Source organism: Triturus cristatus, chromosome 1_2 (assembly GCF_964204655.1).
Source record: "Triturus cristatus chromosome 1_2, aTriCri1.1, whole genome shotgun sequence".
NCBI classification, from domain to species: Eukaryota; Metazoa; Chordata; class Amphibia; order Caudata; family Salamandridae; genus Triturus; species Triturus cristatus.
The window spans coordinates 737,223,710-737,367,888 of record NC_140580.1 but is presented as its reverse complement, the minus strand read 5'-3'; the positions used below and the strand labels follow the sequence as shown (position 1 = coordinate 737,367,888).

General features: G+C 47.1%; 1 protein-coding gene across 2 annotated transcripts; it reads left to right on the top strand.

Moving 5' to 3' along the window:
• Positions 1 to 28,012: 28,012 nt before the first annotated feature.
• On the top strand, positions 28,013 to 143,042 carry RCC2 (regulator of chromosome condensation 2). Of its 2 annotated transcripts, none has more exons than XM_085608651.1 (13): positions 28,013 to 28,232; positions 29,430 to 29,665; positions 55,995 to 56,088; positions 56,906 to 57,049; positions 58,917 to 59,048; positions 63,760 to 63,848; positions 72,994 to 73,108; positions 89,420 to 89,586; positions 89,841 to 90,021; positions 108,629 to 108,734; positions 129,598 to 129,670; positions 129,952 to 130,029; positions 139,687 to 143,042. In XM_085608651.1, exons 2-13 carry the CDS (start codon positions 29,435 to 29,437, stop codon positions 139,789 to 139,791), a joined length of 1,515 nt encoding a protein of 504 aa, XP_085464777.1. In that variant the 5' UTR covers positions 28,013 to 28,232; positions 29,430 to 29,434; the 3' UTR covers positions 139,792 to 143,042. The 2 variants fall into 2 exon arrangements, with proteins under 2 accessions (XP_085464777.1, XP_085464778.1); XM_085608652.1 differs by lacking the exon at positions 28,013 to 28,232 and adding an exon at positions 28,854 to 28,926.
• Positions 143,043 to 144,179: the final 1,137 nt, after the last annotated feature.

Sequence of the window (144,179 nt, the reverse complement as noted above, 5' to 3'; positions counted from 1 at the left end):
ATCTCATAAAGAGATTAGTAGAGTGTGTCTAGAAATAAATACATATATATTTGATATATATACCTGTGTGGTGTCCTTCCATTTGGTAATTCAAGAGATTATAAGGTAAAACAAGCTGCTTTACATTCCTCTGAGACTTAGCCTGAAGGCTGCTCTCCACAGCTACCACTAGGATAGCTTTCTGTAAAAGGTTGTCTTAAACCTATCTACCATAAGAGTCGAAGTGGACTGGTGCAAGGTTGCCACTATAACTAGTGACCATTATATGCCAGGACAACTTCTCACATTGGTGGGCAGCGTGTGGGATTCCAGCTTGCCATTGTTTTACCAGAAAATCTCTATTTGAATTACTAACTGAAAACCACTAAAGGTACTCAAGGTACATATAAAAGTCAAGCTTAGTATCAATAAGTTCTTTTTTTTTAAAAAAATCCTTTTTATTTATTATCAACAAGAAAAAATAATAATTACAATTACACAAAAACATTGGTACATAAGAAAAGAGAAAAAGAGAAAACAAAAAAAAAAAAAGAAGAGCATAGACCTGATAGTATTGAAAAGAGAAAGAAGAAAAAGGAGAAGTTGTAGAAAGAAAAATAGAAGAATCCAAATCTATTCAGCTAACAATATAAAAAAAAGGTTTCTATTACTATTTACATATTTTACCATAGATTGTTCAAAATAAAGGTCGCCATATCTTGTTGAATTTACATAATGCACGTACACCTCTTGTTTTAGCTAATGCTAATTCCATATTGTATGTTTCTTGAACCAGTCCCCACCATTCCAATACCGATGGGGGAGTAGATAAAATCCATGCACGAGCAACTGTCAGCCTAGCACTAACCAATAGTATCAATAAGTTCTACTGAACTTAGAGCCGTTTGTGAAGGGATAGCACACCCTTGCTACAGCATAAGCTAGGATCAGTAGGCCACAAACTAGTGTAGGTAGTACAACACTGCACAAAACTAGAATGTCCTCAAAGGGTGGAGCCAGTGGGTCCACTCAGCCTCAGTATAAGGACATGACCTTCTTTGACCTGAAGGCCATGTGTGTTGCAAGACACCTGAAGCTAGGACAGAGTCCCACCACACTAGGCCTGATAGATCTGCTAACAACAGATGATCTGAGGTTGGCTCAAGGAGCTAACAGATCTGTATCAGGGAGTGGGTCAATTACAGTGTCTGGGTCAGATGATGCAAATCATGATGACCAGGACTCTGTGATTGAAGAGCCAGATCCAGAAGGGTCAGAACAGAGGAATTCTCCCTAAGAGAACTGACAGAGTAGAAGAGAGGGCTAGGTCCCCTTCAAGGGAATCTGACCACTCATTTCACTCTGGAAGAGAATCTGTTCATCAGAGGAGCTCATACTTTAATAGAAGAGAGACCTCCACTGAGAAAATGTACAAACTGCTACAGTATGAGGAAGCAAGATTTCCTTTAAGGCCAAGCAGTTGGCATTAGATAAAGAAGCATTGGAGCTCCAGAGAGCTTCTAGGAAAGCAGGGTTAGAAACCCCTGGTGGCAGCAACAGTGTCCCTAGAATCAGAGATTATATCCCAGACCATAGGAACCTGTCCAAGGTTGTTCCTCCCTACCAGAGAGGGGATGATATTCACAAGTGGATAACTGCTATGGAGAGGGCCTGTAAAGTACAGCAGGTCCCCCAGAAACAGTGGGCAGCAATCTTGTGGCTATCCCTTTCAGATAAAGGTAGAGACAAGCTCCTCACTGTTAGAGAAGAGGATGCTGATGATTATGATGTCCTGAAAAGTCCATTAATAGATGGGTTTGGCTTAACCACTGAACAGTACAGGTTGAAGTCCAGAGACACCCGAAAAGCACAGAATCAGGACTGGACTGACTTTGTTGATTGTGCAACCAAGGCTCTGGAGGGTTGGCTGGTTGGTAGTAGAGTTACTGATTTTAAGGGATTGTGTATAATGAGAGAACAGATCCTTAATAATTGCCAAAACCAGTTGTTGCATCAGTACCTGTTGGACTCTGATCTGACCTCTCCCTAAGAATTGGGAAAGAAGGCAGACAAATGGGTCAGAACCAGGGTGAGGCAGAAAACCCAGAACCAAGGGGGTGACACTAAGAAGCAGGATCCTATTGGCTCTGAGAATGGTGGGGATAATTCAAAAGACCAGAAGTCTTCACAAGGGCCCCAAAAATCTGCATCTGGTGGGAATTCACAGTCTACAAAGGGAAAAGGCCAAAAGAAGCCCTGGTACAAATTCTGTAAACAGAAAGGGCACTGGACTTCTGATTGTACCAAGTCCAAAGACCAAACCACCACCACTCCTGCCCCTAAGGCAACTGTTCCCCCTAGTGCAGCTACTGGTGGAGGTGGTAATCAGAATAAGGGTGTAGTAGGGTTGACCCTGGGTTCTGAAGTGGACTCTGGCCTAGTCAGAGTACCCACTCAGGCATTGCTGGTTTGTGAGGGAGACATTGATATGTCCTTCCTAGTGAGCCCCAGTAATCTGGGCAAATACAAACAGCAGCCTGTAATAAATGGCAAACAGGCTTTGGCATTCAGGGACACAGGTGCTAGTGTCACCATGGTGGCAGAGGATCTGGTGGACCCTGAGCAGATCATCCTGGGTGAAATTTACCAGGTTACCAATGCAAGCAATGTCAGGACCAACCATAGTCTGGCAGTTGTGAATTTCTTCTGGGGAGGGGTAACTGGCCTCAAGAAGGTAGTAGTCAGTGCAGACCTCCCTGTCGAATGTCTATTGGGCAATGATCTAGAGACTTCAGCCTGGTCTGAAGTAGAGTGATGGAGTCAAGCTGAGATGTTGGGCATACCTGCAGAGGTATTTGCTGTGACCAGGTCACAGGCCAAAATGCATAAAGCTGAACCAGCTCTGGATCCTGAAACTATGGACCAGATGCTACCCAAGAGGAGGAGCAGTAGGGTTAAGGCAGTGCCTTCCCCTCTGTCTCAGATCTTAGATTCCCCTCCTGAGGGAGGAGAAGCAGATCCTGAAGAAGGAACTGCCCCAGAGGGACTTGAGCCTGATCAGGTTGAGCTATTGTGGGCAGGGGGACCTTCCAGGGAAGATCTAAGTAAGGAGCAACAGTGCTGCCCCTCTCTTGTACCCCTCAGACAGCAGGCTGCTGCTGAGGCTGCTGGGAGCGCTAGTGGGTCCCATAAAGTTTATTGGAATGAGGGACTCCTATATTCTGAGGCTAGAGATCCTACCCCTAGAGCCACCAGGAGGTTGGTAATACCTCAGACGTTTAGGGGGTTCCTCTTGACCCTAGCACATTATATCCCATTGGCAGGACACTTGGGCCAAAACAAGACCTGGGATAGGCTTGCTCCCCATTTTCATTGGCCACACATGCCAGAGGACACCAAGGAGTTTTGTCACTTGCCAAGCCAGTGGCAAGTCAGGTGGCACAACAAAGGCCCCCCTGATACCACTACCTGTGGGGGGGTACCATTTGAAAGGGTAGGGATTGACATTGGTGGCCCCTTGACCCTCCAACAGCATCTGGGCACAGGTTTATCCTGGTGGTAGTGGATCATGCCACCAGGTACCCAGATGCAATTCCCCTCAGGACCACCACAGCCCCTGTGGTGGCAAGAGCCCTCATTGGAGTTTTCTCCAGAGTGGGTTTCCCTAAGGAGGTTATATCTGACAGAGGTACAAACTTCATGTCAGGGTATCTAAAAGCAATGTGGAAGGAGTGTGGTGTAAACTACAAGTTCACTACTCCCTATCACCCACAATGCAATGGGTTAGTTAAAAGGTTCAACAAAACCCTTAAGGGAATGATTAAAGGCCTCCCAGAAAAGCTTAGGCGAAAATGGGACCTTTTACTTCCCTGCCTTCTGTTTGCATACAGGGAGGTTCCACAGAAGGGGGTTGGCTAAAGCCCTTTTGAACTTCTGCTTGGGCACCCTGTAAGAGGTCCATTATGTTTGGTGAAGGAGGGCTGGGAGTTACCTCTCAAACCTCCCAAACAGGATGTGATGGACTATGTACTTGGTCTCCGCTCCCGGATGGCTGAATACATGAAGAAGGCAACCAAAAACTTGGAGGCTAGCCAAGAACTACAAAAAGCTTGGCATGAACAAAAGGCTGTACTGACTGCCTATCAGCCAGGACAGAAAGTGTGGGTGTTGGAGCCTGTGGCCCCAGCAGCTCTCCAAGACAAGTGGAGTGGCCCCCATACAATTGTTGAGAAAAAGGGAGAGGTCATCTACTTGGTGAATCTTGGAACTCCCAGGAGCCCCCTTAGGGTGCTCCATGTCAACAGATTAAAGCCATATGTTGACAGGGCTGACATGGGCTTGCTCATGGCAACTGATGAGGAACAGGAGGAGGAGAGTGACCCTCTCCCTGACCTGCTCTCACAGAACCCTGATGATGGGTCAGTAGATGGTGTTGCTTTGGCAAGTAGCCTCACTGACCATCAGCAAACTGAATGCAGACAAGTTCTGCAGCAGTTCAGACATATGATTAGCCTGACCCCTAGTCAGACTTCCTGGTGCACCCATGAGGTGGATACTGGAGACAGTCTGCCTGTCAAGAGTAAATTCTACAGGCAACCTGACCATGTCAGGGACTGTATCAGGACTGAAGTCCAGAAAATGTTGGAACTAGATGTGATTGAGCCTTCAGATAGTCCTTGGGCTAGTCCAGTAGTCTTTGTGCCTAAACCTCATACCCAGGGTGGTAAGAAAGAAATGAGGTTTTGTGTTGACTACAGAGGCCTCAATGTAGTCACCAGGACTGATGCCTATCCAATTCCCAGGGCAGATGAGCTCATTGATACTTTGGCCTCAGCCAAATATCTGAGTACATTTGACCTAACAGCTGGCTACTGGCAAATCAAGTTAGCTGATGATGCCAAGGCCAAAACAGCATTTCAACCCCTGGTGGGCACTACCACTTTGTGGTGATGCCCTTTGGTTTGAAAAATGCACCTACCACTTTTCAGACTTATTGCTCAGCTTATCTAGATGATATTGCTGTCTTTAGTTCCACCTGGCAAGATCACCTGGTCCACCTCAGAAATGTTTTGGAGGCCCTGCAAAAAGCAGGCCTCACTATCAAGGCCACTAAGTGCCAGACAGGGCAGAGTCAGGTTGTGTACCTGGGCCACCTTGTAGGTGGAGGCCAGGTTCAACCATTGCAGAGCAAAATCCAAACCATAATGGAATGGGTTGCTCCAACCATCCAGACACAGGTGAGAGCCTTGTTAGGCCTGACTATAGGAGGGTTGTTAAGGGATATGGCTCTATAGTGACCCCCTTAAATGATCTTACCTCAAAGAAAATGCCAAAAGAGGTTCAGTGGACAGCTAGGTGTCAAAAGGCATTTGATGACCTAAAGCAGGCCATGTGCACTGCCCCCATCTTACAGAGTCCAGACTACACACAAAAGTTCATTGTCCAAACAGATGCTTTTGAGCTGGGTGTGGAAGCCGTACTGTCTCAACTGGATGATGAAGGTCAAAACCAGCCAGTAGCTTTTATAAGCAGAAGGCTGACCCCTAGAGAGAAACGTTGGTCAGCTATAGAGAGGGAGGCCTTTGCTGTGGTGTGGGCCCTGAAGAAGCTGAGGCCATACTTGTTCGGCACTCACTTCATAGTTCAGACTGACCACAAGCCCCTCCTATGGCTCAAACAGATGAAAGGTGAAAATCCTAAACTGCTAAGGTGGTCCATTTCCCTACAGGGGATGGACTATACAGTGGAACATAGACCTGGGACCCAACATGCCAATGCAGATGGACTCTCAAGGTATTTCCACTTAGAACACGAAGACTCAACTGGCCAAGGTTAGTTTAGTGTCCCTGCGTTTGGGGGGGGGGGGGGTTGTGTAGGAGAGTAGGATCTGCACTTTTTCCCCCCCCCCTTTTTTTTCTGATGTTAACGCTGGTTTCTGGCTATAGTCTGGCTGGGTCCCTGCTAATCAGGGCCCCAGTCTCTCTGTTCTCTCTAAACAACTTGGAGTGCATATTAGATGCACTAGTGATTGGATACTGTGGTACCTTATGAGCCCCTAGTATATGGTACCTTAGGTACCAAGGGCATAGGTACTTCACAGGCCTACCAAGGGCTGAAGCATATATTATGCCACCCCTGGGAAGCAGACGAAATCTGACACCGCAGGCCTGCTACTGCAGCCTGGGTGAGGTAGTGTTAGCACTCCTCACTAAGGTACAGGTTCCTATATCTCACCATACACACACATAAACCTACCAGTCACCCCTAAGGCAGGCCCTATCAATCCTGAGGGCAGGATGCTTGGTTTACAATGTGAGGGGGTGCCTCTGCATGAGCAGGACCCCTCTGCAGCTGGCAGAGTCTATTCTCTGTGGCTGTTTGTGGATGCGGTTAAACCATATACTCTTAAGTGCATTATAACCTCCCGGTAAATGCTAACTTTGGAATGACTGCATCAAAACATGTCGTGTTTGGTGCAAAACAACTTGGAATCATACCCCCACACCAGTAACTGGTGTGGGAGTATGATCCCACCCTTCTAGAGAGGACGACATGTACCCACTGTGGAAACACGGTAGAAATCTGAAAGAGCCCTGGCATCACAAAATGGATGCCACCAGCACAGACACTGGGCTGCCCTCCTGCTGCTGACTGAAACTCACAGTGGAGGAGGCCCAACAATAGGCATCCTGTCACAGGGAGGTGTCACCACCTTCCAGACAGGATTTAGTGTATTGGGGCTGGGTGGGTGCACTCCTAGAGTGCTTTGAAGTCCAGCACTGGGGGAGCAGTAGGCTCCCCTGTGCTTATGCCAGCTCAAACCGGTTCAGGGGCTACCTGTCCCTGCTCTGGCGCGAGACTGGACAAAGGGAAGTGGGTGTAACCACCCACTCCCCTGACCCTCCCAGAGGAGTGGTCATAGAGCTAGTCCCTCCCTTTCTTTTAGTATAAGATAGGGAACCCTTGCCATTGCAAACTAGATATCCCTGGACGATGCTTTACAAGAAGAATCCTGGTCCTTCGATGTTCCACTACCTTTGGTAGACGGAAGAATCTCCCTTGGAGTCAAGGAGTGACTCCCCTGCTTGGCAGGCACCAAAAACTTGAATCAACGGTCGCAAACTTTCCCGCTCCCGCCGGAGTCCGAAGTCCCTGCAGCCCCGGAAGTAGATTTCCTGATGTATTGATGGCCATTGTGAGTCTCCAGCAGAGCTGAGGCGAGTGGACCCCATGAGTGACGAGGAACAGCAATACCCGGGTACCATTCACTATTGTCGAGTGCAACCCCTTCACGACGTTCTACAAACTTGTGCATTGGACCACGTATGGTCCAAGCCTCCAGCAGGATTTTCCTTGAAAATCAGAGGCCTACCTTGTCCCGAGTGACCGTGGGCTCCTGTGAAGTGAATCCTCATGAGGCGTCTTCGCGATCCCTTGCCTGTTGGCTTGTGGGTCCCCTGAAGACTTACTTATCAAACCAAAGGGCTCCCCTGGTTGCTCCAGGCCTGCCCTCACTCACCCTCGCTGGGTGAGTCCCTCAAACCTTGCTGGTCTGCACCACTGACTCTATTCACTTTCCACGAGACTTGCTGTTGCCAAGGCTTGTTGGCTCCAATTTGGTTGCTGAAATCTCAGTAAGCTGCAGACGTCGTAGGACTATCCGAATCCAGCTGCTGGTCATCGTCGATGCCTCCTGGACTTCGTGGGTGAAGAGTCAAAACACCCTTGATCACCTGAAATCACCCAACTTCCGTGGACATCCATCTTCCTGGCCCCGGGTCCCTGGCAAGTGACTGTGAACACTGTCCCTTCTACTTTCAGGTCATCTTCATCTTGAATCCAGCCTTGGATTCCCCCGGACACTTCTCCAGTCTTCGCAAGCAGCAAATCTTCTTTGGCTTCCATAGAAAACAGCGACGCAACGCGACACCAAAAGACACCTATGCACCCGGCTTCCCTGGGTGAGGTAACTCGTGCACTCCGGTGCCCTAGTGTGTGTTGACCCTCAAATTACTTACCTTGTAAGTGGCTTGCTTGTAGACTTCCTCGAAGTGCCCTAAAACTTTAAAAATCCAACCGCGACTTGCTCCATTGAAATCAATAGGGAACCCGCGGCTGTGTTCTCACACTGCACGCGTCTCCCGTGGGTCTTTTATTTACCTGCCTTGGGTGGATTAGTGAAGCCCCAGCGATTCTACAGGCCCTAGGCCTTGTCCCTCTGCAAGTCGACATTCCTAAACCTCTTTTTTAGTATACGGTCTGGTATGCCCCTACGGCCCCAGCCATATTTGTGCTTAACTTATTGTGAAACGTTGATATTTGCATATGTTCCTGACTTCTAATCTCATAAAGAGATTAGTAGAGTGTGTCTAGAAATAAATACATATATATTTGATATATATACCTGTGTGGTGTCCTTTCATTTGGTAATTCAAGAGATTATAAGGTAAAACAAGCTGCTTTACATTCCTCTGAAACTTAGCCTGAAGGCTGCTCTCCACAGCTACCACTAGGATAGCTTTCTTTAAAAGGTTGTCTTAAACCTATCTCCCATAAGAGTCGAATTGGACTGGTGCAAGGTGGCCACTATAACTAGTGACCAGTATATGCCAGGCCAACTTCTCACAATGGGCCACTTGTCATTGCTGTCAATCAGCAGCAATGAAACACTGGCCCTGTCCTTCCCTCTCCATTCTGCAGAAAGACGGAAAAATAAAATGGTGATAAAATCCTTTTATTACCATTATATTTTGCCAGCTATCTCCAGCTGTGCAGGGAGGGGAGCGGTGCTCCTCTGCTACCATGGAGGAGCCGCCGCTGACATACACACTGCATGTTAATGACATATCACATGGCTCGTATTTCTATCCCACTGATGGTAAATGCTTTGAAGCTCCATTCTTAGTTAAACAACACAACAAAATACATACCTTAGAATGGAATAAACTGATCCATGTACCACAGAAATTATACATTCCTTATTTCACCCCTCACACAATAGAGAACTCCTGTGCATCCTACCCTATGACATCACCCCTAAATGAATGCATGCGCAGGAGACATGTGTGCTAACTAGGAAACACCCACCTTTTATATTTATTGCTCCCACAATAGACCTCTCAAAGTAGCGCAACGTCACACGAAAAGATAAACGTCTCTCAAAGATAGCCAAAAATCACTGATACTATTCGTATAGTTTCAAACTTTGCAATTTTTATCCTATTTAATGGCAAAGTACACGAGCTACACCTGTCAGCCGAAGACCGAGCGAAAGACGTGATTGTATTCTACCACATTACAGTGCATTTTGTTGTCTTGTAATATCGTATATGCTTTTGTTTTAAAATGTGATGTATTTTTTGTTACTATATTGCACTGGATGCTTTTATATCACAGAAGTTAGTAATGCACTTTATTCCGCTGTAGTTACTCCTATTGTATTGTACAGGGCAGTGTATTACACCAAAGGGTGTTCTATTAATGACGGGAGGGAGGGAGGGGGTGTGGGCAAAGAGGTAACAGGTGGGCAACCAAAAGAAACAATTGCAGAAGCAATGTAACGAACAGTGACGGGCGGGAGGTTGAGCCCCCTAATTATAGGCTGTGCTCTCTGCCCGCTCGCACTGCCATATTTAAACATAAAGCGCAACACCACGGTGTGCCGCACTGGAAGTGCTGTATGTTAATGTAAAACAAGCAGGAGGGAGGAGCTCTTGCAAATTTTATATATGAAACCCGTAGTGATAGCGTACTAAAATATAAAGGCATGTAACAGTAGTGCAGGAAGGACGGCAGCAATGACTGTAGGGAGGGGGTGCGAGTGAGGAGGCAACAGATGGCCAGAGATGGCCAACCAAAATAACGACTGGTGATGTCCGCTGGGAGGGAACCAAGCACAAAAAAGCGGGACAGATGGACAGTATTGCCCAACCACAGTAAAGGAATTTAGAAAGGCAGGCCAACTAACCAACCAGAAGCACTGGGTGTGTTGAATGCCCATATCCTGAATTTTAAAAAAAGGGGCGGGTGTCCTAGCCGTCACATTTAAATGCTGCGTAACCAATTTAACATGCTAAAGGCCATCAATTCAATTGATATGGGCTTGAAGCATTTATTTGCTACTTCGTTCTGTACACTTTACTCCACATTTAATCATGGGTCAGGTAAGTGCGGATACGTTTCAGTCAAGAGCAAATTATACATATTAAGGCAACAAAGACATACAGACTTTGTGATGAAGTAATGTGATGTAACAAACAATACATGATGCGTGATACATAACAACAATTATCTAAACATTATATCACCAGTCTTAGTACACAAACGGAGCAGCTATTAGGACAACCTTTAGCATCCACATTGTGTAACAAATTCAAGAAGCTGCTACCCATGGGGAAATGAGACATTAGGCCCAGTAGTGAGACAATTGAAATACCATTTCTACTGGGGGAAACCTAATTAAAAGCGAAAGTTCCCACGTTTTGTAATGCCGATACGTTTTTCGATTCCCAAGTTGGTTTGTGGGATTCTCTTCAGGGCATGGACTGGTTTATCTAAGAAACAAAATTGGCGTATGAATTATACACGAGGAGGGACTCTAAACTTCTCAATTGCTCAAGTTATGTGGTGATTTCTCAAAAGTACGTGATTGAATAGAGAAATAAATTTGCACATTGCAGGCGAGAAGAGGCAGGTTAAAATGTGGATGACACGATCTAAAATGAGAACGGATCCACCATCAGTCATGCACATGGTTTGGTAAATGTAAATATTTTGTAACTGGAGGAACAAGAAAAGGCACTTACTTGTGCCGGACGGGCAGTGCTTTTACAAAATGTATAAGAATGCTTGCTGTCGGGTAAATGAAAACCTAGTTGTACTTTGGTTTGACGACCGATAAACAAAAATGAGTGCTACATCAATAGAGTATCTATATAAATACATTGTATCTTTGTGGGCTAAAGGCAACACTTACTTTCCCCATGTCAGCAATGTTTTCTTTGATGCTTCCTTTCAGTTCTCAGTCCGTTCAATAGCTGAACATATAGCTTGAACAGAGCCGCTCCACTGCAAATTTCACAAAATGGTAAAAAGAGTTGCTTCCTTAAAAGTTCACACAGAAACAGACCGCATCACATCTCTCTGTGTAAACAGAAAAAGATGTGTCAGCGTGTGTCTTATTATATAAAAATAATTTAGCGTGCCCTTGTAGTAAAATACAGCATGTCTCGTAGAGACAGCGCAAGAGCTGCCTGGGCGATACCTAAAACGGACCTGTTTGCGCCTACTGATCACAACACTGTATGCTGCCACCACCGCGCTTGCGCTGCTTAACTCCTGGTGAAGTCGGAAGCCTTCCACCACTAGGAGTGTAGCTCTTGGGGGACACTTCCTGTCCAACAAGATCGCAATCCGTGAGAGAGGCCCAGGGTCGGACTGGGACAGAAAAAGGACCCAGACACCAAAATAAAAGTGCCCCATCCATTAGCAAATCAGATTGCTTAAAAACTGCCTCACATTTGCAATTATGGGCAGTTTTGAACTAGTAAAGACCCGCTATAGAGATGTTTTGTAAGGTATGTGGGAACAAATATATTTGTGCTCACTGTAGGCAATGTTTGTGGTACTATCAGGTACATAAACAGTCAAAACTAGCACACAAGAAAATAACGCAGGCCTACAAATAGCTAAAAAAAACGGTCAGTGCACTGACTTTTCACATCTTGCCCATCGGGCACTGCTTGATTGCCAGGGTCGGATTGGGATCACAATTTGGCCCGTTCACTGCCCAATAAAGTGGCCCACATTCACGGGGCGTGCCTTTTCATGAAACACCATTTGGTTACTCTTAGAGGTCTTATTTTTAGAGACATGTTTGGTAAATCAAGCCTTTTAAAGCTTATAGAGCCAGTAACATTAGTGAATACTTACTTGCAGTATTAACAATGTAGTTAGATACTCTTTCCCAACCAGCTATGTCCTTGACTCTTATCATCACATAAATCAGAAATCTAGTACAAAGTCAAGGGAAAAGAGTCAGACTGGAATCTCTGGGAACAGAACCTGTGATAACAAAAGTAAGAGAAAGAGCAGCTCTGAACCACTGCCTTGGAGAATAGAACCTCTAATGACAAACAGTAAAGAAATACATTTTGAATATCGATAATAAAAACATTTTGCAAAACACTCAAAATAAATAAAATCTAGCTCCCTCACAAAACTGTGTACTTTTCCCTGAATGTAAGTACCTTTTGCTCAAAGACTTGACTGTGCTAGCTCTTCTATGATCCACTTGTTTGGGTCTCTTAGAATCAAACCTGTAATAACACAGACAAAGGAAAGTCATTTATAAGTAACCCAAGCAGAATGTAAAGCTCCCCAAACTTAATTAACTCATCTAGTGCCCTCACAAGTCTGGCTTGAACCCTAATTTATGTAGATTTTGACAAAGGTATTCTCTGGAACATCTCCATAACAGATCCTGAAAATGTAATACATTTGTTTATACTTACTTGAAGACTAAACATCTTGCACAAGGTGAGAGGATTCCCATTCCCAACTAACTTTGTGCTGGACATTGATCATTAAATAAATCAAAAATCTCACACACAGTCAAGTGGGAAAGGGTTAGGTCAAGATATCTGGGAACAGAATCCACAACGGCCCAGAAAGAACATGTATTAAACTCTTGTGTGTCCTTCTCTAGCCCATTCACAATTAACAGACTTTGGGGAACAGAACCTACAACAACAAAAATAAAGAAAGTAAGTTTACTTTTTACCCATACATAAAATAGATATTACAAATTGTAAAAAAACAGATAGAATCTATCATTTTACCTGCAGCTATAGTTTGTGTCATTGCCACACCCCTCTAATTTCAGCAAATTATGCCTTCCTCCTGATTTTTTGGAAGAGAACCTGTAATAAGACCTACACCACATAAGCGTATCAAATTCACAGATATATACAATTATGCCCACTCACAGTGATTGGTCATTTACCTAAAAGTATGCAGATTTTGGCCTAACTATTTGCTGGATATTTTTCATTGGGCTAAAATAGATTTGGCATTTCTGAGCATCCTTTTCTTTCCCTGGTCAATAGAGGGGACCTTGTGGAAAACAGGACCTGCAAGGACACAAATAATAAATATTTGATTAGGGACAACAAAAATGTACTTTAAAAATCCCAAAGTAAGAAATCTAGATCTATCACAATGTGTAGTCTTCTACCTGAATGTACAAACGCTTGTCCAGGGTTTTTACTGCTGGCCTTTCTCTGTAGGGCTAGTTTGTCCTAAGACCAAGGGCTCTGGCATTCATATCAATAATGCCTTGTCCAGCTTCACCATGGAGGACTCAAGAAAACAGAATTGCTACAATATAGAAAGAACAAAAATGATATCTAAATGTCGCCTGCTTAAACTACCCTTACAAAACCTCCAAAACATAATGTAGTTCAATCACAACACCTGATTACAGGATTATCCCTGAAGGGCTAGAGGGCATTTGAATTTTCTGTGGATCTTTGTCAGCTCCTGATTCTCATGGTATAGATGAGCGGGCTAGTAAAGAAAAGAGCATGTAGAAATAAAATAACACTTGATTAGGACTTACCAAAAAATACTCCCAAAAAAACAAAAAGGTTAACTCAAGCCAGCATATTTTGCTACCACTTACCTGAATGTATATACCTGTTGCCTAAAGTCCTCACTAGGCGATCTGCTGAAAACTGGAGTGAATCTCAGTATTGTCTTCGGCATTGATGTAGATACTTCTCTTGTTCAAATGATTACTGAGGCAGTCTCGGGTGTATAGAATGCTGAAAAAAATGTCTCTGTACAATCTAGTAGTAAATGTGTCCCGCAGCCTACAGTTGATGTTCATATACAAAGAAAACACAGTTTTGTTCATATTTGTTGCTGCCTTTAAGTCTGGGCCATGGGTAGACTGAGGATTACTCAATCGAGTTCCTGCAGCAAAACTAAGTCAATAATATCATAGGTTTTCAACTGAGACAGCACATTCCATTCAACTGCATGAGCATAAAGGCTTAAAGGTTTTCCTGACCAATTTGGTTTCTTACGCGACTTTTGATGCACTTCAGTTTAGAAAAACTTCTCTCACAGGCTACTTGTGTGCAGGATAAGGTCAAGACGAACAAGTTACTTACCTTCGGTAAAGATGTATCTGTAAGAAACATTAGTTAGTTAGATTCCTCACCTTAGAATATCCCCAGGCGTCAGGCTGGATCCGGAAAGATTTTTGTAGCAATACCCCTTGCGCGTCGCTAGGTGTCGTCTGCAGCTCCGCGTCCGTCGTTGGCGTCGTGCGCCGGAATGACGTTGTCGGAGTACTTAGACGCCGCCCTCGCGCGCTGACATCAGTTCTTGTACATAACTTTCCGCGCCAGGAACACAGAGCCATGAAAGAGACCGACACTGGTGCCAAAAAGTCTAGGGCCCTGAACAGGATGACCTTAACCCTAGATGTCGGTTCGCAGAGCGGGGAGGATGGGTGGGTCGGTGAGGAATCTGACTAACTAATGTTTCTTACAGATACATCGTTACCGAAGGTAAGTAACTTGTTCATCTGAAAGAAACACGTTAGTTAGATTCCTCACCTTAGAATAGTTACCCCAGCAATACCAACCCCGGTGGAGGGTCTGCGAACCAAGATCACACCAGAAAGTCCTGGAGAACAGAACGGCCAAAGAATCCATCTCTCCGGACTTGGCTGTCCAGGCAATAGTGCTTGGCGAACGTGTGCAGTGAGGCCCACATCGCCGCCTGACAGATGTCCTGCAAGGGAACTCCCCGTCCCAGGGCAGTAGTCGCCGCCGTGGCCTGGGTGGAATGGGCTCTCAGCCCAACAGGAGGGTCCTTTTTCGCCAAGGAGTAACAAACTTTTATACACAAGACGACCCACCGTGAGATGGTCCGTTTGTGTACGGTTCTCCCTTCTTAGCACCTACGTATCCAACAAAAAGTTGGTCGTCCACCCGGAACTGTCTGGTGCGGTCCAAATAAAAGGACAGCGCACGTTTTGGGTCCAGACGGTGGAGCCTCACTTCCTCTTTCGAAGGATGCGGAGGCGGAAAGAAGGTGGGCAAAGTGACCGATTGCCCGATGTGAAAGGGGGTCACCATTTTCGGAAGAAAAGAAGGACGAGTCCGGAGGACAACCTTGTCCAGATGAACAGAAAGAAAGGGAGGCTTAGATGACAGAGCCTGGAGCTCACTCACCCGTCTAGCCGAGGTGATACCCACCAGGAAAGCAGTCTTAAGAGTCAGAAGACGAAGTGGACAATTGTGAAGGGGCTCAAATGGAGCGCACATCAGAAAGGTCAAAACAAGATTCAAATCCCACTGAGGCATTACGAAGGGGACAGAAGGAAACATGTGAGTAATGCCTTTAAGAAAGCGCGAAACAACAGGGGACTTGAAAAGAGAAGGCTGATCAGGAAGCCGTAAGAAAGCAGAGATTGCAGAAAGATAACCTTTCAAGGTGCCCAGAGCAGAGCCCAGCTGGGCCAAAGAAAGATGAAAGAGTAGAACCTCAGAAAGAGGGGCGGAAAGGGTATCCACAGCCTTTGCTGTGCACCATGCCACAAATTTGTTCCACCTGCAGGCGTATACCGATTTTGTGGAGGGACACCTGGCTGCCAGAATCACATCACAGACTTCAGGAGGCAAGTCAAATGGCATCAACTTTTGCCGCTCAATCTCCACGCATGGAGGTGGAGACTGGACAGGTTCGGGTGGAGGACCGTCCCCTACTGCTGCGACAGAAGGTCCTCCTGAAGAGGCAGTCGTATCGGAGGATCGATTGACATACTGAGTAGCTCGGGATACCAGTACCATCGTGCCCAATCCGGAGCCACTAAGATGACTTGGGCCCGGTCATGCCTGATCTTCTTCAGCACTCTGGGCAGAAGTGGTATAGGCGTAAAGGCGTACAACAGACCGCAACTCCACTCGCGACGAAAAGCGTCTCCGAGCGAGTGCCGCCTTGGAAATTCCAACACGCAGCACTGCTGACATTGCGCGTTCTCTTCGGTGGCGAATAGATCTAACCAAGGCTCTCCCCACTGCAGAAAGAGACCTTGCGCCAAGTCCGAGTTCAGACGCCATTCGTGATCCATCATGCACCGGCGGCTGAGTTCGTCTGCTCTGGCGTTCAGAGAGCCCGCCAGATGTTGAACCACAAGGATGATGCCCTGGTGTTCCAGCCATGTCCAGAGGCGCAGAGCCTCCTGACAAAGGGTTCACCTCCCCACCCCGCCCTGATTGTTGCAATACCACATGGCGGTGGTGTTGTCTGTGAACACCTGCATGACACTTCCCCGGACAGAGGGAAGGAAGGCTTTCAGTGCAAGCCGGATCGCTCTCAGCTCCAACAGGTTGATATGGAGTTGAGACTCCGCCGGAGACCAGAGGCCTCTGATCTCCGCCTCTCCGATATGGCCCCCCCATCCCAGGAGGGACGCGTCCGTCACTACTACGTGCTCCGGTTGGGGTAGTTAGAGGCATCTGTCCCTGACCCAATCGCGGTCCGTGAGCCACCACTGCAACTGTTTCACAGTGCCCTCCGAGATCAAGACATGGTCGGACAGGTTGCCTCGATGCTGGGCCCACTGAAACTTCAGGTCCCACTGCAGAGCCCGCATTCGCCACCTGGCATAATGCACCAACAGGTTGCAGGAGGCCATCAGCCCCAGAAGCCGCAGCACCAACCTGACGGAAACCCAGGATAGAGGCCGAAAGATGGGAATCAGAGCCTGAATATCCCGGACCCGCTGTTCCGGAGGATAAGCCCGGAACTGCGCCGAATCGAGAACCACTCCGATGAAGAGGAGCTTCTGGGAGGGTCTCGGGTGTGACTTCGGCACATTCATGGAGAACCCCAGCAAATGCAGGAGGTCGGCCGTAGTCTGGAGGTGGGAGACGACTTGCTGGGGCGAGCCCGCCTTCAACAGTCAGTCGTCGAGATAGGGGAAGACTGGAACCCCCGATCTGCGCAGATGAGCTGCGACCACCGCCATCACTTTCGTGAACACCCGAGGGGCACTGGTGAGGCCGAAGGGGAGCACAGTGAACTGAAAATGCTCCTGACCCACCGTAAACCGCAGGTGACGCCGGTGGGCCGGCAGGACGGGGATGTGAAAATAGGCGTCCTGCAAGTCCAACGCTACCATCCAGTCTCCAGGGTCGAGGGCAGCCAGAACCTGAGCTAAAGTTAGCATCTTGAACCGTTCCTTCCGGAGGAAGGCGTTGACGCTCCTGAGGTCCAAGATAGGGCGTAGGCCCCCTTTGCCCTTCTTGGGAACCAGAAAGTAGTGGGAATAGCAACCACGGCCTACTTCTGGACCAGGAACGCGCTCGACGGCCTCTTTGGCCAAGAGGGCCGTAACTTCCTCCTGCAGAAGATTCAAGTGATCCTCTGATATACGGTGGCACTGCGGTGGCATGGCTGGAGGGATCGTCTCAAAGGGGAGAGAGTAGCCCCTTCGGACTATTTGCAGCACCCACCTGTCTGAAGTGATGGATTGCCAGTGGAGCAGGTGATGGCGAACTCTGCCGCCCACTGGCGTGGAATGGGCCTAAAAGCTCGGACTAGGAGGGCTTTGAGGCGGATGCTGCCGGAGTGGATGTGGACTGACCGGCATGTTGTCCTCCAGTACCGCCACGGCGGAATCCACGTCCCCGACCGCGTGCAGGTTGGGTCTGCGGCCGGTGGCTAGGCGGACGTGAACAGGCGCCCCTTCCTTGGCCACGAAAGGGGCGAAAGGCGGAAGTTTGCGGCCGTGGGGACGAGAGACCCAAGGACCTGGCCGTAGCCCGGGAGTCCTTAAAACGAGCCAGCGCACTATCCGCCTTCTCACAAAAAAGGCGAGTGCCATCAAAGGGCATATCCATGAGGGAACTCTGGACATCCCCCGAAAAAGACATGGACCGCAGCCAGGCGTGGCGCCGGAGCGCCACCGTGGTGGAAATCGCCCTACCCAGCGAGTCGGTGGTGTCCACACCGTATGGCATGTCGTGCTGCATCTCGCCTGTCAGCAAGCGCCTGGGAGAGACGTGTCCGGGCCTCCTCCGGACACAGGGGCAGCATGTCCTCCACCGTATCCCACAGAGAGTGGGAGAAACGGTCCAAGAGGCAAGCGGTGTTCAAAGACCGCAGGCCCAAACTCAGGGAAGAGAACAGCTTCTTTCCGAACTGTTCTAGCCTCTTGGATTCCCGATCCGGACGAGCGGACGGGAAGGAGGATTGGGAAGTGGAGGCCTGGATAACCAGACTCTTGGGTGGGGTGTTGGGACAGGAAACTGGGGTCGCCCGGAGCAGGACGGTGGCTCCGGGCCACGTTCCGATCCACAGGAGGAACTGTGGAGGGCTTGGACCAAGTGCCCTGCAGAACATCTATGAGGGCCTCATTGAACTGCAGCAGAGGCTCAGTGGAGCTTGCTGACGGTTGAAGCACCTCTGTGAGGACGTTAGTCCTGACGGCCACAGCAGGCAGCTCGAGCCCCAGGGCTGCGGCCACCTTGCGCAGCACCACTGAAAAAGCTGCACCTTCCTCCGAGGCCACAGTCGGAGGAGAGATGAAACCAGCGTCCGGGGAAGTGTCCAGACCACTGGCATCCCCCAGTTCGTCTGCCCAGTCCTGTGAACGTTGGCCCTGTATAGCCATAGGGTCTTCAGACCACTCCCAGTCGCCCCCGTCATCCGATTCCTGATAAACAGGAGGAATGATCGGAGCCGGGCGGTAGATGAAACGGTCATCCATCGGCATCGGGTGCAGCATCAAGCAGCGCCGCACCGGCGCCGGGCCCGGACAGGGGCTAAACCAGGGAACAGCGCCATCCGGAGACGGCGCCGGGGGCGGAACCGGTGTCGGCGCCGGCGGAGGAGGCGTTGTGAGGTCGACCGGCGCCGGCAGAGATCCAGGCCTGGATCCCTCGGGGACCTGCGGCGTCGGGACCGAAGTCGTCGACGGCGCCAGGGCTGGAGCCGCCGGCATGCGAGGTCACCCAGTCGAGCCCGCGGGGCCCGAAGGTGCGCCGGCAGGCGTCGACGGCGGAGCCAGGCCCCTCATGGCCAAGAGGAAGGCACTGACCTCCGCCGAAGTCGCGTCAGTCCCAGGGACCGGCGGTTATGGGGACGGACGCGGTTCCTGCGGCTCCGATGGAGCCGCGGGGGTGGGACCACCCTGACCCTCGGCCAAGTCGCGCGACAGGTGAGGGGATCCGAAGAGCGGTGTCGCCTCTTGGACTTCTTAGATCGCTTCGACTTACCGGAAGACTTCGAGCCCGACGAGCGATGATGGTGACTGCGGCTCAGCAACCGGTCCTTGGACCTCCTCCTGGACCGGGACCTTGAGCGGCGCGGAGCCGAGTGCCGAAGCTCGAGAAGCTTACGGCGCCGCTCCCGTCTAGCCTTCGAGGTCAAGGCCTGACAATCGGGGCACGACTCCGCGTCGTGGTGGGCCCCCAGGCAGTAAAGGCACCGGCGATGGTGGTCCGTCACCGACATCAGTTGATGACAGGAGTCACAGGCTTTAAACCCGGGCATCCTACCGGCACCAGAGTCGAGTCGACAGAAGACCAAAAAGAGTCAAAAAAGTTTAGTCAAAAATTGACTAAGGGGTAAGCTCTTCCCGGATCGGCGCTGTCTGGCGTGGAAAAAAGAACTGACGTCAGCGCGCGAGGGCGGCGTCTAAGTACTCCGAGGACGTCATTCCGGCCCACGACGCCAACGACGGACGCGGAGCCGCAGACGACGCCTAGCGACGCGCAAGGGGTATTGCTACAAAAATCTTTCCGGATCCAGCCTGACGCCTGGGGATATTCTAAGGTGAGGAATCTAACTAACGTGTTTCTTTCAGATATATTTGTATGTAAAATACAAATGCTGGTAGGCACTGCTGGAAAGAAAGTATTTTTTAAAGATAGAGTAACAACAGACAGCACAGTCACTGCAAGTATTGATTGCACTTTGTTGGCCCAGCCTCAGGTTCTTGGTCAAATTCTTCTACTTGCAATGATTTGTCTTCATTAGCCTGGTCTTCTCTGCCATACTCTTCAGGTAGTGTCCTTTTTTAATTTACCCATTTAGCAACACAATCTTGAAGTTCTTCCTGCAAAGTCTGCACAGTCATGGAGCTATCTATGTTTTGCAACAAGGAGTAAAGTCTCACAAGAGCATTGCCTGGGAGATCCTGATTGACGTTTTTTTTGTCCAGGCATGCTATATCTGCTGCCAAGGTTATATGTGTCTTGAAACGAGTGGTCAGACTTCGAAACAACCATGTCCATTACTGTATTAGACACCCCAATATGAAATCGATCTTTGGCTTACGGTTATAGGCTCATTCTTTGTGCTCATCCCAGGCATCTTTTTAAATGACACTCTCCCTTCAGGAAGTGCCATTTCTACTTCTTGGTCACAGTTCCTTTCTTCTAAACCTTTGTTGGCCCACTCTGCAAATTTTGTGGCAGCAGAGTACCCAGCATCGAAATTGCAGTAATCTGTGGCAAGGAGTTGAAGATACAATTGGGCTGTTGGGACTGTTTGAAATTTGCATAGCCCCTCAGCAAATTGTTAGGCTTGGCACCGTATGTTTGGAATAAATCTAAGATTGCCAGATGAAATATTATGAAGGACTTTGACCAAATCAATAAACATAGCATTGGCAGGGTTATTGAAAGAGCCAAAAACGTACTTGAGTGCAGCATCTTTTGCCCACCACATTGTTTCTCCAATGATCTGGACTATCCAACCATCCTTTGCCAGCTCACGCGAAACATCCATCCTTATATATGTCTCCTGGAGAAAAACTGCACAAGAGTGTTGCAGTCCAAAGAGAGAGGTAGAAGCTGTAGATGCTTGGGTCACATCAATAAGTACCAGGTTTAACACATGTGCATAACACCAGACATGTATGTGACTTGGAGATTCTTTGCTTAGCCAAGAGCTGAGTCCATTGTACTGGCCTTGCATATTGGAAGCACCATCAGTTGAATTTCTAATACACTTGGCTATGTCAAGGCCATTTTGTTGAATTGCAGTTTGCACCAACTCGAACAATCTTTTTCGAGTTGACAAAGTGCATTTTCTGACAGCTATTAGGTGTTCATATACAATGTCTGTGACATATCGGATGATAACGGACCACTGGTCAGTAATACTTATATCTTGAGTTGAGTCTATCTGGATTGAGACCATTTATATCTTTAGTAATGTGTCTTTTTATCAGTTTGGAAATTGTTTCTATTACATAGCCAATAGTGGTCTTTGACATGAACATCACAGACGCACCACAGCCACCTTTCTGTTTTACTTTGGATGTGAGAGACTCAATGTGTTGTTTAATAGGTTGGTTGTATTTTGACATAAGAAGGATGAGTTCAAGAAGGTTCCCATGATCCATCTAATCGTTATACAACTCAAAAACAGACTCTGATTTCCTCCAATAGCTGAGCTCCCTTTTACCAATCACTTTAATAACTTCAAACAGAAGCTCCAATATTTTTCTCCTCTTTCTGACTTGTACTGCATGGGTTGTTGTCTGCCAATATAAGAGGAGAGTGGTTATGTCAACTCCAGAGATGGTCATCATATATGAATCAGTGCATCTTTTGTGGAATTGGTGTGCCTCATTCTCTGTAATGCGCATGTACAAGTTCCTAAAGTTTTCAGCCCTCGAATAAAAGGACCATTTCTTCACATTTGCTAAATGCTAAGCAAACTGTGCAAAAGAAAGCTTTTTGGATTTCGGAAAAACTTAACCAGTGTTGCGTACTGAATACATGAATGCCAACTGCCCATTAAACTTTTGACTTCTGGAAGGTTGGATCGGGTGATAATGAAAGAGTGCAGAAAGCTGGTGATGCCTTGGCCGTTATAAGTACAGGTCAACAATCTATGCTTGGTCCATTCCTTGTGTCTCTTTCATATCTTGGATCCCAGCTTCTGGCAAATTCAATAAGCTGGATGCAGATCTCCCTGACACAGTGGATTCTGTTGCATCATTTACTGGAGTGGCCTTTGCACTGGATTCTGTTGCTTCCTCAACATTTGTTTCAAGTGTTGCAGAAGTACTGATTTGTAAGTCCTTCTCACTAGCGACACCTTTAGTTGCATCAATAGACAGGACTCCTGCTATCTCTGACTTTATATCTGCCATTCGTTTAGAATCATGCTCTTATATCATATGCTTGCAAGTGGAGTCTTCTGTCAAAGTAATGACCAAAACATTTGCACTTGAAGATAGAGGGTCCGCTGCTGTATTACAGGCACTGTGATATAGCTTTTTGTTCTGCATTGTAAACAAGTTGAAAATGTTCTTGTTTTCTCTCACTTCTTCTTCAATCTGTCTTCTCTTCATCCCTCGTAATTTTTCAACACCTCCTTTTTTTTTTCTTCCGTTCCATTTCTTTCCCTAGACAACAAAAAACATTCTGTTGTTTGTGTCATTCATTCAGGTGTAGTGAGAACAATCAGAAAAAAAGGAAAACCACTAATGAAAACATCTTCCTGGACTTCTACTTCTGTGTGGTTATTTGCTAATCATAAGTTGTCATTTTATTTTTACAGCTTTAATTTTTTTTAAGTAAGAACACTGTGCAAAGAAAGCACTTTAGGCCAGTGATACTAAATGAACGGCCATTCTAGCCCATTGATAGTCAAAGTACGGCACAGGAGACACATGTGGCCCTCCTTACCTCATCTTGCTGACCCCTGGTCAAGAGCAGCATTGCAATCTGTTTCCTAGACTCAAGACTAACATTAAAAGATGCTAAACAAACAAGCAAACGTTTATTTAAAGGCTAATGGAAGTTAAAGAAAGGAAGTAGCTAGGGTATCCTGCACCACTCCAATTTGGATACACCTTAATTTTTTTAAGACATCTTGCAGCAAAAGATTAAAAGTATGATAATGTCTGTTCAAAAATTCAAGTAGTGTATTGCATTAACATTCAGAACTGTTTCACCTTAGTACATCAAGTTATATCAGTGCATTGAGAAGTATTTTAAATGATAGTTTTAAAACATGAATTTAGAAGCATTAATTCTTACCCCACTTTGACAACAATGCCAGAAGTGTACTAAGAGACAAATCAGTTGTTATGTGCACTCTTTGGCTGACCAGCGTGTCTATTATACATGCACAACATTATAGTTTATTTCAAACACAGGAGACGGATTTGTACAGCATTCATCCTGAAATCCTGTATTTCGAGTTCTTCATATGTAATAATGAAGAAACAGGTCAGAAAGTGAAATAAAACGATTGCCTAGGATCACACGATAGGATTAAGATTTGAAGCCGGTATTAATCCCATGTTTTTGGTTTCACATTGTGCAATTCAGACACTAGATGTATATGCCTCACTTCCCTTACACTCACCTTAACCCCAACTGCCACCCTGCTGGTATTAATGTGGTCCTTGGTCACAACACAGACCAAATGTTGTGGCTCCCGTGAAAATTTTTTGAGCACCCATGTTCAAGCCTATGTCATAACATAATGCAATCTGGAACAATGCTTCAAAAACATTCCTTGGGTGAATTGTGTACGTTAAATTACAACAACATTTTAAGTGGAATTCTGTGTGTAACCAGCCTATTTCTCACATTTTTAGTGGTAAGGTATGGGTGATTTGGTTTATGTTTAGTGAGCTATCCCATAATATCACAGTAAATCATACTGGCATCGTGTTTGCAATTGTAGCTTTAGTTATGTTTACTGATGCCATTCTTACTGCAACAATGAAAACCAATGCAATGTTCTGAGAATTTTCACCATTCCATTGGATGAATTCTAATATTTTCCTCCTTATTTCTCTTCCCCACCTTGTCCTACCTCCCCTCTTTCTCTGTGTGCACTACTCTGGTTAGACAGCGATCCCCAGTTCTGCTGAGTAGTACCAACTGAAGGGCTGGGCAAAAAGAGGAGGTTAACAGAGAGGTAAAGAGACAGTATAATGAGAGAGGTGAAGTAGAACTGGAAATAAGGTAGTGATAGGTGTGATGGGGAGAGGCATAAGGTAAAGATGGAAAGATCGGATAGCCGGAAGCATAGCTATAGAAAGAGGAAGAGGTAGATAGATGATGAATGTAAGAGATATAAGTAATAAAAACACATGCAAACCTGCAAAGCGAACCTTCTGCACTTTTCCAAAGAGAATATGTATCAAATATCACTAAGAATTCATAAGAAGCAATAAACACCCTCTGTTCTCAGAATCATGGTTCAAGTTACCTGCTGACAACTAGTGATATTGGTTTAAATATTCCATCTGTGTAACATCCCTCACAATTCTTCACATGTCCCTCCATTTGTAAGATACATGCTGTAGCACCAAATCTGAAGCACGTTTCTGGGGCCACATGCATGATAACAAAACACAACCAACCAGGGAAAGTTGCCAAATGGCCCTCCTCTCGCAGGCAGAGTAGAGCCACGTGTTTGGGCATAACAGGGCCTAAGCTCTTAAATAGATCCGAGGCAATTACGTTTCAGCAAAGCTCCCCTTTGAATGGCAATAACCATGACAATTATAGAAAATCTGCATAAAGGACATATAGTCTCAACATGCTAGAAATAGAAAAGTGAATCCTTCTGCACAGAGAAAGAAGCATCAAGTTTGCAAATTTTGCTTAGGCCTCGAGCAGGGCCTGGCTTAGAATGATGCTCAAACAGTTCTCTTTTGAGAAAGCACATTACACAAAGTCTTAGACATATCCTAGAATCAACACACACACATGTTGCCACATTCAGGCATAGAAACTAAAACAGAGTCCAGTCAAAATGACCTACAAACTACAGCCAAAAACTAACCAAAACTCACTAATTAATATTCCTGGCATATAGAGAAATATGCCCCACGTCTGCATTTTGGATGAGGCCTTTAAAATAGAGCTAAAATGTTACCTGACACACAAATGAATCAGTTAATTGTGCAAACCAATGGTTAAAAAAATATCTAAAAATGGTTCCTACCTGTTCCTTCTTACTACAGAGGAAGAGATCGGCTAGCAACACATTGCATTTCTGGGTGCTGGAAGTCTGTAAAGCTTTGGGGCAGACCTACTGCACTGAGCCTAGGGCAGGATTTTCTGGATGTGGTGGGACCACGATTGAAGAGAACTAGATGTGGCTTTGAGTACTGCTTTACTCAGCCTACTTTGGTCAGCCCTGTGGAGAGTGGGGTGCCAAGGGGATTAGATGACCCTCTTGAGATGGAGCTTTGCCTTGTGCTGCATCTGGTTAGAAGACTAACCAAACAGTAAAGGCTGGGTGAACACTCTGTAGTTCTGTATGGGAGGCTGTCTCCTTCCTAATCCTTGGAAGCTGGACTGGGTCACTGAAGGCCTAGGCATAGATTCATTCCTCCTGGGAAGGATAGGAAAAGGTTGGGACCTAAAGAGATGAAGATGTAGACTGAAGCAGCAGCCTGTTGAAGCAGGTAGTCTGTGCACCTGAGGGCTGGGACGGTCTTCACTTTGACCTCCTGCTGCAACTTCTAGATAAGATAGTGAATGTAATGAAATGTTATCTTACTGCAAGCTTAAACTCTCCAAGAATAACAAAAAGAGCATAGAAGTAGAATGGTGCACCCGACAAGATGTACGGAATTACTTAAGTGTCAGAGCGCAGCCTCCACAACATAAGAAAACCAGACAGTGAGGCACTAAGGGAAATTAAATGGAAATTTTGCATCAGAAAAACTGTGTTAAAAAATACGAACATGTTTTTATAAAGCCTCCTCTTCAATCATCATGTTCCCTTTGTAGTATAATAAAGCATGAACAAATGGTTATTTTTTATTGTTGTTTTTCCTTTTGACAGTTTTATGTAGTGTGTATTCAGCCCAAGACAAAGGCTATTTGAGCGCTATTCATGACCACCAATTACAGCACACAAGGTCAGATTTTTTATTTATGGGCCTGGGAGATGAAGTGATCTGCTCAGAATCCCAGGATATTGAGCAGACACTGGGACTCAAACCTGATTCCCCATCTCTGCAACTCTGGTTGTCAGGCCACATATGCCTATGTGCACACAAGGCATTAAAGTCGGAGGATATTGATCTCGGGAAGGACACCGGGGCCAAGGTGACAGTGGCCTACAAGCCGAGCAACTGAAAAACAGCAAGGCCCCTTCTATTACAAAATTATTATCCAGTCCTCCAGGGCAGGAGCACCCGAACAACAGCGTGGCCCCTGCTTTTATTAAATTACTCAGACCTCCCCAGCCCTCCACAGCCTCAGCGCAATGGCCTGGCAGGGGGGGGGATAAAGCACAAAACACAGCTGCTGGGCCATCCATGGGGGTGGGGGGGCTGAGATGAAGAAGGTGTGAGTTCACAACATCACCTGGCCCCCACAGCGAGACCAATTCTTCCTCGCCCACTATGCCCGGAATGAGAAGAGATATGGGTGAGGTGTCAAATGCAAACACTGTTTCTGGGCTGCGTTGAAACACCTGTCCCCCAGGGAGGGTGTTTCTGGCTTACAATCACCCACTCCCCAGCCCCCCATCAGCGTGATTGCTTTGTAGGGCAGGGGGTAAAGGAGAGACCACAGCTGATAATCACAGCACGGCCAAATCACATGGCTGCCCAGCGAGGCTGCTTTACTCTTCCTGTCCAGTGCACTTTATGGACTGGGAAAGGAAAAAGAAAAAGCCCATAGAGGGAACTGAGACACCGGCACATCGGCCAATGCCTGAGTGCCTGCAGTATAAATCCGTCTATAGCAGACATGCCAACACATCCAACACATCCGATTCATGTGGGAGACTCCCAATTTTTAAAGCCAAAAATGCCTTTATTATAGCTTTTTCCCACCTGAAATTACCCCTATTTCAATGCACGTCAGTTGAGAAAATGAATTCCCCCGATTTATTTTTTAAAACCTCCCTCTTTCTCCATTGCAAATTTAGGCATGTATGATAGGCCAGCCCGACTCTGGAGAGTCCTATGTCATGGCGCACATGCATGATCCGTGTTTGTCTTTGACAACAAAACTCAGTATTAGGGATCAGACAAACAGTACAGTTGGGCACTTCGGGCAGAGTTACATGTCTTTTACCATGCAGAGGATTTTTCTATTCCCATACCCTCTAATCTTGGGTTCCGGAGTAGCATGTGACTTGCAGCAAAGCGCTTCAACACCTCATCAAAAGTAGTGAGCGACAGGACTTTAAGTGGTATGAAAAAACTGAGGCGTTTCTTAAAGGGGCGTGGCGATGTAATTTAGGGTGTGGCTTAAAAACACATAAGCTAAAAATCTGTGTTTAGCAAAGTGTGTCGCCCCACTGGTATTTTTTTGCTTCTTTCATTGCATCCAAATATATAATACAACGTGTAACTTTACACCTACAACAAGCCAGGGCTATTGGCTTTGTCAATGGTTGTTAGTTGCATATAATAAATAAGCAACTACTATGGCTTTGTTGTATATAATATTGAAAATGCTTCAGTTCTTAAATGATGAGACTTTGAAAGAACTAAAACGAGTCTCTTTGAAGTTACATCAGTTTTTGGGCAGTGGTACGGCTGCAGAGGTAACATTTTCTTGTCCAACCTGAGGGTGAGGGCAGAATTGGAAAGCCCGATAGGAACCTGTCTTGGCACCTGCTTTTAAGAACTCCTGGGGCTCACTTAAAGCCCCTGTAGGCGCTATATAACTACCATTTACAATTACAAGCGTGACATTGATTGCAGTGGCACTCTGCTCAAAATGACCTTGAACAGGGATGTACACTAAAAGTATAATTGATTTCATACTTGTCCCTTATTTATCTCAGGCACGCTAAAAAAAATGGCCAAAAAGAGGGAGCTAAATTACATTGATTTTAGAGTCACAGTCAAAAAGATAAATATGTATTTTCAATTGCCTTTCTGAATGTTAGCCAGATAAAATCAAACCGTTTTTTTTTTTTTTTAAATCTCCAGTGCATGTTGCATGCACGGGTCATCCGCTCCTGGAGATGGTGCTGTGGGTGATGAGCAGGGCTAGCCCATGGTGTTTTTTTCTTGTTTCCTGGTTCGCGTGTCCTCTTTCCTTCCCTGCTCTTCTTACATGTGTTTGTGTTTTCCCCTGAATTGCACTTGCACAGCCGGCTCCCCTAGAAGCAGCGTCACGGATCCCACTCAGGAAGAAGAAAGCACAGCCCCCCCGAAGGAACAAGGAAGCAGAAACACTTTCCCCTTTCAGGATTTGAACTTCTTCGTCCTGCTGCAGGTATTTACTTGTATTTGAAACGCTTGATTTCAATGAATTGTTGTTCGTCGTCTGTTTCGTTAGTATAGAGAGAGAGAGAGAGAGAGAGAGAGAGAGAGAGAGGCAAGGTTCAAAAGAAAGATCTGTTTTAAAAGAACGATCATACGAAGAATCTACTTTGAGTTTCCCATTGGTAAATTGGGTTTGATAAATATAAGTTAAAGCGAGTTCCGTGTTGCTCGTTCTTGTTTTAAAAATATATATATTTCCCGAAGTATATATTATTTGACGTATGTGTGTGTTAAGCTTGCTGCCTTTCGTGTGGGGTGGCATTTTTGGTGAGGGTGAGTGGACAAGTAAAACTCTTAGAAGAAAATGAACTTTTAGATCTCTCTCTTCCCCGCCCCCCCCCCCCCCACACACACACATTTTTGTTTTTATTTTTTTTATAGTTGACTTTGTTTTGGCCGATCCTTAAAGAAGCGCTGTACGCGTAAAAGTGCTATTTTGGGAAGAATTAATGTTCGAGGTGAAAGGGTTGTGATGAATGTAGAAGAGAGGCGTCCACGTGGTTTTCTTGGGACACAGAGAGCCCATTGTTTGCGAAATGCTATTTTGTAGAAAGGATGAGGAGGAGTGCCAGGAAAACAGGGAAATGGAGTCCGGACTCAGAAGGAGGGGGATTAAAGGCGAGGGAACAAAGAAACGACCCAAGGTCCTACCTATGTTTTTCTTTTACGTGCGGAGTATTATATAAAGTATATAAATGCATGTATTAACAGACGACTAGCTCTTCAGGGAAACAGTTTTAGTTTTAAAATCTTAGAAGTCAATACGCAAAAGTAACTTATAGCTTAGTATACAGCTAGATATACATAACAACTTGTTCCCGAATATCCACTTTTTGTGGAGTAGAATGAATTAAGTAAGACACGTTTGAAAGTGTGGTGTAGTAGTTTTAATGCCGCTTGGACACTTTATGCTTCTTTTCAGAGGGGATGATATTTCAAAACTTATTGCGGCGCTTGAGGGGGAGGGGGCAAATACATTTTTGAACCTCGAAACAGAAGCTAAACCTCTCAAAAAGCACATGGCGGGGAAGTATGAGTATTGTCTTTTTTTTTTTTCTCGTATGATTCTTTTTATTTTCATTTCTCGTACGGTCGATGGTCAATTGTGTTACGTGCATGTATGTAATCAAGTTTTCCTCTTTGGCAGAAACCATGCCGAGAAAGGCAGGCGTGGGGAACGGCGGTGCCAAGACCGGAGGCCGCAAGAGATCAGGGGCCTCGGGTAGAAAGCGAGCCCGGGATACTGGCAGCAGTGACGAAGACGATCTTGACGGGAGCATGGGGATGGACGGCGGCTTCTCGGCCTATACCAACAAGAAGGGGCCGGGCAAGGCCCAAGCTTCAGTCATCGTCATCGAGCCCGAGCACAGCAAGGAGAAGATAGTAAGGACGGGGTGGGGAGGAGGGAAGGGGCGACTGGGTTTCCCGCTTTGAAACCCGGAGGTTGCACCCCTCGGAGCTCGCTGGCCGGGTGCCACGGGCAGCAACACGTGCCAGAAATACGGAACACCCCTCCTGTCAGAGTAGTGCAGACTTCAGACTGCCTGTTTTCAAAATTGATTGAAATTCCTGCCGTAAAACAATGTTGGCTTCAAAACGGAAAATGCTGATTTGCTGTTTCTCGGCAAATTGCTCATGTTAAAAAGAAATTGCTATTCCGTAAACCGCGCAGTATCGATATCTTATATTATTGATGTGCTTGCTCTTTGGGAGTGAGTGGTGCGGCCAATATGCTAACCACTTACTTTGTGTGGAAAAAGTTGCTTTATTGAAACGGGTCCACATCACAACAAAATATCCTTTTAACTGCCTTATAAAACCTCGCTATACATCTATTAAACTTACCATTTTGGCCCATCCCGCAAATTTACACATTACAGCTTATTGCATTTCAACATTATCGACTTTCTATTAACCCAACATCCTATGACTGTATGTATGAAACTGTAAATAACCAAACAACCTTGAACTACCTGCCAACCCTTTCATTGCACATGGCTCACTAGCTGTCCACTCCAACCAAACTTCTGCCAACTCCTGGCAAACTTTATATGCCCTGCTAAGCACCTTATCCAAGTGACAACTTACCAGAGGTGCAACTAGACTCAAATTTCGGAGGGGCGGGGTTATTCTTCCAACAATTGGCAGAGTGAAGATGCAGGGGCTCTAAGAAGGAGTGAAAGAACAACAAAGCCTTGTTAAAAAGTAAATGGTCTTTTAAAGACCTGTGAAGTAGTCTGGTGCGGTTGCAGTAAGACGGACGTCAGTCCATAACAGCTCAAAAACTGCGTGTGTTTGCGCGCGCCCAGGAAGCCGTCTTGGCCTGGGCTGACACACGCGGGCGGGGGGGTGGTCTGACTCCCTTTGAGCCTAATGGGCGTTGCCTGCCTGCAACTTACTCCCTTGTACCTGTTTCAACCAAATGCCCCATGAGTAGTAACACCTACAGAAAACCCTATGCCCCCCAACAATGTATATAAAGGTACGAGAGGGGGGGCTCACAAAATTGCTACCCTCTTCCTGCCACCAGGTCACAAAAAAACTAAAATGGTGGCAGGAGGCCCAAAAGCAGCCTACTAAATAGCCTTTAGGCTATATTTGGGCTGCACAGATGCAAAACTACAAAACTAAAACCTCGTTATACATCCATTAAACTTACCATTCTGTCCCCACCTAACAAATTAACAGATTACAATGTATTGCATTTCGACATTACCAACTTACCATTAACCCTACATCCTATGACTGCATGTTTTGAAACTGTAAATAACCGAACGTCTAACTAAACCTTGAAACCCCCCCACCCCTTTTTGCCACCTAACGCGTAGAGCCAACCTAGCTTCAACCTTTTTTCCCCGTTTCATGCATTTATTTGCTTTTCCTTAGGCTGCAGTCCAAATTACACATTAAAACACTGTTCTGAGACCTGGTACTCCTCTGACTGGAACTTGTATCGGACACCTGTTGCTCCTAAAGTTGGCATTTGCGTTTTAGAATCTAGCAGAAACGCACCTGACTGACTCTTAATAATTGTGTTGTAATGTAAACTTCATATGGACCTTACGGATACGTTTCAAATCGGGACCTAACCCCTACTAGACCATCCATGATAAATGTTGATATTGGTGATCCCTGACAAAAAAATGTACAGTAGCTAGAGGTACTGTATGAAGACTAAAGAATACGTTAACATCAAATTTCAGGTTAATCTTAAAATTCACAAGAATGTACTTTACCCTAAGCACCTTTTTGTTTTTGTGAGCTATGGCAAAGATACAAGACCCAGCTACAAATTATTTCAGTATCCTCATATCTAAGCTAGGATAATAGCACCTCTGATTGTGCCATTACTTATTATATCATGGTTTGGATTTTAGTAACGCCCTGATTTTGCCACCTTTCTGCAATTCTACATACTGGTGCTAGAAGTAGTGGTAGGTTTAGGATTGGAATGTCCATTGAGTCTATACACACCTACGAACTTGCATGTTTACTGTTTTCACCAATTCTTCTCTAATGTATTCCCACTGTGGGAAAGGCTGGAAATTTACTCCCAACAAAGGCAGAATTAAAACCTTTTCTAGGGGAGGGAAAAGGGGTTTTATGGGAAGTGAACTTGCAAACGTTCAGCAGATTTTTTCGAGTAAATATACGTCTGCATAGTAGGCCATGTGAAAATGCAAGTCATACATTTTGTCTAGGTTGTATGGTTATAATGCCTAATTCTGCGAATGGACCTGTAGCGGGGGTAACACTTTCGTGACTTTAAGAATTTGGCCTCTAATTTGGTCTGCAGTTGGACAAACCTAATTTCTTATAATATCTCTTACACACATATTCCATGGGAAAAAGGTTTGCTCTTTTTTTCTCTTTATCTTACACTCCCATTAACTGGGGAAAAAAAGAAGGGTTATAGGAACGTTCCAGTTTAGGTGACTGTCAATTACGTTGTTTTGAACTAAAAAAAAAAACCAACATATTCCCCAGTAATAGCAGCGCTAACTATAACTTGCGCCGTCGTCGTGCACCTCTTATGACCTCACATATTACATCACTCATGACATGTTCTGACATCATCTAAGCTTCCTTTTCCCGCATATTGCTCTATAAATTACTATGGCACTAGAGCCATGAAAATACAAAATAAATCATGATTTGTGCCATCACTGATGCAACTCCCTGTGGTGTAGAAAGCGCACATTATGTGCAACATTGCCCCTACAGCCCACATTTCAGGTTGCATAGTTGACATTGAAAATTAACTCCAGAGATATGTGAAACTCATTGAATACAGTGTTCAATCGACATACAATTGTTCACCGAAAGGCAAGTTCCTAAAAATAGCGAATGTCCGTGCCAAAACAAATGCCCTACTATGGACAGCTTTTATCTGTATCAAACCCCCGACACTCCGAACCTACATAGAAACATGAAGTTGATATCATGTTTCTATGTAGGTTCGGTGACTGAAGTTCACATCGGTAGAGAACTGGGTACTGTGAACAGTGTTTTCTCTATGGAGAGTCTACTCTATACTGCACTGTTTGCTAACAGTTCAACTCTCATGAGAAATACCAAAGAGAATAAAAAAAAAAACCTACTAGGAACAATTTACACTCAATGCAACAGTTGGCAAAACAACACTATTAGCTTAAAATAAACAATGTCGAAGGTGCTAAAGATCATACTACCTGCACCCTTCTCACTGGTAAACTTTACAGATAGCCCATCTTCTGAAGCAAAATAGCCCATCGTCTGAAGCAAAACAAGTACATTCTTCTGTTATGTAGAAATTGTCATGCAGACACAATTCTGTAGAACTCAAGGCTGATGACAAAAGTTAGTATCTACTACATAGAATCTTTCTTCTGTTGGAAATGTTTTCTGCAGATCCAAAATCATGTGTGGAACAAGAACAACACAAGTCAACTGCACACCTAGTTACTCTTGAATGCAAAGATTTTTAGCATGTTCCATTGATCTGCACACCTATGGTGTATTAGGAGCACCTGTCTTTTGTGGACCCAGGCTGTACTAAATGTGGAAGCAAAGTAATATGGTAGTTACCCACCACTATGTAAACTATAAAACAAGCTAGTAGACTCATTGGATGATGTTATCAGTAATGTCAAGGAACATGTCCTGATTGTTGGAATATGTTAGGTCATAGGCAGTGCATGGCAGGGGTGCAAGTTATAGTTGGTGCTGCTAACTATAACTGGTGATTTTCTGTTTTACTATAATCTTAATTTAACCCCCGTGGGTTTTTTTTTTTTTTTTTTTTTTTTTTAAATAACAAAGTAATATTTAATTACGATGCGTAAATCCAACCCATGGTGGTGGGTTGGCAGCATGCCCAGGCGGCCTTCTTTCATCCTCTTTTAATTTTTTTAATATATGGGGGCGCATGACTTCCTTCCCTGAATTAATCCCTGGGAACCCAATGCCCCATGACCCCTCCTTTGCAGGGGAGGGGGGGAACATGCCCCCCCTTCCCCATATCCGCCCTTGCTTCACTCTCAAGGGGAGGAAGGCACAGGACCCCTCCAGGGACCAAAATATGCTTCAAGGATCCCATCCCCTGGGGCCCCGCATCATTTATTTGGGGGAGTGGGCACACAGGCCCCCCCCCCCCCCCCCCTCCCTTCCTATGGCCGATTTCGTCCCCGTGAGCCCTATCTTCTGGGGCCCAAACCTTTTAAAGGAGGGTTCCCTGGTGCCCATCCAAGGCACCCACAATACAGTAGGAGAATTGGCATCGCTTCTGCCCCTGCCAGAAAGGGGGGAGGTTTAATTTAAAAAAGAAAAAAAGTTAACTTGCCTTCGCCGGCCCAGTTCCCCGTGCTCTCTCCTTCTCTGCTCCTCGCAGGAAGCAGGTAGCCTCCCTTCCCCTCAGCCAATAACGCTGCAATGGCAGTGTTGTGATTGGTTGGAACACTGACCACACAGGCGTCTATTGGGAGGCCATTTTTCCATGTAGGCTGAATGCAGCCTTCTTGGAGAAAAGGCAGACGGAGTATGACTGGTTTTGTCGGCCTAGGGGCCGACTAGTCCGCGCCCTCAGTGGGCAAGCCCCTCTTATCCCCTGCCCTAGAGCAGGGCCGCCTGCCCCCAACCAAACCCTTCTGCTTTCTCGGAGTGCAAGAAGCAGAAACATAAAATTGTATTTATAATGTCATTTTATGTTTATGCTTCTCGCGCTGCACAGTTAAGTGCTTTATGTAATGGGGAGAGATACAAAGTTAGTGGTGTTTGAGGGGGCAGTAAAGATTCTTCAGTGTGGTTGTCAAAGTAAGTCGGTTGTGGACTATTGTTTCAATATCGCTTAAAGAATGTGTACTAAAATAGCTGACTGTAGTAAAGATGGATAGATAATTTTTGTCTGTAAGGCACAGTCATTCTGCGCTTGCAAAAGGGACAGTTACCCCATAAACAAGACAGAAATTGTACATCATGCGTTTTGCTACCGCTTGGATTTGGGGGTTTTGATTTTCTGTGGCCTTCCAGGCCTTTTGTGTTATGAAGAGGGTGGGCCCTCTCATAGTTAGGAGCTAGTTAAGTGAAACGGACTGGGTGCCCAGGGCTCTGTACAAAATCTGTTTTCCCTTAGTTGTGTTAGTCTGCTTCTGAATCGGAGTCCGGAAATCTGCAGTTGGCAGTCATTCCATAGTGCGATCCATTCCATAGTAGATCATGTTTAGGTATTGTCCGCTTTTAATTCGCAGCTTGTCTTGGTAACTGCCCATTATATTCTCCAGCACAGTGGAATCCATGAAAAATGATTGGTAAAAGGTGTGGGACTGAACATTTGATGGTGGAAACCTCATTATGTTTGGAAAATATATTTTAGCTCCCTGGATCATTTTCTGGTTATGGGATTAAGACGGTGGTCTCCGAAAATTAAGACTTCATTGAGCAGCGGAGATGAGCACGCCACAGTTGGCCTAATATTTGGTGACGAGTTCCAATGTCTGCGGGCAATTTCTATTTGTTGAGGGTGCTGTCGTGAATGCTAAATGCTCGCTGTCCAGTTTGATCAAGATTGGATGAGAATTGGTGAGTTACTTTTCCACTGCTTGTATCTGTTTACTCAAAGCAACTGACATATGGGCTGTCTTGATACAGCCCAAAAAAGAAATGAAACGAAATGGTAACATTCATTTCTAAATGTACCCTTGACTGGTAAATCTCAATGTTGGTGTCCCAATTTCTCCAGCGTCTTTGTTTTATTTCAACCATGCTCCATTACGGCTACTGTCTTCATTGCTTCTTTTTCTGGAGTTGCCCTTCAGGGTCATACACAGTATTGTGATCAGCGAGGCCAGCAGGCCAGGTGCTTAAAACTGTCCAGAGCTATTGCTAACTGGGTATTTGCTTCAATAATAAACCGAACTTTAATGACCATACTGAAAAGGCAGCCAATACCCTGCAGTGGCAAGCAAACGCTATCCTGCGGGTTAAACATAAAACTGGATGCCGTTCCCTGCCCATCATCTTACAAGTTTATAATATTGTCAGCAGCAACATAAGCTGCTGAACTATGGGGATACGACTTAAAATTTGAAAAATTCTTGTGATCCCTTTTAAATCCGGCCCTGGAAGGCCACTAATTCCCGATTATCTGGGACTGGGTTTGGTGCTGTCTCTGATACCCTTGCCCTAGCACTGATATTCTGCTTGTTTCGTCTAAAATATAATCGTTATGGGGCATCATACCTGAGAGTGGCTATGGAAGCGCTTGCATCATGTACTCTCCAGTATAATCACTGGCTTCTATATGTTAAAAGGTGTCATAACGCGATTAATCTCTGCCATCTGTGGTCCAACCCTGCTCTGGTGGGTCACACAATGTTGGTCTTGGTAAAAGACCCTTTCAGAAAAAGGAAATTTAAGTTTTGGATTGGACAGGCCCGTTCCTCACGCCTGATGTTAATCGTGTGCAAGTAATGAATGAAATTATCTCTGATACATGCTGTGTTTTGGTTCCTCAAATTTGTCTTGGCAATCTGCTGATCACAGTGTACTCTGCTAAGTTTGCTGCTGTTTGGGACTAATTGCTGTGATTGTATTAGTTTAGAAGGCGGGGAAACGTGAATGCATTTTGTTGTTTTGCCCAAAAACTAAGCATTTCATTTAATCTTTATTTTGACATTATTTCAGCCATAAAAGATTACAAATAAAAACGGGTATTTCAACACATAGTATAAAATTGTCAATTCATATTATACAATAAAATTCCATAAAAACAAGAATAAGCAATCACCCCTGGCTACTATTCACCATTATAAAACATCTCTTGGACCACGTGGCTATCAGAAACTTTGATAGTGCAAAGACAATATGCCCTGAAGTATCGGTCTTGAGAATTCTCAAAGCAACCGAGCATTTGTCAAAGCCCAGGTTCTTGCATAAAGGTACTAACCAGAACTTCCTGGCTTTACTATAAGCAGGACAAAAAGAGTATATGGAGTTCATCCTCGTGGACGGCACCACAGCCTGGGCAAGCTTTATTCACGGAGGAGGGCCATTTACTTGTAAAGGCCCTTAGTGGTAGTGTACCATACCTCCATTGAATATAGAGCTTCCTTGCTGCTACTGGATACTTACAATTCAGGAAGTCCTCAAACACATAAGCAGTCTTATTATTTAAAAATAATTTTGTCATGATGCCAACTCGTGAATCGTGCAGCCATATGTTGCGTTTGTGAACCCTGAAAGACTTAGTAAGGGATTTACCTGAAACCTCCCTACACGCCTGTTCTGGTTCATACCACAGAGCAGGTAAACCCATTTTCTCCAGTTCCTGTTTCACAAATGCAAGCCAAGGTATATTTGCTGCTTTACTGTGGCTCAATACATCCTTCAATTCAAGCCTGTAATTTAGGAGTTCAGGAGTTATCCAAAGCCTCCGCCAGAACCTGAGAGGTTTTAGGGCTAGCTCATCCTGAATGGGACTTAATCCTAGATCTAGCCTTAGTGGTAGGAGGGGTGTGCTCTGGGGAAGCGCCAATAACTGTTGCATAAAATTATCTTACCGAGCTCAGGATAGGTGTTAGGCTGGTGGATGCCGGGGGAATTAAAGATCATAAATTTGTTTTTTTCTAAGTTGATTTCTAGACCACGGGAGCGACAAAAATCCATGAACCCGTTCAATACGCATTGTATCCCCATAGGGGACATTGGAAGGCAGGAGGGTGTCATCGACAAACATTATCGCCGGCACCCTCCTGCCTGCCAATCTGGGTGCGTCGTTATTGGGAACCGCGTCCAGGTGCGATGTTACATCGTTCATATAGAGGCAGAACAGGGTTGGTGCCAAAACACAGCCCTGTCTGACCCCCCCTGCAAACTGGAAACCTGGAGGACAACGCCCCATTTCTCCCGCATCTAATCTGTGCAAAGTTCTGTGCATGCAACCTCCTCAATAACCCCAATATTGCATGTGGGACTCCCATGTCCAAAAGCACCGCCCACAGTTTCCCCCTAGGAACCATATCGAACGCGGACCAGAGGTCCACAAACACCATGTAGAGTCTGCCACCCTCTACTGTGACCGTCCTCCAGTATAGCAGAATACAAAGGAAGATCTGGTCCTTGGTTGATGTGTTCCTCCTAAATCCGGCCTGAAATGGAGTGAGAATCTCGTGCTCGTCCATCCACTCCTGCAAACGATCTAGAATTAATCGTGAGAAGATTTTTTGGGGGGACGTCGATGAGGCTGATGGGCCTGTAGTTGGCTGGGAGCAGAGGAGAGCCCTTCTTAAAAATTGGGATAATCTCTGCTCCCAGCCAGGTACCCAGCACCTCCATGCCTCCCAAGATTGCATTGTATAGGGTACAGAGGTAAGGAGCCCATATCCTTGGCTGATCCCTAAAAAGGTCGCCGGGGAGTTTATCTAAGCCGGGAGCTTTTCCCGTAGCCAATTTCCCTATGGCGATGTAAACCTCCTCGGATGTAAATTCCAGTTCATCATTCTCAGCAACTGGCAGCGTGTATAACTGTAGCTGCTGCATATAAGGTCTTAAAATAGAGTTCCCAGACCCCTGCCTCAATATTGGGTTCAATCGCGGATCTGGGCTCACCTGACCCCGTACTGGCTATTGCCCAGAATCTACGCGCATCTTTCATGTCTAGGGAGGAGGAAAGATTAAGCCATCTTTTCAAGTCCCACTCTTTCTTAGCATGATTCATGGTTTCTTTATATAATAATCTTAAAGAGCGGATTTTTGGTGTATCTCTCCCATCTTTTACAGCCCCCATGAGCTCTGTTTTTACCTTCCTGCAAGAAACAGTATACCAGGAGGATACAGGCACCCTACTCTTCCTGCAAGGTCTGGGCGGGTTAAAAAATTCCAATAGACAGTCTACCAAATCCTGATGCACGGTCAGCATGTTTCCATGCAAATCTGGTGCCAAAGGCTGAACCATTATGTCACTGGCCTTCGTGAGGAAAGGTAAAATTGCACTATATAATTTAGGTAGTGCAACTGGAGAAGCCACCAATTTCCCCCACTTGACCCTACGTCTATTATTGGTGGCTATCAACCCTACTACCATATCTGGGGCAGCTTCATACTCATTAGCCCCTGGGCATGGGAAGTCCATCCCCAGACTCAATGCGTTATGGTCGCTCTCTGCCCTTGGTATCACCTCAAAGTCAACAACCTTCGACCATAGGCGTGTCTCCAGCATAATATAATCCAATCGTGATTCTTGATCTCTCTTATTAAAGGTGCTCTTTGAGGGGATATCGTATGGCGTCCGACCATTGCAGGCCCTAATTGAGTTGTTTAGTGTAAGGGTCGTGATCTGCATGGACAGTGGGGACCAGGACCTTACATAGGGAGACTGGCATGGCGGGATTCCCCAATATTCATCCTCCGCCCCGATAGCGCTCCCTCGTTCAGCCCTCGCAAGGGCTCAAAGTGACAGTTTAAGTCACCAGCCACCATGTAGTGTGTATCATTACTGAGGGAGTCAAGAAAAATTGACCGCTCCCCAATGGTACTAGACTCTTTGGCCACACTTGTCGGGCGGGAGTAAACGTTCACGATTGCAAATTTATAAGAGGTTGGCCATGTCAGGAGGACACACTGGATGTCAACAGAGTTTGTCGGGATAGACACACCATTATAGCCTAAATGTAGCCCAACCCAGATTGTAAGGCCCCCAGATGAACGCCCCTTCCCACCCCAGCGAGCAGCGATGTTAAAGGCCGCAAAGCCTACTCTGCATTGGTCCTCCCTAGCCCAAGTCTCCTGAAATAAGCATATATCGTTCCTATCCACAAAAGAGCCCCACTCCGGACAGGCTAATTTATTTGGGAGACCCGCCACGTTCCATGACATAATAAGCATATGCTTCATATTATCAGGATTATGACGTACCGTGACTACAGGAATGTTATCACTCCCCAAGGGGTTTACGGCACCGGTGATTTCTAGTGATAATGATGATTTCTGAACCTGTCCACCCTGTATCGAGCATATCACTACTCGTACTGCTCCCCTGTGGCATATGATAAGCTCTTAGTAATGCTAGCGCTGAGTGGCTTCCCGTTGAAACCTTAATGGCCTCAGTATTATCATCCTGGCTTAAGGTTTTACTTGAAGATTCCAGCCCGGTTGAGTCCAGTCAATCAACCTGATCCAGGCCGCTAAACCTATTATAACAAGGGATAAGGCTCTGGGCTGACAGATTGTGGCCATACCTATCCTTCCCGCCCCTACCCCCTCGCTGGTATGATACAAAAGACCAGCCATCATCCAGATTTTCTCAAGTGTTCGCTGGGGTAAAAAAACGAAAGGGGGGCGAGCTACGATTTTTGTGCCTGGGCTGGATACACTCCAGTTGCAGATGTAGTCTGCAGTCTGTGGGTCCCTGAAATTGACCAATATACAATCGGCAGTTGAATTTTTTGGGGTACGACCCACCCATCCCACCCTTCGAACCATTGATATTTCACTTGTAATGTAAGGGGAGAGTGGCCGATACATATTGAGCCAGTGGGTGGTTTTATTTTTCAAGGAACTGTAGGTCTCAACATTCGAAGCACTTATTTCAGGGACCCCAGTTAGAATAGCCAAGTATGGGCTCACCTCTGGTGGTAGATCGATTCTAGGCCAATTTCTGGGTTCCTCTATCGTGCCCCCATCCATCGGTACCCGCCCATCGTGTCTAGCCGTATCAGTATAGACCACTCCTGCACTATTGGGGACTAAATGCTGATCTGCCCTGGGTCCCACTCCCGGTTTGCTTTGCAGTAGATTTAGGGCTGCGACCCCCCCCCCCCCCCCCCCACCTCCCCCCGTGATACAACACAATTAGCATCTATTAGATAAGTCGCACGATTATCTGGTTTGTCATGCATCGCCTCCCCTTCAGTTGCACTAATTAAACCTCGATCTCCCCGATCGGGTACTTTATTAACGATACTATTCAAGATACCCAATGTACCATGCTCAAACTTGGAGAGTTGACTCTCGATGCGAGCAAGTCTCTCTTCCAGCAGACGAAGTGAAACACAGAAGTGCAGAAATTTTCAAACATAAAGAATCCTCCCCTGGTAATGATACATCCGTAGTTGCAGCCGGACCCTGCGCAATGCCTGCCCCAGGACTTTCTCGTTGTAGGGGTAAATCGGGCATGGCATATGCCCCGGATTCCTCATCATCCTTGGAGCCAGTTAACTGTGCGCTGTTACTGCAGCATTTAGATGGTTTAGGTGGTTTAGATGGTTTAGCTTTCCTGGCTCCTACAGTGGGGTGGTACTTTTTCGATATCACACCCGTGCCTTTTCCCCAGAGCTGGCGAGTATTGGGTCTCTCCGTAGTCTTGGATGGCGTAGAATCACCCAAGGTCACAGGGGGCCCCTGCTGACTCAAATGACTCCAATGACCATGAGGAGAAGACTCATCCAAATGCTGTGCTAAGGATTGGTTATACACAGACATTTCAGGGTTATCAGTGTTCAAGTCCTTAGTGGCCTTTGGTGTGCGAGCATTTGCATAATGGCCCATTGAAGACCTTTTGGCCATAGCAAGATCCTGGGAAACTCTACGCTCCATCAAAACAATGCCCTGGTCAATCACAGAGTTAGCTCTCAGTATTAAATTGTCCAGGGTGCCCGTTAGATTACCATTAGGAGCTTTGTTCCTGCACTCCTTCCCAGCCATGATTCAAAAAACAAACACACAAAAAAAAAGAATTTCTAAAAAGAGTCCTGAATCGGTAACGAGACAGTACTTCCAGGACGTTTTTGGAGAAGGATTAATTTTACCAAGATGGCGAAAGAGAGGGGGCCCGGTCCAATCTCCTCCGGGCTCAAATGGGCTACAAGAGACCCAGGCCGCACAGTGGTGGGCCTTCACAATTGGGTACGTACGAACAGAAGGCGGGAAGAGGTACACAGCTGCACAAAGTTACAGGGCAGCTGGTCCTCGCAGTCCCGTCCCAACACTCCCCCCCCCCCCCCCCCCCCCCCGTGGTACGTAGTACAAAGTTCGGAGCAACTTCAAACAGAATGAAATGAGGATTCAAAGGCAACAGAGGCCGGAAGTAGCTGCGGCAGACGTAACCGACCGCCCAAGTAGCTGTATCCGTCAGTGGCTGAGCCTCTCACCGGCTCTCCAATGTGGGGGGAAGAAAGTGAATAGCGCTCCTACGCGCGGATATGGCCAAAATAGCGGCCTAGATGGCCTCTGAAGTAGGAACCTCACGCTTAGTTTTATTTTTTACCAATTGCGACACAAAATATCCCCCAACTGCACCAGTGAGCAACTCCAAGGATATCTAATCATGCAGGGCAACACTGACCCCTCTGTAGGTCGCCAATGGCCTCTGTCTGTGGCCCAATCTCTGATGGTTGGGATATGGGGCAACAGGTACATGTTTTTCCCCTGGCTTGCGTGGGGGAGGGTGGGGAGTTTCAGAAACAAGATCAGGAGCAGGGCACACTGGGGGGGCCACAGCTGCACCCAGCGTAGTTGGGCCGCTTCCACGGTGCACCCGGGCACAACACTCTACGGCCTCTGATAGCAGAGTCCGCGCTCCAGACTTGCTCTCACCCCACCCAACTCGAACGCGACCTGCTCTCTCTTTCCTGCAAGCTGCCCAGCTCACCTTCAACTTCTCCAATGCCTCTGAAGTCCTGGGGCTCGACCGTGGTTCAGATGAGCGCTCAGTGCTCTGTGCTCTCGGAGCTCACAGGGCCCTGCACTCCGTACTCCAATCCAGACACGTTCCTCCACTGCCTTCAACCTCTGTGCCTCTGAAGACCTGGTTCGATTCAGCGCTCAATTCAGCGGCCTGTGCTCCTTAGTCCTTACTCTGCCCCCAGGCGCGTTCCTCCACTGCCGCTACGGGGCCACAGGAAACACCCCTCCCTCCGCCAAGAGCGGGATTAGTGGGAAGGCTCCGCGGCTCTGCAGCTCTGCATCACTGCACGCCGTCCGGGAAACCGAAGGGCTGGGGGGCAGCGAGGAGCAGCAGCGTCTTCCACCCCTTGCGCCTGCTCTCACTTGCCGAGAATGCATCCGCAGCTGACACGGAAAACTGGATCTGTCTAAAAAACTAAGCACTTTAGCTATAAATGGCTTGGACCACTGTTTAACCAGTTCTCAATTGTAACCTGCAGTAAAGCACTTGCACTTTTACAGGAAACAGGTGGCAGTGACGAGTTAAAGTCAGGCTGCCTGAGCAGTCACAAGAAGTCACAGGCTTGACCCGAGCCAATGTACTGCTTATGGTTTTTAAATTAAGAATATATCTAGACTGCTATTGTATCCTTTAGTGCCTTTCCACGATGGCAGATCAGTGTGAATTATTGAAATTGTTTGTTTAAAGATTGGAAGGATTGTATCTCGTTTTTAAAGATTGTATATTTATTCTTTTTATTATTGTGTAATACAATACCATTTTCTTTTTTGTGCCATGGCACATTTATGCTAATGAGTATTAACAGTATGTAAATGCTACTTTTCTAAAAGGTTAAGTAGACTGTCTGGAAAACTTTAAATAATTCCAGCTTTGGTGGACTTTGAGATAAAAAAGAAAATCTCTGGAGTCTTTTGTGCCCAAACAGGATTTGCAGAAGCTTCCGTGTAGCCAAGTTTTCGACAACACCTTTTCAAGCTTAAACAGCAGATTGGCTTCCAAATCTTAGTTTTCCGCTTTTCGTAGGTCAGGTTGGTTAGTTTGTTTCCTGTCTCCCCATTGTTCCTGTAGCTCCAGCGCTCCCATGCCATTTTATGGTGCGTGTGTGTGTGTGTGGGTTGGTTTTTTTTATTATTTCTTTCTTTATTCCATAGTTTAGGGAGTGCCTTATCAACCTGAGAAGCTATTTCTCATCAGAAGATCGTAAAGGAGTTCTCTTTACTGACTTTGTTTTTTGGTAGTTTTATTCCTGTCATAATTCAATTTGGAATGGGCTCCTAGAAAACACCTATCTTTATTTTTTCAAACCTTTTTAAGTGTTTGTCTTTTTTCTTCTCTTTTGAACAAATGTTGTGAGGGTCTATCATGTCCTGTATCATATTGGGTTGTTGTCGGCCCTTGCTACATCTGTACTAGTCGCTTTAATGGAATATTATCTGTTTGTAGTGTCGATTTATTGCATGTGTTCATGGTGAAAAAGCTTTCTCCAAAGTCGGTCTGTCTTCTTACCCTCCACTTTTTGCGGTACTTGCGTATGTTTGTGCTGCCCTCTCCCATCTGTCAGTAGATTGTGCTGTACCAAGAAATGAAAAAACTTGAGGCCTTGTCAGAATGGGGCATGGAAGTGGATTGAGATTGCTCCGTGGATAGAGCTTTTGAAATGGAGATCCCTCTGGTCAGCTGTTGCAACATAACTCAAGCATTCGAAAGAGCACTCTTCTGTTGTGTAAAGAATAGTTGCTAACCCTATGCATTTTGGCTTATGTGGCATACGTTCTGTGTTCAGGGGGCGTGTGTGTGTATATATAATACCCTTTAAGGCTTAGTGATGAATAAATTGTGCAAAAAAGAAGCTGGGAACTGGAACTCTGTCTAGTTCTAAAGTTTAGGTGGAAAGTAGCTCCTGTATAGAGCACCGGCGACACTAAATTTGCTCACCTCAAATGTCTGCTTTTCTATCCGTCTTAAAGCACAAGTCTAGCACAGTGCCTCACTCTAAGCCTGAAAGGGTATTGTTTTGACTTATTCATTTTTTTTTTTTTTTTTTTTTTTTTTTTTTTAAACCTTTATTTAGCACTGTGTACAAGACAAATACGGGCCTACAACCATCCGGCCGGCCTCGACACTTCTGATGCTTGATAGCAAAGTACACGTCCACTCGGTGGCACGGCAGCACCTAAAAGCATACGACCTATGTTGCAAAATCCACGTGCATTGAGTGGCAGGAGACAGTAAGGTTAATTTTAAAAAGTTTTAAAGTTAAGGAGATACAGAGCTAGAACGGATCAGTGCACAGAGCAGACGAACATACAATAAATGGGTAACATCCAACAGGAGAGTCAACTAACAGTGAACATATCTAAAATGGCGGCACGAAACTATAATACCAGGATATAGATACGCAGCGAAATGTGCCTCCCAGCCGCTACCCTCCTAACACCATTCCCCCCCACTGACCCTAGAAAAAGACGTAGGAAAAGGACAGAAGAAAGAAAAAGAAGGCCCATAGTAACAAAAAACGTATCGAAGAAGACCCCCCACCCTACACGCATGCCGAGGCTATGGCCTACCCCCCCCCTAGCTACGTGTCTGTCGCCCCATAGGAACCCGAAATATAGAATTAAGGAAAGAAGAAAGGGAAAAAAAAAGACCATAAAGCGGGGAGGAGCCCACCACACTGCCGAACTCCCGGACTCCCGCGCCGCTCATACATCCTGCGCCATGTACAGTACAGTATCAAAAGACCCACGTAAACCCGGTGGTCCCGATTCAATAACACCCAGCACTTCAGCACTTCACAAGTCCTCCCCCCGGCAGAAGAAGGAAACAGGAGGCGAAATCGCAGCGACATGTAACAAGAACTGGTCATTAAAGACTACTCATCCAAAATTACAAAATGTGTATCAGTCCAGGGCCCCGTATGCCGATCCAACCAAAGCGACAACCGGCATGCCATCACCCCTGTCCGGACCGGCAGATGTGATTCAGGCCCGTCCATTGCTGCGAGTCACCTTCAGCCAGGACAAAGAGACAAGATGGCCGCTCTCGAGGAAAGGGGACAATGAAGACGTATCGTACCACAGGGTCCCAAACGCAGCAGTAACATGCCACAGAGGCTCGAGCGATAGGTGCTTTCAGGGTAACATCTGGCAGGGGAAGCGAAAGGCTAGGTCTCAGCAGGTAGTTCGTAGGCAGAGTCACAACGTTCAAAGTGAAGGGTGTCCCTGCAACTGTATCCGTGTCGATGGGTTGACGCGTTACATTGTAGCCAGGAGGACTCCGCACCACCGGCCCCCCACTCTGCGACATTGTTTCACCTCCAGGAGAAAACAGGGGCGGCGGGGGATCCTCCAGCCGGGAACGTCCCGTTGCAACCAGTGCCTCATCGATTCTCCGGGTCAGCGCCCGGCAAGTACTCTGCATTGCCACTTTTAACGCCACAAGGGCGGCCAATACATCCCCACAGGTCGGGTCCCTCTGTACCAAGCATCGGTCCGCACTATTTCGCTGTTCCTCCGATGCGGCAATCGGCTCCGGGGCACATGGGCGCGCAGACACTGCGAGTCCAGGGTCAGCCAGCGTCTCAGCAAGAAGAGCAGACGCCATTGTCATCTCCACTGCGGGCAATTAGTGACGGGACAAAAATGACTATGATCCGAGGATGTAGACACCGGAAAAGCGTCGTGCTCCACTCGGGAGCTGCACCGGGCGAGAGCGCCCCACGGCCACCGCGAGAACCGGCCGTTCGCCGCAGGAAGACGCTACAAAATGGAGTCCGCTCGCTTGTCTTCAGGGTGGCGGAGGAGAGCTAGCATTAGGGGGCTCCGACGTCGTCCACACCACTGCCGGCGCTCGGGGGAGTCCGACCCGGACGTAAGGGTCTGACTCCAGTCGCACGGCCAGCATTTCCTCCCCCGCGATCACCCGCAGTATTCCAGCTCAGCACCCCGTCCACATCCCTCGGCGTCCAGCGGCAGCCATCTACGCAGGGACCCGTGGGAGCGCCGGAGGTCGTAGTAGACACCGAGTCAGCCACCAAACCCGCCGATAAAGGTGTCAGGAGAACGCCAGTCACTTCAATGCCGGTAATCCGCGGCGGCTGGGCGGCGCAGGTCAGGAGGATTAATCGGGATTAACAAAAGAAGCCGGACGGTCCACGGAGCCGGGAGCTCAGGCGTCCGACCCGTCGGCCATCTTGGCTCCTCCTGTTTTGACTTATTCTTGGTGCTCCCTTGTGTCTGGACAAAGCTATACCTCTGAAGAGCTGTAATGAGAGCCAAACATGTGTCAGGAGTTGCTTTTATTCATTTCAGGTCGGCTTGATTTGTCTTTTAGCAATTCAAAGCTGTAATACTGTGCCTGGAGTGGTAAAAAGCTTTTGTTATTTTACAGCTCTGCATGGATAGCACTGTGCTAGTCCTATGCTTAAAAACTTAGCTGTAGAAATGGCAAAAGACTTTGTCCCTTGTTATCTTGGCGTGGATGGCACTGTGCTAATCCTATGCTTAAAGACTTTGACAGAAAAGCATACATTTGAGGTGAGCAAATTTAGTGTCACTGGTTTTTAGGGTGCTCTATACAGGAGGTGCTTTTCATCCAAACTTGAGAACTACCCAGAGGGGGGGTCTGTGTGTGTGTGTGTGTGTGTGTGTGTGTGTGTGTGTGTGTGTGTGTGTGTGTGTGTGTGTATATATATATATATGTATGTATATATATATATATAAACTCACTGTGAGTTATAAAGAGTCGACCGCCAAAACACTTACCTGCAAGCCGAAATGGTGCCTGCTGGGGGTTGGAGTTCGCCAAATGGGACTACAAAGAGGTGTTCATGCCATTGGTTGACTCTGCTGGGCTCCCACCAATGGGAGCATAATGGATCGTTTGAATGCCGGCAGGTGTCAGTTTCGGGTGTTTGGCATTTGAGACTCAGTAAAGACGAAACGCGTCATGCCTGCCATGCTGCAATAAAGATGTTCTCTTTGGCTCCCCGTTGTGTCCCTCTGGTCTCTTTCTCTTCGGAGTGAGGAATCTTGTTGTGGATATATATATATATGTGTGTGTATGAAGAAAAGATTTAGCCTCGCGTAGGCAATCCAACAACGGGGATACTTCTTACATTTCGATCAAGTGGGTACTTAACCTCTCAAAAATCTTGCTGCATCAAGTAGGACGTTATTGTTCCTGTTTCAACTGTCAATGTAGTTATTTTATGATGATGTCAAGCACCAGGCATTGATTGTGCCCATGAAAATTGACTAGAGGATCAGTAAAGAACAAGAATTGGTAAAGTCAATAGATGTCGCAATTGGGACATATTGGCTCTGCCAATGGGTTTTATTGACGCTGTGCACCATGGTTTCTCACAAGCATTTTCCCATGGGCCAAAAAGTATGGTATGAAGTGCCGTCTGGTGCTGAATTGATGCCAGCAGGGCTACTCGTGTTGAGCCAAAATGCTCTCACCTATTCGTTAATGACTGCTTCTCATGGTTCAGTCGGGTGTCTCCTCCCTCTAGAAACCGTTGTATATCTGGCTTTACAGATTCTCATTTTCTTGAGCCTTTGGGAATGCTAGAGCTTGTATGTTGGACAACGTTTTTTAGGCCCTAGGGTTCGACTCCTGCGCCAGATGGTACATCCAGGCCACTTCATTGCAGAACCGCTCTGACAACTTCAAGCCTTCAGAAAAGAATGCATGCCACTTACTACTAACTTGGATCAGGATTCTCCTCCCTTCTACTTTCCTATGAAAGTCTCCGCAGCAGGGAAGTGCTGTCGCTACCAAATTGGTGTTACTTCAGCTTCTCCACGGTTAATGATACAGCCTCCACATCTATGCTTTAAGCCCGTTAGATTCAGAACTATTCACCATTCTTTCTTTCGTGATTGGGCAGGGTCTTGTAGTCAAAGTGACCACCGGGCGGCAATAACGCAGCGTGACTGACTTTGTAGAATGGTGTCTTTGACCTGTATACCCTCCCTGCTCTTTTGCAATCTTTGCCGTTTGTCTGGAGATGTTCAATATTACCTCTTATTAACCCAGATTACATCTTTCCCATCAGTCTTTCACAACCAGTTGCAAGGAGCAAGAGACCAGCTTCTTTTTTTTTTTTTTTTTTTTTTTTTTTTTTTTATTATTAAAGATTGTTAGTTCAAAAATTGGGTTTCTCAACCTATCCTAGAAAGCAGCGCTAACCCTTACACTGTGGATGCACATTTAGGAAAGCTAGAATTGATTAATTGAATTGTTGTGAGACCCAATCCGTTGTAATTTGCAGAATGAATGATGGGAACCTAGACTGTCTGTGGTGAATCCTTGAAACCAGGGATAGGTTTTGAACCCCAGTAGAAGAATATGCACCATAAATAGCATTGATGCATTTACATGGCTGTAAACTAGAATCACAAGCATCAGAACGAGTGTAACACAACTAGGCGTGTAGCTCTTCTGCTCAAATCGTCTGCACTGCCAGTTGCTTGACAGACCTAAAATTGTGTCCTTGACTTAGATGCAGTTTGAACTACTACAGACTTGAATTCAAATACACAGTATGTGGTCCAAGAGTAACATAAACCTCAGGAGTAATAGGAAAGGAAACTGGATTGTGGACTGTTGATGCATTTTGATGTAGTATTCTTTAACCCCTACCTCCCAAGTGCATCTATCGGACATTAGCCAATACTGGGGAGGTAAATAAAGGCTTCTCTGATGCAAATCCTTTATCTTTAATACTCCGTCTATATACCAAATAAAAAGCAGTCAATCGGCGCTCTGTCATTACACTAAAGTGAAGTAAAAAGGACATAGTACAACAGTATAAAAGTGACAGGGCCAACTCTGCGCTGAGTCATTGCAATGTAGTACAATCAAAACTCCAAAGTTTGCCCCAACTTCTAAAAGCGGAGATACCATGAGAAGCACTCTCCCCATTGTTTACAGGTGCTTGCGAAAATGTTTTACTACTGAGGACTGAACTTGATTATGTCTTATTATCCCTGATGAAGTCAGTGGAAATTATCCACAAGACAAAACACGCGTTGACTGCATTCTGTTCAGACTGGCTGTGATATTACCTATTTGATGAAATTCTGGCGTTTGGAATAAAACAAAGATATTTCTATAACTACGGACTGCTGGATTTACTTTGGAGTGAACATTTGCTCAGGATAAGATTTTGTTTAAAAAAGGACATAGCTCAGCAACCCTAGCACTGATTGTGATGGGAGAGGTATCGTTGGAATTGGGTGAATCCCCCTTTTGCAATGATCTCACTCCCCAGTAGACCCCTGCATGAGGATCGCCATAGGAGAGATGGGTAGGCGAAAAGCTCGTGGGGCGTTTTTCAATTTTAATTCTAGTTGGGGATTGCCATACTCTCATCCTAACGAGGTATTTTTTCTACCCTCCTTGGGGTGTGCGGGGGGATAATTATCCCTGATCTTCCTCTTATCTTCTCCTTCCTACACCTATGGGGGCAGAAAGCCCACTATACACCAGGGTCTAATTTTAAAATAAATATAGGGGTGGGGGCCCTTCAAAAACTGCATTGAGGCCCTTCTATCTGCCGCCCCCCCCCCCCCTCACGAGGGCAGATGGAGTTGATTACCCCCAGTGTGCCCCCCAGGGCTATAAACACCAGGCATTTCAAAAAGGAGCTAACACAAACCAAAGTAGTGTTGCGGTCTCCCCGGGCAACGAGCCATACCCCCTCTGCAGAAGGGGTAATGGTGTCTGTCTCCCCGCCCTGGTGGCAGGAAGGAGGCTTGTCCCAGTTGTGGCGGTTTCCCTGAATGCGCTCGGGGTGGGGGGGTAGAAATTCTTTTTCTTTAATGAAATAAATGGGTGGGTGAGGCCCATTCTAAATCCCTCGCCCCTAAAGCCTAAACAGTCTTTTCTTTCTGCTCCCCTGCAGACTTAAGAAATTCCATCCAAATGACAGACAAGAGTGCATTTATTTGTTTTGCTTAGGGTATCGTTCACTTGCTATGGTGAATAGCTGCACTTTGATTTGGATGGCTGCCACCTGGGGAAACCCTACCAAACCCAGACCGGTCGGAAAACTAGACACCCGAGGGAGTCCAGTGGTGTGCTTCGCATGAACCCTCATATTCTTACCCACAGTGCCCTGCAAACTGCCATCTTTGACTAAAAACGGGCACTTTCCTGTTAGCACACTTCTGTGAGGACACTTTCTGGAATCTGCAAAGAGCCACACGTTTTGTACCACCCAGCATTCCCCCTAGTCTTTCGATAACAATGGTACCTCACGTGTGTGGGTAGGGCAAGATACCTTGACACATATCCCTAAATTGCTATGTGGAGAGATCAGAGTTTGGGATTGTGGAGGGATTTGGGCAGTGCTCAGCTGCCACCCATGAAAACCTACATTCCCGGGGATTCGAGAGAGGTGTTCCTTGCGTGGACACCATAAACTTTTCTTTCCCACAATGCCCTGCAAACCTCAAACGTTCCCTGAAATCGCACATTTTCCTTACATTTCATTGTGGAAATGTAAGGTATTCTCAAATTCTACCACCCAGCGTTACCCCACTTGTGCCGATAAACACTGCGCCACTTGCATCTGTGTGGTTTGCATGGGTGGCACCACAGCACAGCCGCAAATAAAGCCGCTACCCTGATTGCTTCTCTCAATGTAGCGCTTTAGGGCCCTTTTGTGTTGTAGTCTTGTGGCCCACCCACACAAGTGGGGTACTGTTCTTATTCGGGGACAAGTGGCAACTACGAGGTAGGAAATATGTGGCTCCCCACAGATTCCAGAACTCTGTCACAGATATGTAATGAAAATGGTAAAACAATTCACAGTTGACTTGTGCAAGGCTTCTGGGAAAAAGTACCTCGTTGGAGCTGCGTAAGTCACCCTACCCTCACCCTGGTGTCTAGTTTTTAAAAATGGGCAAGTTTGCTAGGTTTCCCTAGGTGCCGGCTGAGTTAGAGGCCAAAATCCAGAGCTACCCACGTTGCAAGAAAAGGGTCTGGTTGAGTGCCCAAAATGCAACACTGAAGCATCGCATTTTTTCAATTTAGTGTTGCTGGCACTAGGCCTACCCATTCAATTGAAGTACCATTTTTATCGGGAGACTTGGTGGAATGCTGGGTGGAAGAAAATTCCTGGCTCCCCACAGATTCCTGAACTTCTCATTACCGAAATGTGAGGAAAATGTGTTTGGTGTTCAGTTTGAGGTTGTCAAGGGATTTTGGGTAAAAAATGTTTTTGTTTTTTAAACCTGGTGAGATCCACGCAAGTCACCCCACCCCGGATTCCCCCAGGCGTCTAGTTTTCAGATATGTGCACGTTTGCTAAGTTTCCATACGTGCTGGCTGATCTAGGGCCTAAAATCCACCGCTTCCCCCTTGGGGGTAAAAAAGGATCTGTTTTCAGTGGAAAAATGTGATGCGTCAATGTTATGTTTAGGGCTCTTTCCTGTGGCGGGAACTAGGCCTACCCACACAAGCAAAATGTCATTTTTATAGGCACATATATGGAGCATAAATACTAGTATGCTTTTTATTACCAATTGGATGTTGCTGCATTTGTGCTTCCCAATTATACGCCACTGTTCACGAAAGACCTTTTGAAACATAACCTCTTAACCTTACGCTGGTATAGTGTGGGTATCCACAAATTCAGCAATGTACAATAGCCACTGCTCCTAAATTCTTATCTTGTGAACTTTTCAGGAATGCATAGGTTTTGTTGATATAAATGTTTCATTCTACATATTTCACCATAAGAACTGGCCCATACTCTGGACACCATGAAATACCATTGTACGCTGCAACTCAGTTGTTGACTCTGGATACCTTGGGTTCTTGTAGAACCTACAAACACTATATCCCCAAAACCGGAAGGGTCTAGCGAAAGTAATGTTATATTGCTTTTGTAAATCGTCTGTAACAACGTTGCAGATGACAACGTCACAAATGGCAGTTTCCACCCCCCTCCTTTTCACTATTTATTTAAACGATTAGTTTCTTTTGGGGAAAACCTTGAGGGATCTACACATGACTCCTTGCCGAATTCAGAATTTTGTCTACTTTTAAGAAATCTACAGCTATTCTGGTTGCCACCACAAACTAAAAGTAGGCTAAGAGCACAAAAAGTAGGAAAATGTGGCTACCTCTTTGAAAAATGGCTAGTAACGTAATATTTTTAAGAAGTTGCTTTTTTTCCACTCTGCATGTTCCTGAAAGCTGGGAAGAAGGGAGACTTTAGCCCAGCAAACCATTTGTTGATGCCATTTAGGTATATGAACAGTTTCAACCCCATCTCCTCAGATCAATGGCTGGTGTTGATGATCGACAAGTCTTATTATCTTTAAATCTGATTTTAATCTCCAGTTCAGTGATTTGAGGTGGTTTTCTTTACCCAGTTAAACTTTTCTCGTGTTTACATAATGTACGACTTGCCTGACATATTTTCTTAGACATGCTACATACCATGGGTGATAACTTTCCGAGTCTCTAACAGGCGTTCTCTATTCATCAGTATATTAGTGTCCCCTCCTGTTTATATGAGTGGTGTTCTAAGTTATTGATTAAGCCATACTATATCTTTTTGCCCCTAAATTCTTTATCTTAATTTCTTATCTTGATTTTGGAAAAGTCTTTTTATCATGGGGTATAAACTTACAGCGCACGCACCGTTCCCAAAGGTGAGCCAAGGTGACAGTTCATACTTAAAAGCAAAGTGACAGGTATGTTTCAACAAAAATTTCCAAACCATGGTACAACGACAATTTAAACACTGAACGCCGCAACCTTAGGGCAGCTGAACGTTCCTGGAATTTCAAACCCTCCTTGGAACAACTAAAAATCTTTAGAGATGTTAGGAGCTTCTATAACCAACCAATCAAGAGCGCCAAGACAGACTATTTCAGACACCAACTTGCTCAAGCTGCAAACCGCCCCAAGAAATTTTTCGAACTGGTCAAACAGCAATTGATGGCAGACCCAAACCACTCGCATTCCGGAGTCATCCCACCCTCTTGCGATGATCTTGATGCTTTCTTCAATGAGAAATGAAGACTCGTCACCATTGAACTCGCCTCTAAGAAGGCTCTACTCCCATCTCTTGACCTCTTAGATGAGCGCGCAAACCTATCAGTCGGATCACTAAGGACAATGTGTCATGGGGCACCTTAACCCCATTCAGTGAAAAAGACATCAGCAAGATTCTCCAGAACATCAATCCCTCTAACGACTTTTTCGACCCGTTGCCCCATCTTCAAAGAAATTAAGAATGTACTCTTCCCCAGGTTGACAAGGATTGTAAACGCCCCTCTTGCACAAGGCACAATCCCAGACTGCCTAAAAGCAGGTCAGACTGCCTAAAAGCAGGTCAGGTGACACCCATACTAAAAAAAAACCTAACGCAGATAAAACTGACCTCAATTTCCGCCCCATCTCCAACATCCCTACTATAGCCAAACTACTTGAGAAATGCGTACAATCCAAACGTTGTGCTCACATAGAGAATTTCCAACTTATACACCAACATCAATCAGGTTTTCGGAACGGGCATAGTACCAAATCGTGTCTCATGCATGTTATGGATGGCATTTTAAAAATGCTTGACCAAAATGATTCCTGCCTCCTACTCCTTCTTGACCTTTCCTCCGCATTCGACACGGTTAATCACGACAACCTATCCGTTTTGAAGAACAGGATCGGTTTCTCGGGTCTGGTGTTACAATGGTTCTCCTCCTTCCTCCACAACAGATCACAAAGAGTCAAGGCAAACCACTCCCTCTCCAGTACTCATGGGTGTCCCCTAAGGGTCTGCCCTATCTCCTATCCTCTTCAACCTTTTCTTGGAACCTCTAGCGAAATCACTAAATTCCACGAACATTCTCGATCATATGTACACGGGTGACACACAACTTTATTTGAAAATCTCTTCCCTGGATAACATAATCTCACTCAACACTCACCTTAGGCCACACAAAATTGGCTAACTGAGAACCATCTTCTACTCAACACTTCCAAAACCGAATTGCTTCTCATCTCTCCCCCAAACTACGTCCCCAAGCTAGACTTTTGGCTGAATCACCTCACGGCCTTCAACTGCACCCGCCTCTCATCATTGACTCAGCCAAATCTCTCGGAATCACCCTGGACAAGCACCTAAATATGAAAAATCATATCGGCAATGTGTGTTAGAGAGCTAACCACCTGATGATGACCCTGAGAAACATCAAACCATTCCTGCCACAAAAGGATTTCAAGCAGGTGGTCCAAGCTCTGGTCTTGCCGAGACTAGACTACGGCAGCGCTACGCTCTGTGGCCTTCCCAAATACACCCTGGCTCCACTAAGGGCATCACAGAACGCTGCGGCCAGACTGGTCACAGGTACCAAACGGAATGAGCACATAACCCCAGTCCTATAATCTCTCAAATGGTTACCCTACGAAGCTCTAATTCAGTTAAAGGTTGCCGTTCTGACGCACAAAGCCCTGCATTTCAAAACTCCCAGGTACCTAGCGCAAAAGCTTGAATTATCCTGTGGCGGGAGAGACTCAAGAAGCGCTAAGTTTCCTCCTGAAACCACTCATCCTGAGCAAAAAGAAATCTTGTCACCGAGCTTTCTCTGGCACGGCCCCAAAGATATGGAACTCTCTTCTACCAAAAGTACGCAGAATCTCCTCAACGACTGCTTTCAAACTGGAAACCAAGAGATTACTAATGGACAAATTCCTACCTTAAGCTGGGCTAGGTACATTGGCTCGAAATCATTGATCCTCCAACCACTGTTCCATCATGTGATGCTGCGCCTCCTTACCGTATTGTGTGCCCCCCTCGTAGCCCGCTATATAACTGTTTTATGTTACTCTCCTTTGTGTCATTTGTCTGTGAATCATGCAATAATTCTTGGTGTGTATTCTTACTTGATATAGATATTGGGTGGTTGACCTTCCTTCCACCATTTTGTAAAGCGCTCCGATAACCTTTTGGTTCTTGTTCGCGCTATATAAAACTTTTATAAATAAAAATGTTTTTATGAGGTTTGACGAAAGAGCAGACTTTTTTTAGTATGCTCTCCAGTCTTCCACTTGTTGCATGAAAATTTTGGCCACGTCACACATGGGAAGTATTTTCAAGCAGAGCACCAAAATTGGCAGAACGTTTGTTGCAGATTTGAGTCTTCTGGAAAGTAAATGGCTAGAGATTTTCTTTAAATTCTGGCACTTCCACAGACCACTCTTATGTTCTTTTGAGTTCCTGCACCTAGTCTGGTGGTGGTTTTAAGCTGGATCACGTGCAACATACTTTAAACATTTTGGTTCAAGTTTGTATGCGTGAAATTTGTAAAATAAACCATGCTGTTTATAAAAGAATTTGAAAGTAATGACTATAGATTTCATTCTTAACATTTCTTTGCTTTTCCTCAAGTATTTTCAAATGGCTTTTCTTTTTTAACAATCCTTTACAACCCACAATTCGCAAGTCAGTATCTTAGCATTCTTGATATAAAGTCAATACCTCTTAGCTTTTCTAATGCTTGTTGGTTCTTCTGACTTTTACATATTTTACAGAAACATGAAGGAGCTAAGTGTAAGGGGCAGCTTCTCATATTTGGAGCTACAAACTGGGACCTTATTGGCCGGAAGGAAGTGCCCAAGCACCAAGGTACAGTTTACTGACCCGTTGGAGCTTATGGTATTGCTGGTTTCCTCTTGGTTTGTAGCTTGAAGGGTACAATGGGGATCCACTCTCTAGCTGATCTCCCCATATCTGCAGCCACTAAAGAGTTGTGTGGCTTTGGGCCTTCCCCTGTTTGATCCTGATACAAATGTTATTTCTGAGCCCAACAGTAGTTGCGTTGAACATTTTTAATATAAGAATGTTTGAGTTAAACAAACTTGAAGTCAGATGCATACACCCTTTCTGGGGGAAGACACTTACCACCTTTCCAGGGTATGCAATTAAAAGGATTCAAAGAAATGGTTAGCTCAATTAGATCATCTGGATGTTGTGTTGGTATGTGAGCGGAGCAGTGAAACAGGGTGACCAAAAGACAGGCTTCAGCTAAATGTAGGAGAGTCCAAACTATGAAGTTCATATTACTTTGATAGGTTAAAGTTATGCTTTTTGTCTTAGTTGAACTTGGAACTTACAGTACAGTTAGTGTATTTGAACATTTCTACACTATCGCTGAGCCTGGCGTTCTGCTGTGAGTTATCCCCCCCCCCCCCCCCCCCCTCTTTCTCCACCCCCACTGCTCACTTGCTGTCTCGGGCACTGCTCTGAACTTTGGGACATGTTCATTCAATAGTATGTGCTGCCCTCATACATGCAGTCTATTCCTTGTGGTATGATAGTTAATCTAGAGCACCGCAGTTGCTGATAGCTGCTATTCATGTTTGTAGTAGGTAAGGGTTTTATTTTTTAGATTGTCCTGTAATAACCCTTCATGGCTTTCAATTGGACTTTGTCTTTTCCTTAGCTGCTTACCGAAACCTTGGCCAGAACCTGTGGGGACCTCACCGGTATGGCTGCCTAGCTGGAATCCAGGTACGGACAGTTGTGTCTGGTCCTGTTGCAGCGCACAGTTTGCTTATCACTACTGAGGGGAAGCTTTGGAGTTGGGGTAAGCATTCATTTCAACAGGATGCAAACCTTTTTTTTTTTTTTTTTTTTAAATATAAATACAATGTTTCATCTCAAATGTAAAATTAATTTTGATTTCCAATGCATTTCGTAACTACTTGGCGTCTTTTGGGATATAGGTTAAATTGAGTGCCTTTCAAAATAATTCAGAGTGACCTTTTGCATAGAACCTAGCAATCCTGAAAGGATAAGCGCTTATATATATTAATCAGTCTCAGTATATCCTTGTATCGAAGCACAGATAAAAATCATTAGCCTACTATTCCTTGGATGCTCTCGATAACCTTTTTATTTCTGTAGACCCAACGGTATTGCTGGTAATGGGTAGAAAGCTTAAATCAATCTCTGCAAGTGGCAATTACTCTGGGCCACATCAGTCTATCACTGTCATTTGTTTAATGTATGTATTTACTTTGCCCATCCTGTCAGTTAGGTCATAACCAGCCATCTGAAAATTGACGTTCCTTTTTGTTTTCCTTTGACGAGTGTGCCCGGATATGGGTCCTGTTCTCACTCTGCCTTAGGACTCTAGTTGCACTCTACTGATGGGGACCAAATAGTTATAGGCAAACTGGTATAGGGTTTCTTGTGTTCGCTACAGAGACCTAGCCTGACTGTTTGGTGTGGACTGTCCGTAGTCGTGAATGACCAGGGCTGAATTGCACATGGCTGTTTCCAGTCTGATGTGGCATGATGTGCAAAAATGGACTGTGGCCCAGAATAATTAACACTGGGTGGCATTAATTCAGGCAATCCGCCCATCAATGTCTTCATTTCTTCTGTAATAACAAAGCAAGAATCTTTTAATCTCTCATTAGTTTTAAACACTAAGGGCCATATGTAGGTAGGGTCACATTTACCGACTCATAAATACCGAATTTTACCGATTCGGTATTTATGAATCGGTAAATGTGATGTAGGTAATCAATCAGTAAAATTTACCGATTCGGAAAGGGTTGGTAATTTAGAATCTGTATTTACCGATTCGGTAATGATGCATACCTTCCCATTGATTCCTATGGGCCAGGAGGCCCATAGGAATGAATGGGAAGCCAGTTACCATTACCGAATCGGTAAATACCGAATCGGTAATGGGGGAGGCAGTATCATGGGTGGCAGGGTGTCACATTGACACCCTGTTGCACCCCTGATTCGTCCATGTGTGCACATGTGGCGCACATACATGCCCTAAGGGCATGCATGTCTGCCACATGGCACTTTAACATCAGCAAAATATCACGTTTTGCTAGGTATTCGGTATTTATCACCAACCTATATTTGGTGGTAAATACCGAATTCTTATTCCTAGTCCTCACTCATGTGAGTGTTACCTACATATCATTTCAGGATTCGGTATTTACCGAATCGGTAATTTTACCGATTCGGTAAATTACCGAATCCTGAAATATGCCCCCTACATCTCGCATAGCTAAATACCGGTCGGTAACGGGATATTTACCGAATTTCAGCCGTTACCGACCGGTATTTAGCTACCTACATATGGCCCTAAAAGACATTTGCTCCAAGTCCTACGTGTTTTCCAATAGGGTGCTACTACATTCTGCCCCCCCCCCCCCAGCTTTAAAACTAAAGGACCTTTTGACCCATATAAAGATTGATACGTGAAGAAGGTAGTCATTTAACAACACAAGAACTTCTCGACAATGAGTTTGAAAGTGCAGTTTTTTTCCTGTTTATTGCTCTAGAAAGTTAGTTAAATGGGTAGTATGTGTATTTTGGTATGTTTAGAGGCGGGGGAGAGTCGGACAGCATTTGTAGATTTTATTTGCAGAGGAGTGTTCATTATTATTTAGCAAAAGGCCTTGACCCTATGTTTTTGGTTGTAGGTCGTAATGAAAAAGGACAACTGGGGCATGGAGACCTGCAACGAGTGGATTACCCGAAACTCATTGAGTTAATGAGTGAGGAGGTGATGGTGTCAGCAGCCTGTGGACGCAACCATACTTTGGCATTGACAGGTAACACTGATGGACTGGAGAAGCTGTAGTCTGGTAGTGATATCCAGCACAGAAGTATTGATGCTGCTAAACTTGGTATGGGAAGATCTCAGGGCTGGCAGTGACTTGTAAAGTATTGAGTGAGCAACGTGTTGTAGGAATTGAAGGCACTCCAGAGTGTCTGAACTAGCCACATTATTGGGCTTTTAAGGGTCTGATAAACCCTGAAGTTCAAATGAGTTTCCAGCACTTATTGGCCCATAATAGATTCTCTGACGCATCCTCCCAATCTGTAGGGACTTTGAGCATGCAGTCACTTGTGACCTTCAACCAAGGGTTGAAGGGTTTACGCATTAAAAAAAATTGAGGTATTCACTGATCTGGACTCCAGATCAGCGAATACCACAAATTTCTTTTTGCGTTCACTTTGTACAGGATGCTCACGAGCAGCTTCATCCCTCACCAGTGGCCATTTTAAAGGGCACGCAGGGAGTTCCCCTTTGAGGTAATCAGGTGCTTGTTTTCTGAAGTTACAATAACACTAGGGCTTGGGAGAGAGTGGACTTTGTGATGGAGAACTGTCATACAGTATTGAGGTAAACTAGAGTTTAGATCCATCACCCCAGTTATGGTACTTAGCAGCCCCCTCATTAAAGACCAGTGCACAGTAGGAGGGAGACCCATAAAACTGGGAGGAAGTGCAGTCATGAGGAAGAATAAACAGTCTTCTTTGAGGGTGTTGCACACCATAAATGTTCACTTAAGCCTATGATGCTAGTTTCTTAGTTTTGTGCTATTAGGTGGTTGCCCATGTAACCATAGGAAATCTATCCATATCCTAGATATGAAAGAACATGGGTGTGGGTCTTCGAGTTGTGAAGAGGCTCCTGATCAATTCTGCAGTATTTGGAAAATCTGAGGTTATCATAGTTGTCGACTAAATTCCTTCAACTCTGAAAATGGCACATTCTATGATTTTATTTTCTTTCTTTTTCTTCTCGCATGAGTAGTGGAAATAAAGTTGGACGGGGGGCTATGCGAAATTAACGAAGGAGGACCATGATGGGTCGGGCATCCTAATTACCTTAATGATTATTGTATTAATTCAACTTTCACCATCCAGACATCTGGTGTCTGGGGCTTGCCTGCATGATCTAAAAATACTTGTGCTGCAGGGCATTTTGGGCTTCTTAGGTCGGCACATGTGCGAGGCATGCTGTAGTAGGGTATGTTGTGGAAGCATCGTCCACTATCCGCCCATATTTGTCTTTGGCTTTGTGTCATTGTCCTTAAATGCTGGCTTCTGATTGGTAAATAAGCTTTTTAGCGCCTCCTTGGTACCGCCTTATCCTTTTGTTACCACCCATAAAGACTGGACCTTTTAGTGGTCATGTGACACGGTCTGCTTTTTAATAGCTAAGAGCACTTTTTTGTTAATTTTATTTGCAGCGCGGTCCGCTCACTTTAGCGGCCGTGCTTGGTTATTTGATTAATTTGCTGTTTTCTTCTGCGTGAGGGGCACAGGCGGGGCTAGAGCCAGGCACGTCATGCGAGGCTTGTTCTTTTTTAGGTCTCGCCTGAGCCAGCGCTTTAGCGCTGCTCTCGCGAGAGCTTTTGTAAAAGGGGGATTTGGAAGTGCAAACCAGTGCTTTCAGGCCACCAACTTCAGTGCATGTGCGCCGGGCGCGCGCACCATTTGGCAGCCTGGGTGATCATTTCGCGGCCGCTTTGATGTTCTCAGAGAGCCGCGCGGCCACTGAGAACATCAAAGCGGCCGCGATAGTGCTAATTGTTGCTGCTGCTTGCCTCTAAGCATCAGACAGAGCCTCGGGCTGTGGAAAGACAGCTGTACACCTCCGCTCTCACTGAGGGCCCCTCCCTAGGCAAAGAGCAGCTTTCTGCGGCCGGAGAAAACGTGTTGGGAGGAGGCAGAACAACTGATATGCATCTTCAAAGAATACTAATGAACTTTTTTTTTTTAAAGTAGGAGTCCGAGAAACACGAATCTGTGATGTTAAGTGTACGGTCGAGCCAGTCGGCTCGTCAGAAATAGGTCGTCCACAGCCCCTCGGGACGTGTCCCGTGCTTCCGGTTTGTATACCACCGCTTGCAGAGGCACGCATTTTTGACCCATTTCTTAGCCATAGACTAACCCTAATATTTGTGTGTATTCGTTCTGAGGTAAACGTGGAGAATCCTTTACTACCCATTTTATGACGGGACAGCCTGCCCATGGTACAGCGTAGAGGGTGCTCTCCATCACAAAGGGGGCATGCTCGGTGGGTTGGGCGCGTGCAGCCAGGATCTGTTGTATATCGACCACGTCGCAGACTGAATCCCTTTGGTGCAACTGAGGATTGAATTCTTGGATTAAAGTAGTATCGTTGATTGAGGTAAAGCCGTGTATTATTTCAGTGCCGTTTACACCTGTGTTGGTAAAGTCCCCTACATAAATGGCAGGGACATTATGCTACCATTTTGAGGTCGTGTTTGCAGGCCAAAGGTGCCGAACGCATAAGTGCAGAACTGATATTTCCTTTATAGAAACCGAGACGTAGAAGAGTAAGGCTACAAGTTCAGTTTTACACATCTCGCAAATTCATTAAATCCATCTTCCATTTTAAGACAAACCAAGCATTTGCAATGCAATAGGTCTGGCATTACTGAATGTTTGAGCTATTGGTGTATTATTAGCAATGCCAATAGCTTAAACTTTTATAATGCGAGACCTATTGCATTGCAAATGCTTGTCGTTACACAGGACTTTCCTCTGTTAGCTCTGCCCCTACATCTTCTTTCTGTTGAAGTCTGTGGCTGTGCTTCTTCTGTGCCTTGGAGTGAATAGTGATCTAACATTACGTTGGTCAAGATTAAGGCCAACTTCGCCAATGAAAAGGACATGAATATTCATCATTGTAATATCAGTGTGCATCCTGTGACATGTAGTTCTATGATTCAATGTAGTTCTATGATTCAATGCCAGACAGATTACCCAGATTAATTTTCATGACGTCTGTAGACTTGTGGCAGAAAGAAATTGGAATGACTTGGTGAATCAAATGCGGAAGCACGTTGGTGTTTGGCGCTAACATTTATTTTAAATATGGGAATGGCTGGCTAATGTCCGATTGCGACGGGTGACAAAAAAGTAACTGACGCAGGACTGCAAACAGCTGTGCCGGTCAGTGATGTAAATTCTTATTGGCACGATTGTATACAGAACAAATGGGCATCTTAGGCTCTGAAATTATGCATCCTTCATTTCAACACAGCCATTCGTGGACTCAGTGGGGATTTACCAACTCTGGCTACTTGGATCAAACGGCCCTTCCTCCCCACTTTTTCCAGGTCTCCAGTCATCAGCAGGGCAAGCATGTCTGGAGCCTGCCGCCAAATTGCAACGCCAACCTTTTTGCTCAAGTAGCACCTTTCCAGTACCCCCTCGGATGCTTTAAAACTACTCGAACGGCGTATGCCCCAGTGAGTTATTCACACACCTGCATGTTTATTTTTAGCCCCCTGCCCAGCTCGCAATTTCCCACGCTTAACTGCGACTGCATCAGACGGAGCCCACCTCTGTTTACATTTTATTTAGGTCCATTAGACCTTGTTTAACACCAGTTGAACACTAAACAACCCTGGCCTTGGCACGTCTCCCCTCTTTCGTTTTTAACAAAGGGGGAGCTGCGCACACCATGTTTGTAAGTAGGCAGCTGGCATTGTGCTGTTGTGGGGTTTGTGGGAAGGCAGCCAAATTCAATAGTGTAAGAGTAAACACCTATGCCAAATTTGTAAACCAATTAGAAGCCCATGAACCAAGAAGCAATGCATCAACATGTAAGGGCATATCTTAACAGAAAACAGTAACAAAGGCAAGGATGACTGTTGTAAAAATCGATAATCTCTAAATAGTTCTCAATCAGAGACCATTGCCCCATTCAGGAGCTTGCCTTGAATGATAGCAGTGCATTAGAAAAGACCACTCTCCGTGGGCCTCATTCACAATGTTTTTTTTTTCTGACTGCAAATGTTGCTTACTGCAGACAGATGTTGTTTTATGCTTAAAATACAACCAGTTTCACTGAAATGCTCCTAGGTAAAAAAAATCTTTGAGTATTGTTAGGCCCCAATGGTAATATTGCCTTTAAGGAGCCACCAGCAGTATAGATGCCTTCTTCAAAAACAAGCATTTGCAATGCAATAGGTCTAGCTTTTGCGAGAGTTTAAGCTATTGACATTATAAATGTAAAAACCTAAATAAAAGGCATTGTCATTTACAATGCCAATAGCTCAAACTTGCGTAAATGCGAGACCTATTGCATTGCAATTAGTTTTTTTCTTTCTAGGTACTGTAAATAAACTGAAAACAGTGGAGCTGCTTGACCTTTCATACCCACTTCCTCTGGATTAAATAAGATAAAATTCACCCACCCCATTGGTGTATGTACCAAGAGCAGTTGGCAGATTCCTCATACCTGCACTTGAATTCACCATGTGATTTAAGATGGGCAGGAGGCAGGCGGGCTCCAGATCAGCCCTCAGCATTGTGGCGGAAAAGGCAATCTTGCCTTATTTGTGCTTTTCTGCTAATTTCTGAAAAATGTTTCTGCTCGAAAGTCGTCACTTCCACCAAGTCCTAAACGTCCAGCTCACAGATTGGGTTCTATACAGTTCACACTTGATGCTGGCAACGGATGCACTAATTCTGGCTTTTTTTCACTTTTCCTTGCAGAGTCTGGCACAGTGTATGCTTTTGGGGAGAACAAGATGGGACAACTAGGTATAGGGAATCAAACCAATGCAGTTCCCAGTCCTACGCAGGTAACTCAGCATCTCATCACTCTTTACATCCTGTTCTCCTCGTCCTTTCTTCCATCCTCGTACACATTTTTTTTTCTCAATTCATCTTACCTGCCTTGAATCTGCTATGCATAGTAGTTTTTTTTTTTTTTTTGCTCATCCCTTTCTTTTGTAGGCAGTGTCTGATAATGTTTATTAATTTCACAAGTCAGTATTTCGCCACCCTTTGATTTTGACTTAAAAGGGGCTAGGTCAATGGGATGACTAATAATATTTTTTTTTATTTAGCTCCACAAACTGATAGCATCAATGCCGGTTGGGTCGAAGTCTGCTGTGTTCTGTAACTTCAGCAGGTGGGGAGAATGTTTGGAGGCAAGGACTTTGTCAAAGCGTGGCAGATCCAAGACTTGTTGTCTCGATCACGCATAAGATAAAGTTACAGTGTAACTCTAAATAGAACTTATCTGCATAGTGAGTTATCGGAGTTATCCTGAATTCTGACTTGATCTGGTTCCCATGAAATTATATTGGCTGTTCCTATGCTAGCAGCATGCCCGCCTGTACCTTTTCACTCCAGATTTCAACAAGGGAGCAAGTCCAACTTTCTCCATGTTCATTCCAGAGTTTTCGCTAAAGACCATTTAGAGGAAACAAATTGTACTAGAGTGGATTGAATCACACTTTTTACATAATTTTGCTATTTAAAAAGTAATCTCACTCAAATCCGTCCAAATGGGTGCGTTCTTCAGCACGCTTTCCTTAAAATAAAGTCTAAAGTAGTCGCACTACATTCAGCAGCACATTAGAAATGACATTGCTCATATATGAATCCCAGATCAGCCAGTTGGTTTAGTATAAATGTGTTCATAACCGCATGCTTTCAGAACTAAACTACTAGCACTTCTCAAAACAGAAGTGTGAAGGCATGCCATCAAGGCATAGGCACAACGCATAATAGCATATCACCATTCACACAACTATATATGCTAATGACCCACCTCTCCAACAGCATATCCCACAAAGACCACTCTTTCTCCACATCTAGTGCTTCGCAAATGTTTAACTGAGAACATGCATCTGTCAGGCAATGAGCATGCTTAAAAAGTGGAATGATGACTGTCTTGATGTAGCACTACAGCAGTTGTCTTCACACCTTGTAATGCCACGCTCCTTGAATAAAAAAAATATACACCTGGATCCCCAGAATGACAAACTCATTTTTTCACATTTTTATAATATTGCCAACTCTAATACTTATTTAACTCCTTGCCAATTCAGACATAGCAGTTATGTTCAGCTATCCATTTTAAGAAATGCAGTCAAATAGATTGTTGCCAACCAGCTACAGCAGCCTGGTCTTGCGAAAGTGTGAAAGTATCTGCAGTGTGAACCTTAATCAGAAATGGGGGCAGAGACTTGTTGGGTTATTTGAATGTGCACCACCCTTATCCCGCCCAACACCTGTTCCCGCCCATGACATGAGTGACCAATGTTACTAATGTCCCATTGGAGTGGCTTATAGTCGGCCTTTTTTTCCTTTTAAAATAAAAACAAAAATAATAATAATCCTGCTTGTTTAAAGGCATGATGCTCCTCTTGGCTAGTGCCCCACAACCACTCATGAGCTCCATTCTGGCCCCCCAGACCTCTGCCCTATAGCCTTACATTTGCAAACAACGAAGTCTGACCTACTCGCGTGATGACACATTCCTAACCTTACTGACAAATTTGTTGACTTAAGTGTGCAGCGGTAACCTCCCGACCTATTGGAAAGTCCACTCCGGACTACTCTGTGCTGAGTGTCCACACAGTAATGGCAGCCTGTGATTAAGAAATGCCAAATAGCAATACATGAAAGAGGCACTTGAGAAAATTATATTCATCAAAGCCTATCGTTTTTCTTAACATCTGCCTCCTCTTCCACATTTCATGTCTTTTGTTTATCACCCTGCCACTTCCAGGTAGGATGTCACTTGTGTCATATGACTACCCGTCTCCTTGGGACTGGCAGTGAAGAAAAGGACCTCATTTTGTATAATCACAATCGACCCCAAGTTTATTGACTGCTGCTGGATTTCCACCCATGTTGTGCAATGGCCCTGCTGTTTAGTCCTCAGTGCATGTGCTGTGATCCCCAAATTATGTGTAGAATTGGCTAATGCCCGATTAGCTCATTTACACACTTGTCAATCCCTAATTTCTGTAGTAGGGGATCTCTGTGTATAGTCATAATCTATGAATAATACCCGCCCATGTGCGGGGACCCCGGAGCAATCAAAAATATCTCTTAAGCTGTCCCGCATTTGCAAACCTGCAAAGACACTTAAGAGACAGACAAAATAATACAGCCTAATCACCACAAGGCTGCACTGGCCAGCACTTCCTCTGAAGTGAACACAAAAGCCAAAATAAAGTTGAAATGTCATTTTTATTCACATTTGACATGTTCCTTTATTATCACACACTCCCTTCACCAAAATCCCTTTAAACAATAGAGAGGAAGGGGTGGACAGACAAGCCCTATAGGCTGTCATTATGTGTCTGCTAAAGGGATACCGTGCCTTTAAGAAACTCTCCAGAGACCCCCGGTATCCCAGGATGCACAGCCAACACAAGTTACTTTCAGTTCTTTTTTCCGGCTCCTGCTAGCAGGACCCTGGAGCTTGAGCTCTACCCTTTTGGGTGGTTTAATTGATTAAAATCGGATTTTTTGGATTAAAAGTGGTTTCATTCGACGTCTAAAGCCTTTGTCTACTACTGCCTGCAATCTGGAGCAGTTTTGGCCCACTCTCAGCATGGCTTTATTCGATAAATGCCCTGAGTGTGGAAGGAAGAAGGCTAAGACGGACCCACATGAGGTGTGTATCCTCTGCTTGTCGCCCTCACATGTCCCAGCTGCCTGTGACATCTGCAGCACCTTTTCGAAAAGGACCCTGAGGTGCAGGGAGAAGACTCGCCTTCAGGGACAGGAGAAGCAGAGGACCGGTGGGACTTCAGGGCATGGAGGGTCCCATTCCCCCTCCTCCGCCCATGCTTCAGCCCCTGGAGGGACCTCCGGGCAGGGCAAGGAGCAGAGACGGCGCCTACCGGCTGGTAGGTCGCGTTCGACGTCGAAGGCGACGACGTCGACGGCGAGAGAGAAGGCACCGGTATGTTCGCCGTCGATCCAGGGCTCTGGGTCGCGGCAGCCTCGGCGTTCGACGTCGAGGGAGGGGCCGGCGGGACCCGGGACAGGGTCGCCGTCGCAGGTGTCACGGTCGACATCCGCAACACATCGACGTCGTACCGAGCCCCATGGACTTCACTCGCCGCCGTCTACCCACGGCTCGACGCTGACGGAATCGACGCCGAGACACAGGTCGACGCCGAGACACAGGTCGACATCGAGATACCAACGATCGACGTCGAGATACCAACGATCGACGTCGAGATACCAACGATCGACGTCGAGATACCAACGATCGACGTCGAGATACCAACGATCGACGCCGAGACACCGGCGGTCGACGCCGAGACGCCGGCGGTCGACGTCGAGACGCCAGAAGTCGACGTCGAGGAGGCAGTCGACGTCGAGGCAGACACCCCGGCGACGGCGATCAAGGCGGGGTTCGACGCCGAGGAGGCATGGGTCGACGTCGAGGAGACTTGGTTCGACGTCGAGAGGACGATCGACTGCGGGGCGGCACTCGTCGTCGAGGGCGCAGAGACGCCGGTCGAGGTCGACGTACAGTTCGACGTCCCAGACATCGGGGAATACGTCCTCGGTGATTACGATCTCCAGTCGGGGATCGGGGAGACGCGGACGTTCGCCTTCGGTGGCTTCCACGCGGGACAGGCCCGCCAAGAAGAGGAGAGTGGCCGCGAGCCCGGACAATGATGATGGGGGCTCTCCGGCTAGAAGTGATGGGGCTTCAGATCATCTGACCCCGCTGCGTACCCAGCGGCCGCCTTTGCCTCCGGTGCCCGACCTTCCACCGGAGCCTGCCCTGCCTCCTCCTCTTCCTCCTCCTCCTCTTCCTCCTCCGCTGCCTCTGCCCGTGCCTCAGCTGCCTGCTTCGCCACCGCAGCCACCGCCTCCTCCCCCGAGGGTTCCTCACCGGCAGAGATCTCGCTCTCGCCCTCGCAGGCGATCACGGAGTAGGCGCAGATCCTCCACTCGCTCTGGACATGGTCGACGGAGGTATCGGTCTCGTTCCAGAGGGTCGAGGGGCACGTACTCTTCTGGGGCTGGCAAGTATTCGCCCTCGCTGTCGGAGACGCCTCCTACCCGCGTCTCTCCAGTGGATGACATTGCCACGTTCCAGGAGGTGTTGCTGAGAGGGGCTGCGAAGTTGGGGATATCAGTGACTACCCCTATTCCCACTACTTCTGTGATTTTTGAGACTTTGCATAAAGTACATCTGTCGCGCCCCCCCCTCCCGCTGGTCCCAGGGCTGGAGGAACCTGCGATGGAGGTGTTCTTAACGCCGGCCGTGGTGAAGCCGGCGCCCTCGAGACTGTCAAAGAAGTACAGGGCTCCTGACTCGGATCCGGCGTTCCTCAGAGTGGACCCCCCACCGGATTCTGTTATCGTGGCGGCGGCTCGTAAGCAACACTCTACGACGCCTTCCTCCACGGCTCCCCCGGATAAGGAGAGTCGCAAAATGGACTCCTTGGGGAGGAGGATGTGCTCCACGTCGGCTACTACGATGAAGGCCGCTAGCGCCTCCGCTCTGTTGGGGCGCTATGACAGGTCTCTTTGGGACTCCTTGCAACAGTTCGCGGCCTCCCTGCCCAGAGACAAGAGGGAGGATTTTCAAGAGGTGCTGAACGAGGGCATGATGGTCTCTAATCAGATCATCAGTGCGGCGGGGGACGTGTCACTGCTGGCGGCCCATGGGTACTGCCACGGCATACATATGAGGAGGCATTCCTGGCTGCGGCTGACTCCGCTCAAGCCGGAAGCGCAGCAGAAGATCGCCAATCTACCATTCTCTGGCACGACGCTATTCGGGTCACATGTGGATGACGAGATGGCCCGCATGAAGGCTGAGGCGGAAACTCTGAAGGCGGTGGGGCTGGAGCGGCCTAAGGAGCAGAGGAGGTCCTTCCGTTCCTCGGGCAGGCGCTACACCAAGCAGAGTGGCCAAGGGCGTCAGTCGGGCCCCCAGCAACAGCCCCAGCAACAGCAGCAGTACCAGAGGCAGCCCTTTCAGAAGCGCCAGAGGGGCAGAGGCCAGCATCAGTCCTCGGCGGGGAACAAAGGCCCGGCCGGGTCGAAGCCCTGAAAAGTTACTTCCCCCTCATCCGTTACCCGCTCCGGTGGGGGGGGGGGAAGTATTCAACACTACCTGGCAGAGTGGAGGACAATAACACAGGACAAGTGGGTGCTGAATATTGTTTGCAATGGCTACTGTCTTCGTTTCACCAGTTCGCCTCCACAGATTCCACCAGTGCGCTCCTCCAACATGGTGCGGGAGCTCCAGCGGGAAGCGGACGTTCTGTTAAAAAAGAAGGCGATAGAAGCTGTTCCTTTGAAGCAAAAAGGAAAAGGTCTCTACTCGCGGTTCTTTCTCGTAAGAAAAAAAGACCAGAACGAGTTCAGGCCTATTCTGGATCTGCGTCAAGCAAACAGGTGGATCCGCCGAGGAAAAGTTCCGTATGTTGTCCCTGCATCAGATTTACCCTCCGTTGCATCGAGAAGACTGGCTGTGCGCCATAGATCTGCAGGACGCTTACTTTCATGTGCCGATCGCACCAAAGCATCGCAAGTTCCTGAGGTTTCTGGTAGGCAACAACCATTACCAGTATTCCGTACTCCCGTTTGGCCTGAAGTCTGCACCACGGACGTTCTCCAAGTGCATGGCAGTGGTCGCGGCACACCTGCGGAAGACCAAGGTGTTTGTGTACCCTTACCTGGACGACTGGTTGATCAAAGCGTCCACTTATCAGGAAGCCCAGTGCCATTTCAACAGGACGGCGGCTTTGCTTCACCGTCTGGGGCTGCACATCAACATGACGAAGTCAGTGCCGATCCCGGTGCAGTGTCTCCAGTACTTGGGGGCTTCAGTCAATACCTTGACCGCAAGCGTGTGTCCTTCGGAGGAGAGACGCTTATCGATCCGTGGGAAGGCTCTGCATCTCATCTCAGCCCGCTCTCCTACGGTGAGGACGGTGTCTTCATTACTGGGGTCGATGGCTTCTTGCATCTTCCTCACCCCCAATGCACGTCTGCATATGAGGCCCCTGCAGGAATGTCTGGAGGATCAATGGGACCAGAGGAGGGGGCGTTGGGAGGACAAGATCCAGTTGTCTCAGCACGCTCGGCAGTCTCTGAAATGGTGGTGTTCCCCAGAGAATGTCTGCAAGGGGACCCCTTTTCACAAGGACATTCCGGCCCAGACCATAGTGACCGATGCGTCTCTCCAGGGCTGGGGAGCGCATTCGGGCCCTCTTCAGATTCAGGGGATATGGTCGCAGATGGAGACGACCTACCATATCAACTTTTTGGAACTCAGAGCAGTACACTTGGCCTTGAAGGCGTTCCATCCCTCCTTCAGGACGTCCTCCCTGCTGGTTCAGACGGACAATACTACGACCATGTATTACCTCAACAAGCAGGGGGGCTCCCGGTCACGCACCCTGTCTCGGGAGGCACAGGCGATCTGGAACTGGCTGGTGGCTAGGAATCTGACGATCACGGCGACCCACCTGCCGGGAGTGCAGAATGCCCAAGCAGACGCGCTCAGCAGACTCGTTCAAGAGAACCACGAGTGGGTGCTAAACGACGACGTGCTAAGAGACGTCTTCGCAGAATGGGGCACTCCGGATATAGATCTGTTCGCTACGGCAGAAAACAGCAAATGCCGCGACTTCGCGTCCAGGTACTACCAACCAGGGACGCTGGGGAATGCACTATGGATCAGCTGGTCCAACAGCTTTCTCTACGCCTTTCCACCCATTCCCCTGATTCCGGCGGTGCTGATCAAGCTGTCGCAATCCAGAGCCAGAATGATCCTGATTGCTCCGGAGTGGCCGAGACAATGGTGGTTCACCGACCTTCTTCACCGGTCTGTTCTGCCACACCGGCGCCTGCCGTGCCGGCCGGACCTTCTCACGAAGTTCGGAGGGCAGATGGTTCACCCCAATCTCTCGTCCTTGAGTTTGGCAGCATGGCTCCTGAGCTAGTGCAGTATGGACACTTGAACCTGCCTCAGGACTGTATGGAGATCTTGAAAGAGGCTAAGAGACCGTCTACGAGGACTTCCTACGCCTATAAGTGGAAGAGATTCTGCTTATGGTGCAAGGCGAAGGACTTTGACCCTACATCCTGTAAAGAAGACGTTATTTTGCCTTATCTGCTGCAGTTAGCTCAGTCTGGGCTTAATTTTCAATCTATTAAGGTTCATCTCGCAGCTCTGACTGCGTATAGGAAGGGCCCTTCTCAAACCTCATTTTTTTCAAATCCCTGTGATTAAGGATTTTTTGGAGGGTTTGCGTAAGGTGTTTCCCCCTGTTAGAAGGCCTTCTCCACCTTGGGAATTGAATGTGGTGTTATCTAGATTGATGAGGGAGCCTTTTGAACCTATCCATAAGGCTTCGTTGCAGCATTTGTCTTGGAAGGCTGCCTTCCTTGTAGCCATTACATCGGCCAGGAGGGTGAGTGAGATTCAGGCTCTGTGTTGCCAAGAGCCGTATACTGTTTTCCATGCTTCTAAAGTAGTGATGCGTACCCATCCTAAATTTTTGCCTAAGGTGATATCAGATTTCCATGTGAATCAGATGATAACTTTGCCTACGTTTTTTCAGCATCCTTCCTCTCCGGCGGAGAGGTCTCTGCATTCACTTGATGTGCGTAGGGTGTTGAAATTCTACCTGGATAAGACAAAAGATATCCGCAGGTCGGATCAACTGTTTGTTAATTATGGTTCGGTCAGAACTGGTTTAGCTACCTCAAAGCAGTCCATTTCCAGATGGATTGTTTCCTGTATTCAGCTTTGTTACCAAAAAGCTAATAAAACATTAGGGGGTAAGCCTACGGCACATTCGACTAGAGGCAAGGCGGCTACCACCGCTTTGCTTAGGAATGTTCCCATTGCTGACATTTGTAAGGCTGCCACCTGGAAGTCAGTCCATACGTTTACAAAGCATTACTGCCTGGACTCTGATGCTAGGGCAGATGCGCAGGTTGGACAGGCTTCGCTAAGGAATTTGTTTGCACAGTGATTTGTTGGTGGTTGGTCTTACTCCACCGCTTCTTGTTGGTTGGGATGGGCTTGCCATTCTATTCATAGATTATGACTATACACAGAGATCCCCTACTACAGAAGGAGTAGTTTCTTACCTGTAACTCCAGTTCTGTAGTAGGGGTATCTCTGTTATAGTCATAAGCGACCCTCCCTCCTCCCCGGTGGAGTAACCTGACGGTATCAGGCCTGTTGTTATACACCTTCAAAAAGAACTGAAAGTAACTTGTGTTGGCTGTGCATCCTGGGATACCGGGGGTCTCTGGAGAGTTTCTTAAAGGCACGGTATCCCTTTAGCAGACACATAATGACAGCCTATAGGGCTTGTCTGTCCACCCCTTCCTCTCTATTGTTTAAAGGGATTTTGGTGAAGGGAGTGTGTGATAATAAAGGAACATGTCAAATGTGAATAAAAATGACATTTCAACTTTATTTTGGCTTTTGTGTTCACTTCAGAGGAAGTGCTGGCCAGTGCAGCCTTGTGGTGATTAGGCTGTATTATTTTGTCTGTCTCTTAAGTGTCTTTGCAGGTTTGCAAATGCGGGACAGCTTAAGAGATATTTTTGATTGCTCCGGGGTCCCCGCACATGGGCGGGGATTATTCATAGATTATGACTATAACACAGATACCCCTACTACAGAACTGGAGTTACAGGTAAGAAACTACTCCATATGGTGCAAGAGGTACCCAGGGCTATTAAGTTATATCTCACTAGTGGGTGGCAGCCCCTCCTACAGTGAGAAAGTGAAAACATAACTTTATTTTGCTATGTAGGCTGCAGTGGCCGGCCTAAAACTCTCCTGCCAGGTCCGAACCTTCCATTTTAAATATAAGAAGCCACTCTTGGACGGCCTGGGCAGCCCAGCCTTTTTTTAAATAAGCCTCTGGTTGAACTTTACCTTAAAAGATGTTCCTTACTTTTTGCTTCCTTTTCTTCTAGATCCTGTACAATGGTCAGCCCATTTCCAAAGTAGCTTGTGGGGCAGAGTTCAGCATGTTGGTTGACTGCAAAGGTAACCTGTACTCCTTTGGGTGTCCAGAGTATGGACAACTTGGTAAGTGATTGTTTTATTAGGATGCTGTATAAGATATAATTTGGGGTTCGAGTATAAACCCAGTGGCATTGTGTTTTCTGATATTTGATCCCAAATCTAGTTTCTTCTTAAGGCAGCCCATATTCACTACATAATGCCACACCCTTTTTTCCTCGGAGGCAGATGGGGGGGGCAGGCATCCTCCTTTCTGTAGTGTTTGAGGTCCTGCAGTAAAGCATCACATTGATCTGCAATTGGGTGCTGTCTCGGACCTCTATTTCCCTCCCTGTGGAGCGCACTCCCCTCCGCTCACAGGTCCATCTGCTTGCCAGGATGCCCTGGAAAGCAGGTGAGTGGATTTTCACCTCATTGTGATACATTGTTTGGGCAACTGGAGTAGAAGATCTGTACACATTGTAGCTACTTTATTTTGAGGGTCTCTAAGAATGTGCCTATTAGGCAGGCCTCGATAAAGGTCCACTTTGCTATGCCCGTAACAGCTGCTATTGCAATCTGAACTGACTCCCAGTAGTGTTGCTGCGACAGGCGATCACAAAGGCCATATCTGAAGTCTGTGGGCGAGTGGCGGCAATGAATGCAGTCAGTATTTGCTCCTGGAAACAGGCAAACAATTATCCATGGCGTCAAATTGTCCCTATGTAGAATACATTTGTAGAATATTTAATTGAATAAGCGAAACTGTGCCTTTCTGGAGACATTTTGAGGGTACCCCTGGGCCCTCTGCCATTCCTTATTGTGCAGTGCCCTCCGCGTTCCTCCCATGTCTTCCTTAGGGAATGTTTGGAGACCTTGCTGTGATCTCCGATTGCCCTGTGTTAACAATCTGTCCGTTCCCCATAGTATGTGTCTGCAGTAGGGAATTGGTAGGGGGTGCGGCTGTGGTCCTGCCCCAGTGCCTCCTAAGTGATTCCCCCTAATCCTGCGACGTTGGAGAAACTGGTCTTATGGGAGATTAAGCTGTTCGTGTAGCATGTGGAAGTCAGTAAATCTTTCCCCCTTTTTAGTACAAATCCCCAAAGCTGTGGAGACTCTTTTCCTCCCACGTCTTAAACCCCAGGCCTGAAAGTGTCCCTGACTCCATAGGGAATCCACCAAGAGGCACCGCCAGGACAAATGTAATGCAAAGCCTTTGTATGTGAAGCCCTTTTTAGGTCTCGCCTAGCGGCGCAGCGCATGCGCTGTGCGCCTAGGCGAGATCTCTTGTCGGTTTGGTGGGCGAAGGGGGACAGGACATGTGCACGCGTACCAAAGACAGCTGATGTGCACGCGTGGGGCTCGTGTCGTTGGCACAAGGGACAGCAGATGTGCTCACGTACGGAGGGCAGGAGATGTGCACGCGTACGGCTCCCGGCATTAGCACAACTCCTGCTCTCTTGCTCCCTCCCTCCATGTCTCTATCAGTCCCCTTACATTGCAGAACATGAGTGATTTAATGAACCCTTTCCCTGCCGTGGTTTCTATGCCTTGTGTGTCATATTTAGATGTCAAAAAACGTTTAACACGCCTCGAATACTGCGAGTGACGCATTAATTAAACTGAAGATGGGCTGAACTCCTCTCACCTCCGAGGCCCATGCTCGCCACCTATTGTGAACGATATCTCGAGACATTTGTTTCAATTCCCCGTGGCTCAACACACAACTTCTCGCTGCACCAAGATCTGTCCCCTTTGCCGCAGCCGGGGCCACTGCGTCTCGAGCCTCGACCCCGGCCGCCACCAGTGCCGGATGGCCTCTGGCACGTGCGCGCGCCCTCACCCGCAGGGGCCCTCGTGCTCACTCCACACACCTGCAGCCGCTTGTGGCGGGCACGCGTGCTCACCTGCACCCTCCGGAGACTCCTGGGCTCGCGCTGGCTGCTCTCATGCCCCTCAAACCGGGCGCCGGGGCAGTCTGTGGTGCAATTTCGTCCTCTGTGTCAATCCTCTTCTCAGCCAGGAAAAGCCCCGTCCCTTCTAACTTCCCGCTTTCAGCCCGTCGGCCAGTTATCGGCTGCTCACAAAGAGCAACCAAGTCTCCCCGGTGTAGTAATAGGACAACACCACCTCTCAGACTTTCGGCGATGAGGGGATTTCAACATCGGGAATGTAGTTTTTTTTTTTTTTTTTTTTTTTTTTTTTTTTTTGTTTCTAAACCCCCCCTCCCTCTCATGGTCCTCTACTACTTTTTGCTTTTGGTCCAGGGGCTTCCGCCATAAGATTGTGCCCGGCTTCCTCTTAAGAAAATGCACCTGCCTTTTTCTTTTTAAAAGGTCCCCAGCGCGTTTTAGTTTGAATCCCTTTATTGTTGACTCCAGGGGTATGTCACGATGTAACCCCTGCGCCCTCTGTAACATGTTTTCTAAATGGAAAGTACAAATTTCAAGATGGTTCCATGTTAACAGAAATACATTTCAAAGTGTTCGTGATGTGCAAGAACGTGTATCGTACCTTCTAATATGGCTTAGAGTTTGGCAAGTTTTTATTGGTTCCTTCATTTGTTTATAAACCATACACCTTTCACCAAGTGAATCTATTTTACAAGCATTTGCAATGCAATCGGTCTCGCATTTACGCGAGTTTGAGCTATTGACATTGCAAATAACAATGCCTTTTATTTTTGTTTTTGTTTTCAAAACATAAATAAAAGGCAATGCCATTTACAATACCAATAGCTTAAAGTCGCGCAAATGCGAGACCTATTGCATTGCAAATGCTTGTTTCACGGAGGTATAGAAGTGGCTACCAAGAGTGGGGACCCTCTCCCTCTTTCTTCCCCAGGGCAAAGTTACTTATTTTAGTGCTTCATCCTGGGCCATCGAATACCCGGGTTTGCAGCGTCAATCCTTTTCTGGATTCACATGCTCTGCATTTTTCTGCCATCTAGTGATTGGGTCCGGTATAGTCTTGGTGTGTGTGTGGTTTTAAAAAGAAAAAAAAAAAAAATCTTTCTTTCCTGATGTGGGGGCGTCCTTGACCACCATTTGGTGCTAGGTCCATCCCTTCTGTGACATCAGACGGCACCCTGGAAGTTTCTGTGCTTGGTAGCCATCTTCAGATTCTATTTTCCGCCGTTGGGTCTGGAAGCAAAGAGACTCTCCGAAGATTAGGACGAAATCCCCAGAAGAATCACTGAATTCAACTACAAACAGCCGATCATAGACTATGAACACACCGGAGAACAGAAAGAACCTCTGGAGACATTTTTCCACCATTGAGCAACACAGACGAGACGACGACCCACATGGATCATGGAAAATACCTCTTTCAAATTCTGTCCTAAGTGCCACCACAAGTTTTCCCAGCGCGATCCACACGGTCTGTAACCTCTGCCTACCAAAGGATCATAAAGAGAAGGACTGCGAGGCCTGCGCGGTGTTTGTCATAGACACTTAGGGTATGCCGAAAGCAGAGAAGAGACCAGTATTCAGCCTTGTTACTGATCCAGAAATAACCTTCCTTGAAGGACTTGGGCCTCTCCAGCAACTAGGACAAACAAGGTGTACCCACAGAATCCAGGCGCAAAGGCTTGGACGTTGAAATACTCCAATGAGACGCCGAAAATAAGCGTACAGTGAAAAAAGCGTTGAAGGACACAGAGGTGGGGGGGTAACGTACAAGGTAAGAAACCACACCCGTCGTAACAAAAGGGCCACGAAAAGAAGGCATAGCAGAAGGAAGCCCATGCGTCAAAGAAAACGACCATCGAGGGTCCGCCACGGACCCAACCCCAGGGATACTGACGAGGGAAGATCGTCAAATGCCTAAGGCAAGTGTTGAGCAAGAACCAGCGAAGGGCAAGACTTCACCCTCGAAGCCGTAAACCACCATGCCAAAGAAGATAATCTCCCTGGCCTCAGATGCCGAAAAGGCCTTGAGGTGGAAAAAGACGCCTCGAAGCGGAAATGGATACTCTTTTAAAAAAATAAAGTGTGACAAAATGCTAAAGAGCTTCCATATCACCGCGAAGCTCACCGTCCATGCCGAAGAAGAGGAATACCTCCTCGAATCGTCAGCAACCTCCGAACCGCGCATGGAAAACGTCGAAGAGCTCGAAGCACCAGAAGAGGAAGAAGCCTCCTGAGAATTTCGAGGAAGAATGGAACAACCTCGACACAAAGCCCTGAAGAGGAGATCTGTTGCTGTTGGGACTCAAGTTAGCCCTGCTGGCGCCCTGCACCTTTCAGCCTCGTTTTTTACTATGCTCTGACGGATTTGTTTTATTTACTTTTACCGCTTGGTATGCTCTGCCTTTGCTGATATTGTTAGATTTTAAAACAAAAACTTATTTGCTGGTCACCGTTCATTGCATTTTTAGACTGCTCTTTTGCCCTTCAGGGCCGACCCTGTTCTGCCGCGGCTGACGTGCCGTTTTTGCGGAGGGCGGACCCTTCTCTGCTGCTTACTCCACATACTTCCGGTTAGGACGCAGTGTAGTCGTCCACCAGAAATCAGCATGTTAACACCAGATGGTGCAGACGCGCAGCGGGCACGCCCGTCCGCACCCAGGGCCAGAACCCCTGGTCTATCGCCCTCCCATATGCTAAGATACTCTGCTAGGGAGTTATCTCTCCTTAACAACACGAAGGATAGTTGCTGTTTCCTAGGTCCTGGTGAAAGCAATTAAAGTTGTTCATGTGGCTTCACATTTCCGCAAGCACGAAGGATCAATGCCTTCCAGTCTCCCCAAATTTCCCAGAGCCATAATCCTTCCAAACTCTCTGATAGTGCTGAGATTTACTGTGGCCTTGTGAACGTTAGATTATTGGCAAAGCACAAATATGAAGTTGCATATACAATAGAAAATCTGGGATTAGATATACTTTTTATAACGGAAACCTGGGCAGATGCTGCCTCCGACCCAGATTTAATCACTGCAACTCCCGCTGGATTTCGAGCAATCCGGGTCGATGGCTATTCCATCGCCTCTTTTTAAAGGCCTATCATTTTTTAGAGCGCATTTTCCAGTAACTTATTACCCTACCTCGGCGTCCTCATATGAGGCTCTCCACTTCGCACTCGAACTCAGCCCTAAGTTGACTTTCAGAGGCATTTTATTGTATCGACCGCCAGGCACTAGAAGCACCTTTACAATGAATCTTGATAGCCTTCTTGAACCTAATCTTTTGAATAAGGATTTCACCGTCCTTGGAGATTTTAATTTTTATCTGGAAGACCAGGACAATAGAGAGACGGGGGGGTACTTTTAGACACATGGGAGCTGTAGGCTTGACCCAACTAGTACAGACCCACACCCATGAGGCCAGGCATACGCTAGATGGCATTTTTACTTCGGCCTATGGGCTCATGTTAAATTAAATTCTTCCTCTGACATGGTCAGACCATTCACTAATCAAGTTAAGTCTTCCCGGTACTATTGTTGGATATGTTGGTACCACTAAGCTTCCCGCCTCCTCTCATATAGTATGGAGTAAAGTGGACAAAACAATCCTCCATACACATCTGGAGGGTTCACAACCACAATACCATGGTCACATTGACCTAGCTGTCACCAATTACACAGACTGGCTTACTGAAGCAATCAAGGCCTCGGTACCCACAAAAATACTTTCAGGGAATAGGAACACTCCATCTGCCCTCTGGTTCTCTGACACACTACGGGAAGTAAAGCAAAACTGTCGCCGACTGGAACGTCGTTGGCGAGCAAACTATCACTCGCCAGAAAGGAAGGTGTATAGGACTTCCTTAATGCAATATAAAAGCCTATTAATATCAGAAAATAGGGATTATTTCACCAACCGGATGTCGACAGCAAAAAATTCCCCCAAGAAACTATTCTCTGTAGTAAATAGACTTACTGTACCCAATAAGACAGGAAGGAAGGGCAATCAAAAATTCTGCAACGACATTGCAGCGGCGTTTAAAGCAGAAGTCCTAGATATTTTTAAGGTCTTTGAGGATGGATCAGGGCCTCTCCCCACCGTTCTAACAATCTGCCCCGACCCTGATAAAAGCACCCTGCTAAAGTTCTCCTCCATATCTTCGGAAGCAGTGGAAAAATACATAAAAGAAGCTAGGTCAGGATCCCCCTCGGACCCATGCCTGCCAGAACTTCTGAAAGAAATAATAGACTTGGTGATCCCTGAGCTCGCAGATATCTTTAACTCTAGGTTTAACTCTGGTAACTTTCCCGCCAGTTGGAAAGAGACTTCCATCCTTCCGCTGTTAAAAAAAATAAATAAATAACACCCTGCATGGGACCAACCCAAATAACTATCGACCTATAGCCAGATTGCCTGTACTGGCCAAAATAATAGATAAAATTATGAATATCCAATTATCACAATTTGTCTGCAAAAACAACTTGCTTGACCATTCCCAGTTCGGATTTCGCCAAGAACATAGCACGGAAACGGCACTTGTTAAAGCCACTGAGGAGATCAGAGCGGTGATGGACGGAGGAGGCACAGCCGCCCTTGTGCTCCTTGATCTGTCTGCCGCTTTCGACACTGTTGATCATGTCCTTTTGCAACAGTGGCTGGAGAGACTAGGGGTCGGGGGCACAGCTCTGGCCCTACTGTCCTCCTTTCTTAAGGATCGGAGATTAACAGTGTCACTTGACGGATTTAACTCAGTAGCTTACACCTTGCTATGCGGAGTGCCACAGGGCTCCTCCTTAAGCCCTTCCCTGTTTAATGTTTGTTTCTGAACTGGCCCCTCTGATCCAGGGCTTGGGTTTAGTCGGCCGTCATACGCTGACGATACACAGATTGTGGTGGCTGCATATAAACATCAAACCCCTCATTTCCAACACTGCATGTGTACAATGAGCAGATGGTTGAGTACACATTGCCTCAAACTTTACTCCGAAAAAACTGAGGTCCTGATTTTTGGAAACATGCAGCCAACTTGGGGCAATCTGTGGTGGCCGGCAGAGATAGGAGTACCACCTAAACCAGCAGCCAAAGCCAAGAACTTTGGTGTATGGATTGACAATAAATTAACACTCTCTCAGCAGACCAATGCTATTGTCTCCGCTTCACACTTTCTTATAAAGAAAATAAGGAAGATCCTTCCGTACATCCCCGCGGAGACTAGAAAAACGGTGGTAACATCTCTCATCCAATGCAAACTGGATTACTGCAACAGGCTGTATCTGAATATTCAGAAGCAGTGTCTAAAGAAACTTTAGATGGTCAAAACACAGCAGTACGGCTATCGCTCAATATCCCCAGGCATAAATTGGTATCAAATGAGATTCGCAATTTGCTCTGGCTCCTGGTACCACAGCTTATTAAATTCAAGGCTTTGTGCCTGACCTACAAAGCACTGAATCACACAGGCCCTTCCTTTCTCCAGAACATTTGTGTATGGTATTAACCTACAATCCACAAAAACACAGCCATTCGCTGCCTAAAATCAGCCCTTGATGCAGCCGATACAGCCAGCAGACAAATGTGCACAGGTACCACATTACGAAGGCACGCCTGGCTAAGAATATCAGGCTTCAAGCAAGAGGGCCGAACCTCAATTATTAACAGACCTTTCACAGGGACGCCCTCTTTGGAAAGGAAGTAGATGAGTTATTTTGCAGCGTGAATCTTTCTGGATTCACTATGCTGTGCATTATTCCGCGATCTTGTGGTTGGGTCCGGATTCGTAGTCTTTTTTTTTTTTTTTTTTTTTTTTTTTTTTTATATAGCCCAGGTGGGCGGCGACGACCCACCATTTGGTGCACCTCCCGTGACGTCGTCGTGCTTCCTGCGGAAGTCCCACCTTTGGGGCGCCATCTTCAGATTCTTTTTTCCGCCGTTGGGTCTAGATCGTCATCGGGAAGCTCCACAATTACACTCGAAGGAAGAAGAAAGAAAAGCGAGTTTCGTCGATAAATACTAGAGGATATCACAGGAAAGGAAGAGATTTCATCAGGAGCGCAAAGAAAGGAGGTTCAGCGCCCTTTTTCTTCGACCTTGGAGAATGCGCACTCGGAGGCCCTGAGCGCAATGGACAAGACGCCATTCAAGTTCTGCCCAAACTGCCACCACAAGTTCGCGCAGAAGGACCAGCATCCGGTCTGCAACCTCTGCCTACCGGTCGAACACCAGAGTAAGGACTGCAACGCCTGCTCAGCCTTCGCGCCGAAGACGCTCAGGGTGAGAGATAGGCAGAGAAGAGCCAACGCCAGCATGGATGGCAAGGGTAAGGCCCCGTCGCTCTACGATCTGTGCCTCTCCACGGACGACGAGGACAACGTCACCGAGACAGCCGAAAACTTCACGGTCGTAGAGACCGACAAGAAAAAAGAAGACTAGGTAAGAGAATCGTCGAGCGCAAAACAGAAAGTACCTCGAACACGAGGGTGACTCGAGAAAATCAGAGTAAGTCCACGAAGGGAGCCCCGGCGCCGAAAACTTCGACGGCCAAAGGGGGAACCATGGACAAGAGGCCGAGCGGATCCTTAGAAAAGGACTCCCTCGTGCCGATAGACGCCGAAAAGCAAGGGTCGTCTAAGACAACCCAGGAAACGGGCCGATCGACGCTGAAAGAACGGTCGACGTCGACGCAAGTTTCATCAAAGACCCGCGGTCGACGCCGAAAGCATCTCCGAGATGGAGAAAAAGAAGAGGCGGCTCGAGGCCGAAATGGAGAACATCCTTCAAAGGAAGAAGGAGTTCGACGCCAAGATGAAGGAATTCAAGATTCCAACGGTTTCATCGGCGGACGTCGTCGAGGGCGAATTCGACACCGAAGGCCTAACAAGGGATCTCGAAGAGGAAGACGAGACCTATTATGACGGAGAAGCCGAGGAAGAAGACCAACAGTCGTTCTACGACTCGGCGCCATCTACCAGCCACGACATCGAATGGCAGGATCTCGACACCGAAAACCCGGAGGAGCCCGCGGACACGTACCCTTCGAGGCCTTCGCCACCCGACGACATCGGGGTGTACAATATGGTGGTCAGGAGCGCAGCGACAGCCTTCGGCGTCAAACTCGACGAGGAGAAGCCGAAAGCCGATTTTCTCCTCGAGAGCCAGTTCCTCCCCATGCTACAAAGTGTGATGAATCGGGGGAGAGAAGCCTTCAAGGAACCAGCGACCTGCCGGTCGATCACGCCCAGGACAGAGAAGAAATATAAGCACTCTTCCCTGGACCCCCCTTACATCAAGGGTAGCGTGACCGCCGACTCCATCATAGCTTCCACGGCCAGGAGAAGGGCCAACGTACCAGCAACTTCGGGCCCACCACCTGATAAGGAGAGCAGGAGGATCGACCTCACAGGAAGAAAGGTCGAGAGGAACGCCGCAATGCACTGGCGCATGGCGAATTCCAATGCACTCCTCAATAGACACCAGTACCAGCACTGGGACGAGATGGGGGAGCTAGTAAAGCACCTCCCCGAAGAATACCGCCAGAGAGCCTCACACCTGATAGACGAAGGCAAGAACATCGCCAACTCCTGTATAAAGACGGCGTTGGACGGGGCAGAGACTTCAGCAAGACTCATGCCCATAGGGGTCACCGAGAGAAGGCATGCATGGCTAAGAATCTCGGGATTCAAACCAGAGGTGCAGAACAACATCCTTGGCACCCCCTTCAACGGAGAGACACTGTTCGGAGCAACAGTGGACGAAAGGCTCACCCAGCTGAAAAAAAGAAAACGAAACGGCGAGGCCCTACAGCTGAGGGGAATGAGGCGAGGCAATCCCTCGAGGAGACCCTACGGTAGGGGAGGAAGCCAGCAGGGGCCGTCGCACCAGACGTTCCAGCAGGGTGAAAGTCACGGACAAGGTCAACAGAAGCAAAACTGGCAGTACCAACCTCGGAGCCAGTCCTTTCGCGGGAGAGGGAACTGACGTGGCCAAAGGAGGAGAGGGGGCGAACAGCCCTCATCAAAGTGACTCAGCACGCAAGAGGACGCCTACCCTCGTCATGCCCCCAAGGGTGAGGCGCAAAAAAGTAACATCAGGGGGAAGAGAATAGTTCGAGGCATGTGGGCTGCTGAATTCATATCTGTGCATAGATCGCCGCCTAGTGTTGGGTCCGGATGTTTGCACGTTGTTGTCCTGGAAGAGTCTTCGAAGTATCCTTGGATAGGTGACTCCTCCCCTGGACTACAGTGCGCATGGGCATCCTCTCCATCCTCAGATTGTTTTTTTCCGCCATTGGGTTTGGATGTGCTTTTTTCCGCCATTGGGTTTGGATGTGCTTATCTTGACTCAAGTTAGGAAAACCTTTTTACAGGCCAAAAGGCCTTTAGTTCGCGTCTGTACTGTTCCCGATCGGTATCGATAGTATATTGTTAGTTTACTAACTTCCAGAACCAACTTTTTCGCATTTCCCCCGACCATCGACCCTTCATCGACGATGGAATCGAGGACACCATTCAAGCGGTGTCCGGTATGCAATGCGAAATATCCCCATATCGACGTCCATCCGGTGTGCAACAAATGCCTTTCACCGGATCACGACGAATCTACATGTATGGCCTGTGCCCGATTCCGATCCAAGAAGACTCTTCGGAATCGACGAGCAGCAAGACTCGAAGCGCAGCAAGCGGCACCGGCCCCAGCCAACATCTTCAGCGCCGAAGACGAAGATGTCGAAGACGTGGAGAACCTACCCTCCAGCCCCGCTTCCGAACACGACTCCGTATCGGAAGACGTCGAAGAACAACTCTTTTGCAGAGATGAAGCCGACACCGAGGTAGGAGACTACAATGAGGCCTTAGGGGCCGAAGAGAGTAGCTCCGGTGACGAGCCAGGCCTACCCGTACAGACCGAGGATATCCCAGTGAGCCAGTCTATGGACCCGGTCGAGGGATCGCCTTCGGGCCTTACCCAAGACCTATCCCGCAGTTCTTCGGCCCCGCCTTCTGGCCCGGCCTCGGACATTCAGCGGCATCCATTACTACCCAAAAAGGCTGGTTTCCCTTCTTCGAAACCGAAAGCCGCATTGGTTCACCAGAAACCGAAAGTAACGCTGGTTGGATCGAGGCCCACCACACCTTCGACGCCAGCAAAACCCGTCGGCGCCGACCGCACCAAACGAGATTTTGGTGCCGAGCTTGCAGCAGCCGACGTGGGTGCCGACACACGGAAAAAGAGCTTCGGTGCCACCAAACCTCCTCGGCTACCGGCACCGACACAATCGGCTCCGACCCCAAAGGTCAAACTGCCTGCTGCGTCGCACCCCGCTTCGACAGCACCACCAAAGGCACACTCATCAAAGACGTCGACGGCCGTTGCCGCCCCTCGACTCGATGACTCGCCGGCACCGAAGAAGTCCACGCCCGCCTCTACGGAAACGGCCGGCACGAAGGACTCGATGGCACTCCAGGTGCGGACCGTTGCTGCGCAACGCACCAAACACAAAGCAGTCCTCCAGGACACGTCAGGCTCCGAGCCGATAAAAGCTCCATCGACCTCTTCGGCACCGACCAATATCACTTTTGGCCTGCCGCCATCCACGGCCCCAAAACTGTTCCAGATCAGAACACGGGTCACCCACACCACGTTCACACCTGCCGAACGCTCTCCTGCGGAGTCGTCTCTGTCACATGTCATCGACACCGGCAGGATGGTGCACCACAAAAGGAGAATAACTTCAGAGTCAGCTTTGGACTCCTACCGGATCCCGCTTAAGAAAAAGCTGCCGGTGACTTCGGAACCAGTTCTTTCCGACCCTCTCCACTCCTTTTACCAGGATCCACAGTCCTTCTCTCCCACACACTCCGACACTGACGTTTTGGAGGACTACATGGGTGACCACGTCCCGTACCCCGGAGAGATGGACCCTGAAGGCCAACAGGACCCCGACCAAGCTTGGGATGACCCTGTAGACTCGGGTGCACCTATGGATACACAGGACCCGCAACTCTATGGAGCAAAAACCTCTCCCACAGAGGACACTGCCGCATTCAACGCCCTAATTGAACGTGCTGCGGCCAATCATGGGGTGCAACTCCACTCTGACACCGTGGAGGACGACTTTCTCATGGACACTTTCGCATCCTCAGAAAGGAATATAAAAACTCTACCCATGTTAAAGGGTGTCCTCAAACCAGCAAAGGACATCTTCAAAGAACCCACCAGGGCAAGAGTAATAAACCCCAGACTCGACAAAAAATACAGGTCGGCGCCTGGGGACCCTACCTACATTAGAGGCCAGTTACCTCTAGATTCCATTGTAGTTGCGAATGCTCGCAAACGGGCACACTCGCAAACAGGTGATGCTCCTCCCCCGGACAAAGAGTCCAAGGTGCTAGAGACCTCCGGCAAACGGGTTGCGGCCCAGGCAGCTAATATATGGCGCATTGCCAATACTCAGGCGCTCCTCGCCCGCTACGATCGAGCACACTACTACACACTAGAACAATTACTCCAACATCTCCCTGACCAATTCAAAGAAGGTGCAGAGATCCTAATCAGGGAGGGACAACTCCTCACAAACGCATCCATCAAGTGTGCACTGGATGCCGCAGATACAGCTGCCAGAGCCATAAACACTAGCATCATGTTGCGACGACACGCCTGGTTGCGAATCTCCGGATTCAAACCTGAGGTGCAAAATAACATCCTCAACCAGCCTGTCAACCCCGACTACTTATTCGGGCCGGAGGTTGACACCAACCTAGAGAAAATAAAAAAGGACACGGACACTGCAAAGTCCATGGGGGCTCTTCAAACGCAGTCCTTTCGGAGCGGCTCCTTTCGTCGCCCCGGAAATAGAGGAGCAGGTAGAGGACAGGGGTCCCACCAAACCTACAACAAAGGCAACACACAAAGCACCTACGATAAAAACACCCGGGGTGGTTATCGTGGCTCAAGCACAAAGGGCAGAGGACGCGGTTACGGCAACACCAGGTCCTCCCCCAAGAACAAACAGTGACTCCCTCTCCCTTCCTCCCGACCACATAACACCTGTCGGGGGAAGGCTACAAAGGTTCCTGTCCACGTGGAACTCCATCACCACGGACAGGTGGGTCAAAGACATTATCAAATACGGTTACTGCCTAGAATTAACCTCAACTCCACCCACAATACCTCCAAAACACCGTCCTATGTCCTCAGAGCACTTAACGCTCTTACAGCAGGAGGTGCTAAGCATGCTACTAAAAGGCGCAATAGAGGTCGTACCCGTCCACGAGCAGGGTACGGGGGTGTACTCCCTGTACTTTTTAATACCAAAAAAGGACGGGTCACTCAGACCTATATTAGACCTGAGACCCCTGAACCGCTACATTCTCTCCGAGCATTTTCACATGCTCACTTTACAGCAAGTCCTCCCGCTGCTCAAACAGGGAGACTTCCTGGCCACACTGGACCTCAAGGTTGCGTATTTCCGCATACCCATTCACCCCTCACACAAAAAATACCTCAGGTTCACTGTTCAGGGGCAGCACTACCAGTTCAAAGTCCTTCCCTTCGGCGTGACCACAGCACCCAGGGTTTTCACAAAGTGCCTAGCTACTGTGGCGGCACATCTACGGAGGCAGCACATACACGTCTACCCTTACCTGGACGACTGGCTCGTTCAAGCAAAGTCGGCCCAGCAATGTGCCAGCCCCATGTCCCGCACCATTCACCTCCTTCACAGTCTGGGATTCTCACTAAATTACCCAAAATCCCATCTCCAGCCCGCACACGTACAACAGTACCTAGGTGCGACTATAGACACTCTGGCGGCCACAGCTCAGCCAAATTTAGTGAGAATCAACAGCATGCAACTGCTGATCTCAAAATTCAAACCTCAACACTCTCTTCCGGCGCGAGTGTTCATGCAATTGATAGGCATGATGGCCTCCTGCATTTTCATAGTCCCACACGCGAGACTACAAATGCGCCCGCTTCAGGAGTGCTTAGCACGTCCATGGAATCAGGCTCACGGGCAACTGAAAGACCTAGTGTTGGTGAGCGGTCGGGCATGCAACTCTCTGCATTGGTGGAATCCACAAAACCTTTGCAAGGGCTGACCGTTCCAAGAGCCTGTTCCACAAATCACACTGACAGCGGACGCGTCTCTCCAGGGATGGGGAGCTCATGTACTCAATTACACAGTGCAGGGACTATGGACAACACAACAAAAGAAGATGCACATCAACCTTCTGGAACTGATGGCAATCTTTCTAGCCATCAAGGCATTCAAAGTACACTTGTGCAACAAAGTCGTGTTGATCCGGACGGACAACATGACTGCCATGTACTACATACAGAAGCAGGGAGGAACACACTCTCCACAGTTGTCGCATCTGGCTCAGAGCATGTGGAAGTGGGCCATTCAGAGGAACATATTCCTCATGGCGGAACACCTCCCCGGCAAGGACAACCAGATGGCGGATCTGCTCAGCAGACACAGCCACCAGATGCACAAGTGGGAGCTACATCCGTCAGTTCTCCAACCGTACTTCCAACAGTGTGGTCATCCAGAGATAGACCTATTCGCCACAAACGAAAACGCAAAATGCCAAAGCTTTGCCGCCAGGTTCCCACATCCACAATCACAGGGCAATGCGATATGGATGAACTGGTCCGGCAGATTTGCGTACGCTTTTCCCCCAGCGCCATTAATACCGCTGGTGGCACGCAAACTGCGACAACACTCACTGACACTCATTCTAGTTGCTCCCACGTGGGCGCGCCAACCATGGTACACCACCTTTCTAGAACTTTCTGTGGTGCCGCATCAAAGGCTGCGGATCAAACCCGCACTTTTAACGCAGAACCATGGCGAAATTCAGCACCCAGATCCGCAACAGCTGAACCTGGCAATCAGGCTCCTGAAGTCTTAGAGTTTGGCTACCTCAACCTGCCACCTGACTGTATGGAGAACATCAAGGAGGCCAGGAGACCCACTACCAGAGCTTGCTATGCGGCTAAATGGAAAAGGTTTGTCATTTACTGCAACAACAATGACATTAACCCGCTGGACGCATCCATTCAAAACATCATCTGTTACCTTCTACACCTATACCGATGCAATCTGGCATACAACTCAATACGTATCCATTTAACCGCGATAGCAGCCTATCTCCAAAACAGGCAGCACCTCTCTTTATTCAGAGTGCCTGCCATCAAAGCCTTCTTGGAGGGACTCAAACGAGTAATCCCCCCAAGACACCCACCGGCACCGGTGTGGAACCTCAATTTGGTCCTCACCAGATTAATGGGTCCACCCTTTGAACCTCTCCATTCATGTGAGATTCAATTCCTCACCTGGAAAGTAGCCTTCCTAGTGGCAATCACTTCGTTAAGAAGAGTTAGTGAACTCCAGGCACTAACCATTCAAGAGCCATTCATACAGGTTCACGCAAACAGGGTTGTACTACGTACCAACCCCAAATTCATGCCCAAAGTGATATCGCAGTTCCACATGAATTAAACTATTGAACTGCCTGTTTTCTTTCAAAATCCACAAAATGTCGCTGAGAGAATGCTCCATACACTAGATGTAAAGAGGGCCCTCATGTACTATATAGACAGAACTAAGGACTTTAGCCTTTTCTCCACAACACAAGGGCAACGCCATTTCCAAAGCAGGGATAGCCAGATGGATCGTTAAATGTATTCAAATTTGCTATCAAAAGGCTAAACGCACATTAACGATTCCCCCACGAGCCCACTCAACACGTAAGTTAGGGGCGTCCATGGCTTACCTAGGAAACATTCCTTTACAGGAAATATGTAGAGCAGCCACATGGTCCACTATACATACATTTACCAAACACTACTGTGTAGATGTACACTCAAAACAGCAGGCAGCTGTAGGACCGGCTGTTCTCAAAACTCTTTTTCAGACTGCTGCAGCTGGCACGGGTAACCGCCGCCGCTAATGCACAGATATGAATTCAGCAGCCCAAATGCCTCGAACTGAATATGCTACTTACCAGTATGCATCTGTTCTTGGCATGTAGGGCTGCTGACATTCATATCGCCCACCCTCCTCCCCGGCGCCTGTAGCGGCTGCAGCACTCAGAATTACTGTATAGCATGGTCATCACTTTCTGTATCTACTCCATCACTGCCACAATGGCGAAAAACAATCTGAGGATGGAGAGGATGCCCATGCGCACTGTAGTCCAGGGGAGGAGTCACCTATCCAAGGATACTTCGAAGACTCTTCCAGGACAACAATGTGCAATCATCCGGACCCAACACTAGGCGGCGATCTATGCACAGATATGAATGTCAGCAGCCCTACATGCCAAGAACAGATGCATACTGGTAAGTAGCATATTCAATATCCCACGCAGAATACACTTTTTTAAAATGTATGTTGGAACAGTTAAAATGTATGATTCTTCTGAATTTCCAAGTCTTTTTGTCAATTTCGATTATTTTTGTACCTTTTTTTTTTTTTTTTTTTTCTCAACAGGTCACAATACAGATGGGAAGTTTATTGCTCGCGCCAATCGGATAGAGTATGACTGTGAGCAAATACCACGTCGTGTTCCTATCTTTATCGAAAAGACCAGAGATGGGCAAGTCCTGCCCGTCCCCAATGTGGTTGTGCGGGATGCAGCGTGTGGCACCAACCATACGGTAAGTAAGCTTGCATATATTCCGCTTTCCCTAGTGATTTTGACCTGCATTATTTCCTGGAGATCTCTGGACATGCACGAGTTCTCCTAGTGCACAATTTGGATCCCCTTCTGTCCGTTAACTCACAAATAAGCATTTCAATCCAGTCACTTTTGTGCACTGTTCAGCAGACCCATTTTTCATTTCTTCTCATTCGTGTAATCTGCATCTGAAATCTCTGGTGTAATGCCTCAGTCTCGCCTTCCTGTCTGCAGCTGGTCCTGGACTCTCAGAAGCGGGTTTTCTCCTGGGGTTTCGGCGGGTATGGCCGTCTGGGCCACGCTGAGCAAAAAGATGAGATGGTGCCACGCCTGGTCAAACTCTTCGACTTTCCTGGCCGGGGAGCTGTGCAGATCTACACCGGATCCACTTGCTCCTTTGCTGTTGGTGAAATGGGTGAGTTTTGCACTCTTTCTTCTTGCCTCAACAAAATCTCAATTTACCCATGTAGCGTGCTGGTGCGGCAGAGGAAACCAGTATTCTGGTACGTAAGTTTTCTTTCTCTTTTCCCTATTTCTGGCATGTGAGCTACTACACTAATGGGGGAGAAAATGCCACTACAGGCTAGTTTGTTATGAAAAAGACTTAATCAAAGTTTGAGACTGGACATAGGTTGGATTGAGCCACTCCATCTATCTAGTAAGTAAAGTTGTAACCTTATATTCGTCGCTGCTGTTTCAACAGCATACCTAACTTTGAAAGAACGCAGAAAAACTTTGACCTGCAGTGATGTGTAGTCTTTGTTTCTTTAATCTTGTTGCATCTTGGTTCCTAAAATAGTTTTACTCCTCAAAGTTGGTAACCTTTTCTAGGAGGATAGGGTCTGCTGCATTTAATTCACCCGAAGAGAAGCAGAGAGGAACCCATGACTGGTTCTCGTACCCAAAAAAATGTTTGGGGGGTGGAGGCACTAAAGGTTTGGTATTGCTACCTATTTATAAGAACACTTGGTTCTCTGCAGTAGCTTTTACTACCCTTTGAGCTCAGACTATTGCTAGGATGGTACTGCTGAATCTTTTTTTTTTTTTTTTAAATATTTTTTTGCAGGACACAACAAACGTATGAATAATGCCAGCCGCATATAGCCCGCATTTAGGCAGTTCTGACGTGTCCCTCCATGAATCCCTCCCCATCCAGCCCCACCTTGAGATCATTTGGCAATCCTTTCTGGGGAATAATAAAGTAAGCCGAGCGTGCGGAATTGCTGCAACCTCAAGGTCACAGTGTACGGAGCGGGCAATAGTATCCAAAGCTATCTTCATATTCTTAATAGCAGTATTTTTCCCCAGAATCTCACTCCCCTTGGAAGCCAATTTCTCACAACCCTCTGCCCTGCTCTGGCAAAGAATTTGATACGCCTTGCTGATGGTGGCCTGCCGGGTCTGAGCGTACATACACTCCCACATATCTGACCCAGAGATACTCCGAACTGCTAAGTTTCTAACGAAATAAACCCTAACCTGTAAATATTTGAAAAACAAGCCTTGGGGGGATATCAAACATCAGCTGGAGATTCTCGAATGTCTTAAAACCATTACAATCATATAGTCGCCCCAGAGAATACACCCCATATCAAGCCCACTTGCAAGCCTTACCATCCTGAAATATTTCGGGCAGCATTGGGTTACCCCAAAGAGGAAGTGCACTGTGTACGAGAGATAGAGAGTCTAATTTTAATGCCCTGCCAAATATGTACACAATCTCTAATAGTCTTGAACCGTACACGTTTAAAATAGGGTCATTAATTCGATATAAGAACATCTGCCACAGCTTCAGTTGTTTCCTAACTGTGGTTAATAAAAAAAAACATAATTTAGTGAATGTATGAGCTCAATTTTAGACGAAATTTGTACCCTGAGATATGTGACCCTCTGATAGGCCCCTTCAATCAACCACTATGAGGGACACTTGTGAGCAAGTATACCTAGACTGAATAAGTGACATTCCAACCACTATGAGTGACACTTGTGAGCAAGTATACCTAGACTGAATAAATGCTACAAATAAAGTGTTAACTGCATAGAATACCGGTGTGGAGCGCATTTACACCCAGTCTGTACTGTGCAAAGCATGCAAATAGCCTAGCGTGCCTGCACTCAGCAATGCTACATAGTAAAGTGTGCTGATGTCCTATTCAATAAAACAGTGGCCATCCTTGCTTACTGGGCCTTCGCTATGCGAATGACCCATGACTCTACCTGAAAGTATCCACGTCACAACATCAATTTAGGAAAGGATCGTCTTACCATCATCCAGGTATGCATGTCAAGTTCCTGCTGCTGAGATCCTGGACGCCTTCAGATGCAGCATATTGGGCTCCTACAACCCCCTTAACTAATTCTGGCATCGCGCTTTTTGCGCTCCATTATAGGCAGCGACTCTTGTGCTTTTCTAAACCTGAAGTGTACTTGCATATGTAACCAATTCATGTCATGGCGTGTGTATCCAAATAGCAAATCTGCCTTAAGCTCCATAACATGGGTTGCATGTGTGGAAATGCACAGTCTTTTCAGTTTTTTTTAAAGCAAAAGTTTGGAGTGATATTTGGCGTTTCGCACAAGTGCGGTCCAGTTCCTGGCGCACATAACCATGGCTGCAGCGCACAGAGACCCTACATTGCTGCACACAGGAAAAAAATTAGAGTGAACATTGCCTGTAATGCCCCGAAATCTAGTATTTAGGGGCACCCCTGACCCTTGCTTCCTCAGACCAAAACCTGCAAGAAGAAAAGTAGGACCGAACAGCCGTGCCGAAGCCAACAAGAGGAGGACGCCCACTGACTTAGCCCCAGCCCTACCAGCCTGTCCCCACCTCAAACCTGTTCTAGCGAAATTCCGATGTGTCCTGCAGACAGCAACCTCGACAAACCCGGAGGACCTGCCTGCCTTCAATCTCAAAGACTCTTGTCTCCTGTGAACACCGAATTTGTTCAAACCGACTCCAGTTCCGCAAGGAGCTTCGGTTCTGCACCGGATGCCCACGGGCCGAGTTAGTGGCCCAACACTGAGGAGCTTCCCCCGGCGATCGTGATCCAAGATCCGACGACCCCTGACCTGCCTCCAGCCGATGTCTGCAGCCTCAAACCGGAAGGTTACCCCCCCCCCCCCCCCCCCCACCCCACCCCACCCCACCCCCACCACCCCACACACACACCGCCTAGGAGCTGGTAAGGAGATCCAACCCTAAAATGCACCCCTGCAGCCGATGCCCCACGGCCTCAGGTGGCCCAACCGACGGTGCCTAACCAACCCCCTAGATCCCATCTTACTTCTCCAAGTTGTGGTCTCTCCCAGAAGACCTTCGTCCCCGAGCCGGCTGTGCTTTTGCAAACCAGAGACTCCCCATTGAAAGCTACAGGGCTTCCGATGCCAAAACAACACTCTGCACCTTGCCACCCCAGTACCGTTGAGGGTGAATATTTTGTGCTGGCCTAAACCAATTTGCCCTGAGCTTCAGTCCAGGAGCTTTGCTCTCACAACCCAGTGGCCTTCTCGTCCGCAGCCACCACCATGAGGCCCCCTATCCCCATTTGATAACATTGGGCCTCCGCACTCTGCACCCAGCCGCCCTAGTGCCGCTGAGGGTGTAACAAGAGTGCATCCTTGACCCAGGGGGACCCTGGAGTTTAACCCCAGAACACCAACTCCCACAACAGAGTACTTACCTTTTAAACCAACAACACTATTTTCCTCCATAGGATAACATAGACTGTTTTTCTATGAAAAGTTTGTAAGTGTGGAGTTGGAAAGCCTAAAGAAATTATTTAAAATTGTACTAACTAACAAACGCTTTTACTTGTTTACAGGAAATGTCCCTGTGTTGTATCCAGGTATACTGCACTGTGTAAGAAGAGTAATCTGAAAGTAATGTACTGGCCATTTTACTAAAAAGCCCATTCAAAGTATATGTACTGTATTTACTAAGCATTGCATTTCTCAGTAACAATACTGTAAGTCAAAACAAAGTACATACACAATTACAATCCAAACTGTATTACAACTGTATATTTACTGCAAATTATTTACCACTTACCGGTGCCAGGGTTGCTTGGTTCTAGGAAATAAAATAACTTGAATATTTTATACAAAAACAATTGGTCTAAAGTGTAGACTTTGAGTGTGTGAATTCATTTGCTGACTGTGTGTACAACACATGCTTAACACTGTCTTCTGATAAAGACTTACTGCTCGACCACACTACCACAAATAGAGAGTGAGGTGCTATCCGCTTTACCCTTTGCCTACCTTTTGGGTTCCACTGGACTCTGTGCACACTATACCTCACTTTGGTATAGTGTGTATTGAATATGCTACTTACCAGTATGCATCTGTTCTTGGCATGTAGGGCTGCTGACATTCATATCTGTGCATAGATCGCCGCCTAGTGTTGGGTCCGGATGATTGCACGTTGTTGTCCTGGAAGAGTCTTCGAAGTATCCTGGGATAGGTGACTCCTCCCCTGGACTACAGTGCGCATGGGCATCCTCTCCATCCTCAGATTGTTTTTCGCCATTGTGGCAGTGATGGAGTAGATATAGAAAGTGATGACCATGCTTTACAGTAATTCTGAGAGCTGCGGCTGCTACAGGCGCCGGGGAGGAGGGAGGGCGATATGAATGTCAGCAGCCCTACATGCCAAGAACAGATGCATACTGGTAAGTAGCATATTCAGTTCGAGGCATGTGGGCTGCTGAATTCATATCTGTGCATAGAATACATAGCAGTGCCCTCTATTAGCGGCGGCTACCAGTGCCAGCTGCAGCGGTCTGAAAAAGAGTTTTGAGAACAGCCTGTCCTACAGCTGCCTGCTGTTTTGATTGTACATCTACACAATAGTGTTTGGTAAATGTATGTGTAGTGGACCAGGTGGCTGCTCTACATATATCATGCAAAGGAATATTTCCTAGGAAAGCCATGGAGGCCCCTAACTTACGTGTTGAGTGGGCTCGTGGGGAAATCGTTAAAGTGCGTTTAGCCTTTTGATAGCAAATTTGAATACATTTAACGATCCATCTGGCTATACCTGCTTTGGAGATAGCGTTACCTTTGTGGTGTGGGGCAAAGGAAGCGAAAAGTTGTTGTGTTTTCCTAAAGGGTTTGGTCCTGTCGATATAATACATGAGGGCCCTCTTTACATCTAGGGTATGGAGTGCCCTTTCAGCGACAGTCTGTGGGTTTTGAAAGAAAACCGGCAGTTCAATAGTCTGATTCATGTGGAACTGCGATACCACCTTGGGCATGAACTTGGGGTTGGTACGTAGTACGACCCTGTTGGCGTGAACTTGTATAAATGGCTCTTGGACGGTTAGTGCCTGGAGTTCACTAACTCTTCGTAAAGAAGTTATCGCGACTAGGAAAGCTACTTTCCAGGTAAGGAATTGAATCTCGCATGAGTGTAGAGGTTCAAAGGGTGGACCCATCAGGCGTGTGAGGACCAAGTTGAGGTTCCACATTGGGGCTGGTGGGTGGCTAGGAGGAATGACTCGTTTGTCCTTCCAAGAATGCTTTGATGGCAGGCACTCTGAATAGAGAGAGGTGCTGCCTGGTCTGTAGATAGGCGGATATTGCGGTCAAATGGACACGTATAGAGGTACGCCAGATTGCATCGGTAGAGGTGTAATAGGTAACAAATAATGTTTTGGATGGATGCGTCTAGCGGGTTGATGTCATTATTATTGCAATAAATGACGAACCTCTTCCATTTGGCTGCGTAGCAAGCTCTGGTAGTGGGTCTCCTGGCCTCCTTAATGATGTCCATACAGTCAGGTGGCAGGTTGAGGTAGCCAAACTCTAGGACTTCAGGAGCCAGATTGCCAGGTTCAGCTGTTGCGGATCTGGGTGCTGAACCTCTCCATGGTTCTGCGTCAAATGCTCGGGTTTGACCCGCAGCCGTTGATGCGGCACCACGGAGAGTTCGAGAAAGGTGGTGTACCACGGCTGGCGTGCCCACGTTGGAGCAACCAGGATGAGTGTCAGAGAGTGTTGTCTGAGTTTGTGTGCCACCAGCGGTGCTGGGGGAAAAGCGTACGCAAATCTGCCGGACCAGTTCATCCATATCGCATTGCCCTGCGACTGCGGATGTGGGAACCTGGTGGCAAAGCTTTGGCATTTTGCGTTTTCGCTTGTGGCGAATAGGTCTGTCTGGATGACCCCACTGCTGGAAGTACGGTTGGAGAACTGATGGGTGTAACTCCCACTCGTGCATCTGGTGGCTGTGTCTGCTGAGCAGATCCGCCATCTGGTTGTCCTTGCCGGGGAGGTGTTCCGCCATGAGGAACATGTTCCTCTGAATGGCCCACTTCCACATGCTCTGAGCCAGATGAGACAACTGTGGAGAGTGTGTTCCTCCCTGCTTTTGTATGTAGTACATGGCGGTCATGTTGTCCGTCCGGATCAACACGACTTTGTTGCACAAGTGTACTTTGAATGCTTTCATTGCTAGGAAGATTGCCATCAGTTCTAGAAGGTTGATGTGCATCTTCTTTTGTTGTATTGTCCATAGTCCCTGCACTGTGTAACTGAGTACATGAGCTCCCCATCCCTGGAGAGACGCGTCCGCTGTCAGTATTATTTGTGGAACAGGCTCTTGGAACGGTCGGCCCTTGCAAAGGTTTTGTGGATTCCACCAATGCAGAGAGTTGTATGCCCGACCGCTCACCAACACTAGGTCTTTCAACTGTCCTTGAGCCTGATTCCACTGACGTGCTAAGCACTCCTGGAGCGGCGCATATGTAGTCTCGCGTGCGGGACTATGAAAATGCAGGAGGCCATCATGCCTATCAACTGCATGAACACTCGCGCGGGCAGGGAGTGTTGTGGTTTGAACTTGGAAATCAGCATCTGTATGCTGTTGATTCTCACTAAATTTGGCTGAGCTGTGGCCGCCAGAGTGTCTATGGTCGCACCTAGGTACTGTTGTACGTGTGCGGGCTGGAGATGGGACTTTGGGTAATTTAGTGAGAACCCCCAAACTGTGAAGGAGGTGAATGGTGCGGGATATGTGGCTGGCACATTGTTGGGCTGACTTTGCTTGAATGAGCCAGTCGTCCAGGTAAGGGTAGACGTGTATGTGCTGCCTCCGCAGATGTGCCGCTACAGTAGCTAGGCACTTTGTGAAAACCCTGCGTGCTGTTGTCACGCCGAAGGGAAGGACTTTGAACTGGTAGTGCTGCCCCTGAACAGTGAACCTGAGGTATTTTTTGTGTGAGGGGTGAATGGGTATGTGGAAATACGCATCTTTGAGGTCCAGTGTGGCCAGGAAGTCTCCCTGCTTGAGCAGCGGGAGGACTTGCTGTAAAGTGAGCATGTGAAAATGCTCGGAGAGAATGTACCGGTTTAGGGGTCTCAGGTCTAATATAGGTCTGAGCGACCCGTCCTTTTTTGGTATTAAGAAGTACAGGGAGTACACCCCCGTACCTTGCTCGTGGGCGGGTACGACCTCTATTGCACCTTTTAGTAGCATACTTTGCACCTCCTGCTGTAAGAGCGTTAAGTGCTCTGAGGACATAGGATGTTTTTTTGGAGGTATTGTGGGCGGAGTTGAGGTTAATTCTAGGCAGTAACCGTATTTGACAATATCTTTGACCCACCTGTCCGTGGTGATGGAGTTCCACGTGGACAGGAACCTTTGTAGCCTTCCCCCGACAGGTGTTATGTGGTCGGGAGGAAGGGAGAGGGCGTCACTGCTTGTTCTTGGGGGAGGACCTGGTGTTGCCGTAGCCGCGTCCTCTGCCCTTTGTGCTGGAGCCACGATATCCACCCCGGGTGTTTTTGTCGTAGGTGCTCTGTGTGTTGCCTTTGTTGTATGTTTGCTGTGACCCCTGTCCTCTACCTGCTCCTCTATTTCCAGGGCGACGAAAGGAGCCGCTCCGAAAGGACTGCGTTTGTAGAGCCCCCATGGACTTTGCAGTGTCCATGTCTTTTTTTTATATTCCCCAGGGTGGTGTCAACCTCCGGCCCGAATAAGTAGTCGGTGTTGCCAGGTTGGTTGAGGATGTTATTTTGTACCTCAGGTTTGAATCCGGAGATTCGCAACCAGGCATGTCGTCGCAACATGACGCTAGTGTTTATGGCTCTGGCAGCTGTATCCGCGGCATCCAGTGCACACTTAATGGATGCGTTTGTGAGGAGCTGTCCCTCCCTGATGAGGATCTCTGCACCTTCTTTGTATTGGTCAGGGAGATGTTGGAGTAGTTGTTCTAATGTGTCGTAGTGTGCTCGATCGTAGCGAGCGAGGAGCGCCTGAGTATTGGCAATACGCCATATGTTAGCCGCCTGTGCGGCAACCCGTTTGTCGGAGGTCTTTAGCACCTTGGACTCTTTGTCCGGGGGAGGAGCATCACCTGTTTGCGAGTGTGCCCTCTTGCGAGCATTCGCAACTACAATTGAATCCAAAGGTAACTGGCCTCTAATGTAGGTGGGGTCCCCAGGCGCCGATCTGTATTTTTTGTCGATCCTGGGGTTTATTACTCTTGCCCTGGTGGGTTCCTTGAAGATGTCCTTTGCTGGTTTGAGGACACCCTTCAACATAGGTAGAGTTTTAATGTTCCTTTCTGAGAATGCGAAAGTGTCCATGAGAAAGTCGTCCTCTACGGTGTCAGAGTGAAGTTGCACCCCATGATTGGCCGCAGCACGTTCAATTAAGGCGTCGAATGCGGCAGTGTCCTCTGTGGGAGATGTTTTTGCTCCATAGAGTTGCGGGTCCTGTGCATCTATAGGTGCACCGGAGTCGACCGGGTCATCCCAAGCTTGATCAGGGTCCTGTTGGCCTTGAGGGTCCATTTCTCTGGGGTAGGGGACGTGGTCACCCATGTAGTCCTCCAAAACATCTGTGTCGGAGTGTGTGGGAGAGAAGGACAGTGGATCCTGGTAGGGGGAATGGAGAGGTTCGTAAAGAACCGGTTCCGAAACCACTGGCAGCTTTCTTTTAAGTGGGATCCGGAAGGAGTCCAAAGCTGGCTCTGAAGTTATTCTCCTTTTGTGGAGCAGCATCCTGCCGGTGTCGGCGTCGATGATATGTGACGGAGACGTCTCCGCAGGAGAACATTCGGCAGGCGTGATCGTGGTGTGGGTGACCCGTGTCCTGATTTGGAACATTTTCGGGGCCGTGGATGGCGGCAGGCCAAAAGTAATGTTGGCCGGTGCCGAAGAGGCTGTTGGAGCTTTTATTGGCTCGGAGCCCGATGTGTCCTGGAGGACTGTTTTGTGTTTGGTGCCGTGCGCAGCAACGGGCCGCACCTGGAGCGCCATCGATTTCTTTGCGCCGACCGGTTCCGTAGAAGCGGGCGTGGACTTTTTCGGCGCCGGTGAGTCATCGAGTCGAGGAGCGGTAATGGCCGTCGACGTCTTCGATGAGTGTGCCTTTGGTGGTGCTGTCGAAGCGGTGTGAGACTGTAACGCCCTGAGCGTCTCAGGATCGTTTAACAGACACGACAATGAGGACGCAACCACTTGTGAAGGGTTAGTTCTTTTAATGAAGGCAAATAAAATACAAAGAACAAACAAAAGTTATAGTCACTGGAATCCTCCAGGCTAAGTACGTTACCAGCCCACAGCACGGATGGTCCTAACCGTCCTCTGCATATACGCCGATCCCGGCGTATGCCAACAGAGGGCAGAAATGAAATGGCCGACAATGCCAATCGGTAGGCTGTGAGGGGCACGAAGAGTGTTGGGGGAGAATCGAGGAGTCAGGGAAACACCCAGCCGGGGTCTCTACCTGAAGGGAGCAGCCGCTCAACCTCTTCCTCAGACTTCACCGGGACGCGGAGTCACCTCCTGGTGATGCGTCACCGATACCCCAATCACAAGCAAGAAGACTGAACCAAGAGCAGCCGCTCGATCGATCCTGTGGACTTCCGAGTCTGTAACGTGGCAAACACCTCCTGGTGTGCGTTACAGCTGGCAGTCCCTGTGTCTCTGGTCGGGCTGGGAGTTACGACTCCAACCAGCAAAAGCGCCACTGCGCTTGGACTCAGCCGAGTCAAAAAGCGAAGCTCAATGGTTGACCGGTAGAGCTTCCGGGTCCTTCACAGGTGACGATGGGGCAAGACACGGCCCAGGGAGTAACGACTCGACCTACCTCCGTTCTTGCCTTACTGGAGCACCACTCCGGAACACTGCTCTTCACGAAGCAGGTACGTCGGTGTAAACACAATATCCGACAGCCTTATACCTCCCGGTTCCTCCCTTTATAGGGCGTAACAGCTCTCCTGTTTACATAAGGGCGTGTTTTCCTTGAGTTATGTAACAGCTCTCCTGTTTACATAAGGGCGTGTTTCCCTTGAGTTATGTAACAGCTCTCCTGTTTACATAAGGGCGTGTTTCCCTTGAGTTATGTAACAGCTCTCCTGTTTACATAAGGGCGTGTTTCCCTTGTATGACAGGAATTCTTGACAGAGACGCAGCAGGCAGTTTGACCTTTGGGGTCGGAGTCGATTGCGTCGGTGCCGGGAGCCGAGTAGGTTTGGTGGCACCGAAGGTCTTCTTCCGTATGTCGACTCCGACGTCGGCTGATGCAAGCTCGGCACCGAAGTCTCGTTTGGTGCGCTCGGTGCCGATGGGTTTTGCTGGCGTCGAAGGTGTGGTGGGCCTCGATCCGGCCAGCGTTACTTTCGGTTTCGGTTGAACCAATACAGCTTTTGGTTTTTTGTTTCGAAGAAGGGAAACCAGCCGGTTTGGGTATTAATGGCTGCCGCTGAATGTCCGAGGCCGGGCCAGAGGGCGGGGCCGAAGAACTGCGGGATAGGTCTTGGGTAAGGCCCGAAGGCGATCCCTCGACCGCAGCCATAGACTGGCGCACTGGGATGTCCTCAGTCTGTACGGGTAGGCCTTGCTCGTCGTCGGAGCTACTCTCTTCGGGCCCTAAGGCCTCATTGTAGTCTCCTACCTCGGTGTCGTCTTCGTCTCTGCGAAAGAGGCTTTCTTCAACGTCTTCCGAGCCGGAGTCGTGTTCGGAAACGGGGCTGGAGGGTAAGTTCTCCACGTCTTCGACATCTTCGGTGTCAGCGCTGAAGATGTCGGCCGGGGCCGGTGCCGCTTGCTGCGCTTCGAGTCTCGCTGCTCGTCGATTCCGGAGAGTCTTCTTGGATCGGAATCGGGCACAGGCCATACATGTAGATTCGTCGTGATTCGGTGAAAGGCATTTGTTGCACACCGGATGGACGTCGATGTGGGGATATTTCGCATTACATACCGGACACCGCTTGAATGGTGTCCTCGATTCCATCGTCGATGACTGGTCGATGGTCGGGTAGGAAGCGAAAAAGTTGGTTCTGGAAGTTAGTAAACTAACAAGATACTATCGATACCGATCGGGAACAGTACTGACGCAAACTAAAGGCCTTTTGGCCTAGAAAAAGTTTTTCCTAACTTGAGTCAAGATAAGCACATCCGAACCCAATGGCGGAAAAAAACAATCTGAGGATGGAGAGGATGCCCATGCGCACTGTAGTCCAGGGGAGGAGTCACCTATCCCAGGATACTTCGAAGACTCTTCCAGGACAACAACGTGCAATCATCCGGACCCAACACTAGGCGGCGATCTATGCACAGATATGAATTCAGCAGCCCACATGCCTCGAACATATAGAGCCAGCTTCCTACATCTGTCTTGATCTTCCAGACCTTCAATGAATGGGTTCATTCATCTTGGTTTTAATGGGAATGGGTTTTGGAAGCCCTTCTTTTCTGGAGTTATCAGGACAGATTACCTGCTTAAAGAATGTGAGGTACATGGCATTTGCTTTGCCTTTTCCCCCCTATAGTCCAAGGGCTCACTTACCCTTTTGGGGCCTAAATACTGTTGTCAGATGTCTTCTGACAGGTATTAGTATAGTGCCCTGGAGGCTTTGGATTTTCTGTGCTTGTGGGGTTGTTTCTTATTTACATGGTCTGTGGTCATTGCAGAGGTTTTTATAGAGCCACGCTCTTTTTCATTTAATTCCTATGTATGTCTGGTCTGAGGTTAATTTCGACCAGCTGGTTCTCTTTGAGAGCTTTTGTAGAATTGTTTCATAGACCCGCCTCCGGGTGGGCATAGCTATGGTACTTAATTGAAAAGTTAAGTAATCTGCAGCTAGATGTCTCTTTCAGATGAACAAGTTAATTACCTTTTGGTAATGTAATATCTGGTAGAGACAGTCTAGCCACAGATTCTTTAATGCTGTGCCCATCCTTCCCACTCAGTGAACGATGTGTACTGTGCTGTAAGGGTTATACCTTTTTTCTGTACTGGTTTTTCATACCAGCGATCACTGTTGCATGTAATCTTGTGATTCAACGACCATTTGGTCTTACTTCTTAAATCTTGACTTGGTATTGCCATTCCTTTAATTTCCAATAGCTTTATCACCGCATTGGGTCTCTCCTTGCAGGCCTTGTCTGGTTATTATCATACCATTTATTTCCGTTTTCTCATTATGTTTTAAAGATATATTTGCACACTGTTTCCACAGTAAGTTTCTTTAGTGGCTCTGCGTTTTAGCATGGAAGGTTTCACAGAAGAAACTGATATCCTTGCGCCGGATGGGGGACTTGTATGACTCCACTGATGTCACAAACTGAGTCCACATCAAAAAGCCGTAAGGTGCCCTGTGCACGCGCGCTGAGGGACTGCTGAAACATTTCCTGATCCAGTCGGACGCATGCGGAGAATTCAAAAGTTAAGGAATCTGCGACTAGACTGTGTTTCTACCAGATAATACGTTACTGAAGGTAAGTAACTTGTTCTTTACGAGGAAATGGCTTTCCCTTCATCACGTTACGGTTTGCCTTGGAGCTGGTCTGAGGATTTCAGCAAATACCAAAACCTAAAAAACCTTTACTGATTCCGGTTATGCATTATTAAATTATGCTACATTCAAAACCACCAGAATTGATGGTCCTCAGGATACTATAACTCCATGTGCCACCCCCATCCACCCAACCCGGGAATTGTACTTAACTCCAAGAAATCCTAAACCCCTGCTTTAGACTTCGTTTAGAGCTCCTATAACTTAAAATGTTTCCCTGATATCTGCTTTGTCTTGGAACAGTTCTCATGTAGACTTGCTTCATCCTATTGCTACCAACCATCATTTTGCTTGTCTCTTACATAATCATGAGTTAAATATTATTTCGTATGCAGCTGGCTTTCCAGCTCCTTCCATACAACATTTTTCCTATTTAAGTTGTTCCTGTTTTTCTTTTTATGGCGTGCTGTTTGTTACACATCCCAATAGCTACACATTGGATTCAATTATATAATTGCCTTGCGAAAAATATATGCTCTAGGCATGTGAGGTGTAGATCACATGCTATGCATGGATCGCCATCTAGTGTTGGGTTTGGATATTTACACCTTGTTTTTGTTCGAAGAAGTCTTTCCAGTCACGAGGAAGGTGATTACTCCTTTCGGTGATAGTGCGCATGGGCATCGACTCCATCCTTAGATTGTTTTTTTTTTTTTTTTTTTTTAGCCATCTGGTTCGGATGTGTATTGCTGCGCTCCGGTTCGGCACAGTTTCTGGGACCCCTTTGACGCACAATCTATACTCTTGACGGTATTGATATTGATCGCCGTTTCCCATTCGTCGCATAACGTCTCCACTTAAACAGCTTCGATCGGAAAACTCGTTTAAGGCCGTCTGGCCTACCTGCGCCGACCACTCTAGCAGTCTATTGCACGAAGGGTGCTACCTCTGTCCATCCCCAGAACACAACAAGAGACTGCGACACGTGCCGATCATTCCGATCGAAAAAGACTCTTTGTGATCGTCTGGTTCGACGTCCCGAGAGGCAACAGCAAAGCGGTTGCACACCAGACATCTTCGGCAAAGATTCCGACTTTGAACATCATGCCCAAGCAGCCGAAGAAGTAAACTTCTCAGTGTCCGAAGCCGACTCAAGACATCGAAGAAAAGGAGCAAGTTACTCCGGGCCAGCGTACAGTGAGTAAAGACAACCCCGCAACCTAAGACTAAGGCTCCGGTCCCTCCTCTGCCTTCGGGCCAAGGTCAGCACCGACAAAGTTTCTGACTCCCCGCCCTCGGCTCCGAAAAATGGAGAAAAGCCGGTCTGTTCGGGCTCAAACCGACCTCCATCTCTGTGCCAACCTGACACCTTCGGCACCGAAAGGCTCGGAGCTGAAACTTTCGACGCCGAAACAGGCAACCAAGGATAAAGAGACTCCGTCGAAAGACACTGTCTGATCCATTCTTTTTCGGATCCGAAGCAAAAAAAAGTTGGTGATTCACCCTGATACAGGGCATATTTAGGCCACTCTTCCAAATAAGAGAAAATTAGACCTACCAAAGGATTACCACATTTCTCTAAAGAAGATAAGTGTGGCTACTAACCCTTCTCCTCCTTACATCCCACCTACTTCTATTCATCCCATTTTACTTATTTAACCCGAAAATTTACCACCAACTTCACCTAACCCACAAGATGATTTAGATGGGGATGACAATCAAGATCCCCCACAGGACACTGATCCTTGGCAGGATTATCACACTGATCCAGATCAAGATAATAATCCAGATTTGTACCCCTCTAGGCCTTCCCCGCCAGATGACCACATTGGATACGTTGAGCTCCTTAATAAGGCTGCTCAATATCACGTGGTGGAGTTGCATTCAGAACCATTAGAGCAGAATTTCCTCTGAGACCCTTCGCTCCTCTCACAGTCACTCATACATTACCCTTGCTCAAAGGCATGTTAAAATACACTGACATTTTCAAAGACCCTGTCAGGGCAAGAATTATTACTCTTAGGGTGGAGAAAAAATATAAGCCTGCACCCACTGACCCTACATAATCAAAGGTCAATTACCTTTAGACTCTCTTGTAGTCTCTAATGCACGCAAGAGAGCCAACTCCCAAACGTTAGGTGAAGTTCCTCATCCAGATAATGAGTCTAAGCTCATTGACGCCTCAGGCAAAAGAGTAGATTACAAGCAGCTAACCATTGGTGTATTGCCAATACTCAAGCTTGGTTGGCTCTTTATGACTGGGCTTATTATGATGAGTTAGGGAAACTCATGCAGTTCTTACCCGACTAACACAAGACTAAGGCTAACTACCTTTTTCAAGAGGGTAAGCTCATTACAAATACCTCTTATCAGGTGTGCCCTAGATGCGGCAGACACAGCAGCCCGTACAATTAACACCAATGTACACTTGCAAAGGCATTCTTGGTTGAGAATTTCAGGTTTCAAACCTGAGGTGCAAAACTCCATCCTGAACCGACCCTTTGATAGGGAACATCTCTTTGGACCAGCAGTTGACACATCACTAGAAAAGATAGAGGTCGCAAAGTCCATGGGGGGCTTTGCAGTCACCCACCTATAGAGGTTCCTTTCACCACTCCTTTTATAGGGGTGGCCCTAAAAACATATCCACAGACTACCTCCTCTTACAAGGCTAATACTCAATCCCCCTAACCAAGAGGTTATTTCAGAGGAGGTTTTAGAGGGAACAATGGCAAGAAAAGAAACCGAGGCAACCCCACACGCTCTTCCCCATCCAACAACAAACGGTGACTTCCATCCCGTACCCCCCGATCTTTCCACTCCTGTTGGGGGACATCTCTCCTAATTTCTCCCTGTCTGGAACTCCATCACTTCGGACGAATACGTACTGCAAATTATCCAATATGGTTACTGCGTGGAACTTAAGCCAAACCCCTAAATATCCTTCCACGACCACATGCAATGTCACTGGGACATCTCTCCCTCTTAAAGCAAGAGGTTCTCTCTCTCTCCTAGAAAACCCAGCTATAAAACCAGCCCTATTACAATACCAAGGGACCGGGGTATACTCCCTGTACTTCTTAATTCCCAAGAAGGATGGCTCTTTAAGACCTATATTAGACCTCAGACAACTAAATCTCTACATCCAATCAGACCACTTTGACAAGGTCACATTTCAACAGGTATTCCCACTCATTCAGCAAGGCGACTTTCTGTCCACTCTGGATCTAAAGGACGCCTCTTTCCATATTCTCATTCACCCCGCTCACCGCAAATACCTCCGGTTTATGGTCGTGGGGCAACATTATCAATTCAAAGTCCTCCCATTCGGAGTAACTACAGCACCCAGGGTTTTCGCAAAGTGTCTAGCACTTAGTCGTAGCTCATCTAAGAAGGCAGCACATTCACGTCTTCCCCCTACCTAGACGACTGGCTAATAAAGCTTGTAACAGAGCTGCCTACGCCACACTCTAAAAACAGTCGCACTGCTTCATGACCTCAGGTTCACTGTAAACCTCACCAAGTCTCCTCTCCAACCACCCAACACACAAGTGTATCTAGGAGCCACAATAGACACTCAGAAAGCTCTAGTGTGTCGCAACCCAGTTAGGATCTGCAACATGCAGACTCTAATATCAAAGTTTCAGCCTCAACACTCATTACCAGCTCGAGTGTTCATGCAACTGCTAGGAATGATGGCATCTTGCATTTTAATTGTTCCTTATGCAAGACTCCAAATGCGTCCCCTACAGAAAAGTTTACCACATCATGGAACCAGGCTCAAGGTCTGTTATCAGATCTAGTGTTGGTGGATGGCCGCACCCATTGCTCTCTGCAGTGGTGGGACATACAAAACCTTTCCAAGGGGCGGCCATTCATCGGCCCGGTTCCACAAATCGTGCTAACAGCAGACTCATTGCTCACTGATTGGGGAGCTCATCTTCAAAAACATACCATTCAGGTCATGTGGACTCGGCAACAGAAACAACTCCACATAAACCATCTAGAACTTCTAGCAATTCTTCTAGCATTGAAAGCCTTTCAACTTCATCTAGTAGGCAAAGTTGTCCTGATTCGTACAGACCACATGAAAGCAATGTACTACATACGAATACATGGGGGGAGGGGGGGGGGACACTGCAGCTCTCTCGGCTAGCCCAGAGCATCTGGAGTTGGGCCATACCACAAAAAATATATCTCCTTGCAGAACACCTCCCAGGAGTAAACCAACAGATTGCAGATCCGCTCAGTTGTTAATGACAGCAGATGCACGAATGGGAACTCCACCCTCAAGTCCGCCTCCCATTCTTCCAAATATGGGCCTTCCCAGAGATAGACCTGTTCGCCACTCACCTAAACGCAAAATGCCCACACTTCGCATCCAGGTATCCACACCCATTGTCCGAAGGCAATGCTCTATGGATGAATTGATCAAAGATATTTGCTTACGCTTTTCTGCCTCTCCCACTCATTCCATTAGTGGTTCGGAAGCTCAGACAGCAGTCCCTGACACTAATCCTAGTTGCTCCCACATGGGCCCGTCAACCCTGGTTCACAACCCTGTTGGAGCTATCAGTAGTTCCTCACCAAAAACTACACTTTATTACCAATCTTCTCACTCGGAACCGTGGAGAGGTAAGGCATCCAGATCCCAGTCATCTCAACCTTGCGATCTGGAACCTGAAATCCTAGAGTTTGGTTATCTTAATCTTCCGCCAGACTACATGAATATTATCAAAGAGGCTAGACTTCCTACCAAAAGAGCACGCTATTCAGCAAAGTGGAAAAGGTTTGTCATTTACTGTAACCATAATATCAATTCGCTAGATGCTTCAATTCAAAATATAATTTGCAGCCTACAACATCTACAATGTTCCAATTTAGCGTACACATCTATACGCTTACATCTTGCTGCATATCTTCAAAACAGACATTTGTCTCTTTTTAGAATGCCTGTTATTAAAGCTTTTATGGAAGGACTTAAGTCATTCCACCCAGACTTCCACCTGCTACAGTGTGGAATCTCAACATTGTTCTTACAAGACTCATGGGTCCGCCCTTTGCACAAATGTGAACTACAATTTCTCACATGGAAGGTAGCCTTCCTCATAGCCATCCCATTTGAGGAGAGTGGTGAGCTTCAAGCACTAACCATAGAAGAACTATTTTTACAAATGCACCAAAACAGAGTGGTTCTAAGGACTAACCCCAAATTTTTACCTAAAGTAATAACTGCCTTTCAGATCAACCGATCTGTTGAGTTGCCAGTGTTCTTCCCTTAACCAGATTCAATGGCAGAACGTGCTCTTCACACCTTAGATGTCAAAAGAGCATTACTTAATTGTATAGAAAGGACAAAACATTTCAGGAAAACACAGCAACTTTTTGTTGCTTTTGCTTCCCCACATAAAGGCAATCCAATATCAAAATAAAGCATTTTTAGGAATATACCCATAGATGACCTTTGCAAAGCTGCAACATGGTCTACACCACACACCTTTAAAAAGCACTATTGCATAGATGTGTTAGCTAGACAACAAGCTAGTGTGGGCCAGGCAGTTTTATGTACACTATTTCAGACAGCTGCAACAGCTACAGGTTAGCCACTGCTTTGGGAAATAAGTGCTATATAGTCTATGCATAGCATGTGATCTACAGCTCACATGCCTCAAACTGAAAATGCTACTTACCACAGTATGCACCTGTTCTTGGCATGTAGTGCTGTAGAATCTCATGGCCCGCCCGCCTCCCAGGGAACCTATACCTGTTGCAGTACTATCTTAATTAGATACAATATACATGGACATCACTCTTTACTACTCTTACTAACTCCATCACCCTCTGCGGCAAAACAATCTAAGGATGGGGTCGATGCCCATGCGCACTATCACTTAAAGGAGGAGTCGCCTACCTCGTGACTGGAAAGACTTATTCGAACAAAAACAAAGTGTAAACATCCGGACCCGACACTAGATGGCGATCTATGCATAGCATGAGGTTCTACAGCCCTACATGCCAAGAACAGATGCATACTGTGGTAAGTAGCATTTTCCTTTTCATTTGTCAGTAAACATTCAGCCGGTTGTGGCCCACTTTTCCATCATACTGTGTCTGTAGGCACTGGGAGTAAGCATACCGTTATGAACAATAGACCAGGTCTCATCTGCCACCCCTTTGATTCTCTTTGTTAGACGTTTGTAGTGTTGGGAGGGTTGAGGTGGAAAGGTTTGACACTTCCAAACTGATTTAATTTCAGGTGTTGATGCTTTCTAGGTGCTTTGTTTTTCTGGGGTTGCACAAGCACATCTCGTGAATCAACCATGTACCCAAAGGCAGTGCAAGATCTCTGTGGCTGGAAGGTGCGCAGCTTGGCATGTGGGTAAGTGACATTAGTAGGATAGAACTACAAGGTCTTGAAGAATAATATGCACAATTGTAGGTTTAAGTATTTGCCCTGTTGTGGTTTGAGGCCATCTGCAAGTGAATTGCAGGCCATTTCTATTTTGAGTGAGTTCAAGCTATTGAGCAGTTTCTTAATAAATGTGATTATTGATATGAAAATGTTTCTATCCAGTTTTCTATTTAAGTCTTTACCACCAGATCGCACATGTGTGGTTGCAGAAGATGTATTGTGAGTTTTTTAAGAACTTGGCTCCACCCATTGCTTATCATTGGTTAGCTTTATTGTACCTCTTGCTTCTAATTCAAGCATTCCTTTGCCAATCTTGTTTTTGTCCCTCCCCTAACAAAGGACTTCATTGTAATCCGCTTTCATCCTTTTCATAGCCTGACTTTCACTTTTAGGAAACTACTTTATTTTAGGTTTTGCAGCATGAATCTTTTCTGGATTCACATGTGGATTATTCCTCCATCACATAACAGCATCCCTCATCCCGCTAATTCCATATGCAAGGCTGCACATGAGACCGATCAAAGAATGGATCCAGAACCAATGATCACAGCCAGTATAGAGTTGGGATTATATAGTGGTTGTCGCACACAAGTACAGGAAGAAATGGCGTGGTGGAGGTAAAGTGGCAAGACCCTTGTACTTTCCAGTTTCGACGGTGACTAGCACGAGATGGGAAGCACACAAGGAGAGAGTCAAAATCGGAGGAGTCTGGAAGCCAGAGGATGCGATACAGCACATAAACATCCTGAAACTAAAGACAGTCTCTTCTGAAATGCTTTTATGGCCAGGAACGCTATGTGGAAAATTGATAGAGATGCAAACGAAAAGCACAACCACCAGGTTTGATATCAGCAAGTGGGAGCAACATCCTTCACCCTGTCAAAACTAGTGCAAGAAACATGGAAGTGGGCCATTCAAAGGGAAATCACACCAACCGCAGTACATCTACCCGGAGTAGGCAACATGGAAGTGGACAAGCTCCTCACACAAGCATCTAGCAGGAGTGGGAGCTCAGTCAGTGGTCAATAAGGTGTTGTAGAAGTGGGGGACACCAGAGATGGACCTGTTGGTAGCTCCACAGAATGCAAAATGCCAACTCTTCACCCACATAATCACTCCCTGGGGAATACACTGTTGATAGACTGATCAAGGAGATGTGCATACGCTTTTCCCCCTAATGCGCTATTTCCACTACTGATTAACAAGTGCAAACACTCGCGGATTACATTAATCCTCATTGCCCCCAGTGGGCAAGTAAGACATGGTTTTAAGAACTGTAAGAAATGAAACGGAACGTGCAGAGAGTGCCAATATCACATGACTAGTGTCCATGTAAGGGGGGGGGGGGGGTTCTCCACCGAGGACACAAACATGACCTCTGAAAGAGACACGTTCGTGATAGATTCCTTACCTTAGAATATCCCCAGGTGTCAGACTGGATCCGGAAAGTTTTTTTGTCAGCAGTACCCCTGCGCATTGTTAGCTGTCGTCGTACAGCTCCGCGTACGTCGCTGGCGTCGTAGTCGCCGAAATGACATCGCTGGAGCTACTTAAACGCGCCAACCTGCGCTGAAGTCAGTTCTTTTTTTTATTCCGCGCCAGCAAGTGCAGATCCGGAGAGAGCGGCACCCCAGTCATTTTTTGACTGAGTTTTTGGGACATTTTGTCTGTTTTCAAGTATTTATCAATCTACAGGTGCATAGGGATGCCCGGTTTTAAGTCCTGCATGGCCTGTCCCCGTACGATGTCGGTGATGGACCCGCACCGGGAGTGTCTCTACTGCCTGGGGCGCAACACAACTCCGAGTCGTGCCTCCACTGCTGGGCCATGGCTCCGTAAACTTTGCGGGAGCGGTCCCGAAAGTGGCTGGAGGCCTGGGAGTCTGTTCCGCGCCGTTCAAGGTCCCGGTCCCAAGGGAGGTCGAGGGACCGGCCGCGGAGCCATCACCATCATTTAAAGTCTTCGCATTCTGAGTCAGGTAAGCCGAAGCAGCATCGTTGTTCTTCGCCTTCCCCTAGCCGGCTCCAGCGATGCCTACGCAGTTACCGATGGCCTACCCTCCCTGTCCAGGTCCATCAGCGACTCCGGCCCAGCTGCAAGAGTTCCTGTCAGCCATGGCACGTGTCTTCGGACCGCCCGGCCGGTGCGCCTTTGGACCCGGTTGGGGGTCTTCATCCTTCGGCTCCGGCCCCGATATCGTCGACGACTCCGGCCTCGACGCCAAGGGACCCCTGTGCATCCAGGCCTGGATCCCCGTCCTGTACGACCTCCACTGGCATCAACTGTGTCGCTGCCAGCGTCCATCCCCGTCCCCAGTTTCTGGCCCGATGTCCATATGTTCCACCTGTTCAACAGGCTGTGAAGGACACTGAGGACTGGGAGGGATCTGAGGACCCTCTCGCAGCTCAATGCGAGTTAGACCCAGACTGGGATGAGGATCTGGGCGATGCAGGTGACCAGGATTATGCTCCGGAACCTGGCGTACTGTCTCCTTCCACCGTGGCTACGGAGGAGGGTGGTTCATATTCTATGGTGTTGCGTAGGGCAGCCGAGGCTCTCCACCTCGAGCTCCCTACTGTGGCCGTCAGGACTAACCTCCTGACAGTTGCTTCGGCCAGCTTCTGCGTCTACTGAGCCGCTGTTGCCCTTTAATGATGCACTCTCTTTTGGGCACCTGGTCCAGGCCCAACACGGGGGCTCCTGTGGACAAGAACGTGGCCTAACTCCTTCGCCCGTCCCCGGGCGACCCCGTTTTCCTCTCCCAACACACCACCCCCGAGAGCTTGGTTATCCAAGCCTCTGCATCCCCGAGCACGTTCCCTTCCGCACCTCCGGGCAGGTAGTCCAAGAAACTGGAGGAGTCTTTTTTCTTCCGCCAGTTCAGGCCCGCGGTCTGTGAACACCACATGTCTCTTGGGCTGTTATTCCCATTCTGTGTGGGATACGGTTGTGCAAGTGCTACCTCCGTGTCCGGTGGAGGCTCGGACAATACTTTCCCAAGCTATTGCTGTGGGGAGAGATGCTGCCAAGTTACCCATCCGTTGTGGTCTTGACACTGCTGACTCGCTAGGCAGGGCGATTTCAACGACGGTGGCACTACGCCGTCACGCCTGACTGAGGATGACTGGATTTTCTGGGGATGTCCAGAACACGTTGATTGACATGCCCTTTGATGGCACTCGCCTTTTCGGCGATAAAGCAGATTGCGCGTTGGATCGTTTTAAGGACTCACGGGCTACGGCCTAGTACTTAGGCCTTTCGGTTACACGCACTCCTTCTGCTTCTGCACCCAACCACGTTTGTTTCAAACCAAAGGCCTGCACAGCAACAGTCTCAGCACAGCCGCAGACGTGGGACCCGCAGAGGCAGTTCACGGGGCCAGCGTGCAGGGCAGTCCTACAAGCACCCCTTGGGTGTTCACGAACGGGATGGCGGTGGTCGTAACTTATTTGCGCAGATCAGGGGTTTCAGTCGCCCCCACCTCCACCACCTCCACCTCCTCCACCTATCTCGACGACTTGTTGAAGGCGGGCTAGTCTCAAACAGTCATCTCCCACCTCTAGATACAGCCGACCTCCTGCATTTGCTGGGATTTTCCATCAACGTGCCGAAGTCTCACCTGATTCCCTCTCAGACGCTCCTCTTCATCGGAGCAGTTCTGGACACGGCGCAGTTTCGGGTCTAACCTCCTGAACAATGAGTCCAGGACCTTCGGGCTATGATTCTGATCTTTCAGCCCTTGTCCTGGGTTTCGGTCAGGACGACCTTGAGGATGCTGGTCCTCATGGCCTCCTGCATCCTGCTCACCAACCATGCCAGATGGCATATGCGGGCTCTGCAGTGGGACCAGAAGTTCCAGTGGGCGCAGCATCAGGGGAACCTGTCCGACTACGTCCAGATCTCGGAGGGCATTGTACGACAATTGCAGTGGTGGCTCACAAATACGCATTGGGTCAGCGGTAGATTCCTCTCCCTTCCCCAACCGGAGCACCCACTGGTGACTGATGCGTCCCTCCTGGGATGGGGCGGCCACATGGGAGACGCGGAGATCAGAGGCCTCTGGTCTCCGGCGGAGTCTCTTCTCCATATCAACATTCTGGAGCTTCGGGCGATCCTTCTTGCACTGAAGGCATTCCTTCCCTCTGTCAAGGGGAAGGTGGTGCAGGTGTTCAGACAACACCACCGCCACGTGGTATTGCAACAAACAAGACTGGTTGGGGCCGTGGACCCTATGTCAGGAGGCTCTGCGCCTCTGGACATGGCTGGAACGTCAGGGCGTTTCCCTCACGGTTAAACACCTGGCAGGTTCTTTGAATGCCAGGGCGGACGAACTCAGCCGCCGGTGTCTGATGGATCACGAATAGCGTCTTCACTTAAAGGTGGTGCAAGGTCGACAGTGGGGAGAGCCTTGGTTAGATCTATTCGCCACCGAAGAGAACGCGCAATGTCAGCTGTTCTGTGCATTGGAATGTCCAAGGCGGCACTTGCTCTGCGATGCTTTTTGGCGTGAGTGGAGCTGCGGTCTATTGTACGCCTTTCCGCCTATACCACGTCTACCCAGAGTGCTGAAGAAGATCAGGCACGACCGAGCCCAAGTCATTCTTGTGGCCCCGGACTGGGCTCGAAGTGTTTGGTATCCCGAGCTACTCCGTATGAGCTTGGATCCACTGATCCGACTGCCTCTTCGGGAGGATCTTCTGTCGCAGCAGTAGGGGAAAGTCCTCCACCCGAACCTGTCCTGCCTCCACCTACATGCGTGGAGATTGAGAGGCAACAGTTGATTCCTTTTGACTTGCCTCCTGAAGTCTGTGATGTCATTCTGGCAGCCAGGCGTCCCTCCACTAAATATGTATACGCCTGCAGGTGGAACAAATTTGCGGCATGGTGCACAGCAAAGGCTGTGGATCCCCTTTCTGTCCCTCTTTCAGAGGTCCTTTTGTTCCTTCTTTCTTTGGCCCGGCAGGGCTCTGCGCTGGGCACTATCGAGGGCTGCCTTTCTGCAATCTCAGCCTTTCTCAAGCTTCCTGATCAGCCCTCTTTTCAAGTCCCCTGTTAATAGATTTCTCAAAGGCATTACTCACCTTTTCCCTCCTATTCCGGTTGTGATGCCGAAGTGGGACTTGAATCTGGTACTTACTTCCTTGATGTGCGCTCCTTTTTGAGCCGCTTCACAACTGTCCTCTTAGTTTGTTGTCTTTGAAGACTGCTTTCCTGGTTGCCATCACCTCACTAGCCTCGTGAGTGAGCTCCAGGCTCTTTCCTGTAAGCCTCCTGTTCGAGGCATGTGGGCTGCTGAATTCATATCTGTGCATAGATCGCCGCCTAGTGTTGGGTCCGGATGATTGCACGTTGTTGTCCTGGAAGAGTCTTCGAAGTATCCTGGGATAGGTGACTCCTCCCCTGGACTACAGTGTGCATGGGCATCCTCTCCATCCTCAGATTGTTTTTTTCCGCCATTGGGTTCGGATGTGCTTATCTTGACTCAAGTTAGGAAAACCTTTTTACAGGCCAAAAGGCCTTTAGTTTGCGTCGGTACTGTTCCCGATCGGTATCGATAGTATCTTGTTAGTTTACTAACTTCCAGAACCAACTTTTTCGCTTCCTACCCGACCATCGACCAGTCATCGACGATGGAATCGAGGACACCATTCAAGCGGTGTCCGGTATGTAATGCGAAATATCCCCACATCGACGTCCATCCGGTGTGCAACAAATGCCTTTCACCGGATCACGACGAATCTACATGTATGGCCTGTGCCCGATTCCGATCCAAGAAGACTCTCCGGAATCGACGAGCAGCGAGACTCGAAGCGCAACAAGCGGCACCGGCCCCGGACGACATCTTCAGCGCTGAGACCGAAGATGTCGAAGACGTGGAGAACCTACCCTCCAGCCCCGTTTCCGAACACGACTCCGGCTCGAAAGACGTTGAAGAAAGCCTCTTTCGCAGAGACGAAGACGACACCGAGGTAGGAGACTACAATGAGGCCTTAAGGGCCGAAGAGAGTAGCTCCGATGACGAGCAAGTCCTACCCGTACAGACTGAGGACATCCCAGTGCGCCAGTCTATGGCTTCGGTCGAGGGATCGCCTTCGGGCCTTACCCAAGACCTATCCCGCAGTTCTTCGGCCCCGCCCTCTGGCCCGGCCTCGGACATTCAGCGGCAGCCATTAATGCCCAAACCGGCTGGTTTCCCTTCTTCGAAAGCTGTATTGGTTCAACCGAAACCATAAGTAACGCTGGTCGGATCGAGGCCCACCACACCTTCGACGCCAGCAAAACCCATCGGCACCGAGCGCACCAAACGAGACTTCGGTGCCGAGCTTGCATCGGCCGACGTCGGCGTCGACATACGGAAGACCTTCGGTGCCACCAAACCTACTCGGCTCCCGGCACTGACGCAATCGACTCCGACCCCAAAGGTCAAACTGCCTGCTGCGTCTCACACCGCTTCGACAGCACCACCAAAGGCACACTCATCGAAGACGTCGACGGCCATTACCGCCCCTCGACTTGATGACTCACCGGCGCCGAAAAAGTCCACGCCCGCTTCTACGGAACCGGTCGGCGCAAAGAAATCTATGGCGCTCCAGGTGCGGCCCGTTGTGCGCACGGCACCAAACACAAAACAGTCCTCCAGGACACATCGGGCTCCGAGCCAATAAAAGCTCCAACAGCCTCTTCGGCACCGGCCAACATTACTTTTGGCCTGCCGCCATCCACGGCCCCGAAAATGTTCCAAATCAGGACACGGGTCACCCACACCACAATCACGCCTGCCGAATGTTCTCCTGCGGAGACGTCTCCGTCACATATCATCGACACCGGCAGGATGCTGCTCCACAAAAGAATAACTTCAGAGCCAGCTTTGGACTCCTTCCGGATCCCACTTAAAAGAAAGCTACCAGTGGTTTCGGAACCGCTTCTTTACGAACCTCTCCATTCCCCCCTACCAGGATCCACTGTCCTTCTCTCCCACACACTCCGACACAGATGTTTTGGAGGACTACATGGGTGACCACGTCCCCTACCCCGGAGAAATGGACCCTCAAGGCCAACAGGACCCTGATCAAGCTTGGGATGACCCTGTCGACCCCGGTGCACCTATAGATGCACAGGACCCGCAACTCTATGGAGCAAAAACATCTCCCACAGAGGACACTGCCGCATTCAACGCCTTAATTGAACGTGCTGCGGCCAATCATGGGGTGCAACTTCACTCTGACACCGTAGAGGACGACTTTCTCATGGACACTTTCGCATCCTCAGAAAGGAACATTAAAACTCTACCTATGTTGAAGGGTGTCCTCAAACCAGCAAAGGACATCTTCAAGGAACCCACCAGGGCAAGAGTAATAAACCCCAGGATCGACAAAAAATACAGATCGGCGCCTGGGGACCCCACCTACATTAGAGGCCAGTTACCTTTGGATTCAATTGTAGTTGCGAATGCTCGCAAGAGGGCACACTTCCAAACAGGTGATGCTCCTCCCCCGGACAAAGAGTCCAAGGTGCTAAAGACCTCCGACAAACGGGTTGCCGCACAGGCGGCTAACATATGGCTTATTGCCAATACTCAGGCGCTCCTCGCTCGCTACAATCGAGCACACTACGACACATTAGAACAACTACTCCAACATCTCCCTGACCAATACAAAGAAGGTGCAGAGATCCTCATCACGGAGGGACAGCTCCTCACAAATGAATCCATTAAGTGTGCACTGGATGCCGCGGATACAGCTGCCAGAGCCATAAACACTAGCGTCATGTTGCGACGACATGCCTGGTTGCGAATCTCCGGATTCAAACCTGAGGTACAAAATAACATCCTCAACCAACCTGTCAACCCCGACTACTTATTCGGGCCGGAGGTTGACCCCACCCTAGAGAAAATAAAAAAAGACACGGACACTGCAAAGTCCATGGGGGCTCTACAAACGCAGTCCTTTCGGAGCGGCTCCTTTCGTCGCCCCGGAAATAGAGGAGCAGGTAGAGGACAGGGGTCACAGCAAACATACAACAAAGGCAACACACAGAGCACCTACGACAAAAACACCCGGGGTGGATATCGTGGCTCCAGCACAAAGGGCAGAGGACGCGGCTACGGCAACACCAGGTCCTCCCCCCAAGAACAAGCAGTGACGCCCTCTCCCTTCCTCCTGACCACATAACACCTGTCGGGGGAAGGCTACAAAGGTTCCTGTCCACGTGGAACTCCATCACCACGGACAGGTGGGTCAAAGATATTGTCAAATACGGTTACTGCCTAGAATTAACCTCAACTCCGCCCACAATACCTCCAAAAAACCGTCCTATGTCCTCAGAGCACTTAACGCTCTTACAGCAGGAGGTGCAAAGTATGCTACTAAAAGGTGCAATAGAGGTCGTACCCGTCCACGAGCAAGGTACGGGGGTGTACTCCCTGTACTACTTAATCCCAAAGAAGGATGGGTCGCTCAGACCTATATTAGACCTGAGACCCCTAAACCGGTACATTCTCTCCGAGCATTTTCACATGCTCACTTTACAGCAAGTCCTCCCGCTGCTCAAGCAGGGAGACTTCCTGGCCACACTGGACCTCAAAGATGCGTATTTCCACATACCCATTCACCCCTCACACAAAAAATACCTCAGGTTCACTGTTCAGGGGCAGCACTACCAGTTCAAAGTCCTTCCCTTCGGCGTGACAACAGCACCCAGGGTTTTCACAAAGTGCCTAGCTACTGTAGCGGCACATCTGCGGAGGCAGCACATACACGTCTAGCCTTACCTGGACGACTGGCTCATTCAAGCAAAGTCAGCCCAACAATGTGCCAGCCACATATCCCGCACCATTCACCTCCTTCACAGTTTGGGGTTCTCACTAAATTACCCAAAGTCCCATCTCCAGCCCGCACACGTACAACAGTACCTAGGTGCGACCATAGACACTCTGGCGGCCACAGCTCAGCCAAATTTAATGAGAATCAACAGCATACAGATGCTGATTTCCAAGTTCAAACCACAACACTCCCTGCCCGCGCGAGTGTTCATGCAGTTGATAGGCATGATGGCCTCCTGCATCTTCATAGTACCACACGCGACACTACATATGCGCCCGCTCCAGGAGTGCTTAGCACGTCAGTGGAATCAGGCTCAAGGACAGTTGAAAGACCTAGTGTTGGTGAGCGGTCGGGCATACAACTCTCTGCATTGGTGGAATCCACAAAACCTTTGCAAGGGCCGACCGTTCCAAGAGCCTGTTCCACAAATAATACTGACAGCGGACGCATTTCTCCAGGGATGGGGAGCTCATGTACTCAATTACACAGTGCAGGGACTATGGACAATACAACAAAAGAAGATGCACATCAACCTTCTAGAACTGATGGCAATCTTCCTAGCAATGAAAGCATTCAAAGTACACTTGTGCAACAAAGTCGTGTTGATCCGGACGGACAACATGACCGCCATGTACTACATACAAAGCAGGGAGTAACACTCTCCACAGTTGTCTCATCTGGCTCAGAGTATATGGAAGTGGGCCATTCAGAGGAACATGTTCCTCATGGCGGAACACCTCCCCGGCAAGGACAACCAGATGTCGGATCTGCTCAGCAGACACAGCCACCAGATGCACGAGTGGGAGTTACACCCATCAGTACTCCAACCGTACTTCCAGCAGTGGGGTCATCCAGACATAGACCTATTCGCCACAAGCAAACGCAAAATGCCAAAGCTTTGCCGCCAGGTTCCCACATCCACAATCGCAGGGCAATACGATATGGATGAACTGGTCCGGCAGTTTTGCGTACGCTTTTCCCCCAGCACCACTAATACCGCTGGTGGCACGCAAACTCAGACAACACTCTCTGACACTCATCCTGGTTGCTCCAACGTGGGCACGCCAGCCGTGGTACACCACCTTTCTCGAACTCTCCCTGGTGCCGCATCAACGGCTGCGGGTCAAACCCGAGCATTTGACGCAGAACCATGGAGAGGTTCAGCACCCAGATCCGCAACAGCTGAACCTGGCAATCTGGCTCCTGAAGTCCTAGAGTTTGGCTACCTCAACCTGCCACCTGACTGTATGGACATCATTAAGGAGGCCAGGAGACCCACTACCAGAGCTTGCTATGCAGCCAAATGGAAGAGGTTCGTCATTTATTGCAATAATAATGACATCAACCTGCTAGACGCATCCATCCAAAACATTATTTGTTACCTATTACACCTCTACCGATGCAATCTGGCGTACACCTCTATACGTGTCCATTTGACCGCAATATCCGCCTATCTACAGACCAGGCAGCACCTCTCTCTATTCAGAGTGCCTGCCATCAAAGCATTCTTGGAAGGACAAACGAGTCATTCCTCCTAGCCACCCACCAGCCCCAATGTGGAACCTCAACTTGGTCCTCACACGCCTGATGGGTCCACCCTTTGAACCTCTACACTCATGCGAGATTCAATTCCTTACCTTGAAAGTAGCTTTCCTAGTCGCGATAACTTCTTTACGAAGAGTTAGTGAACTCCAGGCACTGACCGTCCAAGAGCCATTTATACAAGTTCACGCCAACAGGGTCGTACTACGTACCAACCCCAAGTTCATGCCCAAGGTGGTATCGCAGTTCCACATGAATCAGACTATTGAACTGCCGGTTTTCTTTCAAAACCCACAGACTGTCGCTGAAAGGGCACTCCATACCCTAGATGTAAAGAGGGCCCTCATGTATTATATCGACAGGACCAAACCCTTTAGGAAAACACAACAACTTTTCGTTGCCTTTGCCCCACACCACAAAGGTAACGCTATCTCCAAAGCAGGTATAGCCAGATGGATCGTTAAATGTATTCAAATTTGCTATCAAAAGGCTAAACGCACTTTAACGATTCCCCCACGAGCCCACTCAACACGTAAGTTAGGGGCCTCCATGGCTTTCCTAGGAAATGTTCCTTTGCATGATATATGTAGAGCAGCCACCTGGTCCACTACACATACATTTACCAAACACTATTGTGTAGATGTACAATCAAAACAGCAGGCAGCTGTAGGACAGGCTGTTCTCAAAACTCTTTTTCAGACCGCTGTAGCTGGCACTGGTAGCCGCCGCTAATAGAGGGCACTGCTATGTATTCTATGCACAGATATGAATTCAGCAGCCCACATGCCTCGAACTGAATATGCTACTTACCAGTATGCATCTGTTCTTGGCATGTAGGGCTGCTGACATTCATATCGCCCTCCCTCCTCCGCGGCGCCTGTAGCAGCTGCAGCTCTCAGAATTACTGTATAGCATGGTCATCACTTTCTGTATCTACTCCATCACTGCCACAATGGCGAAAAACAATCTGAGGATGGAGAGGATGCCCATGCGCACTGTAGTCCAGGGGAGGAGTCACCTATCCCAGGATACTTCGAAGACTCTTCCAGGACAACAACGTGCAATCATCCGGACCCAACACTAGGCGGCGATCTATGCACAGATATGAATGTCAGCAGCCCTACATGCCAAGAACAGATGCATACTGGTAAGTAGCATATTCATTTCTGTCTATCCATACGGACAAGGTTGTGCTTCGCACTCGTCCGTCCTTGACAAAAGTTGTCACTGCTTTTCACATTGGGCAAACTATCACCTTGCCCATTTTCTTTATGCCTCCGCACCCTTCCAGAGAGGAAGAGGGACTCCACCGTCTGGACCCAAAACGTGCACTTTCATTTTACTGAAATCGCACACAGTTCCGGGTGGATGACCAGCTCTTTGTTGGCTATGTGGGTGCCAAGAAAGGCTGGGCTGTACACAAGGAGACTATCTCCCGCTGGGTCGTCTTGTGTATCAAAGCCTGATATTCTCTGGCTAAAAAGGAACCACCGGTGGGGTTGCGCGCCCTTTCTACCAGGGCGACAGCAACTACTACTGCATTGGGACTTGGTGTCCCCCTGCAAGACATCTGTCAGGCAGCCACGTTGGCCTCGTTGCACACTTTTACTAAGCATTATTGCCTTGACCGTCCAGTCCGGAGAGACTGCTTCTTTGGCCGTTCTGTTCTACGTGACTTTCTGGTGTGATCTTTGTTCGCAGACCCACCAACGGGGTTGGTATTGCTGGGGCATCTATTCTAAGATAAGGAATCGATCACTAACGTGTCTATTTCAGATGCACAAGGTACTTACTTGTGTAGCGATCTATCTGTAAGAGACATTAGTTAGTGATTGATTCCTTACTGCCCCACCCATCCTCCCCGTTCTGTGAACTGATTTCTAGGGTTAAGGTCATCCCTTTCAGGGCCCTAGTTTCAATGCACCAGTGGTCAGTATCTTGCATGGCTCTGCGTTCCTGGCGTGGAAAGTAGTGTACAGAACTGACGTCGGCGCGTGTGGGTACGTCTAAGTAGCTCCAGCGACGTCATCTTGGCGACTGCGACGCCAGCGACATACGCAGAGCTGTACGATGCGCCTACCGACGCGCAGGGGTACTGCTGACACAACTTTACGGATCCAGTCTGAAACTTGGGGCTATTCTAAGGTAAGGAATCTATCACTAACTAATGTCTCTTACAGATATATCGTTACACAAGTAAGTACCTTGTGCTTTAGCAGCTTGGTTCCTAGGACACAGAGTTCGGAGACTTGGACCTCAGAGCAAAGTCCTAAGTTAGGCTAAAAGGCCATGTACAAGGAAATGTTACACAGACAAATTTATAAGGTAGACAAGATGGTGCCTGAAATCTAGCCTCTTCCAAAGCGGGACACCGCAACCATCAGATATCTTACCCACCTGCTTAGCAGTAGACCGACTTGCACCTCATTAAAGGTGCATTTAGCAGCCATAGTGGCCTACAGAAGCGGCCACATAGGCAGAACTTTCTTAACTACACCAGTACTCAAATGGTACCAGGAGGAGACCAAGAATAGCCCCACCAAGGTGCCCTCAAACACCCATGTGGAACCTACTAAATGTGGTGCTAACGTATGATGAAAAATCCCTTTGTCCCCCTTCACAGGACAGCACTAAAAGTGGTCACACTAAAACAGCCTTCCTTATTGCTATGACATTGTAGTTTAGAGTAAGTGAATTGCAGCAGTTTACCAACCAGGAACCATATCTGCAAATACACATGGACAGGATAGTTCTGGGAACCAACCCATGCTTCCTACCAATGGTCATATCATATCTGAACATGGGCAGAGTTATAATATGCACTCTGGAGAGGCCCTACCTGGAGTGAACCAAGCCAATCAGAAAGGGGAAACTGTTCTTGGTGTCCTTCGCAGACAAAAACAGGGGTGGGGGCAGTCACTGAGAAAATCATTGCAAAGTGGATAGCCCAGACTATCCAAATGTGTCTCAAGAAGGCTGGCATGCAACTGTAAACGCGCCAAGATCCCACTCTGCAAAGAAAGTAACAACCTTAGCAAACGTTCTGTTAAGTGACATGCATGGCAGCCCTATGGTCCTCCGTCCACTCGTCACAAAGCATTACTGCAGGCTAACATTCACAAAGCATTATTGAGTGCACATCCAAGTGAATAGAGAATCCCAAGTAGGACAGTACTAAAACACTCAACCTCCGTTCAAATCAAACCACAGCAGTAAACAAAATGGCTACAAAATTAATGCCCTGCATGTTAATATAGAAAATATTTATGATTCAAAACTAAATGGTTTACTTACTGGTGGGAGTAGTTTTGCAACTAGACTAATTTTCTGAATTCTGATGCGACCCATCTGCCTCCCGGAAAGAGGCAAGACGATGGTCAGGACAAGCTAGAGATAGAGGGAAGCTTATGTGAGCGAGAATAAAGAAGTGCCAGGGGGAAGAAAAAAAATCTGGAAATGGCGACCATGCACAGGGGCTATCAAGATGGGTGTCTGATATCAGGAGAAGGATGAATCGGCCGCCAAATGTTTGCACCATGTGAGAAAGAGCCTCTTTTGACCTGGTTAGCTGCCGTTTTTTGCCTGGGCATTGATGTGGTTTTGATTGTGGTGTACAGGGTCCCTGCCAATCGGGTCCCCTGTGCCAGTGCTTTTTCTCTGAAAACTATCCCCCAGTTGGCCCTTCAGACCTCCTGTAAGTCCCTAGTAAAATGTAACTGGGTACCAAGGGCATTAGGACTGAAGAGTTGCACTAGGGACCCAACTCCTAGGCCATGCCAGCTACAACTGCCTAAGATACAGTTGAGTCACCCCTCTAGCAGACCTTGCCAACCCTAAGGCAGGGTGCACTATATCCCAGGTATGTGAAAATCCGCATGAGCAGATATGCCCCTAAAATATTGGTTTATTCCTTAATATTTTAAGTACCAGTGAAACCATAGAGTACATGGGCTGGAAACTCGAGTTCCACAGCACCATGATGTCTTCACAGGAGTGTTTGGTACCAAGCTACTCCTCACAATAAACCCCCACGAGTGCCAGTGTGGGATTTATTGCAACATGTACTCTGAAGTGCCCCTGCAAACCTACCGACCCTGGTGTGGGCACTGACTGGCTTTAGGCAGCCTTTTTCTGGGCCCTTGGATGGAGAGTTTCTGCTCTTTTGGATCAGAAACGATGCACATCCTGAGCAGAGGTGTCCCACCTCCTCCCAAGGATGGGCCAGTGCTCGAAAGGGAAATTTCAAAGGCCTGCCACTTCTTCTTCTTCTTCTTCTTCTTCTTCTTCTTCTCTTTTATTTATTTATTTTGTTTTGACCCCCTAGTCTCTACTTCTAGCAGCTGATGACAGCCCCTGGCTTACACCCCCAACTTGGGCGGTAAAACATAGACCACACCTCTGCCAACTCCACTCCTCAAATGGAGGAGGCGAAGTTAAGCACACTTTGCAGTCCTCTCCATCTTAAAGATGAGGGGACTCCTCTAATCAGGGCTAGGTATATGCCCCCTCCCTCAGGAGGGTGGCATAATAGTGAGTGTAGTCACCCGAGGTAAGGTGCCCATTGGCCCTACCTACTACTCCCCTCAAACACCCCTTAATTTAGTATTGAGGTGGCTCCCCTAGGCCCTAGAGTTCAGTTACCTATGACCCAAGAAGGACGAAGAAGATGCCGTGCAGCGAAATCTGAAGACTACTGCTGCCTTGGCCCCAGCCCTACTGGCCTCAAGCTTCAAAGACCCTGCGGGAAGACTGCAACTGTCCAGCAGCCAGCGACTTCCAGAATCCTGAGGAAGACTGCATGAACTTTGAAAAAGACCAGAACTCTAGAGGACAGAGCTCTGTCCCCAAGAATCCACACAAAGTACTCCGGTGCCCTGTGGATCCGCGAGTCCTGCCTGTTTTGCACCAGACTCCTACGGCCTGTGTCCAGTTGGCCCACCGACCCAGAACAGGTTCCCCAACGATCCCAAGATAGAGATCAGCGTTGACTGGCCCCTCCTGGACTCCATGACGACTCCTGCAGCCTGAATCCAAAGACTCCCCCCTGACGGGCAGAAGACGCTGTCTAAAGGCACCCCAGCACCTGAACCCCTGTGCCTTGGTGCCCAGTTTGACATTCCCCCCCACCCCCTCTCCATATCTCATCTCTACTTAACACTGGTGGTGCAGTTTTGGTACTCACCTGACCGTTTTCCCCCTGCTGACCTTTGGAAGTGTGATAATTCCCCATATAATAGCATTCTTGTTTTCCTTGCTAAGATAACATTGAACTTCTCAGAAATTGTTCGAAGTGTCGACTTCTGAAAGTAAAGGGTATTTCTTCTTAAAACATACTTGCCTTATTGCGAAGAACTTGGTCTTAAAATAAAGCACAAACATTATTTTTCTTAAAATTGGTGTGGCTCTCCTTTTTGAGTTGTGTCCATTATCAGTCAGCGTTGTGTGATGCATGTCTTACACTCATGTGTTGGGCCTAAGGCTGCTCGCCCACAGTACCACTAATAGAGTAGTTTGGCATTGAGCCCTGTGCACATTTGGGGAACCCCTGGACTCTGCACGGTATAACCACCTAGCGGTAAACCATAAACAAAGCCTGCTTCCTGCACAATAGTTGAGGCCCTGCAGCAAAAAACAAAAGAGAAAAATGACTGCAAAAGGAGAGTTCCGGACCCACCTTACACGATTTTCTTTCTGGACAAGCTGGTGCGGAGTACTCCGTTCACTTTCCTACCAAAAGTGTTCACCTCTTTTTATTATGTCAGGCAATCGATCACCCTCCGGGCATTCTTTGCTCCACCTTACCCTCCTAAGGAGAAGGAGAGACTCCATCCACTGGATCCTACCAGAGGCCTCGTATTCTACATTGATCGTACTAAGATCATTGTCTGGATGATGAGCTTTGTTGGATTCGCCGGGGCAAAAAGGGGTAGGGTATTGGAAGAGAGACTATCTCCCACTGGATCATTCTCTGCATGAAACTTTGCTGCTCACTAAGAAGCAGACCACCGAAGGCTTGCAGGCTCACGTCACCAGATTCAAGGCTTACTGCATTGGCATGTGGAGTGCCTGTGCTGGACGTTTGCCAAGCTGCTAACCAGGTCGGCCAAGAACGGCATTTTTTTTTCACTTTTTGATCTGAGCCAGTAATCGGTGTTTAGATGGAGCATCCTCTAGAAAGAGTGTTACCAAAGGTAAGTAACTTGCTCTTCTAGAAATTATACCTTTAAACCATAACCTGCATACTTTCTACTCAGTGCAGAGCATCCAAATGTATGGTTCTGGCTTCAAAACTAGTTACTTTCTAGGAAGAAAATTAATCTTCGAGAGGCCCAGATGTGTAACTTATTCCTCTCTGTGAGGAGGGGCACCACAAATAACTGCAAAGGAACAAAAAAATAATTCAAAGATGAACGCATGAGTTAAACGAAACGCTGGTTGATTTGATGCTAGTGTGTAGAGAAACATGGTCTCCTACAATTTTTTTTAAAGTAAAATGAGATGCACTTTTTTGATCAGCCACTAGATGGTAGAAGTATGCAAAGCATGGAATCCTACAATGTATTTAAGCTGCAAAACCTGACCTGGTGTAACTTTAGACGCAATACAGTGATGTGTTGTAAAACTCTTACTGTGAGGGTCTTCGGTGTGAGCGCCGAGCAGGCGTTACAGTCCTCGCTCTTGTGGTTGAGAGGCAGGCAGAGGTTGCAGACTGGAAGCTGGTCCTTCTGAACGTATTTGTGGTGGCAATTGGTGCAAAACTTGAAAGGAGTTTTGTCCATTCTGGCGCTCAGGGAGCCCCCTGCGAGCACATTCTCCATTGAATGTCGATCTTGGTCGAAAACCTTCTCCCTTGTTGTCCCGATTACCTGACCTGTAGTCTGATGTGCTGAAAGTTTGATTTTCGTCAGTTTTTCTTATCTTCCGTCGATTGTTTCTCCAAAAAACTCGAACTCTTCGGTAACGATCCAGACCCAACGGCGGAAAAAAGAATCTGAAGATTGCGACCAAAGCTGGAAGCTTCCGGAGGAAACGTGTCGTCGTCACAAAGAACACCAAATGGTGGTATGTCGACGCCCACCTGGGCCACGATAAAAATAAAAAAAAATGAAATACAGTTCCGGACCCAACCACTAGACGGCGGAATAATGTACCGCATAGTGAATCCAGAAAGTCTTCACACTGCAAAACTACACCGACAAGTAAGAATCTATACGTTAGTGGATATACATTTGGTATGCTGCTAAAAATGTATGACCACCTGTGAGAAAGTGCCATCTTTCTTGCATGGTATGTCCCCACTTTTTGCTGAATTGCTGAATGTACTTTGACTGAGTGTGCCCTGGACTCCTGCCAATCAGGTGCCCAGGGCCTATGTTCCTTCCCTAAACAAAAACCTCAAAACCAAATTGGCAAACCCTGGCCACATGTCAGCCCCTGGTAAGTGGTACCCTAGGTACCCAGGGCCTTGTGACCAGGGAAGGCCTTTAAGGGCTGCAGCACTCATTGTTCCACCCTTGGAGGCCCTGTACCCTAACACACACACTGCCCTGGCAAGACAAAACAGACGACATGGCACACAACCCTGTGTGCCATGCCCACAACCTACACTGCCCTGGCATACATCAGCCACCCCTCTAGCTGGGTGCCCTATTCCAGTGGTGTGGGCATAGAGGCAGGAGCCCTGTGCCCCTACAGTACCCAGGTCCATTCCTGGGCCCTGTTAGTGCAATGCTGCCGTTTAAGAGTACATGGTGCTGGAAGCTTATCAAACACGTACTCCACAGCACCTTAATGGCAGCACTGAAGTCTGAGAAGTTGTGTATCAAACTGCTCAGCACATTAAATCCACACTGATGCCAGTGTGGGATTTAATGTACCAAGCACCCCAGAGGGCATCTTAGAGAGGCCCCCTGAAACCTAACCTACAATCCACATCTGTTCTGAGGCGGCCTAGGCTGCCACACAACAGACATGTTGCTGGACCCCTGGGTAGGAGAGCCCCTGCTCTCCTGGGTCTGCAACAATGCACATCCTGGGCGAGGTGCTAAATCTCCTCCCCCAGGATGGGCAGGGGGAAGCTTCAAAGGCATGCTGCCTCTGTGAGCTTCCCCAGGCCACTGCAACCCCCCACTCTGGCGGGAAGCTTGGCCGGAAACCCCAAATAAGGACCGGGGATGTGCCAGCCTGCCAACACCACCCCTCAGGTGGGGGAGGCGAGGTGAAGCACATCCCCGGGCTCTCGCCATTTTGAAGATGGGGAGCCCTGCCCAATCAGGATTAGGCTACTGCCCCCCTCCCACAGGAGAGAGGCAGGATAGGGGGTGTACCCACCCCAGGACGGGGACCCATTGGTCCCTGCCCTTCACCTACCTGCAACGCCCCTAAATCTAGTATTTAGGGGCACCCTGAACCTTCCTTCCCCAGATTCCAGATTCCAAAATCCCTAGAAGAAAGAAGACATGCCCTGCAGCTTCTAAGAAGAGGAAGACACCAACTGCTTTGGCCCCAGCCCTACCGGCCTGTCGACAATCGAACCTGCTCCAACCCGTCATCGCTTGTGGCCAGCAACCTCACAAACCCCGGAGGACCTGGCTACCTTTTGACTCTAAACCCCTGGAACTCCCATGAGTAGAGGCTCTACTCAAAATCTACTTCTAATCCCTGGCAGCAGCCCGGAACCGCGAACCCAGCACACTCTGCACCAGCCAAGCCTGGCCTGTGCCGGAGTGAACAAAGACCACGAGGACGAACCCACGGCGACTGTGACCCCCGAGTCCAGCACCCAAGGACCTCCCTCGACACTCCTGAAGAAGCCTGCAGCCTCAGAACAAGGTGCCCCCCCCAACCGCGATCAACAGAGGGTAAGATTTCCCGACACCAAAAGGCACCCTGGCGCCCCGCAGCCCCCTGTGCCCAATCCCGGGGTACCTATCTATCCTCCAACTACCCAACATACCTTTTGAAGTGGTGGTGGCACCTGAAGAATCTTCGTCCCCGAGCTTGCAGTCTTTTTCTAAACCGGAGATTTCCCATTGAAATCAATTGAGCGCCCGAAGGCTCAAAAGCACCCTGCACCCAGCCGCCCGAGTGGCCCTGGCAGTGCAACCTCTACACCTATCTACTTCCCCACATGCCCTGAGTAAGTGACCAGGAGCCCAGCTCCACAACCGCGTGGCCTGCTAGTCAGCAGCCACCAACCAAGGCCTCCTACCTCTCATAGGATAACATTGGGCCTAACTCTCTCTGCACCCGGCCGCCCTTGTGCCACTGAGGGTGAACCAACTGTACCGACCTGACCCTGGGAGACCCCTGAGTCTATGCCTAGAACCTTAACTCTGCCAGTCGAGTACTTACCTTTAAACCGATAACTCCATTTTCTCCATAGGGTAACATAGACTGGCTTTTCCTAAAATTTCTTCTAAGTGTGGACTTTTCAAAACTTTAAATATTCACCAAAAATCAGCCGAGTAACAAACGAAAATACTCACCTGCTCTTAGGTGAGCTCCCAGTGCTGGATCTTGGTGCCCAGCACTGACTCTGAAAAATACTTACAAATGTACTTACCAGTAACCCAATTTTCTCCCATAGGAAATCATTGACTGTTTTCCTGTGAAATTTCTTCTGTCAATTTCTGCAAACTTTAAATATTCTTTAAAAATCGTTTAATGTCTGAACCTAATTACTTACCTGTTTTGGCTAAAGGTCCCAGTACTGAGTCTAGGCACCCAGTACTGGATTACAAAAGTAATGAGAACATACTATACCTGCAACTTGAATTTTCTGCCATAGGGAATCATTGACTGTTTTCTATGAAATATTTTCTAAGTGTCAACTTTTAAAATGGCAAAATATTGTCTAAAAATCATCACAGTAATTAAGTAGACTTTTATCACTTGATTCCAAGTACTGACCCAGGTCTGAATCTAGGATCCAGTCCTGGAATTCCAAAAGTAATCTGTGGCAAATAACTTAACTTCCATTGAAGTCAATGCATTGTGTTTAGAATTGGGTTGCCTATTGCAACCACTTGTAACTGTTTACAAAAGTCAATTGCATATTGCAAAAGTATTTATATAAAGCATCTCATTCTGAGAAAGTATATTTTAATGCCTATTGTTGGTTCTAAAATAAAACTAGCATATATATATATATATTTTTTTTATATATAAACCATTGGCCTAGAGTTCAGTTATTGTGTGCGAGACCATTTGCTGGCTTTGTGTGTGCAACAAATGCTTTACACTGTCCTGATACTGCCTTACTGCTCGACCAAGCTACCACTTTAGAGAGTAAGGTCTATATCTAACTTAAGCCTCTGCCAAACCTCTGTGGACTCTGTACACCCTGTATCTATTTGGGAACAGTATATACAGAGCCACTTTCTCACACCACCTATTTTCATGTGTGGATTTTGCACTAGAGTTGAGAGTACTTGACTTTTCACACAGAGCTTTTTGTGTTTCAGGAAAAGCAGCGTTATTGTGGCAGCTGATGAGAGCACTATAAGCTGGGGGCCATCTCCTACCTACGGGGAGTTGGTAAGTGGTACTGTTAAAATGTCAAGTGATGGCCTTCGTGTGGCATGATGCGAACCTTAAACCAATCCCTGCTCTGTGCGAAGCTCCTTACCATTTCCTTATTTTCTGAACTCTTTAAAAGCACTGACCTCCCCATTCCCAACAAGTCCTTGAAGTTTCTCGTTGTCCTTATTACTTGGTGCACAAGGTTTTCTGCTGCTTCTGTCCCACTGAAATGTCCGTTATTTGTGTTTTTACCTTTTTCTGGGATTACCCTCATCAGGACCCATTTTGTTTTTTAGGGATATGGAGAGGGCAAAGCCAAATCTTCCACCACGGCACAAGAAGTGAAGACACTGGATGGCATTTACATAGAGCAGGTGAGCTGAATTACTTTTAATTACCTTTGATGCCTGGCCACTTGTTAGAAAATCATTAGGTATGGACTTGCACTCTTTTTCATTTTGAATGAGTTCTATTGGTTTTCTATAGCTGACAATCCCATTTATAACCTCTATACAGCTCAGTAATTCAAATAAATACTCCAATTAGTAAAGTAAACATACATTTCAACAAAGAACACGAACCATCCCTCGCCTTCCCCGGACACAACAACCTTTTGTGGAACGTTGTTACTTCAATTATGTTTCACAAACCACCTTCAAAGAGGTTCATTTTAAGTACCACAGCTGTCCTGCCTATTGCAGAATTACCCAGTAATATCACAACAGATTAATCAAACCAACGTATTCTTGTTCCTCATACATATACATCAACACATGCTTCCAGGGTGTTACCGGTAAGTGATGGGTAGAGACTAATTGGTCCCTTACCTGGGGTGTCAATCCTCTCTATTATGCCACCCTCCTGTGGAAGGGGGGCAAAGTCCTATCCCTGTTTGGATGGTGGGCACTGAAAAATGTGCTTCGCCTCCACCACCTGAGGGGTGGAGTTGGCAAGGAGGTACACCTATTCTCACTCAGTTTTCTGGCCCGTTCTCATGCCAAAAGTCGGTGTTTGAACCAGGGGCTGCTATCTGCTGCTAGAAACATGTCTGGTGGTGGCAGGCTCCCCAAATCCTGTCCGAGACCACGCCAGAGTTGTTAGGTTTTTTCAGGGGGTGCTTCGGAGGTGCCCTCTGGGTACATGTTTTAATAAATCTATCACTTGCGTTAGTGTGGGTTTACTACCGGGAGGAGTTTGGTAGCAAACACTCCTGGGATCAGGGAAGCCATCATGGTGCTGGGGAACTCAAGGTGTTGAGGTTTCAGCCCAAGTACTCTGTGGCTTCCCTGGCATTTAAATATTAAGAATAGACTTAAATTGTGTATGGGCATATCTGCTCATACAGATATGCCCACACCTGAGATGTAGAGCACCCTTCCTTGGGGCTTGTAAGGCCTGCTAGAGGGAGACTTAATCATACCTTAGGCAGTGCCACTTGACATGGCACATAGACAGATTGCCATGTTGACCTTGTCGTTTTTTCTCTGTAGCAAGACATGCTGGCTGCTTTGGCAATTTGCATGGCCTTGGTGAGGAGTCCCTATGGGACCCAATTCAGTCCCAATGCCTTGGGTACCAGGGGGAAACATTTACTAGGGGCTTACTGGGAGGCGGGGGCGGGGAGGTTGAATTATTGCCAATCATGGTACAGTTTTAGGAAAGAGGCTCTGGCACAGGGGACCAAGTTGGCAGGGACCCTGTGCACTTTCAATCGAAACAGGCAAGCACTCCAAAAGAACTGTGAGGACTCTGGACTGTTGAATACCCGACACTGGAACGCACCAATGAGCCTGTGCCCCCTAGCCCAAATCGAACTTGGCCAATGGTGCCAGCATGGTCTCCAGAGACCAAGCCCTCCTTGGGTTTACCCACAGTTAACCCTCTACAGCGAGTGTCACTGATGATGAAAACCTGATGCCTCTGAACACCTCTGCACCTGGCTGCCCAGGCCAGAGGAGGAGAGTACCAAAGATGTGCCCACGTCCTCAGAGCGAGACCTGAGCCCCCTTGTTGGTTCAGCCTGGCTGGTCTCACAGTATCATCGTGGAGCCTCTTTGCATCCGGCCCATTTTCCATAGGATAAAATTGGGCACCTGACGCTGAAGAGCACTTCTGCACCCGGCCGCCCCAGTGCGCGCCCCCCCTCCCCAGGTAGCCTGTTGTAGCTGCCTTGAACCTTGCCCCATACTCGCCTTAAGTCTAGAAGACTGGTCCTGTAAGTCGTTGTAGTGCATTCGGGCACTTTACATGTTTTTATCCCCATAGTGCAATTTGTGGGAGCAGTAATGTTATCCCCAAGTGTCAACCTTTGAAACCTGTAAAAATTCATAACTTGAAAAGTACTTGCCTGATTCCGATCTTGGTATCTAAATTCTTAAAGTGATATGTTATTTTTATAAATTGGTTTCAGATTTCTTTATTGGGTGCGTGTCTCACTTACTGCCTGTGTTCGTGCAATAAATGCTGATCACTTCCCTCTGATAGGCCCAACTGCCCGCCCACACTACCAATAAAGGGGTGTTATTTGTGTCTAATTCCTTTGGGGTTTGCCTGGACTCTTCACACAGTGTACCTCTTTTTGGTCAACTATACAAGGAGCAAACTTTGTACAGTCCAGAATATTTTAATAGGAAATTAAGCACACTTGGGTTCTCCCTAAAATTGAAGTTTTACTTCTGCCTGCAGGCTTTTTTTGTATAAATTTTTTTTACTCCAATCTGACCCTTTCATTTTCTTTCTCATTGCCTGCAATAGGCTCGCCAGTGAGCTGCATCTATCATCCCAATTCAGATTGAAGGACAACTTTCTTCGCTAAACTTAATATTGTCTGTGCTGTCTGGACTGCTCTCCTAGCCTTTTCAGAGCCGTCCTTTTTCTGACCGCTAAATTCCTATAGCATTATGAGCGCTACGTGTTTGGTAGTTAAAGGACCCTGGTCTAATATTGTGATATGTTATTGAATTGGTTTTAGTGTGAATTTACAGATTAAACTGCACCACATGTGACGTTACTTCCATTTTTGCTGTTCATGAATACGTCCTTATGTTGTGTTTCAGTGATGCTTACATGATTTTTGTTCATTTCTTTTTAAAGGGTACACGTGTTTGGCGCAAAGTTGTCTTATTTAAGATGCACTGTGACCTGTTCCTAAGGTCTGCTACTAAGCTATCCTAATGTCTACTATAGTAGCCAAGAGGAGGACAGGAACTCTTAACTTTGAAATGTTAAAATGGAAAGTAGAATCTATTTGTTATCGGAGGAGAGATTAAAGTTGAAGACCGTTACGTGGCATCACAGACCTGCCAGCTCTTAGCTTTTATTCTATGCTTAACTGAGGCTGGGTGTTGTAGGAGGAGCCGGAGCATGGAGAATGTGTGTGAGAATGTTTGTTTTGAAGGTGCAAAGACCAGCATATTCTTTCACTAGTCTTTGGATTAGCATGGTCTCAGGCTGCCTTGTTTGGATCTACTTAGTGTTCTGTAGTGTCCAAAGGGTGGGCAAGGGCCATTTAATGTTGCAGAAGCTACCTCTTCACAGAAGTTGGTCATCTTATCTAGTTGCTATTGAATGAACATTGTCCGGATATACTCAGCAACTTTCTTCATACTGAACTAGAGGCTTGATTCGTGGGGTAGGCCAATCCTAGGTCAGAATGTTTTTAAATGACATTGCCAACTTTGTAAGCCGTAGCTAATACAATTAGTCTGCTCTGCTCAACTGATTTTGTGGACCGTGTAATCAAAGACAACATAATTGCTACCACCTCAGGTTTCCATGACTGCTGAATCAACACAGCAGTCCAAATGGAGAGTTGCAATGTATTTTGCGTGAATGTGATCTCACTTGCACGTGTGCTGGCTCTGCTACTTAAATTTGTTCTTTGCTTTCCTTTTGGTATTATGCCTACTGAACTACTTTTACTGGCACCCTGTAATCGTCCATGTTGTTTACAGACTATTCGAGGCATGTGTGGCTGTAGATACACATGCTTTGCATATTCCTGCAATCTATTGTTTGGTTCGGAAGTTTGCAAGTTGTTCTTCAAAGAAGTCTTTTGAGTCACGAAGTAAGATGACTCCTCTTGGTAATAGTGCACATGGACATTGACTATTTGTTTTCTTTCCGCCATCGGGTTCGGATGTGTTTTGCGGCAAGAAAGTTTTCGGGATCCATTTGGTGCGCGATTCACTCTACTCCTCTGTATTGTTTCAAGTGCATTTCCCATTATTCGCGTATCGAAATTTAGAAGACTTTTACCAATTTGGGTTGCAGCACTCCAACCGCGGCCTTCTGGCCTAGCCCGTCCGGGTTAAGTTACACTCCGTACTAACTTTGCTGATGGAATAGACTCCGTTTCTATTCTGTCCTCGGTGCCACTCAAATTCCCGCGAACCGACCTTCACAAAGTCTGCAATTTGTGCTTGTCGTCAGAGTACAAAGATTGAAACGACTGACAGGCTTCTAAGAAAACTTTGCAAGACCATCTGGCTTAATGCATTGTAAAGAACCTACTCCAAATATCTTCAACCAAGAAAATATCGACTAGGAAGACATGGAAGCGTCGGCTGCCGAAGAAGTGGCGTTTTCCGTTCAAGACTCCAACTCCAGACTAGAGATCGATTTGGAGTCCCATGATCTTCTCCATGCTCAAGATACCATGAGTACCCAAATCCCTCGCCCGCTTTTATTAAGCTGGCTCTGTATATACCAAAATGAGGTATCGTGTGCATACAGTCCAGTGGAACCCCAAAGGTAGCAGAGGTAATACGTAGATGGCACCTTACTGTCTATTTGTGGTGGTGTGGGCGAGCAGTAAGGCTTTATCAGAGGGTAGTGTAAGCATTTGTTGTACACACTCTGGCAAGAAATGATGTCACACACTCAGACTGAATTCAGACCAATTTGTATCAAAACTTTTGTTTTATTTCTAGAACCAAGTTAAGCCTGGTGCAGGTAAGTGAAATAATACTTTGCAATATTTATGCAGTGAATTACCGTTGAATGCAGATTCAAATGCAGTTGGTTGATTTACATGTAAGTCAACCGTTCAAAATTACTTTTCAGTTACTTTACAGAATACTGCGCACAGTACTTTATGGATTACTTCTTAAGTTACTGCCTAGATATCACACTGACATTTCCTAGACCAATGGTAAATAATTCAGTTTTTATACATATGCAGATTTTCAATGTTACATGTTGCCCGACAAGATGACATGAATCCAATGTGATCTTGTTCTTTCTAAAGTTTTAAAAGTGAAGTGAAATAAATCACAACTGGCTTTGGAACTAATGACTAAGGCTCATTTTGTTTAATGATTGGTTGAAATTGTGCTATCTGGATACTTTGTATGTTCTAATTCTTCCAGGACTTTGCTTTGAATGCCCCGCCCTCTGTCTCCACACTGAAAGCATAAACCAAGCCTTTCAGCTCCACTCCGAGCCAAGACCACTCCTCTTCAGCTCCTAAACCATTGGCAGTGAAAGAGAAGCCAACTTAGGTTCCAAAACTTTCAGCATCTAAACAAAAACCTGCTCCTCAAACCCTTACATAGCCCATTTTACTAACTATGCAAGAAAGACTCTATTCAAAATAAAATAAACATTTATCCAGAGACTGGACGCATTATAACAACTTGCTTCCGTACCATCTCCCAAAAGGCAAACTTCTAGGACATTCATGAGAAAATACCTATAAAAGATATAACTACCAGTCCCCTGCCCTCTATTCCTCCTTCACCACCACCACCACATTCACCTATATACCATTGGTGCCTCATTCATCACAAACTCTCTACCTCAGGGTTCTCCTCACACAGACCCAGACTTATTTTTCGGGGTGATGATAGTACATCTCCACCAGACTCCTGGCAGGATTATAATATACATACGCCACAAGATACAGATCCTTATTTTTATCCTGCGCAACCATCACCTCCAGATAACATCTCCTAGCAGTAGCTTATAGCTAGAGCAGCTGCATATTGTGGGGTCACTCTACATAAAGAAGCCTTAGAAGAATACATTTTATTTGAAACATTAGGGAATGCACACAGAACATCCCGTGTTAAAGGGTATTCTGCATCATGCAGACGATATTTTTAAAGACCCTGCACATGCACAAATGATTGCACCTAGGGTGGACAAAAAGTAAAAACAATCAGACCCAATTTTTATTAGGTGAGCTTCCACCAGACTCATTAGTTGTCTAATGCTTTTAAAAGAGCAAACTCACCAACCACCGGTGAGGCACCACCACCTGACAAGGAGTCAAAACTCATAGATGCCTCCATCAAGAGTTGCTACAGTATCAGTCGATCATTGGCTGATAGCCAATACACGGGGTCTGCTTGCCAGATACCACAGCTCACTGGGATGAAATGGAAGAATTATTTAAATATCTCCCAGAGGAGCATAAGAAAAAGGATCCAGAGTTAGTTCAAGAGGGAAAATCAATTTAAACTCCTCAATCACGTGTGCTTTAGATGCTGCTGACACAGCTGCCAGAGAGATTAATACCAGTGTCCTCCTAAGAAGGAATGCTTGGGTGTGTGTGTATATATATCTGGTTTCAAACCAGAAGTTCAGCAGACCTTACTAAATGCCTTTTTCGAGAAAAGGCATCTCTTCGGCCCACAAGTGGTTGAGGCTTGATAGAAAATGACAAGGTACACGAGTGGCTTAACCCATGGGAGCACTTCAGACGCCCACCAACCGAGGCTCCTTTCGTCGATAATTTTAGAGGACTGCCAAAGAACACTTTCACAGAAGCCTTCACATCCTCGTACAGGATACAACCTCTAGCCTCTCCATCCAGAGGCTTTTACAGGGGCAACTATAGGGGTAACCCCTCCAAAAGTCAGGGTAAAGGTGCCCCATCCTGTACCTCCCCATCTGGAAACAGTGTCTCCATAATCATTATCCCCCTGGCCCCCAATAGTCCTACACCTATCTGGGTAGACTGCCGCAGTTTCTTCCCACTTGGCAATAAAAAACTTCAGATAAGTAGTTGTTAGGAATTAGCTAACATGTTATTGACAGGAGCACCTCTGCAATCCACCCAGTATTCCACCTCGCACTCGTAGGTTTTCTCGGGAGCATCAACAACTTCTCAAACTGGAAGTACAAGCTCTATTAATCAAAGTAGCCATAGAGCCAGTTCCAATACAAAATCAAGGATCAGGGTTTACTCCCTGGACTTTCTAATTCCCAAAAAAAGGATGCTTCTCAAAGGCCTATTTTAGACTTCAGGCCCATAAACCACTTCATACTGTCTGAGCACTTCCATATGGTCACACTTCAACAAGTAATTCCACTTAATACGGCAGGTGACTTCATGTCTGCACTAGACTTGGAGGACTCATATTTTTGTATCCCTATTCACCAGCACATCGCAAATATTTGCGATTTGTCACAGCAGGAAAGGATTATCAAGTCAAGGTCCTTCCGCTAGTGAGCACCCAGTGTTCACCAAATGCTCAGCAGTGGTAGCAGCCCATCTAAGAAGACTCATTTATGTCTTTCAATATCTAGACGATTGGCTTCTCAATGCCAGCACACACCATCTGTGTCAACAACCCACTTGGACCGTCATAATCTACATCAGTTAGGATTCAGAATCAACGCTCAAATCCAATCTTCAACCCTCACAACTACAAACCTATCTAGAAGTTATGGCAAAACGCTCAGACAGACCTAGCCTATCCAAATACTGCTATAGTTCAACATTTTCAGACACTGCTCCCAGAATTTCATCCCAATCGATTCTTGACAGTCCTAGAGCTTTCAGCTGTTCACCTAGCGTTAAAAGCATTTCTAGTTCACCTAATAGGCAAGGTTGTCCTAGTCCGAACGGACAGTATGACAGCCACGTACTGTATACAAAAAAGGGCAGGGGGGGGGCACACTCTACAGTTGTCACGCCTCTCTCAGACCATTTGGTGGTGGACAGTACATCACAAAATCCATCTGTTAGCGGAGGACCTCTCTGGAATGGACAATACATTTGCTGACCTCAGGATTCTGCAAAAAGTCCACGAGGAATATTTGCCTATACTTTTCCGCCTCTCCCTCCTTTTTTTTTTTTTTCATTTCTGGTTCGGAAGATAAAGCAGATTTCTCTTGCCCTCATTCTAGTAGCTCCCACATGAGCTCGTCAACGATGGTTCACCCCACTACTCAAACATTCAGTAGTTCCACACTAAAAGCGTCACATCAACCCAAACCTTCTCAATCAGAACCATGGCAAAATCCGACACTCAGAGGAGCTAAACCTAGCAATTTGGTTCTTGAAGTCTTGAGATGGATATCTAAACAGAATGCATGACCATTCTTAAGGAGGCATGCAAACCTACCACTAGAGCTTGCTATGCAGCTAAATGGAAAATATTTGTTATTTATTATAACCACCCAATGGATCTATACAAAACAGTATTCGTTTCCTCTTGCATTTACAACTTTCAGGCTTTGCTTGCATTTCCATACGTCTACATCTTGCAGCAGGAGCTGCCGATCATCAAAATGGGCAACACTTCTTTGTTCAGAGTGTCCGTTATTAAGGCTTTTTTGGAAGACCTTTTAAGAGTGATACCACCAAGGGTCCCAAATGCAACTGCTTGTAATATCAATATTATTCTAAACCGACTTATGGGTCCACCCTTTGAACCCTTACACAATTGCCTCCTCCAATATCTTTCTTGGAAGGTTTCTCTCTTAATTGCCATCACCTCACTAAGGCATGTTGGTGAGCTCCAGGCACTAACTTTAGAAAAACCTTTCTTCCAGCTTCATAGGGATAAGGTGGTTTTTCTTACACACCCAAAATTCCTTCCGAAAGTAGAATCCCCTTTCCACATTAATCTGTTTTAATGGTTTTCTTTCCTCAACCAGATTCTGTAGATGAAAGAGCGCTTCACACACTGGATGTTAAGAGCATTAGTGTTTTATTGACGGGACCAAAGATTTTCGCAAAACAGCCGTTTGTTGCATTTGCTCCCCGCTCCTAAGGGGAAACCTAATGAAAAAATAGGTATTTCAAGATGGATCTTTTAAATGTATCCAAACATGCTATATCTAAGTCAAAAGGACTTTATGCCCCCTAGAGCACACTACCCATAAATTAGGGGCCTCTATGGCTTTCTTAGGCAACATTCCTATAGCTGACTTTTGTAAAGCAGCTACATGGTCTACACTACCAATTTACTAAACACTTTTTTGTGTGGATGTATTAGCATGCCAACAAGCTAATGTAGGACCGTCATTGCTATGTACACTTTTCCTAGCGACTGCAACGTCCATTTGTTAGCCACCACTTTTTGAACGGTACTGCTATACAGTATATACAACGTATGTGGATCTACAGCCACACATGCCTCAAACAGATTGTTACTTATCCTGTAAGCAACTGTTCTTGGCATGAGGTGATTTAGATTCACATACACCCACCCTCCTCTCTGGACACCTGGCCTTTGCAGTACTGCTTTATTTCATATGCATGAACATCTCTTTACTTACACTTATTTATTCTCCATTCTCCCCCTCTTGCGGAAAAACAATGGAGTCGATGCCCATGTGCTCTATTGCCAAGAGAAGTCCTCATCTTACCTTGTGACTCAAAAGACTTCGAAGAAAACCGACTCTCAAACATCCGGACCCAACACTAGATGGCAGGAGTATACAAAGCATGTGAATCTAAAGCTCTACATGCCAAGAACCGATGCATACAGGGTAAGTAACATAATCTTTCGTGTATGTTTGAAGAATTTGTAGGCACCCTTAATTTGACTGTGCGCCTCTTCTTCATAATACTTTGTTATAGAATTTGTGGGATCCCAAAATAAGACCTTGCAGAACAGTTATGTCTGCATAAACTTCAGACACCAAGTTTTGCGATTGAAGACCTTGTTGACTAAGGTTGAATTTAGCACTGAATTCGTTGGATATCTCATAAGGGTAACTGCCTTATTACATTTCCAATGGGAATATTTAAAAGCTGATTTTTTTGTTTTTTTTTGTTTTTTCTTTCCCCTTAGGTTGCCATGGGCTTCCAGCACAGTCTGGTAATTGCACGAGATGAAACTGAGCAAGATGGAGAGAAGCTGAAGAAACTTCCAGAATACAATCCTCGTGTGGTTTAACTGCTCAGCCCCCCTGGACACAATCTTTGAAACTTTCAGTCCCTCAATAATAACTGCTGGGAAATTTCTGAAGCATCTCCTGGCATTCCTATCACCACAGTTGGTGGGGCACGGAGGCTGTAGAACACTTTTCTCCCCTTCAGTATTCTGCGGATGTCCCAACAACTCCATCCGGTGTCTAACCCTCCTCTCAATAGGCGGCTTTGTTGGTGCACCCATGCATTCCATATTGTCCTACTGTAAGACACTCCTCCACAAGGCTGCTATCCTACTTTGGAACTCCTTGTGCATAAGTCATGTGGGTAAACTGGGTACTGTCATTCCAAAGTGAATGTAAGGGGTGTAATTCTATTGGCCAAGATTCATGGGATATTGTCCATGATTATAAAATCATTCCAGTACATTATTGTTAGGTTTTACATTTGTTTTCTCTTGGGGTCTTGAAGGCTAAATGTGCATCTTTTTTGGAAGTGGGTAATTATGTGGTACCAGTGTCTAGCAAGATGGTGATGGAAGAGTGAGGGTTATTCAGCAGTACTGATTAAATAACCCCTTGATTACTTCTCTGCTGGTAGAAACTCCTGTAGACAGTTGCAGTAATTTGTTAGCAAACACTGGAAAGCACAAAGCCTTTTCAAATGAATCCTCTCCTTACTGACTTACCTGTTTCCCATCGTAAAGGATCCTATTGTCAAAGGCAAGTCCCATGTCCTGAATTTCTTCAAAAGTAATTCAGTTTTTAAGGCATGGTATTGCATGAAAAAATGTGGTTAATAGACCCAAATTCTCTTCAACTTTACGTATTTTTACAGTTTCTGAGAACCTATGAAAGATGTTGTTTTCTAATCTGTACGGTTTCCCCAAGGGGAAAGTTAGTTTTATATTTTCCAGAGGGAAATGTTAGTGCAAATGTGTTTGTGTTTTTCTTCCCTCACAATATTTGCTTTTTTTTTTTTTTTTTAAATATATATAGTAAAACATTCCAAACCTCTTACTTGCAATCTGATCTATAAGCAATAGGAATGACTGTAGATGCTAGGGGTGAGACTGCAGAGAAGGTAAGCAGCCGCTTCAAAGTAGATTCTGATTCCCGTTTCTGAGTACCCTTTCAAGCGGTAATGTTATCATTCACTCGCTTTACCTTTGTCAAAGCACTTTTTTTTCATATGTATTCAGTTTTGTGCCGGTTCCAGTGCTTCATTGGTTTGTAGGGGCACTGTGGAATGGAGAAGCGAACATTCTTTAATGATTCCATGCCATTGTATTTTGTTATTTTTTTTATTTTGGCCATTGATAAATAAGACACGGACCTTTTTAGGACCTGTGACGGATGTCTGTTGTGGCCAAGCTTCCTTTTCTGTACTGGCAAGCTTACATGCTTGAGGCTCCATCAAGAGTTGCCAGTTATCTCTGGGAGAGTTATAACTGGATCAGAGTAAACCATATCGGACAATATCTCCCCATGAGTTAACTGAGATTACAAGTTATTTTACACAAGATGGGAAATATGAGGCAGAGCCTGGAATACCAGATCTGTTTCTGCATGTTTTAGACATCTTGCCAATAAGTCTGGGTCCAGACACACCAGCAAAGGCTAGTTGCCTGGAGTTTTATTCCTTCTGGCAAGATGCTGTGGGGCCATCTGTGTTCAGAGGATGTTTTTGCTAGTACTACTCTGCTGCCGTTTAGGAAGAATGCCCTTGACACTTCTGTCTAGATCTGTTTTATTTCTTGATTATCAATGCAAAATATCTAATAGCTTTTTCAAGACATTAATTCCCGGATTTAGAGGTTTTTAGATTGTGAAGCGATACATTTCTGTTAAAAAGGGTGCTTCTTTCATGCTTTGATGCTGCCGTGATGCTCTACTGTTTCCCGCCACCGAGCAGTGCCTGTGTAAATCTGTTGCTTTCTTCTTTCTTCCTCTCCTATCTGCACTGAATGACTGAGAGATTTGTTCTTTGTATTAAGTTGGTATCCTGGACACTCGAGTGGTACTTGCTGTTACATTGCAAGAATGGGTGTGGGTGAAAAACTGATTGCAGTTAACAAGCCTGAGCAATTGTGGAATCTGAATGTGTCCAGATTCCACTATGTGGGAGAGCTTGTTGACTTGCTCACTGGCTGAGTTTGAGAACGGAGTGCCTGGTATCCATGAACGTTTGTGTCCAACTCGTTTTCCTATGTTGGATCCCCACTGTGTGCGATGAGCACTCTTGTCACTGGCTCCCAGAGATGATGTATTTTCCAAATTGAGGTATACCCTAACTTCATCCTTTTATTTTTATTCTGTCCCTTGTATCTTATGAGGGACTCAAAAAGCTGATGTTAAGGTAGTCTTGGAAGTTAAATTGGGTTAGGGAGCTCCAATTTGCTTCCTAGACAGATTTGTTAGCATACGGAGTGCCTACAACTTTATGCCAAAATTTGGGCTGTCTTGTTTCTTTCCACTTGCAAACACTATCTAGGTTTGTAAGAGATGGACATATCTGTTGCATAAAAGCCCAGTAGATTGAGATTTATCAGCGGTCAATGCTTATCCATCTCGCTGTTTTTTTTTTTTTGGGGCACAATCTAGGCATGAAGTTCAGAATGTAACTTTTCCTGTTCTAATGGTTACTCCCAGCCTCACCAATTCATCTGAAATAACATCTTCAGTGATGCATAGGGCTTTGCTGTAATATACTGAGTCCTAAAAATTCCAAGTTGTCCATTCCATCAGCCTCTAGATTCTCAAGGTTTTTTCTTCCTCTTCTCTATCATTTTGAGGGTTTAATGCCAATCTCTTTACTTTTGGTGCTTGTTTTGTAATTATTATTGTATACTAAGAAGGTGAATTTGTTTTAGTAAGTTAAAAATTGAACGCCTGAAGACATTAAATGCTCTTGCTTTCTTTAAGGAAAAACCTGGAAGGTATCTGAAGAAAATACTTGATAATTTGTATAGCAAGTAATGGGTACATTCTTGGCTCCTGAAAATCCGCATCTGGTGCCTGTGAGGTGTATTCATCCTGACTCCAATAAAGGCTGTAACCAGTGATACAGGTCCTTTTCCTCCAAGCTCTGCTACCATCACCACCTCCATACCTATCTGCATTTCTGATGAGCATCAGTTGTGTTTTTCCACACATCTTGAAGCTGGTGTTTTGAAGATTTTAAGGTTCCAGGTTTTTAGTGTTATAAACTGTTCTGGTTCGTTTTATTTTAATTATTTCTTGAAGTAAACGTTTGAATAAAAATACATCATTCTAACTTGTGTTGGTCAGTCCTTTTTCTCAAGGGGAACAATACTTATTTACTGCGTTCTAAATGCCTATTAATTGAAGCCACGTGAGGAACAATCTGGTCAATTTCTTCTGATTGACTTGCCGTCCTAGACCCTGTCCATTTTGATACAGTTCTTTCACTGTTTGTAGCTTTCTGGGTTGCTGGCTAAAGGTTTATCTTTTTCACAAAGCTAACCTTGCTACAAAGCAGGTCTGATGTCTTTTCCACTTAAAGGGAATGCAGCAACAAACGGCACGCTTCTGAATTTACTTTACCTTTTGTTGATTTTAGACAGGTTTGTTTCCTTCCCCTGCTTCCTCCAGGTTTAGATTTTTAATTGCTGCAGCTTAAATGTTTTGAGGAATGTTGATCTTTTGGATTCCGTTTTTCTCCAGCAGCCAAACTTTCTCAGCCACTTTATTTTTTTTTAACCAAGACCTGCTAATTAAAAAAAATGTTTTCTTCCTTTTCAGAACTTAAAAAAAAAAAAAGATTCAAACTGCAGTCCTCAGATGTCTTGGCATTTTTTTACTTGTTTTTTTTTCTGAGGGAAGTAAAGCTTACTTTGATTGAGAACTTAGAAAAATAAGCTGATGTAATATGTCTGTTGGGGCTGACTTGATCAGACCAGGACCAAAACAACATTTAGTATTTGCACTCAAAGGTTTCTCCTTCAAGATTATTTTTCTGCCCTCTCCACACCTTGTGTTCCTAGTTGTGCTTTGCAGTGAAGAAAATGTGTGGGAGTGCCTTTCTCTGTGTCAATATCTTTTATGCCTTGATGCCTTATGTGGCTCAAAGATTCTGATCCCAAAAATGCCTCGCAGAATGTTCCACATGACTGGGATGATGGTGTGGCGGTGAACAAATGATTGCTCCCTCCCTGCCCCCTTTACATAGATGCCCTGTTTATATGAACTCCAAAATGCTAGTGGACCTGACACTTCAATAGACATTTGTTGTAATAATGGTACATAGAGGTGCAGAAGTGTTGGAACTGCATTTATCAATAGTGTAAACTAAAGCTAATCTCAATGACATTTTGCAGCCTGATCATTTAAAATTCAACTGTTTGACTTTAAGAACCCCTGACAGACACTCTGCAATAACATCAAAGCCTGA

Bases quoted from the DNA above. Each gene is read 5' to 3' on its own strand.
- RCC2 (XM_085608651.1), top strand. From the start codon at position 29,435: ATGCCGAGAAAGGCAGGCGTGGGGAACGGCGGTGCCAAGACCGGAGGC. The intron at 56,089-56,905 runs GTACAGTTTACT...TCTTTTCCTTAG, and splicing joins GGAAGTGCCCAAGCACCAAG to CTGCTTACCGAAACCTTGGC. The intron at 108,735-129,597 runs GTAAGTGACATT...TTTGTGTTTCAG, and splicing joins GTGCGCAGCTTGGCATGTGG to GAAAAGCAGCGTTATTGTGG.